At 32.6% G+C, this 144,179-nt stretch overlaps 11 protein-coding genes across 12 annotated transcripts; 4 read left to right on the top strand and 7 right to left on the bottom strand.

Moving 5' to 3' along the window:
* Positions 1-20,971: 20,971 nt before the first annotated feature.
* On the bottom strand, positions 20,972-24,199 carry LOC100253775 (uncharacterized). Its single transcript, XM_002275923.5, has 4 exons — positions 23,661-24,199; positions 22,896-23,030; positions 22,581-22,682; positions 20,972-21,370 (listed from the first exon to the last, which is right to left on the bottom strand). The coding sequence occupies exons 1-4, from the start codon at positions 24,045-24,047 to the stop codon at positions 21,260-21,262; spliced, it is 735 nt and encodes a 244-aa protein (XP_002275959.1). The 5' UTR covers positions 24,048-24,199; the 3' UTR covers positions 20,972-21,259.
* Positions 24,200-30,067: 5,868 nt separating this feature from the next.
* Positions 30,068-31,348, bottom strand: LOC104880563 (G-type lectin S-receptor-like serine/threonine-protein kinase At1g11410). Its single transcript, XM_010657511.3, has one exon. The coding sequence runs from the start codon at positions 31,346-31,348 to the stop codon at positions 30,068-30,070; it is 1,281 nt and encodes a 426-aa protein (XP_010655813.2).
* Positions 31,349-32,959: 1,611 nt separating this feature from the next.
* On the top strand, positions 32,960-35,171 carry LOC104880504 (uncharacterized). The gene is made up of 4 exons (XM_010657352.3): positions 32,960-33,377; positions 33,978-34,124; positions 34,441-34,518; positions 34,819-35,171. Exons 1-4 carry the CDS (start codon positions 33,078-33,080, stop codon positions 35,014-35,016), a joined length of 723 nt encoding a protein of 240 aa, XP_010655654.1. The 5' UTR covers positions 32,960-33,077; the 3' UTR covers positions 35,017-35,171.
* A 5,221-nt stretch (positions 35,172-40,392) lies between these two features.
* On the bottom strand, positions 40,393-40,899 carry LOC104880562 (B3 domain-containing protein At4g02870). Its single transcript, XM_010657510.1, has one exon. The coding sequence runs from the start codon at positions 40,897-40,899 to the stop codon at positions 40,393-40,395; it is 507 nt and encodes a 168-aa protein (XP_010655812.1).
* Positions 40,900-50,355: 9,456 nt separating this feature from the next.
* Positions 50,356-53,541, top strand: LOC100246938 (alkaline ceramidase TOD1). The gene is made up of 4 exons (XM_002269573.4): positions 50,356-50,738; positions 50,846-51,049; positions 51,320-51,880; positions 52,915-53,541. Exons 1-4 carry the CDS (start codon positions 50,438-50,440, stop codon positions 53,250-53,252), a joined length of 1,404 nt encoding a protein of 467 aa, XP_002269609.2. The 5' UTR covers positions 50,356-50,437; the 3' UTR covers positions 53,253-53,541.
* Positions 53,542-73,576: 20,035 nt separating this feature from the next.
* LOC100252074 (nuclear intron maturase 1, mitochondrial) lies at positions 73,577-80,772 on the bottom strand. Its single transcript, XM_002269532.4, has 2 exons — positions 77,634-80,772; positions 73,577-77,243 (listed from the first exon to the last, which is right to left on the bottom strand). Exon 1 carries the CDS (start codon positions 80,572-80,574, stop codon positions 78,505-78,507), a length of 2,070 nt encoding a protein of 689 aa, XP_002269568.1. The 5' UTR covers positions 80,575-80,772; the 3' UTR covers positions 73,577-77,243; positions 77,634-78,504.
* On the top strand, positions 73,620-74,171 carry LOC100265752 (uncharacterized). Its single transcript, XM_002275760.4, has one exon. The coding sequence runs from the start codon at positions 73,620-73,622 to the stop codon at positions 74,067-74,069; it is 450 nt and encodes a 149-aa protein (XP_002275796.1). The 3' UTR covers positions 74,070-74,171.
* Positions 80,773-92,725: 11,953 nt separating the features above from the next.
* LOC104880561 (uncharacterized) lies at positions 92,726-93,457 on the bottom strand. Its single transcript, XM_010657509.3, has one exon. It carries the CDS (start codon positions 93,376-93,378, stop codon positions 93,004-93,006), a length of 375 nt encoding a protein of 124 aa, XP_010655811.1. The 5' UTR covers positions 93,379-93,457; the 3' UTR covers positions 92,726-93,003.
* A 1,000-nt stretch (positions 93,458-94,457) lies between these two features.
* LOC100243430 (mannosyl-oligosaccharide 1,2-alpha-mannosidase MNS3) lies at positions 94,458-106,239 on the top strand. Of its 2 annotated transcripts, XM_010657347.3 has the most exons (7): positions 94,489-94,855; positions 94,949-95,067; positions 100,745-101,718; positions 103,007-103,268; positions 104,887-105,084; positions 105,230-105,378; positions 105,510-106,239. In XM_010657347.3, the coding sequence occupies exons 3-7, from the start codon at positions 100,745-100,747 to the stop codon at positions 105,766-105,768; spliced, it is 1,842 nt and encodes a 613-aa protein (XP_010655649.1). In that variant the 5' UTR covers positions 94,489-94,855; positions 94,949-95,067; the 3' UTR covers positions 105,769-106,239. The 2 variants fall into 2 exon arrangements, with proteins under 2 accessions (XP_002275664.1, XP_010655649.1); XM_002275628.5 differs by lacking the exon at positions 94,949-95,067 and having other exon boundaries at positions 94,458-94,855.
* Positions 106,240-106,263: 24 nt separating this feature from the next.
* Positions 106,264-110,189, bottom strand: SIRK (inward rectifying shaker-like K+ channel). The gene is given in 11 exon segments (NM_001281144.1): positions 106,264-106,415; positions 106,649-107,387; positions 107,484-107,669; positions 107,756-107,788; positions 107,895-107,993; positions 108,225-108,464; positions 108,869-109,186; positions 109,295-109,352; positions 109,454-109,609; positions 109,714-109,929; positions 110,011-110,189. Coding segments are annotated over 11 exon segments (2,376 nt in total).
* An 11,836-nt stretch (positions 110,190-122,025) lies between these two features.
* On the bottom strand, positions 122,026-141,893 carry LOC100245160 (prefoldin subunit 6). The gene is made up of 5 exons (XM_002269390.5): positions 141,605-141,893; positions 141,412-141,482; positions 141,131-141,255; positions 140,441-140,501; positions 122,026-122,322 (listed from the first exon to the last, which is right to left on the bottom strand). The coding sequence occupies exons 1-5, from the start codon at positions 141,690-141,692 to the stop codon at positions 122,266-122,268; spliced, it is 402 nt and encodes a 133-aa protein (XP_002269426.2). The 5' UTR covers positions 141,693-141,893; the 3' UTR covers positions 122,026-122,265.
* Between the last annotated feature and the right edge of the window lie 2,286 nt (positions 141,894-144,179).

Genomic DNA, 144,179 nt, shown 5'->3' with positions numbered 1-144,179 from the left:
GCTCCCCACTCTAGAGGGCCTAAATGAATGACTCTGAAGATTGTGCTTACAACAAGCATTGAAAAAGTTTGAAGAATGCCAATGATGAACAACTACATGGAATTCTAGCCATGTTAATTTTTACAAGTAGGGATAATTTAATTTGTATTTTGGGTAGGGCTTAAACAAAAAATATTAACCCAAATTAGAGATGGGTATGATTTGGGTTAGAAGATTGGGAAATCCAAGCCTAACCTAAATCCAATCAATAGTATTGTACTAATTAATATCCATTTTATTTGTACTAAGATATATGAATACCAAGAGGTGGCTGAGTACATATATAGTCCAAGTTGTTTATATCTAAGTTAAGAACTTATCCTTGTTCTTTATATTTCAATTAATTAATTAATTAAATTTATATATATGTGTGTGTGTGTGGGGTGAGGGATTCCCACGGAGTCTTAAAAAAAAAAACCAAGGGCCAAATAACTATAGAAAAATGCATTAAATATGAAAAGAAAATATATTTACTCTCAAGAATCTTATACTGGTTAGTATGTACACACTTCTTTTACATCTATGACACAACACCTTAAGTTTCTTAACGTATCACCTTAACGATGTGTTGAGGCTTGCCAATTAATGTACAACTATGTCTTTCTACTAAAATAACTTCCAAAAATAATCTTGAAATAACTTCTTAGTTTCCTTTATTTTTGGTTGTTTTCTTGTGTATTTTTCTATGAATTTCCATGTTATTGCATTGTACATAGCTATTGCATTGTTCTAATACTCCTAGTACCTACTTAATTACCTTGATGAAAATAATCTTTTGACCACCTCAAACTTGATCATAATAGTGTAGACACAAGAAAATTAGTGTTAAGAATTAATGATACATAAACCGACCTAACTTGAAGAATTACCAATTTCCTCTTTTGATAATTTTATAACAAAATAAAGATTACAATGAATCCCCCAAAACTCTCAAAATATAACTCACTAAACCCATAATGAATACAAGTCTTGACCAATATGCACTCATTTACAAAAATATTTCTACTAAGCTTCTCAAACGATTCTTTGTGGTTTCACCTGTAAGTACTTCTACATACTTAGACATATCCTTGAAAAGTGGGAAAAAAATAGTACGAATGATAAAGTAATACTCCCTCATTACTGTCACAAAAATGACAAAGTAAAAGGAAGTAAGATAATTTATTATAATAAACAGTGAAAACAAGAAGATGAAAATAGTATAAAAGAAGGCACAACCATGGAAAAAATAGATCAAATGCCTAATAACATATTCGTATCCACAATATTCCATCATTGGAACATGATACAATACAAAATGTCTAAACTAATAAACATATGCATCTAAAAAGAAATATCTCTCTGTCCCAGCCTAATTTAATCTTAACTAAAGACTAAAGATAGTCTTCTCTTGGTACACAATGAAATCAAGAAGAATAGAGACTAAACTAAAAAATTGAATAGTGAAAATGTGGAAGACTCAAAGTAGAGGAGCCCTAGAGAGATGGATCAATGGAGAGAGAAAGTACAATGGAGAGACCTTTCACTACTACAAAAAACTAAAACAAGGATGCTCTTTTCCTTGGCGCTTTTGAAAAAGTGTCATTGTTTAGTTAGATATACTAAAATGTTGGCGCTTGTTTACAATGGCACCTCTATAAGCATCATTGAACTATATAAGTTTAAAGACATTGGCACTTATTTTAAGTATCATTGTATACATATTTCAATAGGCATCCTTAATGTTGAAGAATGCCATGTTCTTTCTTACATAGTATGTAATATATTTCCCATTCCCTCCATATGATTTGCTGCACTCGCCAAAAGACATTTCACACTTATACAAGCCTTAGAAGACCAGTTGTGAGTATCAAAACCCTTAAAAGACCTAAACTCTTAAAGCATAAAAAACCCTAAGCCTTCACTCTCGTTGAAAACCCTAACCTTTGAAAGAGTATTGTATTCACACCCCGATCTACAATTATTCTTTTGTCAAGAATTAAATCTCGTAGATCTGAGCGGTAACAAGTGAGGCAAGAGACAATTTTGGGGTGATACATCACATCGTGAAATGACGACATGTAATTAGTTAGCCGCCAGAGCAGTTTGGGGGTTATCATTTTCAAGATCTTGCTTCAATCTCCTCTATGAAGCAACCAGAAAATGTGGGACTTTTCGTTCCAAGGCCGACTTGAATCTAATATGCATCTGGTTAAGAAGGTTTATTTTGGGGTCAATATAGTTCGAATCAAAGGACCAGCCGAAGAGAGGAGTCCATGGGTTGGAAGAAGATTGGATGTTTTCGTTCTCTTCAAAATAGGGTCTTCGACAAAGCTACCATAAAATGCAACGGACAAGAATTAGTCACTAACTTTGAGCCAAGCATTGAATGAGAGATCCTTCCCAATAGATAATGGAGGTAAACACTTTTGATTCACTTTATCTTGTAAGAACATTTTTTTTTTCATTTTAAATTGTGCATAATCAGTAATCTTGGAGTTCATAAACATAATTTATACAAGGAATAGCCAAAATCTAAACCTGTTACCCAATCTTGCTTTGCACTTGGGAATCACTCCATATTTTCTGATGAACTAATAAGGAACAACAAAGCAAATAGTTCTCCTTTCCAGTGGGCCAAGATGTCATGCCTAATGATAGGGGAGAAATGGTAACATTAAATTTTAGTTTTCCCTAATCTAGAGTCACTAACTTTGAGATTGATTCTCCAATTATGCATCTGTGACTTCAAATATGCATAAGGTCTCAAGTAAACTTACATGGTTGCCCTTTGTTGTTTAACAAATTGAGAACTCTACTTCAGCAACACTAGGGGTTCATCTAACATATGGCTTGGCAATGGCATCTGATCACCCTCATATTTGGAGTCGTGTAAATTCTCCTATCTTTACTATTTATAAGGTAATTTCACTTAAGTGTCTCATCTGTTTCCTACTGTTAGTAGATGAAACAATGATTTTCTCCAAGTTATTAATTTAAAGTAGCACTGACATTTTACCATTCAACCTCTAGAGTATGGTAGGCCACGTTTCAATTATTTATTTGCCAGTCAGTTTGAACATCAAACCATTTTAGTGATTTTTTTGTGGGTAAGATATTTTTTTCCTCAAATACGAGACCATACCCTTCCCTTCTAAATTTATGAACCTAACCCATAATTTTAATATTTATAAGACAATGTCCTGGGAAAGATTTTCAAGTTGAGTTGCCTTATTTTGCCTAGAAAGAGCTTTGTGAACTCCTCCAGTGCGCCTAGATTTTCAGGTTTATGTTGTGGAGTACACTAAATTTGAACCAGTGAGATTATTGACATGGGTTTATACCCCTGGTGCAAGTTTGGGAAGAATGGGCATATGAATATTGTATGGACAACCTAAGGGACATGGGGTTTCTTGTGGACTTTGTGAACATTGAATTTGATATACCTATAAATTTGATTACATGTGAACATTGAATTTTATTTTATTTTATTTTATTCTTTTTTAATGCAAAATTTCATATACCTATATGATTCTCATCCATACTAATATAATATAAACGGTATATTCTTTGTTTCTTAAAATTAGTATGCTTTAGATTCAGTTTAGGCTCCTTTTTCTTTCTAGTTTTTACTTTTGTCGTTATTTCAATTGTAGAAACAAAGGAGGCTTCATTCCATTTTTTTTCTTGTTTAACAGCTGTTTTGTGGACTTTGTTAGCTAACAAAAGTTCCTCTCTTGTGGATCTTTCTTATTGATTTCTTTATTTCATTTTGATCCAGGATCATGAGAACCCCCCCTCCCTAGCAATCATATAATTGCACATCACATGGATGCAAGTAGTGTCAAGGAATTAGATCAATCACAAAAGAGACTAAAGACATAAAACTAGTACGCCATGCCTAAGTCTTTACTTTAACTTTTTTTTTTCCTCCGTTTATTTTTAAGTTATCTTTTTTTTTCTACTGGGATATACACGTATTATTCCTGCTTCACCAACTAATTTTCTGTACATGCTATACTTCTTGTTTGTTGATATTTCGTGCTATTCATGGGATTGCATTAAGAGATGTTCCTTTCTTACAGTTGCACTTTAGATTTTTGTTCAATGGCTGCCATTGTCTGTAATTAGGTTGTCTAAGAAAACTGATGATGATGAAATAGTAGAAAGCAACAGCTTTAAGCTTGTATTCCTTGTATTTTAATGCCACTAATGAGATTTGCTTATCATTCTAAACATGTTTTATTGATGTGTGGCCAAACATCTTCCAACATTTCTATGAAGTACACTCTTATTTAAATAAATGTGGGAACCACAGTTTGATGGTTGAAGCAGATGAGAAGCATCAATATTTGGACCGAGAACAAGTTAAGACATGTCAAAACTATAGTTGAATTCCTGCTTTCCCTTTATTTTTCTTTTGTTCCCTTTTCTTTATGATTTTTTACCATATGTAATTAGTACTTTGTTAACAACTGGAAGTAGGGTTAATTGACTATATGATTTTTTACCATATGTAATCTAGACCATGTCAAAACTGATATGGTCTAGATCTACTCATTCAATATGCATACAAGCTAATTGACTATATGGGCATGTTTGTTTAAAAGGGAAAATTAACTGCATCCATGACTTGTATGTTCTTTTTTTTCTTAATCCCACCAAGTCCAGATTCATCATGTATCAGAACCGGGCCCTGTACCTTTCCCCACGCTGGTGGTTTCAAATGTAAGATTAGGCTGATATAGATTCAGCTATAAGTTACAGCAATCATAATTGTTAACTTGTAAAACAATTAGGCTAACATAGATTCAGTTACAAGTCATGAAAAATTAACAAAGATGTAGAACCCAGAAAAAAGAATACATACACTATCTCTTCTAAGAAGCAATGAGCACAAAAGAGTAATTGATCAATATTGCATGTGGTACAAAAGCAGTTAAAACAAAACACTCTTCCACGGATCTGCAAAAATGGGAAAAGAACACCAAAGTAGTCGAACCTAGAACATAAGTTTGAACCCTGCTGTATTTTCTATGAAGTAGGAAAAAAGTCAAAAAAGATCCTCTTAGTAAGCCTAACAGAAGGGGGATCCATACAAACCTTGCATCCTAATGCAAGGTGTTCCAAGCATGACAGGATTTCCATCCCAAGACTATGACCAACTACTCTTTTACATAGCAACATCTGGGTCCAATCTTCTCTGGATGGCAGCTGCCGCCTATTGAGTATTGATATAAATAGGCACAGAATAAGAACAATAAGCAGAAAATGATTGGAAATCACTCGAGGAATTGGGTCATTAAGCTCACCTCAAAGTTGCCAACTTTGTACTGGTAAGTTATCTCTTCCCTGAGCTGAGCTTGCTCTTTCATTACCTGTGCCTGGGAGTTCAAATGAAATAACAGAGATGAGAAATCATAATTGCCAGCTGATTTTTTTATCAGAAGCAAATTATAGTTTTCGTTTCTTGTTAACACTGGAACTTAAACCTGAACCTCCCATAAACCCACTCCAGCTCTTTACCATTGAGCCAGGCCTCAAGGGCCAGAAACAAGATATAGTTATAGCTAGAGCCTGGAGGAATATTGAAATGAAAACTAACCATTCCACTCTGCATAGAGTGTTTTAATTCCTCCACTTGTTCTTCCTTGTATCTTTCATGTTCTCGTAGCAGTTCTAACCTGAAAAGTAGATGAAACTATGTAATGTAATAGTTGTAAAGGTTTGGGAAAACAGACCCAGTCCAGGCAAGGAAGCTTACAATAAAAATTTACATGCCTAGGCTATTCAAAACAAAAAATTTCACTCCCAGTGAAAATAAGTGAAATACAATTCTAAATTCCAACTGAATCACGTCTAGAGAAGGAACTAGATGATAGCTTTATGAGATTAGAATGTTACTAAATTTTACAACTAAGTTATTCCTTGACTGAAATTTTTGACAGAAACTTAGTTATTTTTATGAGAAACAGTGCAGACTTGAGGACTTCACACCTTGAAGCTTGTGCTTTCAATTTTCCATGAGGCTTGCATTGAGATGAGCCTCAAGGAATAAGGCTTGAATGTTGCCTGGAAGCAAAATTAATTGGATATATATAAACTATAAAACAATACCTCTCCCCTTGACCCCTTTAATGGGCATATAACCTGTAGAAGGGTATTGATAGAGGGAAGATAGAATTCTGGAGACACTAGCCCATATGAATAGTTAGGAAGTAATATTTGTAACATAAACTGGGAAAGATCTCACTTATGAGGGAAAAAATTATTCATGCTCGGAAATTTAGCTTATCAAAGAAAAAGAACCATAAGAACTTCTTATTTCTAAGCTGTGATATATTTTTCTGGTTTAAAAAGTAAGATGTCAGTAAGTATTGCATGTCTTTTTTAATTCTTTTTGTCTTAGGGGGAGCGCAAGGTTCTCCAATTTGAAGCTACTGCAATCAAGGATTTTCTGCAAGGCTTTCGATGGTTCTTGACCTTTTTCAAATTGGTATGGTAAGTTGACAAGAATGTCCAAGGAAGATAGAGCTTTACCAAAGCTACCAATAGGTTGGATTCAGGAAACTAAGTGCTCGTAACATGAAAAAAATACCTTCATATAGAAATTTAGGTGTTGTGCACCCAATCCACCACTTGGGAATCCAATGGTCAGAATAACAAACATAAAAAGTAATTAAGCCTTTAAAGATATCACATTGTTGAACATAGGAGCACATAGACATGGAAATGTTCATTTGGTCTAGTAAGCCCTTTAATTTTTCCATTTGTTCCTTATTAGATCCTCCAAACTCTTGACTACCCATAGAAGTTTCTTCCTTCTTGTTATCCACTGAAAACCTGATTTTGACTCTGGCCACACTACTATCATTTTCCATCATTTTTCCCAATGGAATAGGGCTTTCCATGAATCTTCCGATAGGTCTCTTGTGCATGTTGAGGTTTGGTACAAAAATCACACCACCTAGTGTTATTTTCATTCAATCATTTGATCTCCTTCCTTCTTGCTTCTCAGTTGTATAATAATTATTGGATTTGGGAATTGCAAGAGCCAAATTCTCGATGTATGGTTTTTCCAACATCACAATCTAACGACTCTCTTCTGCATGTACATAGGCAAATGCTTCTTTCATTGAGGGAAAAAGTTCTTTTCCTAGAACTTGAACCCCCTTGATCTAGGTCAGGATTTAAACCAGCCAGGAAGGCACAATTCTTGTCTTCTTCAATCAACTTCTACAGTTGAACAACAACAGATTCCATTATGTTGATAGTGGTCCAGTTCTAGTCATAAGCCTTCTAGCATATCATAATACTTCATCACAAATAACAACCATTGCTTCATAGAGTGAATTTAATTCTTTAAGTCATAAACTTGAGCCTTTATCTCCACCTTTGAATATGAATGTCATAACTTCCCAAATTTCCTTAGCTGTTGAAAGGAAGAGAAGTGATTTGCTGATTTTTGGTTGCATAGAATGAAGCAACCAAGGCATGATCATGGAATTTTCAGCTTCCCATGTCTCCAACTTAGGATCATCATCCTTAGGAATGGGAACTTTTTCTAACAAATCGCCCATCTTCTTTTTGCTTTTGATGAAAAACTTGGCAGATTGTGACCATCCAAGACAAGTGTGCCATTGAGTTTGCAGACTGTGATTTGGGAATCAGGATTTTTAGTAGGAAAAGTAGGAGTAGTGACTGACTGTGGTTTGGGAAGAAGATAAATTGATCATGACTTTGGATAAGGTGATAAAGGACAGCAAGGGCTACAGAAAAGGAAGTTTAAATATTAATACCATAGGTTGTGGGAAAAAATTTATGGGTAACAAAAACAAGAGATCTGAGAGAGATACTAGGCAATTGAGGCCAAGTTTTTCAATGGGAAAATCTAGATAATGCTGATCAAATATAAGAAAAGAAAGTCTTCACAATGAAGGCAGAGTAAAAGGGCGATGAAGGCCATCGGATTCTACCATAGAATTGCCCATACCACTCCCCCCCCCCCCCCCCCCCCCATAGGTTGTGGGAAAAAATTTATGGGTAACAAAAACCAAAAATCTGACAGAGATACTAGGCAATTGAGGCCAAGTTTTTCAAAGGGAAAATCTAGATAACGCTAATCAAATATAAGAAAAGAAAGTCTTCACAATGAAGGCAGAGTAAGAGGGCGATGAAGGCCACCAGATTCTACCATAGAATTGCCCACACCCCCCCCCCCCCAATAGTTTGTGGGAAAAAATTTATGGGTAACAAATACCAAAAATCTAAGAGAGATACTAGGCAATTGAGGCTAAGTTTTTCAAAGGGAAAATCTAGATAACGCTGATCAAATATAAGAAAAGAAAGTCTTCACAATGAAGGCAGAGTAAGAGGGCGATGAAGGCCACCAGATTCTACCATAGAATTGCCCATACCACTTCCCCCCCTCCCCCCTTCCCATAGGTTGTGGGAAAAAATTTATGGGTAACAAAAACCAGAAATCTGAGAGAGATACTAGGCAATTGAGGCCAAGTTTTTCAAAGGGAAAATCTAGATAACTCTGATCAAATATAAGAAAAGAAAGTCTTCACAATGAAGGCAGAGTAAGAGGACGATGAAGGCCACCAGATTCTACCATAGAATTGCCCATACCACTCCCCCCCCCCCCCCCCCCCCCCATAGGTTGTGGGAAAAAATTTATGGGTTACAAAAACCAAAAATCTGACAGAGATACTAGGCAATTGAGGCCAAGTTTTTCAAAGGGAAAATCTAGATAACACTGATCAAATATAAGAAAAGAAAGTCTTCACAATGAAGGCAGAGTAAGAAGGCGATGAAGGCCACCAGATTCTACCATAGAATTGCCCATACCACTCCCCCCCCATAGGTTGTGGGAAAAAATTTATGGGTAACAAAAACCAAAAATCTGACAGAGATACTAGGCAATTGAGGCCAAGTTTTTCAAAGGGAAAATCTAGATAACGCTGATCAAATATAAGAAAAGAAAGTCTTCACAATGAAGGCCACCAGATTCTACCATAGAATAGCCCATACCACCCCCCATCCCCCCGGCCAACAAAAAAAGAAAAAAAAAACCCCTTAGGGCATAACTCTAACCAGCTCTAATACCATGTGGAGAAATTTAAATTTTATTCATACATATACTAAGATTACAATAGGGATATATATACAGCTCTAAGAAATTATTCTAGAAAACTAGTTTGGTCACCATTCTAGGAAAATTTACGGCCTACATATTAGCTTGCATATTTATGGCAATAATACAATTAGGAAAGAACTATCAACCTGCATATTTACAGCCTACACATCAGTTTGCATATTTTCAACAATTGGGTCATGGCTAAACTACCAAGATGTTAATTTCTCTATATCAACTACCTCAGGTCAAATATTATGAGTAAATTAGCTTACTAGACATGCACTACACTCATTTAGAAATATCCTATCTAAAGTTAACCTATCATGATTTCAAGATTTAAAATGTTCTAAGAAAATATAGCATGAAAATTAATGATAAGGAAAATTGTTTACAAGTGGGATTGAGATATAACTAATTAGTATGTTTGTTTTATTGCTTTGCTTGAACAAAAGCTAATTAACATGCTGGATTATTTTATATTCTTATATTTTTTGTTTCAATTATATTGGTTGTTACATGTATAATTTAAAAGTTTTATATTTTTTTTATTATTTTATTTATAGCTTGCAAAGGAAATTGGCTTACAAGAAGATGAGAAATCATTACATTAATGAAGCGATGCTAAAAATCATGAAGATGATATCATTTAAATCATTAGGAGGTTGAATTAGGCTTTTGTTGATGATGGTTTCTTTTTGTAGTCATTACACCGATATTTGTTCTTATATTGGATTTAAAAATTCTCATTGAAATATTTTGATCTAATGAGCAAATTTATAATTTGTATACAAGTAATTATACTAATTATTCAAACTAAGCCATTGTATATTAATATTTGGAGATATTTTAATTTGTAAAATTCAATTTAATTTTATGATTTAGAATTTTTTTTTTGCTTTTATTTAATTATATAGGAAATTCATTGTTTTAAAAACATAATAGCAATATTATTATTAAAATAAAATGCTTAAAGATGACTCTTCTATTAAGTGTCATTATTAACATAACCAAAGATAGCGCTTTTAAAAGTGCTATTGAAAAAATAATCCAAAGATGACGCCCTTATGAGTGTCAACAATGACAATTTTATAAAAACTATTTTAGTAAAAAATACTCAAATATGATGCATTTATAAGTGTCATTATTAACGTTATTCAAAGATGACACTTCTTTAAGTGTCATTGAATGTATAAATCAAATATGGTGCTTCCTAGAAGCGTCATTATTGACTAAGACATATAATGACAGGGGAGAGGACGCTTTAGAGAAGCATCATCTTATACTTTTCTTGATGCTTAAAAAACGTCATTGATTCCATTTTTTCTTGTAGTGTTTGTAAAAACCAATATAGGAAGGAAAAATGATAAGCAAATAAGGAAATGGTGAAAGAATAAATGTTAAAACACCTTTTAAGAGACGATAATTAGCACCCAATGAGTACCATATGAACGTCCTCATCATGTGAACCACTATAGGAAGAAATTAATGGATTGTTCGAATGATCCATGCAAAAAAAAAAAAAAACCCATTCATGCTCCATTCCAATTTTTCAAACATCAAAAGCAATTTTCAAACGGTAGCACACCTAACTCTAAAATTTTGATAAAATCATGCAAATCTAAGGGATTATGATGACTTGATGAAGACATAATTTTATTCCTATCAATATGAGCCCACTTTTGTGCATTCATTAAAATTGATTATGGTGCTATGCTTACACATTATCTCTTTACTATCAACTTTGTCTTAATTTTGTTTTATATTTTCCTTTTATTTTTAATTTTATTTGATTTCTTATTTTTATTACGTTTTTATGCAGATAAATGCAACTTGTGGGCTTCCTAAAATATATACACATATTTTTATTTTAATTATAAATTTTTAAATACAACAATAATAACAATAATAAATAAGAGAGATAAAAAAAAATGAGGGAGTTACCACATTGGTGGAAGGTTAGGGCCTCTCCCGATTCTATATGATACCCATACTTGTCACCTTCATGGTCACTCCATTCTCACCTAAGTATCTCCACCCATCGAGAACATGAAGACTTCCTTTTCATCAACCATCATTCACATCTTAAGCCAACCCATACCCCTCATCAGAACCTCCCACACACAACAATGTCTTCACATCCCATCACACTCAACATAACAACTTTACACCTCACACATCTTTACCATTCGGCAACCCATGGGAGTGTTGTTTTTGGATCAATTAGAGTTTTTTTATATTTTAGGAATTTTTGTCTCGTATAAATTATGAATTGTTTCTTTTAAGACTTAAGGGTCTATAAATAGGTCCACATGCTTTAGCTAAGGGATTGAAGTGGCTTTAGTCATTATTTATGTAGAGAAAGCATTTTATTAAGTAAGAGCCTACCAATTTGATTTTGTAATTTTCTAATTTGAAGATTACTAGATTGATTATCATTGCTAGAGGACACAAGTAACACATTCTTATTGAACCTCTTAAATATTATATCCCCTCATTTATCTCTATTACTTTGGCAATTTTTTCTTTATATGCAAAGCTAGTTTATTTAACATTTGGTGCCATTGAAGTCTTGTGGAATTAGGTCAAAGCATAACAAATTGTGGTTCTATCTAAAAATGTTTGTTATATATGGGGCTAGCTAAAAGAAAATTACAAAGATTTTGTCAATCAAAACTATGGTTACTACTGCAAAATTTATGAGACTAATAATTTTGGAATATGGCATTGCGAGTTGTTAGATATATGGTGTCAATAGGATTTGGATATTGCTTTGGAAGAAAAACCAAGGTATAGATGATAAAGAAAGGACAAAGATCAATTTCTAAGCATGTAGTTCCATTCGTTTATATCTTGCTAAAAATTTATAAATACTTCATTATGAAATAGACATTGATAAAGAGTATGGAAAATTTATTGTATTTAAAGAAATTACTTTTTCACTTCCAATATTTACCACGTATGTCTATGAATGATCAAATACATTCCTTTGATAGGATCATAGTAGATTTGTTGAATTTAGATGAGAATATTGGATATAAGAATAATGTCTAGCTTCTTACTATTAAATTATCTTCCTAACGAGTGTGAACATCTTACCACCCCACCTTGCTTTGTGATAAGGATAAGGTAATTTTTTATATTATGCGATAAAAATGACCAAATTAAAGGATCATAGAGATATGTCAGCAAAAACACTAATAGTGGGTGACTCCCGAAGTTGTAAATCTAGAAAATGAGACAAGTCTCAATTTAAAGGTAGACTTGTGAAAGAAGAATGGGCCTTTAGTCATTAAAAAAGGTATTGGAAGAAGAATTATCCTAAGCTAAAAAGAAAACAAAAATTAAAGGCGAAAGGATGTTTAATACTTATATGACCAAGTATGGAGATGATAATCAAACACTTTACTTTGGTTGGCTTACCCTTAATTGCTTCATAACCCATGTGAAAGGATTTTGGATACTAGATCCACTTATCACATGTGTCCCTACAATGAGTGTTTTTTTTTTTTTTTTTTTTTTTAGCTTTAAACAACTACATGATGGACTTGTTTATATGAGCAAGGTACCATCCAATTGAAGACCCATTTTAGATCAATTAAAACTTCAATAGAAGTTTAGTATGTTCCCGGTATGGAGAAATGCCTCATCTCATTACAAGTGTTTGGAATCCATAGTGTTTACTAATAATTTATACTACTTTCAAGGGAGAACAATTGTTAGATCAACAATTAAGCCGCTAAAGATGATGAAGAATTAGAAACTATAAGGTTATAGTATATGTATTTACAAGATGCAGGTGAAAAGGTTTTATAGAATTTAGTGAAGCAAGGATTATTGAAGGAAAAACTTGCAAACTAGAATTTTGTGAGCATTATGTTTTTAGAAAGAAAACAAAAGTGAAATTTGAGATTGCAACTCATTATTCTAAAGGTATATATATATATATATTAGATTATCTGCATATAGATGTTTGGGAACCAATCAAAGTATCTTCTTTGGGAGGCATGCTCTAATTTGTTTCTTTATTGATGAGTTCTCTAGAAGGGTTTAGTTGTATGTCATGAAATATAAGGATGAATTTTTGGGGGTTTTTTTAAATGGGAAAAGATTATTGAAACTTAGACTAGAAAGAATATCAAATGATTGAGATCAAATAATGGTAGTGAATGTAAAAGTGACCTATTTTTCCAAGTATGTCAAAATGAGGACATTATTTTGCACTTCATAGTTAGGTACACACCACAACTGAATGGGGTTTCAGAGTGTATGAATCAAATTTTATTGAAAAAAGTTCAATATATGTTGTCAAATGTTAGATTGTATACCATCTACTGCATTAATTGAGAGCAAAATTCCTATTAAGACTTAGTCTAGAAAACCTGCAAATGATTATAATTCCTTCAATATTTTTGGTTCCACTACTTTCCTTCATGTGAAGGAATCTAAATTATATCTGAAAGCCAAGAGAGCATTATTCATGGGGTGTAAGTATGAAAGGATATTTTCTTTTGGTGTTTAGATTCGAAGAAAATAATTTTTAGCAAGAATGTGACTTTGGATTTATCTACTTTATTGAAACATGTAAAAAATGATTGTTCTGAAAAACATATTGTGAATAGTTCAAAACAAGTAAAGCTTGTGATAACAACAATTAATTGAGCAAATTCTAATAAGACAAGTAATGAACCTTCAATGATAGGAAAAGGTATTAGAAATGAAGAAAATGTTTTAAATCAAGCACTTCCACAACAATAAATTAGCAAGATTCAATTGCAAGTAGCAAACTAATAAGAGAGATTTGCATGTCTACTCGATCTTTTGATATGATGACATATACTTCTAGTAGTAGATGGTGATATACCTTATTCTCGTTATTTGAACTTAGTCAATATCTTGTCAATTTGAACATCTTTTGGTATGTATTTAGAGGAAAAGATGGTTTGTTTACTTGTCAGAGAATTTTTTGAATTTTGAAAGTTGGCAATGGATTCTTATGCACCAAGGTAGAGATTTGTTGTTTTTGGTTCAATTAGATTGTTCTATTTTAGGATTCCTAGTCCCACATGGATTATATATGAATTGTTTCTTCTAAGACTTAGGAGTCTGTAAATAGGAGCACATCCTCTAGCTAAGGGATTGAAGTGGCTTTAGTCAATATTTGTGTGAAAAAAACTCTTCACCAAGTAAAAGCCTCCCAATTTGATTTTGTAATTTTCTAATTTGAAGATTAGTGGATTGATCATCATCGCCAAAGGATGTAGATAAGCCATTCTTACCAAACCTCTTAAATATTATGTCATTTCTTTTACCTCTATTACTTTTTCTATTGTTCTTTACAATCAGGGTTATTTATTTTGCATTTCATTATATATATATTTCTATACAAAAAGAACACCTTCACTCCACAACCTATTTTTCACACAGTTCTCCATGGTACCAAATTGAGATTGTTGTTTTCCATCATAATCCACATCTCAACTAATGCCAACATCACCCATGGCCAACCAACCTTTCCACACACGTCTGCTTCTTCTATAAACCTATCACTAACCTCAAAATCTTCCACTATAGTCAATCCACATGACCAACTACCCTTTGCCCTTAACCAAGCCTCCATAACCCATGACCACAAAAGCTCCTAGCCTCATGTAATCTTCACTAAAAGGAAACCCACTCACCATATTTCCACTTTTGCAATGAAACCTCCCTAACACAATGAATAAACAACCATGGGGGAACCTTTAACCTTTATCACACAAATTCTTCCTTGGCCACCACACATACACACACCTTTCTAATCCATCCACACCTCTCATAATGACATGACTCTTACCCATGGCCATTACCCTAACTAACCTTACAAACCATGATCATCTCCAACGCCCTCATTAACCCACCTTCAACTCCACAATATATCTATCCACACCCTACAACTACCTTCTTTTATTTGCATAACCTCCATATCCAAGGCCTCCAACACTAATGACACCACCATTCCCACAACTTCACCACGTTTAACACATAGAGCTTATAACTTCATATATACTACCTCTTGCAACACTATGAGCCTACCACTTATATTTAACATTTTTATTTTCTCCTTACAAAAACTTATTATGATGAATTTAGGTAATATAACTACATCCATATTAAATTTCTTTGCAATAGAAATCTTGTAACCTTATCATCTAAAAGAAAAAAAAAATTATTGTTTGATTATATCAAAAAATAATTATTAGTTCTTTATTATAGTATCCTCTAGCACTCCTCTCTTAGCAATTTTTTTTTTTCAGGCAACAATTCATTATGATGATTTTGACTAACATAATTACTTACTTTCTAATTTTTTTTTTGCAATCTAAAAAAATTAAATTTATTATTATATCAAAATTGACCACTAACATAAATTTAATATAGTTTAGCTAAGACTTAAAAAAAAAATTGTTTTTTATTTTGTTTTGTATGAAAATTTATTATGATAATTTTGGGGAATATAACTACATCTTCATTTAAATCCCGCAACCCTAACATTTGAAAGAGCCAAAATTATCACTTGGCTATATGAAAAAAAAAAAAAAAAACTATTAAAAGTTCATTAGTGTAGAATCCTTGAACACCCATTTGTTAGAATATTTAACATTTTTTTTTCCTTACAAAAACTTATTATGATGAATTTAGGTAATATAACTACATACATATTAAATTTCTTTGTAGTAGAAATGTTGTAACTTTATCATATGAAAGAAAAAGAAATTATTTTTTGGTTATATCAAAAATAATTATTAAAAGTTCTTTATTATAGTATCCTCTAGCACTCATCTCTTAGCAAATTTTTTTTTTCCACACAACACTTCGTGTGATGATTTTGACTAACATAATTACTTACTTTTTAAATTTTTTTTTTGCAATCTAAAAAAATCAAATCTATTATTATATCAAAATCGACCTATAACATAAATTTAATATAGTATAGCTAAGACTTTAAAAAAAAAAAGTTTTTTTTTTGTATGAAAATTTATTATGATGATTTTGGGGGATATAACTACATCTTTATTAAAATCTCACAACCCTAACTTTTGAAAGAGCCAAAATTATCACTTGGCTATATGAAGAAAAAAAACCGTTAAAAGTTCATTAATGTGGTATCCTTGAACACCCATTTGTTAGAATGTTTAACTTTTTTTCACATGACAGTTTATTATGATGATTTTGATAAATATAACTACTTATTTTTAAATTTCTTTGTAATTAGAATTGCTTTACCATACCATTTCAAAGAATCAAATTGACTTTTATATCAAAATTGACCATTGATAGAAATTTAATATAATATAGTCTAGCTCTGATCTTGAAGCAAATTTATTTTATTTTATTTTTGTACAAAAATCATTAGAATGATTTTGGGAAATATATCTACATTCGGATTAAATTTCTTTTCAATCAAAAACCCATAACCCTATCATTAGAAAGAATCAAAATCATTGTTTAGCTATATCAAAAATGACTATTAAAAGTTCTTAAATGTAGAATCTTCCAACACTCATTTGCTAGCAATTATTTGTTCCCATGATTCTTTATTATAATTTTTTTAATTAAAATAACTACTAACTTTAATTTTCAAATTTCTTTGCAATTGGAATCATGCAACTTGATGTTCAAAAGAATCAATTTCTTGTGATATCAAAATTGACCATTAACAAAAATTTATTGTAGTATAGTCTAGCTCATTTGGAAGCAAATTATATATATATATATAAATTCATTATGATGATTTTGGGGAATATAACCACATCTATATTAAATTTCTTTACAATCAAAATCTCACAACCCTATCAATGGAAATAACCAAAATTATTGTTTAGCTATATCAAAACTAACAACTAAAAGTTTTTTAATATATTATCATCCAACACTTATTCGTTAGCAAATTTAATATTTTTTTTCACATGACACTTCATTATGATGATTTTGAAAAACATAACTACTTAGTTTTTAAATTTCTTTGCAATCAAAATTTCTCAACCTAATCATTCAAAAGAATCAAATTTATTGTTATATCAAAATTAACCAAACATAGAAAGAGGGAGAGTAAGAGAGATACTATGCGAGAGAGCGAGTGGAATGTAGGTTGTTAAAGTGAAGAGAGGATGTGGATTTTCACAAGTATATATGGAAGAAAAAAATAGGCAACATAAAACCTTGTTGAAATCCACTCTTGCCTAATCTTTCAACCACCAAATCCCATCTTATGCGGGGGCATATCACAAAAAATTAATGTTATCCTTAATTTAAATATTAGTATATTAGATTGAATTAAAATAGAATATAGAATTTGAATTAGAGTAAAAGTTTATTATTAGTTTGGATTAGAGTAGGAGAAGTAATTTGAATTATAATAGAACTCAAATGTATTTATATATAAATATCCATGATCATAGATAACAATGGCATGCATATTTTTCTCTATCCTCTTTTTCTATAACCACCTCCCATGCACCTAAATTTTTAAGAGTATAATTAAAATGATAACTCCCAACATATAATAGAACAATAAATTAATAAAATAAAATTTGAAAAAGTATGATTTTTTTCTAGAACATTATTGGAGACAAATTTCTTAAATAAAAATATAAGTTTAGGAGAACAACCTTTTAATTCCATATAAACTTTTGCACATTTTTTTAAAATAGATTTTCAATGAACATAGAATTTCTAATGAAAGTCGTTTTATAAATATCTACAAAAAGAAAAAAAAAATTAAAGATTTTACTTGTAAATACAAAATACAATTTCACATATAGGAACTCCACATTTTACTCAACTAAAGGGGACTCATGTCCGACTAACCAGTTGATAATGGTAGGTTGTAACACAGTTCCTTGAGGGAAAAATTATTTATTCCCTTATTTTTATGAGTAGTCAGATTTTTATTGTAATAAAATTGACCCGTTTAGAATTATAATTTTGACTTCATTTTGATTTTTACATCAAATTAAATATAAATATTATCTAAATAAAAATTTTAAAATCATAAGATAATTTTAGTTGAATATTAAGCATGGGAGGTTGTTAAAAGTGAATAGTTTTTAAATTATTGTACTACAATGTCCCTCAATAAGTGGGGTTAAATTACTGATAATGATTAGAAATTCTTTTACCAATAAAAAAAAATCTTGAAGAAAGCAAATGAGAGGTTGTTTTGATCTTTTAAAATTCTTTTACCAATAAAAAAAAAATCTTGAAAGCAAATGAGAGGTTGTTTTGATCTTTTATTCTTTTCATTTTAGTGATATCCACTTTTAAACCATCATTAACACATATGACAAAAAAAATTGATTTTGTGATATAATATAAATATTATCTATCCAAATGACATATTTATATTATTTCATAAAAATATTACTATTATATAACAAAACATTTAAATTTAAATAAACTTATATTATTGTACTTAATGTTATGTATCTTTAACTATTTTGAGTATTATTTATACAAAGTAATATAAATAAAATATTAAAATATAAATATTAATTAATTCTTTAAATAATATATTATATTATTTTATAAAAATATAACTATTATATAAAAACTAAGAACATAGAAAGTAATTATTAAATAAATCATCTAGCTATTTATCAATATTATTTACTAATATTAGAATTTAATAACACTATTAATTAGTGACAAAATTAATCAATGTATCAGGAAATAATACAATTAATGATGAAGAAACTTGGTTAGCAAATATAGATTAAAAGTTTTTGGTAAGAATGTCATTTTTGTCCAAAAAAATTATATTTAGTGATAAATATATTATTTGATATGTATTTAAAAACATTATTTAATGACAAAATTACTCAATTCATCAAGAAATAATAAAATCAATGATGAAGAAACTTTGCGAGCAAATACAGATCAAAATAACTTTTAGTAAGAAAGTCATTTTGGTCGCAAAAAATTATATTTAGCTATAAATATTTTCATGAGCAAATGACCTATTTTAGTCACAAAAGAGTTAACATAAAAGAAAAAAAAAAGGCTAAATTTTCCATCATATATGTCAATGACGAAAATTTTAAATTCGTCAAGAAAAGTTTTTAAAAATTTGATATTAGGGACAACATTGAAAATTTAGAATTTAGTCAAGAGAAATTATATTTATGGATTAAATTTTTATCTGTCCCTAAATTTTTTATGGAAAAAGTGTTTTTTCTTATATTGTCTATTCACATCATTAATTAAGTAAATGTTTTCATTTACTTTAAATTTATAATGTAAATAAGGAAATAGCCCTTATTTGAATTCAACTAAAATACTTACAAAAATTAATTTCAAGTAAATCAAACTTTGATTTTCCGAGTCTAACTATAAAAACATTTTTTTATAAAAAATAATAAATAAATAAATAAAAACTTTCAAATAACAATGTCAAGATCTTTCTTCTCTATAAATTTTTATATTATAAACCAATACTAAACGACTAAAGTTTGATAAGAAGTTTTCAAATTTGGCCCACTTTCTAAAATGGCTTATCCTCACTTGGTGAAAAATCAAAATTGCTAGTTCTACAAACAGGGTTCATGTGGAGCTATCAAACTCATAAAATCACATTATAAGGTACTTAAAGGAGATAATTGACGCATAAGTCAGTTTAATTAATATATATATATACTATAACATCTTCCATAATCCACACTTCAAATTATTTAATCATGAAACTCTTTTGTGGTTATCAAGTCAAGTAATGTTTTTAGACATTGGGGCCTAAGACGACTAATTTGAACATATATTTATGGACCCAAGTCTAGTCTGATTTTAACACATGTTTAAAAATAGGCTTAGGTCGGGCCTGGATTGGATAGCTTGAGTTGAATTTTTTTTTTTAGTGAGGTTGAGTTTGGACAAATGAGTTTCATGTATAAGTCGAGATTGAATTGACCATGTTCTATCTCATCTAATTAGTTACCCCACTACCAGTAAAAACAATGGAGAGGTAGAGGTGAAGTGTTCCTCCAATAATTAGGAAAAGTCTATGTTCCTCATAAAAGAACAAGTATGAACCCCATGCATGCATGCTAATAATAATAATAATAATAATAATAATAATAATAATAATAATAATAATAAGCATTTTAGCATATTGTCACAAGATGATCCAAATGAGCCTCCTCATGGGCTTATATAGAGCTAGGAAGCTTTTGGAGACTTCTAGAGTGGGAAGAGTGTGGAAGGTTCTAGAGATGCCTGGAGAAGTCCACACAACTCTACACTATGATGGAAGACATGAGAGGAGTCCACAACCTTCTAGAGAATTCTAGAAATCTCTTGTATATACTTGTACATAGGCTTGTACCTAGAATGATGTAGGACATTCTAGAATATACTTGAGTTGTAAAGAACCCTCCAAGGTTCTAGAGAGTTCCATTGGTGCCTATAAATAGGTGAGGGCCTCATTTGGCCAAGGCACCAAGCAAGTGAGCTTCCAAGCACTTGTAAAAGCTTCCTTGAGTTAATAAGAATTTCCATTCTTTAAAAAGTTGCCTACTAAGCTTCTTAAACTTTCGAGTCGTGAGCGTCTTAACCTAGCAAGCTAAGCATTAGGAGCAAGGCTTACTTAGCAAGATCAAGCATCTTGACTTGCCTAAGTGTCGCACAAGCTTAGTGAACGACTAAGTCCGTAACAATATGCCTTAAATCAAAATATCCAAAATTTAGGACTCGAAAAATTCAAAAAAAGAAAAGAAAAAAAAAAAACACAAGGCTTTTATTAGACAAATGTTTCCATGGAAAAAGACAACTAGAAAGAGAAACTGAAATAATGAAGCCGTTCTGGTAAGGGAAGGATACTTAGATATATTCAATTACAACAAAAAAAATGCATACTCAATATAATTGAGGATTGAAGGCAAAACAATAGAACTTCATAGTTCTCTCTCTCTCTCTCTCAGATCTGCTTTTTTTTTTTTTTTTAATTCACTACAAACTCCAAACTGACTGTAAAATCAAGGCTTAAATCATTCATGCAACAACCCTCTCATATTAAATAATAAATTATAAAGAACAAATTTTATTTGGATATTTCCTGTTTAGGATCAATCCCTAGGATCGTGGCAACACGGGAACAACACTAGTTGCTCCTAGAAGATTCTTGAACTTATTCCACGATAGCTCTGCCTCCCCGATTTCACCCACCATGCCGTGCATCAAAACCTGTAAAATATAATCACCAGTGAAAATTTAAATTGTTTTCCATTATCAACAGTATGTGCATGAAGTTATAGAGATAGCACTGCATTTTAGCCAACACTCCCTCTAATATTAATCTTAATATGATATTTATGATCAAGGTGAGGATATTGAATCACTCACAACCTAATAAATGGTTGTAGAATTTGTAACTAATTGTTCCCACATTTTGGAAAAATGATTCTGAAGTTGGAGTTCAACCAAAGCTGAAATGACTGGAGACAAGTAACTAACTATAGACAAGCTGAAATCACTCACTGCATTTTACAGAAAATTTCATATATTGCTCAAATTCCTATTTTTATTAGGCCTAGCTAGCTAAAAAATTTGGCCAAATAAGTAACTTAAAGTTCAATGCCTTTTTCAAGAAATAAAATGAGATATATCTATATTCCTTATTTATTGTATTATGCATGATATACATCTTGTCTTGCTAATATGATGTTGTGTCAAGGGAAGCTTGGAAACAAGCATATTAATGGAACAACAGAAAAATAAACAATTCATACATTAAGGTATACGATGTTTTAATATGATTCCACCAATGATACCTGAATCTATGGATGAAAAATAATATTTCACTATACAATAAAGGATATTAAAGGCAATAGAAACAAATATATTTATTGGATCTCAAAACATCTCATATTTCTCCAATTTTGTATCTCACATGCTCTTTTGTTTCATTAGGTGTCTCTCACCCTTTCTTTCCTCTACATTATAAACCTCTACACCTTAAACCGTGAGCTCTCTTATTTCATAAGGTTTTTTTTATATATTTCTCATAACATTTTTTCCTGGTTACCTATAATATTTATAAACACATTCATAATAAATTTCCTTATTTTATAAGAAAATCTAATATTACAATAACACACGAATATCCCAATTATTCTATATAATATTACTTTAAAAAATATATACTAACAAAAGATTTATCACACAAAGAGTAGGATGTCTGTTTTCTAGTTTTTACAATTCAACATGCACAACAAAAGAGAAACTTGACACCATTCTCTGGTTTGCTTTATTAAAAGAATTTCCAAATGGAAAATTTCTTTCTCCAAAAAACTATAATACGTTTCTAAATTCAAAAACCTTGGCAAAACCAGATTTCCCAAACAGAGCTTGAACGGTTGTACACCACACAAAAGCTGAAATGTAATTAACAAACCTTGTAAAGAAAAAGGTTTCCCTTTTTGAGAGGGGCAGAAGTCGATTTGCCATATAAACCCTCCAGTTGTCCACTTATGGTGACACCATCTCTGAATCTTTCCTGTAAAGCAAACAATATTCCAAACAGCATTAAAGAAGCAGATTATAAAGCAGGAAGACTTAGTGTGACAATCTTCTAATGCAATCTCCAACTTGACTCAACTTGGTACCTCACAATTAATGGCAGGGAATTTAATTTAACCAAGGTAGAATATAGGTATATTCCAAATTGATGATGATATGAAGTTCTTGATACGACTGTGGTGTTACATACCCTACTGATGAGAATCTTTATTAGTTCCATCCCCACATTATAAGCTTCATCAGGATTTTCCTGAAACATCCCTTTCAGTTTCTCAGATACCGTATTGTGCTTTCCTCTATCCATTAGCTCCATTAACTCATTTGCCTGCAAACATAAAATGTGAATAAGTGAAGGGTATTCAAGATTGTTTCCCCATTTCGTGCCTAGCATGTTTATTAGCTCAACCTAGTACTTGAATTCATTAGCTTCTGCATTCATGGATGTACAAAGCACCAATATATTGTAACACATTCAAAAAGTACCCCATTCAAACCATTTTGTTAGAAGGCAATATTTTCTAAAAACACTGTACTATCATACTAAGGATGAGATGGCACTTTTTGGGTACATGGTCTGGACGTTATGAAACTTCAACCTCAAATGTCCACAATCCTAATCAAGATGTGCACGGTGTTTCTCAAATTTTATTATTTGTGTTTTACTGGATATAGGCATTTACAATTTTATTTCCATAGTACTCTCCTAGGCATCCATAATTGTAAAACCAGTGAATGGAACGAAAAGAAAAGAAGTTCGATTTCTTCCTTTTACATGGGACTCAGGATTTCCATTGGTTTTGGAGAATGGAATTCATAATATCAAACCAATTCTTTTCCTTTCCTCCCCACTCACTCCCATTTGAAGACGAAGTATAAAAATAGTAATAAAAGCAAATTATATATAGTATTATATTCCACAATAGAGGAAGAATATGTGTAGTGTAAAGAAGGGAACCTTAGCAGCAGGTTGGTGAATGTTCTTATGCCTTGAGGAACCAGTCACGAATATTTTAGGAGATGTAATGGCCTTTTGGTTGATCATATAACTGCAACCTATGACCCCAAGAACACAAGTCAAAGCTATAGCAGCCCCTATCCCAGTTCTCACAATCTTGTCATCACCTTTGTTGTTTGTTGGAGGGGTAGAAACCCCGTCTGCAGCACAGACTATGGGAGTAAGCAAGCGTCCGATGTGACGTCCTGAGGACATCGGAAGTGAAGTAGAAGAATGCGAAAATCTGAAATTAGGTCTGGTAGTTCTTGCAACATTGACAGTGGAAGGAACTCGAAAGGGCGGAATGGAGAGGGTGCAATGGTGAAGGAGGTAAACCGAGGATCCCATGAGGTGTATACAGGAGACTGCTGTTTTTTAGTTTGAATCATAGCATTTGTTGAATATTGCTTGTATATCAACAAAAAAAATAGCCTTGCTTGCATGGAGAATAAAGCAGGTTGGCTAAGCCTTTAAGAGGAAGAAGTAAGGTATTCTTGTACACGCTGCTTTAGAATATGAAAAAATCATGGCTTTGGCATCTTTGTCATGAGTGTTTCCAGGGAAAAGCAATATTCCATGGACTAGAGAATGCCCCTCAGTCGCGTGTCACATGGAGGTGGGAATCTACCTTGATAGCTCATACATTTGAATGGCCAAAACTTGAGTATATATGGTATAAAAGCAATGCATTTAATAAATAAATAAAATACTAAATATAGATGCTTTTTCAGGATATTCAACAAACTAATATTTTCTCTTAATGGGTATTAGTGACTGTAATTTTAAATGACTGATTTAGAAAAATATTTTTCATAAAAAAATATTTAATATTTACTCTACTTCTCTCTTAATTTTACTATACTAGCAAGTAAAATTCTTTTATATTCCATTGTTAAATTTTCACATGTTATAATATTTAATTATCAAAAATCACATTTTTAAATTATTAAAAAATAAAATATTAGACAGTTATATGATAAATAAAATTTTTTAAATTAAAATAGTATATACAGATAAAATTATTTTAATTAAGAAAATAGTTGTATGATAAATAAAATATTCACAATTTAAAGCATTATAAACATAAAAATGTTATGATAAAGATATTTTAATATTTTATCATAGCCTAATAGTAGTAAAATTAGCATAAAATATCAAATATTTTTTTGTGAAAAATATTTTCTCTTTTATTTTCTATGATAAAAACTTTAGTTATAACTAAACGGAAAATAGCCAAAAATAAAATAAAATAAAACCTCAATCATTTACTAAGAAAACCATGCATTAGAGAAAAACACTAATTTGATGAATATTTTGAAAGAGTATCTAGATTTAGGTTTCATATTAGTTAATTTGATTTTTCTGCAAATATGGATATCCATAAAATTATGATAAAAAAAACCAAATGAAATTTGACAAAAAAGAATGAAAATTTGAATGAGACTTTGAAAATAAGCAAATCTAACCCTTCATCATTTTTTGGTCACATTTTGATAAAAACACCCTCATCATTTTCTTATAAAAATAATTTTTCTTTTAAAACATACATGTAAATACAATTAAGAGTATTTATGTCAAAAATGGATTACTCTTCAAGTAAAAACATGAACGGGGTTAAATTCACAAATATTAGGATTATTTCATCCTTTTAATCAATTAATTCTAATAAATATGATTTTGAAAATAAATATTGAATATAATTATGAGAATGCATTAATGTTACATAATAGTTTACATTTTGTTAGAAATATATATAAACAATATTTTCCCAAGACATCAAATACACCTACAACGCATGATCTTCACCACTCTAATTTTAGTCCCCCATGAATTAGATTAACAATTTTTTTTATAAGTTTTTTAAAGCTAATGAATTAGAACTATATGGTATCCAAAATTTGGATAAGTCAATTTCTTTACCCTTTTTAGGTTTAGCCTAAATAAGCTTAACCACTATTAGTTTGAGATTTTATTAAATACCCATCTTTCTTATTTATTATTTTTATTAGTTTTTTATTCAATATAAGGAAGATTTTTTATGTATATAAAATTTCAAATTTATGGTGATTAAGTGTATTTAGTGCAAATCTCAAGAGTGATGAATGAAATTTATCCAAATTTGAATAATTCAATGAATATAGAAAAATAAAAATAAGATATAGATATAAAATAATAAAATCATTTTAAGGGTATGAAACAATAAGACTATCTTTCAATAATTTTAAAGGTATGTGTATTATGAAAAACTACCATCTTTTCGACCAATTCTCGTGACAACAAAACATGGTTTTTCACCAACTTCGGTAAATTGCTCATTTTACTGTCAATTTTCTGGATAATATAGCAATTCTTCCACGACCCTTTTTTAATCTTTGCATTTCATTTGGGCCTCCTTTGACAATCCCATTTTTGTCCAAATTTCAGACCAAACAAAAAAAAAAAAAAAGAGAGATCAGAAATTTCTAGCCTTGCATGCTTGGTGCCAAAGCAGCTCCAACCAGGCATTTTAAGCAGCTGCTTAAGAACTCGGATGAGAAAATATAAGGCCTTATAAAATTTTAAACATTTCCTGGCTGAAACTTTCTATGTGCAAACCTCCTCTTGGATTGACTTTCTAAAAACCAAAAGTTTTTCCTAAGCTAGATAAAGCTTTTGAATGTATTTAAGTAATTTTATTAAAAGAAATTATGATTTAAGAAAGTGCTTAACATGGAATGGGTAATAATATTATTGCTTCTTGTATAAAGTCTTTCATTTGTGTGAAAAATTATTTCATATTTTTTTTTTACCATATTTGTCTTTTTTGAAATTATGAATTCAACTTTGTGAATTCAAATTGAAAGTTTACAGATCTGGATTAGGAAACACCTGAAGGGGGTGAATAGGTGTTCAACTTTTTTAGCCCAAAATTCATTACTCCTAACTTTCTCCTTTAATATATGGAAGTGGAAAAAAGAAATAAAATGCAAGACATAGGAATTTTTATATGAAAAACCACCCACGCAATCTCCTAGAGAGTATGCTGAAGTAAAAATCATGGGGTCAAAGACTACTAATCACAAATCCACTGTTAACACACATTTTTACCTAATAGATGTTTAAGTATATCTTTAAGAAACAAGCTAATAAAAATATTAAGTCCCAAGTATATTTAGAAAAGGATCTAGACCCTGAAAACTATCTCAATCTAAAGCAATGATCCTCATGCCCAAACCTCAAAGATCTCAGATGAACTCCCCCTAAATGTAACATTCCCCCTAAAACAAAGGCCAAATTTAAAGGACACTAAATGAGAAGTCCACTATTCTATTACTCACCATAGCACGAGGACAATAGATAAAGCAATAAGGAGATGTCCTAGACTATGGAACAAAAAACGCTTAGTTAATGCACAGGCTCCTAAAGATTTTCTAAGAGCAGCATTCCTATGTGACTCTAAAGGAACAACTCCAAACTTGATGAGACCTCTACTCTAGAGAACGCATAGTTCTTCTTTGTTTATCCAAGCTTGTTTTACCCTAGAAGGTATGCTAGGAAGGCTTTGCTTATTCCTAGGCTTACTATAAGCCTTCTTTCATTTTCTTATATTCAAAACCTGATTTTTTTTTTTTAGGAAATTTGATTCATCTACTAGCCTATTTAAATGAAATTAATATCAATTGAAAAGCCTACTAAACACCTATTTTGAGTGTGTCCTAATTTTTTACATATCAAGCACTAGGACAATGTGCTAGAGGAGGTTACAAGGTTTGGAGTTTCCTCCTTATCCTTAACAAAGATTGTTTCTCCACTAATGGGAGTCTTAATCTTGTTTACATAGCCAAGACTTCTCTTGTCTCTCGAGGACTTACACTTATTCATAATCATATTTAAAACATTAGTCCTATGGTGAAAGATTTCATTTTTAGAGGGAGCCTCTTTTCTTTGTTGCTTAATCTCTTTAAATGGAACATTATTTTTCTCAAGTAGAGATTTATGTTCATTCTCTAGAAACCGAATTTTTTCATGATAACTTATTTTCTCTTCTTTTCACACATCATGCTCAATCTTTAGTTATTCATATACAGTAGTTATCTTGATGCATTTATTCAATAACAATTGATATTCTTCACACTAGTCCTTAATAATAGATGCATTTTCATCAAATTGAGTATCACTAGTATCATCTTTATAAAAAATAATTAATGCTTGAGAGCAAGAAGTCTTGTTATTCATACATATTATCTTTAGGACTCTAGGGCTCGCTCTCACTTGACTCTAAGTCACTCCAAGTTACTTGCATGACCTTTTTTAACATCTCTAGGATTGGGACAATTAAAAGACACATGTCCTAGCCATCTACAATTAAAACATTCAATTTTTTCCCTTAGAAGTGACCTTATCCTACTGCTTAAAGGAATTGTCAACTCTTTTTGCTTTCTTTGAGTCTTTTTTTCAAAAGAGTCTTTTCTAAAACTTCATGATATCTTTAATTCTTTTTTACAATAAGGCAAGATATTTTCAATCTACTAAATTTAGGCTTTTAGACTCTCTTTCTTCATTCTTAAAACCCTTGAAAGTGGTTTCTCATGGCTATTGAGTATTAGGGATGGATATCTCATAAATGTGAAGGGAGCCCACAAGTTCATCAACTCTCATAGGGTTAATATCCTTACTTTCTTCAATAGCCATGACCTTGGGTCTAATCCCCTAAGGGAGAGATTTTGATATTTTTCTTACAACTTTAGACTCAAGGATCTTCTCTCTAAGGTTAAAGTTTGAGTTGACAATGTATTTTAGCTCATAATAGAACGTAGAAATGGTCTCATCCTCTTGCATCCTTAGGCTCTTAAACTTGGCAGTGAGCATGTGAATTTTGTACAACTTCATAGCCAAAGTGCCTTCATGAGTGATTGAGAGAATATCTTAAGCTTCTTTAAAACACTTACATGTGACTATCCTACAAAATTCATCAAGACTAACCCCATTAAATAAGTTATAGAAAGCATACGCATTTGCTTCACTGCACTTATTATCCAATTTGTTCCATTTCTATTTGGGCTTGAATTCTACAATAGATCTCCTAGTACCATTCAATTTCAATGGCGGCCCTCATCCAACTTCCACTGAGTTCCAAACTTGTTATCTTTTCATTGTCAAGAAAAACTACATACATGCCTTCCAAAATACCTAGTGAACTAAATCTAGATTTTCCAAAATAAAAGCAAGTCAAATATGGAAGTAATAACATTGCGCAAATATGGAATTCTTGCATGAGTGCTTAAGTACACTAAGGTGCACTCGAGCGCTTGAGGAGTTTTAAAATTATTTTTAAAAATATTTACGCACAATTTTAAAACCTATTGTCCATTCCATGTCTTAATTAATTCCAATTAACTTTTCTAGAACCTTTCTATACTTACCTATGTCATTCCAATTGATCAAGTAGAAATCTTGAATTTTTAAGGGAGAATAAGCCATACAATCTACAAAAGTCCTAAGCCAAAATGAATGAAACAAAATTGTCAACTTAAAATAATTGACAATGTCTTGATTTCTAGAATATTGGCCCCATTGTATATGGTCAATAAATTGGTACTTAGGACTTCTCTATTTTGTTCATGCACATAGTTGCTTCTTTTCTTTGCTTGTCATGAAGATTAATTTTCAACTTTTTTTTTTTTCCCATATTTTCTATCCATTATGTCTTTTTGTTTTCTTTCTTTTTATTGGATTAAAACCTCATCTGATGTTTTCAAAGAAGAAAATATTATTCATATTACCATTTTATCATGGGAGAATTATGTTTTGGGAAAAGATGGATCCCCAAATTAACAAAAGATCCATGTAACTTTTCAAATTGAGCTCAAGACCCAATGAAAATATGGAAATTGAGTTGAAGGATATCATCTTTCAGTATTTTCAAAAATACCCTTTGTTGATTTTGAGAAAAAAAAATTAATATTTTTTTAAAATACTTTTATTTAATTTAATATTTTTGATTTAATTTAATATATTTTAAAAATACTTTTATTTAATTTAATATTTTTTAAAAATAATTTTATTTAATTTAATATTTTTTAAAAATAAATTTATTTAATTTAATATTTTTTAAAAATAAATTTATTTAATTTAATATTTAAAAAAATATTTAATTTAATATTTTTTTTTAAATACTTTAATTTAATTTAATATTTTTGAAAAAAAATTTTAATTTAATATTTTTGAAAAAAAATATTTAATTTCATATTTTTGAAAACTACTTTTATTTAATTTAGTATTTTTGAAAAAAAATTAATGAAAAAAAATTATTTAACTTAGAATGTGGAAAGAAATAAGTCATTGTATTTAATTTCTTTGAATAATTTCGAGTAAGATAAGCTTGATAATTAATTTTGTAAGTAGGAACGCATACCTAAAATAATAGCATCCACGCGAACAAATAAATCTTGGCCCCCTTGGGCTAAGGTTCCTATGTCCATTAAATCCCCGTACCAAGACAAGCACCCACTTCCTCCTGTGCTCACATCAGCGCTAGTGTATGCACGGCAGTTACAGTCATTCAAGCACTCCTTTTTACAGCCTTCCAAGTTCAAACTCTCGTTAACACGTGCCGTCGATGCATCTGGTGGCTTCACACCTGCTATTTTTATGAACCCTTCCCCACTCCTACAGGTATTCGTGCCTTGGATCCTCACACACCCACCCGACCCGTCTCTCAAGGACCAGTCACGTTGCGACTTGGGCTCGAATCCCGCAAGGCATGTGCACTCAAAGCCAGCTCCTGTGTAGACGTCGCAGTTGCTGTTGAGCCCACACCGACCGTAGTTGTCGCAGGGGTCCCTCGCCGCCGACCAGATCGCTACCAATTGGCGGTTTCGTTCGTCCAACGTGTAGCGCTGGTAGAGTCCATCACTGCCCAACTTAATGCTTGAGAAAGTGGAAGAATTCACGAGGGTGAATTCCATCGAGACCTCATCCCCAGTGTTCCAAAACCGGATGTCGAATATGAAGGTAGTTAACATCTCCGGCACACCCACGAATCCAAGACAGTTCCAGGGGCCCATTCGCCAAATCCACTTGGAACCCATAGACAAGAACAGTTGAGGAGATCCATTCACATCCAACTTAAACGAGTATTCACCTGTTCCCGGGTCTTCCGGTGACTTCCAAGATGTTAAGAACCGATTCAACCCAGTTCTCCGGTCAAGTCCTAGCTTCATGTGGGGAAGCATGGTGTCTGTCGGGTGATCGAAGCTTTGCCAAACAACCCTCTTGTCATCGTTTTGGATCAAGACTAGGTTTCCGGTATCTAACAGCTGAGCCACAGTAGCGTTGACTGATGAGATGGAAACGTTTGTGGACCATACATGAGTGTTTCCACGGTGCAGAAGGAGGTTTCCAAAAGTGTTGACGGAGAGGACTCCGGAGTTATCGTTGATAGGATGGTCTCTGTTAAGAATCCATACAACGGTTTGCTCACGAATTGTATTGTACCAAACTCCAATGTATCGGAGTGTAGAATTCCGTGGACTGAAGAAGCCAAGAGCGAACCTGGACTGTTTAGAGACTAGAAGGTCACCATCTCTGAAGGGCTGGTTGGGAGTTATGGTGTTAGTGGAGCTGCAGAGTGGGAGCATAAGGAATAGAAGCAAGTACTGAAGAAACATCTTTACAGGATGCATATGTGACTTCATGATAAAGTGATGACTTCCATGTTACCGATGCTGAGCGCTGGTGGAAGAGACAGAGCAATTCCACAACACAAACTAACGAGGCATACCGTGAAGGAACGAGTTGCAGGTGGATTGAAGTACTAGCGCGTGGCGACTACGTGACGGAGCTTAATGATAATAAGTAAGGTTCAAAGAATCAGAAGTGACAATGATATCTACCTAAAACTGAATCGATTGAAGAGATTTGAAGGGTAGAAGAAGTCATTACTTAAAAGAGGTGGTTGGCGATGGCCAATTGCTCAAATCGTTCAAAGTTATCCGATATTTGGTGCATTTGCTGTCTCCCACGGGAAGATAAAGCTGGCACGAGCCTAGTGGATGTAAAGTCAAGGAAAGGACCCACTGATTCATATTGCTTGTAGTTGTGTGGGTTCTATTGCTCAAATTGTTCAAAGTTCTCCGATATTTGGTGCATTAGAAGGGCTTGGTTTTATGAAGTAATGGTAAAAATTCAAGGAGATAACTAGGTAACCCCCTTTTTAAAGGCTTGTCACAGCCACTTCATTTTAATGAGGTAGATACTAAACTAGGTGATATTCCTGTGTGACTTTAATCTTGAGTTCGCAGAGATTATTGAAAGACCTAATTTCCTTGTTAAGCACATTTACTAGTCATAAATCGATACACAAGTCCATGAAACAACCTATACAACTAGAGGGTAGTGTGGTGCATGGATTCATCAAGCTAACGCTTGGGCATGCAAGCTAGGGGGAAAACCTTTAACAATAATGCAACATTACCGAGCTTGAGAGATATCACTTAATAAACATGATTTGGACGATCCAATGAGTGTCACCAATTCTATCGGAGAGGTTCATCTTGGGTATGGAGATATTTCTTGGGACTCTTATTATGGAAACGATAAAGATAGGCATTAAAATGGGGTCTCCAAAAAGTACACCGGAAATTTAAGGTTTTAAGGACACGAGAATTGGGCTCTCAGTGAGGCATATCTTAGATTTTTAGGGATTCATATACTCTATATCTAACGAAGGTTAGCTATCCTAACCCTAAGTTAAGTGGCCAGTACCATCCTACAAGGATCGAAAACATTTGTTCTCCATTTGTTTTCCACGAGCTGTGATGGCCACCATTAGATTTTGTTCATCCCAAGCCTTCCAGGGCTATTATAGTACTTTGCATTGGGATGCTGGTTTTACCCCCAAAAACTTGATGTGGAAACCAGACTCATCTTTAACAGCCGGCATTCCAATGCCTCAGTCCCTTCTACTCCTTTTACATAGTTTATGTTACGAAGGTTCTCTGGTATTTATTTTATATATTTTACGATAGCCATGTCCAACACCTATACCAAGTACCCATGTTTTCATTGTTATTCTTTTCTTCCTTTCTACCCAATAATAAATCCTTGCTTTAACCTAAAAGCTTTCCAACGAATAACTCCAAAATGTCTCTTTACTTGTAATCAAAGATAAGAACAAACATTCCTTTCAACCTCAAAAATTCTCATAAGAGCATCTAAAATTCTGTTCATTCACCCTGCAAGACTGAAATAAGATCACCTTTAACAAAGTTAATTGCACTATAAGTTTCTATGTTATCCTCGTATAAGTTGCTCATAAGGATCTTACACAGATAATTCACCTAGTGCGAACTTCACCTTGAAAGAAAATCCCACCCCAGGCCAAAGTTAGAGGTCACCATGGAAAAATTTATTAGGACTAACTCCAAGAAAGGAGCATTAATGGTTTTACTAGGAATTCCTTTGGCTGTCTCTGCAGGCATTTATTTTGCAATGAAGTACACGGAAAAAAAGAGTGATCGTCTTTCGCCCCTTGTCGCCCTGCATGGAGGCCAACAGGTCCTGAAGAGATTGATTGGTTATCATGGTGCTCTAGCAAAGATGGACCTTGCTGAAGCTACGATGAAGAGAATACTCATCGAAGACAAGAGCGTACTCAACCAAGACAAGCGCAAACGTCCTAATATTAAGAAGCTGGAGGTTAGACACTTCCTTCCTCTATTAACCATGGTCCATTATTTCTTACCTAAGAGACATGAAATATGATTCAAAAAAAGGCCAATCAGACCGAGCAGTTTTATATTTCAAGGCACACACAAGCTCTTATGATTTTATGTTATAGAACGTTAATTTATTCTCTCTTTGATTGGAATATGGAAGGTTGAATTTCCCTTTCTAAATGTTTGACTAAGAGTGTGTTTGATAGTTATTCTAGATAGTATTTTTAACATTCCTAACGCTTTGAAAATTTTTATCTTTCAAATAATATAAAGATTAGAAACCCTTCTTACAATTACTATCAAATGCACTCCAAATTCTATCTTAGAAAATGGTATGCTGCTTCATTTTTAACAGTTTGATTTTGGAATCACGCAAGTTTCTGAATTTTTGACCAAGTGTTTTTCTTAGAAAATGTCCTATTTTCAGAAGTATAATAACCATCGTAAGTGGATCCCGGAATTTGGTTTGTTCTTATGATGAATAAATTATCAAGGTAAAAATAAAACAAATATTTTCACATGTCCATATTTAGCTATTTTGGTCTGAAATAGGTTTGTGAATCTTTACTTTGCATGGAAGAGAGCTATTGCAGAGTTGGAAATGACCAGCAGAGCAGTTAAAGCAGCAGATATGCTTAAATGCGCATTTGAAGATGCAGAGGCCAAGGGAAACCTACATGAGGCTTACGAATTCCAGATGTTATATGTCGAAATGCTCATCTATATGGTGATTATTTGTTTACCTCCCCATCTATTTATACATCAAGCAATACTAACTGCACTGGTTTAACTTCGAATTCTCTCTAGTTTTGTGCTTTATGTATAAAGCATATGCATGGATGATTTTTCACAAAAATTTATCTTTACATTTTTCATCTTCTTCATGTAGCCATCCTGATTATTTGTTTGCATTTTTTCACAAATAAGGGTGATTATTTGTGCTTCATACATTTGGTTTTCTACCTGATTATTTCTGAAACCAAAGCTTGACTTGGTTGACTAATTCTTAGATCATTCTATTCTTTGGTTCTTTATACCGCTAGGGACAATGGGATGCGGCTCTAACGTGCAAATGCTTGGAAGATCAGAGAATTACTGATGCACGTCGTCCACTTTTTAAGGTAAACAAATTTTCTCCCCACATCTCTTATCAACCTAACAAGCACAGTGATGGAAACGATTAATCATGCTTTTCCCTCGAACTAATTGAAATTATCAATCTATACATAAGTTTCATTCTGCCCTCAGCCCATTGGAGTACAATGAGGACGTCATCACATTAAACAAAATGAATGGAATTAATAGTTCGAGTTTGTGGGCTCAAAACAAATTTAAAGAAAATGAGAATCGTGTTTTCAACTATATAGAGCCTGGTAACCAATTCAAAAACTGAAATTAATCTTAGTGAAAATTTTTGGCAGGCTGTAATTAACATATTGTCAGAGAAGGTTAGTGAGGGCAAAAAATATTGGGAAGAATTTAGAGAAATCCGGGAAAATATGCGTTTACCAGAGACTTCGGAGGAGGACGGGCCCTATATTCTTGCAAACAACTTTGATGAGTTCAAGAAGATCGTCGAGTTGCTGCGACAAGATATCAAGAATGCCAAGCCAGTATAATCAGAGCTAGCCTTCTTTTGTCTTCTACTTCAGTAACTCTTGCTATTGTTGTATGAATTTGGTGCAGCCACTAAAAATAAGTATGACTCCTCATGCCCCCTAAATAAGAAAATAAATCCTTTCTTCATAAGAGTGGGGAGAGGAACTTCATATGAGAACAAGGTGTCTTTCTTTTTCTTTCTCCATTATTGCCTTTACGTACATTAAGGTATTGAGCTTGAGTTAATTAGACATCGAAGGCCTATATATTGGTCCCTTGGGCGATTGGGCACTAACCTCTGCCTCTGTTTTTCTTCTATTTTTGCGGAATAAGCAAAGCATGAGACTCAGATGCCAAGAACTAAAAGCTCAATATCCAACTCATCTACCCCATATGGGTTGATCGCATGACCCTACAAGAAAATGTCGCAAAAGCCCTTGCCAATTTTATTTTGTTCAAAGAAATTCTTATAAAACAACCACAAACTTCCTTGTCTTTTAAATTGTTCTGAGCCTTTTTAAATATATCATAAAGTTTGAAACGAGAAAATTTTAAGAATGCTAACAAATTTTGTTTACTTCTTTTTTTTTTTTTTTTCCTCAAAATTAATACAAAAGGACAGGTATGGTTTTGACTTTCCATAAAATTGAGACTATTAGTTTATGTCTCTATTAAATTTGGTTTGTATCTAGAAGTAATAATAAACATACAACCATTATGTACTAAATTTGAAATTCATGAACGCTCATTTAAAGCAGCTATTAAAAAATGGAAAAAAAAATAGTTTATATTCCTTGAACAAATAGATTTCTTTCAACATCTATAGTTATCCCTTTGAAAAACAATAATAGTGAATAATACCTTGTTAAATTATATTTTGTTACATATAATTCTTATAAAAAATTTCTCCCCTTTTAAATTCCCATTAAGATTTTTAAAATATAACATTGAAAGTTATGAAGGTAATATATTTTTAGAATATTGACCAACTTCATTACCTATACTTTTTTATGTTTAGTAGAATATTAATTTAATATAAAAGGATAGCTATGGTTTTGCCTTTCCATAAAATTTTCAGTTTTTTAATTTATCATCACTATTGGATATGGTTGGTCTTCAGAAATAATGGATGTACAACCATTATGCCTGTTGAATTCAAAATTGATTAAAGCTACAACTAATACTAGAAAAGGAGGGAGGGAGGGAGGAAGGGAAAGAGAAAGAGAGAGAGATGATGATGATGAAGTTCTGATAAATTTGACAATTTGAAGTACATGTGTTAATTAAAAAGCAAGATTTCTACATCAAATATCAAATAAAAGGAATAAAATTCAAAGAAACATATTAGGTATGGTCTCTAATTGGATTAATTTACTTCTTTGAAGTCAAGTTATATTTAATGTAATGTTTTCATAATAGAATCTATCATTATCTTAAAACTTACAAGTTCATGGGTCAGAGGTCACAAATAATGGGTGGGTGGCTCACTAATTACTATGTATGATGTTCAGTAACAATTTCTATAAATGTGTTTGAGTAATTTTAATAGAAGTACTCCTGATTTTTAAAAATTCTTATTATTAATATGGATTAAGAGATAAAGTTTCTCTCATAAAAGTCATTTTTTAACTCATAAAAAAATTATTTATTATCTAATAAAACTTTAATAACATTAGTATTACCCCTAAAAGGTCATGATTTCACCTTCAATTTCAGCTCATGACCAAGGTTTGGTTTGATAGCTTTTTATTTTTGGATTTTACTAAAACCAAAATCTCAAGCCAATACTATAGTTTTAAAGAGACAATCTCAATATTTCAAAAAAAAAAAAAATATTAAACATTTATGAAATAACCTACATAATTCAAAAAATAACTTCCATGATGAAAAGCAACTTAATATATTGGTCCTTACCATTGTACTCTCTGTTAATTTATAAGCTATTTCATTTAAATAAATAAATAAATAACCAAAAAAAAAAAAAACAAACAAACAAACCCAAACACTGGTTTGCAACCTAGGTTGCTTAGATAGGTCTAGTCTACCCAACCAATGCCTAAACCAAGAGTTCAGGTTGACATGGATAAGGCTTGAATAGGTTTGGGATTGGTCCAAGATGAGAAAATGCAAAACCTGAAAACATTGAAGTTATATATATAACTAAATGCTAATCCAATTTTATGAAAATTAAATTTTTTTCAAGCATTACAATTATAAAAAATGATAACACTAAATATATGAAAAAAATCCTTAATTTCTCCTCGGATATCCTTACCTTAATTTGAGAAGCAATCTAACATTGAAAATGCATTGAAATTTTTAAGCGTCACAGCAAAAGGATCACAGGTCTAATGTGAAAGGCTATTTAACTATCATAATACAACTTTGACTGGAATTGTCAACAATAATAAAATATTCCTTAACTAATCTCTTTTGGTGTTCGATCCAAGCTTAAATGGAAGCTCATCTCAATTTCCTGAGCACTGCGGTGTTGAAATGTTGAATTGAGGAGTTGTAAGTGAGATGCTTGATGAACTATTGAAAGATAGTTTAACTTCTTAAAAGAAAAAGGCCATTGAAAAGTTAGGGAGTAAATTGTATAGGTACTTGGGTGAGGATGTAGAAGCCAATTCACCAACTTTTGATATTTTAAGTGACACTTGATTATGCTATGCTGGCCATTCTTATCTTAATGGTTGCTTAAAAAATTTTAAGCATGGGTGGTAGAGTGCTTGACCAATTTCAAATGTTGGTTATACATATATAATCTTTCAACCACTCATATTAATATTCCATGTTTTAAGTCTTAAGATAGTTTTTGAACTCAAAATGTCTTATAAATATACATACAAGTGTTGAAAAGTTAAAATTGCGTTGTGTTTTCCTTTTTCCTTTTCCCAAGGCCCCCAACCAGTTAAATGACAATAATTACATCCCAAAAATGAATAAATACATCTAAAAAAATTGAACAAATATATCCAAATGGTAAGCATAACCAAATCTCTGATTACATGGAATGGGTGATCGAGCTGAACAATTTAGAATTTTAGCTACACATATTGCAATATCAAAACCACAAATAGGAATCTAAAAGGAAAACAACGTGTAAGAGGATAAAGAAGTAATGCAAAACAGTCAGTCATGCAAGAGAAATAAAATTAACCATGCTAGGACCCTCATGTGCCAACAAAGCAAATAAATATATAAATTGTTTACCATGAGTACGTGAACATGCATCCATTGACCAATTAATTAAATATTGGCTTTACATTTACTCAAGTTCAAGTTTGACCCTCATAAGTCTAATCTCCAATGATTTCTTACTTTGTGATCCCACTTTTTTTTTTTTTATCCATCCTCACTTAATGGTGAAACTCTTTTTTTTTATTATTATTATTATTATTATTAGAAAATGCCTTCTAATTTGCAAAGCTATTTTGAAGTCGTCAAGCAATGACTATGAACTAGATCAAGTTTGGGGATGAAATTACTTATTGAGGAGGCATAGAGGCCCTTCTAAGCCCAAGTTCAACTTAGCCTCTACTAATGAGTTGAGAGAAAATCAATCTTCAACCAACTAATCAATGGATACCTCATCAAAATTGCGTAATATGGAAAAATTTTGATAAAAAAGCACAATAGATCACATGAAGAGGCGAATGGAATAATGGAATACATACTTAGCTCAATTTAATGAATGATGAATGAATGTTTGCACAATTTCTTCTAACATTTATAAATAAGAATCAATCAAAACACACTTGAAAAGTCCCAATTTTATCATTTTAAATAATGATAGAGTAAAGAAAGAAGGAAAAAACACGAATGGAATTCATACTCAGCTCAATTTAATGAATGATGAATAAATACTTGCATGATTTCTTCTAGCATTTATAAATAAGAATCAATCAACCACACTTGAAAAGTCCTAATTTTATCATTTTAAATGATAAAGAGTAAAAAAAGAAAGAAAGAAACATGGGTGATGAAGTTGCTACTAGGAAATTCAATAATTGCAACTTGAATCTCCCAATTAAGCTACTTGAGCACTCATTTTGGGCACTCAAACCACCTTATGATCACATCCCCCCTCCTCCTCCTTCTCCTCCCCCTCTTTCTCTCAGAGCTAAATGGGCTACATTACATTGGGCAAGATCAAATTTTAGGGCAACTAAATACCCCTTACTATTAATTTATGGAAGCAAGACAAAAAAAAAAAAAAAAAAAATTCAATAAATGGATCATTTTATTATTTTTGTTCACGTATATAGGATGCAACTTACAATGGATTTTCTATCCATAGATGGATGTAGAAGGTCAAGGTGAAGTAATAAAATGCTATACTCTACCCCAACCTCGACTTGACATTAGAAAAAAGAAATGAAATCCACCCTGTTCTAATTATACCTTTTCTAAACTCATTCGAATGAGGGCAAGTCATTCAAATAAGCTATCCTATTTTTGTCCCTACATCAAGTTGCAATGCAAGCCCAAAATTGAACCCTAATATCACAAATTAATTGTAGTTATGCAATTTTCTTTTATCTCTTGTTTTTTATTGCCCCTTCACTGTGCGAGTCATGGCCACTCTATAAGTGCAATAATGGCGGCGATGATTCCATTGTTGAAGATGATTATGCACTTTATAATTAATTCATTTAATAATAATAATAATAATATAAAGACAATATATCTAGAAGAAGCATGTAAATGTATATCCCTCTCTTACGAAGATGTTATCTCTAAATGAAGCGTTTAAATGCGTATCTCACTTCCTTCATCACAAATGCAACAATACTTCAAAGGATAAATAAAAAAAGAAGAATAGCCGAGGGTCTCAACCCAACATTCATTATTGCCTCGCAGAGTCCATACTCAATAGTTGTAGCTTTGTTGTGCCACCATGGCTACTTCAACCCCTCTTCACTTAGATTAGGATTGTAGCCATGGCAATCATGGTTTAATTAGAGAGTAGGATTTTAAAGAAGGAAAAATACAATTATAGGATGAACACCCTAAATTGAAAAAAAATATATATATATATGTTGAGAAAATCGAAAACAAAGTTGGATAATTAAGAAGAATTAAAAGAAAGACAATGCGAACATGCCTTCCAATAAAATGATACAAATTTAATGCATCAAATCAAATTATTTTGCGGCACAACTCATTTATCAAATAAATTAAGTGCATTGATGTTAAATGACAATGCTAATAACTTCACTCAATTTCATATCACTTTTATTCAAAAGGTTTCCAAGTTGTTTCTCCAGAGAGATACAATAATGACATAACTGACAATGTATTCTCAGGCATCACTTAAAAGACAAACCAAAATCAACATATTCAGAACCCAACCACCTAAGAAAAACAACTCAAAGGACAAATAGGGTTTATCAAACCCCTCGACGCAATATCTTCAAATGAAAAGTTCCAGTCTTCTGGTCCCAGTATAAACCAACCTCATCCCTAGACTTGACCTTAGCATTGCGAACTACATCCAACCATCCCAGGATATAAGTGTCACGAGGGCCTTTGCCAAAATAAATGTTCTCATTTTGGTACGGGATTGGGTTAGGCTCAGGGGTAAGGTCCCACACTGCAGTATAAACCTTGTTACCCTTCACAACCTGGTTGCAAATGTCCAAGCTCCAGTATCGAAAAATATGCTCAAATACATCATTCTGCAGCAATACAAGTTTTCCTGTAAGAACATCGGTATTGTTCACAATTTTTTTGATCTTCCATGGATTGGCAGGGTCTGCTTCCGGTGGGGGATAAAAGTCCCTTATCTCGATGAGCTCCCGCTTCACTGGGAGATTCAAGTCGCTACTGCCGGATTTGGCTGCCTCTTCTTCCTCAGCTTTCGTTGGGAAGAAGTTGTAGTAGAAGGTTTTCTTCATGATGATGCCTGTAGGAAATGGCAGTGGTTGATGGCTATTGCACTCGAGGGTTTGGTATTTATAGTTGGCTTGATGCTAAATTTGGTAATTATGAGACTTTTTTCCCAAGAAATGTTTCTTTATTACCTCTTATTTGTTTCCATTTCTGGAGACTAAAGTTGGAAGTGAATTGAATGAGAGTTTACACAAAATTCAAACCTTGTAAGCAGACTTTGCTCCCCCACTCTGGCCATGGGCCATCCAGATATCTCTTTTTGTATTCCCTTTTGACTTATATTCTTTTCACTTGAAACCTCATTTATTGTTATGGATCCTAAGATCCTGGAAAAAATAGTCAGTTTTTCTTTTCTTTTCTTTTCTTTTTTTTTTGGTAAAATGTTGATTAATCTGCTTTATCATTATATGGATATATAATTTTTTTGATCTTTTCTTCAATTTCTTTTCCTTTTTTGATTCAAGTTTGAATTTCATAAAAAAAATATATAAATTAGATTTTTAAATATATATATATATCCTTCAGGTTGACAAGGGAAGATTTTGAGAGTATCCACTAATTTCATTACTTCTAATTAATTGTTTTATTTTTTCGGCTCAATATTTAATACAAGGGGATAGATATGGTTTTGACCTTCCATAAATTTTTCAAAGTATTAATTATCATCTTTATTATATATGGTTTATCTTTAGAAATAATGAGCATACAGCCATTGTGTGTGCAAAATTTGGAATTTATTAACAATGAATTAAAGCTGCAATTAATAATTGAAAAAATAAATAAATAGAAGAAAAAATGTCATATGTGATAACCTTGTATTAATTATCAGCATCTTCACGAGCATTAAAAAATTTAAAATAAAAATAAGAAAAGAAAATATTAGTATATATCTATTTTAAGTGCTATAATATTATCTTCTAAAAATCTCCTTTTTAAAAAAATAGAAATGTTAATAGGAAGAAAGAGAACATATAGATTTTAACAAATTCGTATTTTAGCTTGTATGAAAATTTATTTCATATTTAATAAAACTTTATAATATTAATATTTTTCTGAAAAATATCATAGTTTATATTAATTTCAATTGCAACACTTGTTTTATATTTAATAAAGCTTCTTTTTTTTATTTTACTCAAATCAGAAATTAAGACAAAGCCATAATTTTAAATGGACAACCTTAGAACAATAAAAGTTTTACTAAATATAAAATAAGGTAAGTTAAAAAGGATTTTTCACGAAAAATACTATGATTATTTCCTTCTATTAAATTACTTTTAACGCCACAAACTAAATTAGCAAATACATTGGAAGGTTTTACTAAAAAATGTGACAGTCTTTTACTTTTTTAAATTCAATTGAAAATGACAAGCTAAAAGAAAGAAGTTCAATAATATTAAAAGTATATTTGTTAGTGTTTTTAGAAAATAATTTCTAAAATTTGAATAATAAAAATTTTCAAATGTCAAAAAAATTAGAAATATTTTTTAAAATCAATATTATCAAATAATTTGGAATTTACCTCTCCTTTTCCACATTTGACCGCAGCTATATCATCATAGATGATTAGAGCACATTATGGCACAGATATATGAAATTCAATATCTAATTTGAGTCCTCTCAACTCAAAATAACTAATATTTTCGGCTGTTCACTAATATCTTCCTGAAATTTGAGAAAGGTTTTCTCCTTTAACCACATAAGAAAACTGTGGTGAATAAACATTTTGGATCCTGTTTCAATCTTTGCTCTTGGGAACAGTTTTTTATTCTTTTTAAATAAATAAAAAGAAATGCCTATCAAAACTTGGTTTCTTTCATGTAAAGAAAGATGAAAATTTAAGAAAATTGATGATTTCATGGAAGTTTAAGGGAATATCATAAATATTGTATTGAAACTCAAGAAAAATATCAATTGAAAGTTTAAAAAATAATAATAGTTCACGTATTGTAATTGTTTTTTTTTTTAAAAGATGTACAATATGATTAAATTTGTGACGTTGGACAATAATGTAATGTGTGTTAATAAAAAATATAAATTTTAAAAGTGTAAATTCAATATTGTTTTTAAGTAAAAATTATTTAAACAAAATAATATATATGCAAAAGTAATAGCATTAGTAAAAAAAATGAATACTAATATAGAAATAGAAATTCGTATTTCATTGAATTACATTATTTAAGAATATATTTTATTTCAACATCTAAAATACATTATATTTATAAAATAGTATATATATATATATCCCAATTGATCATTGTGAGTTTCAGGACCTGTGTAAAAGAAAGATGAGTAGCAATATGGGCAACTAATGACTGAGTTTTAAGAAGCGTATTAAAAAAAATATATGAGTAGTCGTGTGGAGAGGAGGATGGCATAGATATCCTTGATGATAAACCTAAAGATATAAGAGGCACATCTCAAGCTCTTCAATGCAAAAGCTCTAAAAACATGAGGAAGAAATAAAATTGTGGCATCTTAGACCATGGCACTTGTTGGCATCTTAGATCTATACATAACGGTTAATACCAATTTTTAAAAAATTGATTTTTAAGGTTAAAATACTAACTTTCTAGTTTGGATGTTCCCAAACCTTAGGTTCCAGTGTTGAAGACGATCTTGAAAACTTAAAGATCTTTCACCTGATGACTCATCCTTGAGCCTTGGCACAGAGATGGTGGAAATCTTTGAATGTAAAGGCTAAGGCTTTATCTAGAATGTAAGGGAGAATGGTGAAAAACTTAAAACCTTAACCTCATAAGGGGTGTTTATACGGTTTCTACTAAACTTAGTGACTTGAGTCATCTTGGAGTTGAGTTACTTAATTTATCCCAAATGAGATCCTAATTGATTAATTAACCTAATAGAGCTTCAATTAATCAATTAGCCCAATCTATAAATGTTGTCCACTAATTTCTATGCAACCTTACGTAATTATTAAAATGTCCTTATGCATATAAGTGAACAAAGAGTCAATCCAACCCTCATAAATTGTGCTAGCAAGGTATATGAGTTTAAATGAGGAAAACTAGGATCCATAGGATAGTACTAACTCCCTTAGAATCCAATTTTAAAGTTTACTCAACATCTCACTGTAAAGAGTCAACTATACTCTAGTACCAGATGTATATTACAACGAGATGTTAAATGCTTGGGCTCGCAACCTACTATCTATTGTATATAGTCTCCCCATAAATTAGTATTTATAATTTAACAAGGTGAAAATTATCAATCTCTCAATAATATCTTTACCATCCTGAAGTTCTAGATTCTCCTATAATATGATCAATTGACATATATTAGCTCTAGTGAGCTAATGTCAAGTTTCACTTAAAGAATTACTATGACCATAGTTTACCTAAACTCACATCCTTAGTATCATCCAAAGGGACACACTACTCAATCTTATAAGATATCATGGTGCTTCTATTAAGAATACTTATAACTACCAACTTCCACTAACAATAACCAAATCCACAAAGAATATATAATCACTTTAAGATTTCACTCGTAAGTCAAAGTCACTACTAGCCTTGACACAGTCTTAGTATTCTCTTAAAATTGAGATATAATACAACATAACAACTTGGTGAAGTCACGACTATTCGATAACCTTACGTCAAACTCACCATACGTCCTATCCAATGTGTAACCATACACACTAGTGCACTCACCATGGGAATATCATCCTAATGGCTAAGACCAATCATTCCTCTAATTAGGAAGTAGTGTACTACAACCTCAAATAGATGATGTCTAAGTCCATGAACTAAATGTAAACAAACCATCAACTTGCAAAGAAACCATAACTTGGATTTTCTGTGCAATTCGTAATGCAACCAAATCATGTACAATGAAATAAATGTCAAACTAGAATACTCAATATATATAATGCATAAATAGGAAAGAGAGAGAAGAACCAGAATAATCCATTTATTATCACATCAAGTCATGCTTTTAAGGGTTTTATCCCAACAATACCCTTTTTTTCATTATCTAAAAAGGTTATTTCCTTTATTGTTTAGAAATAAAAAAAAAATGTGTTTAAAATTCCAATATGGGACATGTGAACTTTCCAAACATCATGGTACCTCTTTTCCAATTCAAATTTATGATAAATCAAGGCATTTTCCGATCCTTCTTATGTGGACATAATTTCTTAACCTAAATGGCTTATTACATTCATTGATGGTCATACTTGTTTGTGTTAAACATATCTTTTAAAAGAAAAATATGAGACATACAAAAAATTTGAAAATTTTCACCAAATGATCCAAACACAATTCCAAACAAAGATCCATGTCTTGAGAATAAATAATGGGAAAGAATATTTTTCAAGTATTTTGAGAACCTATTTAAAAAAAAATGAGATTATTCATCAATCTTCCTATGTAAACACTGCTAGGAAAACTGGATTACTCCATTCCCTAGTTCTACATCATATAAGGTACTTGCTTTCTACCCTAGACTTATTTAAATTTATCACGGTCAAATATATGGTATCAAAAACCATAAAATAATCTAGATATCTAGAGAAGTGGAGAACATACCTTTGATCTGAATGTTCCCAAATCATTTCAAAGTCGGTGAAGACATTAAAGAATAATCTAAAACCAAGATAACTTTATGGAGCTTGTCTATCTAGTGTTCTTCTACCTAATATTACCTTTTAAGGGGTTTAGGCATGAGAAAAGTGTGGGCTTTTCTCTTTAGAGGGTATCTAGGGTTTCTCTCTTTAAAGGCTCTTTGGAAGAAGATAGGTAAAAAGCTTGGAACCCTAAGTCCTAAGGGGGTATTTATAAGGCTCCATATAGGCTTAAGTGACTTGAGCCCAAATTAGGCTTGGGTCACCTAGTCCAACCCATTTGGATCCTAATTAATTAACTAGCCTTATTGGGTTCCAATGAATTAATTAACCTAGTCCAAAAAAACAATTCATAAGATCTAGTGCAATCTTGTGTTTTTACCAAAATTCCCTTATTCATACTTATGAACTTGAAACCCAAATCCCTTAAAACAAACGTGTCACCATGAACTAGGAGTTTGAATAGAGACCATTAGGACTCATAGGAAAATACTTGCTTCTTAAAAGTTAAATTCTGATGTTGATTTAATATTCTACTAGAGATAATCAACTATACTCCAATATCCTATGTAATTACAATGAGGCAAAGCTTAGGTTCATACCCTACTATCTATTGCATGCAACCCCCTCATGAACTAGTGTCTGTAATCTAACAAAGTGGTGTTATCATCAATCAAAATTACTTCTTCAATCATTGAGTTACAAATCTACTTATTATGTGATCAATTAACATACTCTAACTCTAAGGAGCATATGTCAAATTCCACTAAGTGAAATGTTATAACCATAGTTTTTCTAATCACATGTCCTTTGGATTACCCTAAGGGACAAACTGTTTCAATACCATGAGATACATATCATAGTGCCTCTATTGAGAATATTTTTTACTACCAGCCTCCATCAATAGTGATCCAATCTATAGGGATATATGACCACATTAGGGACTCACCAACAAGTCAAAGCATCTTATTGATTTTGGCACAAACTCAATATACTTTCAAGGTTAAAAGTTTATGCAATAGAGTAGCATAGTAAATCATGATAATTGATAGTCTTAGGTCATGATTCACTATAAGTCCTTTCTAATTAGTAACTATGCACACTAGTACACTCAACATGGTAAACTCATCAGGATGACCAAAATAAGTCATCCCGCTAACTAAGAGGTAGTGCACTACAGTCTCTACTAGATTGCCCAAATCCATGAACCGATTGTGAACTATTTATAATCTTTCAAGAAACCTATGACTTATATCATTCATCAACTCCTAATACACACAAGATATACACAATACAAGTTTTATGAATGTGTATACTCAAATAACCAATTAATGCAAATGGGACAGTAAAGGGAAAACAAGAAACATAAATAAATTTAATAAATCAATAATCTATTACATCATATCATATTTTCTAGGACTTTATCCCAATACACACATCCTAACAAAATAGGGTTACCGAGAGGAAAAACAGACATTTATTAAAAGTGACTCAAGCCTTGACATTTCAAAGGGGAATTCCTAATATATTTTCAGGGGAAGTTGAAATGACAACCTCATATATGGTTAACTTGTATTATTAACTTCAAATAGGATGTCAACTTGTATTATTAACTTCAAATAGGATGTCAACTTGTATTATTAACTGACACTCCTATAAACCCAACTTCAAGTCATATTTTTTTCTTCTCTACCTCCTAAAATGTTTGGTAGTGTTGGATTGGTCCATGTCCATACCCAGAACAAGAGTAAGTTATATCCTCAATCCATCAAATGCCTATTGATTGGGTATTCACCAAAATAAAAGGGTTACAAATGCTTCCCCCATCCTCTAAGTTTTTTGTCTCTAAGGATGTCATATTCTTTGAGAGCAACTCTTACTTACCCAAACTTTTTTCAAGGGGTGAATGAGAGAGAAGAAGATCCATTTTGGGAAATTCTACCTATGTCTAAGTAATCTACTATTCCTTCTATCATTTGTGAAACTCTTCAAATCAAACATGATGGGGAGTTTTTTCGAAGGGGAAGTAAGAGAACAAGAACACTTTGGTAACTAGAGAGATCATGACCAAGAAAAAGAGTTACAAATTAACTTTAGGAGGAATAAAGAAGTTAAAAATCTCCCTCTCTGCCAATTGTTTGAACCAAATAAGGTGAAACTTGAAAATCAAGTGAGTTTACTCATTCTAAGCAAATTCAATGAACAATGTTAGATCTTGATTTGCCTATAACCATTTGAGAGTGTGTAAGGTCATGTATTCAACATCCTATTTCCAATTTTTTTTCTTATAGTGAACTCAATCCATCCTTTAAAGACTTAACTATTCATTTTTCTTGTTTGGATACTCTAAAGAGTATATAGGAAGCTTTAAAAGATTTAAGGTGGAAAAAGGCTATTAAAGAAGAAATGCATGCTTTGTACAAAAATGAGACTTGGGAGCTTGTGAAACTACCACCAAAAAAAAAAACAATAGGTTGCAAATTGTTATTCACAATGAAATTCAAGTATGAAAGGAACTTTCAACAGATATAAGGTTATTAATTACCAAGAGACATTTACACTAATTACTAAGATGAACATAGTGAGGGTCTTACTATCCTTGGCTTCTAATCTTGAATGGCTACTACATCAACTAGATGTAAAAAAAACTCTTCTTACATGGAGAATTGGAAGAAGAAATATTTATAGATTCACCATTTGGATATGAGACCAAATTCTGAGGGAACATGTGCAAAATGAAGAAAACCCATCATGTCTTAAAATAATCATTGAGGACATTGTTTGAAAGATGAACAAGATTTGTTCAAAAAATGGTATATCTTCAAAGTAAGATTGATCACACAATGTTCTATAAGCATAGTGAATGAGGTATGATCACAATTTTCTATGTGGATTATATCATTGTAACGAGGAACAATGTTGTTGAAATAGGAAGACTAAAGAGATCTCTTGCTAAAGAAATTGATATTAAAGACTTGAGATGAGATATTTTCTTAGTATAGGGGTTGCAAGTTCAAAACATGGGATTTTTCTTACAAAGTATGTTATGAATCTACTTAAGGAGACTAGTATGTTGAGATGTAGGTCCAATGATACACTAATTGATGCAAATCAAAAACTTGGAATGCCTATTGACAATCACACAATAAATAAGGAGAGTTATAAGAGATTAGTAAGTAAGTTGATCTATCTATCACACGCTAGGCTAGACATTGCCTTTGTAGTAAGAGTAGTTAGACAATTCATGCATGCTCTAAACAAAGATCACATGAATGTAGTGGTGAGGATCTTGATACCTTAAGGGTAGTCCAAGAAAATGATTTCTTTGTGCAAAAAATAATCATTTAGAGATAGAAGCATACATGGATGCTAACTAGGTAAGTTCAATAAATGATAGAAGATCAACCTAGCCTCCTGATACTACATCTTTGTTGGAGGTAATCTAGTAACTGGGAGGAGCAAGAAACTACCTCTAGTGGCAAGGTTAAACGGGAAGCTGAATAGATTGATTGTGTTAAGAATTTGTGAACTATACGTCATGGCTTAGGTCTCTTATGAAGGATCTTCTATTATCCAATAACAACTCAATAAGACTCTATTGTGATAACAATGCCACAAGTAACATAGCTCCTAATCTTATTCAATGCACATTACAAAACAAAGTATATGGAGATCAATAGACACTTAAGAAGAAGGTATAGAGTGACCAAATTTGTATGTCATGTCACTTCAAAAAATCAATTGGCAGATGTTCTCAAAAAGGGCTTACCAAAACTTCAAGAATTGATAAGTAAGCTAAACATAATGAATATTTACGGAGCATTGAAAATTAAAAATTTGGTTCTGTCAAGCGGCCCTACAACCTAAATGCAAATAAATAAAATCATTGATTGATTTCTTCCTTCAATAAAATCATTCAATTAACTGATTTATTCCTTCAAAAGAATAAATCGATTTATTTCTATAAATTGATTTTATTTCCCTTATGCATTATGTAAATATTCATGGGACAATTGTGTTTTGGACCTAATTGGGCCCAAAAATTAAGATTTTGATCATATAAGTTCACCATTTAAGTCAAAAATCTAGAGAAAGTGTGAAAATTGGGAAGAAGTATATGAATTTTTTATCTTTCCAAAAATGACATTTATTGACTATGAAAAAAAAGTAGAAAAATATTAATTTAAATTTCATTCCTTATTTAAACCTCAATAAAATTTAATTTAATTTAGTGATTTGGAAAAAAATACATCATTTTCCAAAAAAAAATAAAAATAAATTATTATTATTATTATTTAAAAATCAAACATCTTGGAAAATATATATATTTAAAATTATGTATGTAAAAAATAACTAAAAATATGTCAAAATTATTTTTTTAAATGATATATTTTTAGAATATATTGAAAAAAAAATAGTTTTCTAAAAATAATAAATTTTTAAATAAATATTATTAAAAAAATAAGATCAAAAAGTTTATAAAACATTGTGATATAAAATGCTCAAAATAGTTTTGAAGGGTATATTGATCTCTTCACATTTTATATCTTTCTCATCAATTATGCAACTTTTAGGACCAAATCTTAATTTTAGGATCCAACTGAATTCAAAACACAATTGTTCCAATATTCATAAGAATGTTTATATATATATATATATATATATATATATATATATATAGTTATAATCTAGTCTTGACTATTTGATATCATATAATTCTTTTGAATCAATACAAGCAAGACAAATTATTTTTTCAATTTCCATCATTATATAAGCAAGACCTCAATAATATAACTTTTGTTGCCATTGACATGTGTCACATAAAAAAATGGTACCTAGATCTAATACCAACCATCCATGTGTCGTATTGAATCAGAGTCTTTGCTGTAGGTTTAGCTCTGAGTTCAAATATTGGTAATTGTTAGGTCGAACATCGAATTTAATTTCATCACACAAAAGAAATGATAAGAAATAAATGGATGATAGGAAAACTGATGGGGCAACGTCGGTTTATGGGGAAGGCATCGTTAACAACGCCTCTCCTCTTCCAGTCAAAGCGACTCTGTTTCTCTGTCCTCTATCTCTTCACCACTCTCTTCCTAGCTCTCTACGTCTCCCTCTCCCCCACCAAATGCATCTTCAGATCATCACCCTTCGATCCTATCCAAGCACCTCTCTTCTCATATCCACCCAATTATGGGGAACACAAGTATGCAATCTCAACTGTCCGATCTTCATGCACTGCCCCTGTTCATTTCTCAGGTCCCCTGATTTTTATTTTTTTATTTTTTTTCTTTTGATTCTTGAATTTAGGGTTTTCATGATCGAAATCAACGTTTTCTTACTAATGGGTTTTCCTTTTTTATCAGATTATTGGATGGTTTTGAAGAAAATCCAAGATTCGTGTCGGAATTCTACCATATTTTTGCCGGGTCTGAGGTATATACAGGGCAATGCTGATACGTTCGGAGGAAATTTCAGTACCCAGAAGAGGATTTCCTATTTTGATCATAGAGATGATGGGAAGGAAGTTCCTTGCGGATTCATGAAGGAATTTTCGATCAGTAAATCTGGTGAGTTTGCATAGAGTTCTCAGAATTAGTTTTCCGTGTTTGTTGGATTCTGTTTTTGGGGAATTGAACTGATAAGAATTGAGACATTCTCAAAGGTTTCCGGGAGAATTTTGATCCCATGATGCAAAAGACTAGCCATGAATCTCTGCTCATTCATTCCCGGTCATATCGAGTATCAATAAAAGGTTTTCTAGGAAATCTGCAAAAATAATATTGCAATTTGGTTTTTATATTAATTTTGTTCCCCTGTTTTTGTGTGTCAAAACTCAGACAGGATAGCTATGGAAAAGTGCGGAAGCGTGGTAGTAGTCTCAGCGATCTTTGCTGATCATGACAAAATCCGGCAGCCGAAAGGCCTCGGATCCAGAACTCTAGAAAATGTATGTTTCTTCATGTTCGTGGATGACACCACCCTCAAGGGACTTGATTATCACAAAGTAATTTCCACTCAGTCTCAAGAATATAAGGTTGGCGCATGGAGACTTGTTAGAGTTTCAAGCCAGCATTTGTACAAGAATCCGGCAATGAATGGAGTGATACCTAAATACCTGGTTCACAGGCTTTTTCCCAACTCAAAATACAGTATCTGGGTGGATGCAAAGCTGCAGTTGGTGGTCGATCCACTGCTGTTGATTCATTCACTTGTTATATCAGAAAATGTGGACATGGCCATTTCAAAACATCCCTTCTTTGTCCACACTCTGGAAGAGGCAATGGCTACTGCAAGATGGAAGAAGTGGGGGGATATTGAATCGTTAAAGCTGCAAATGGAAACATATTGTGGGCTTGGCTTGAAGCCATGGACGCAGGACAAACTCCCTTATACCTCAGGTATTTGGTTTACAATTTTCTTTTAGATGGTCATGGAAGAATTACAGAAAAACATCATCATACCGTATTTTCCAAGGCATTTGAAGGCCAGAGCCTTTCTCCAAAAATCTTAGACTCTTTTTGGAAATTATTTCGCAAAACAATTTTAAAAATAATTTTTGATAATAGTTTTTAAAAATTATTCTCTTATGTTTTGTATGGTAAAAGTGCATTTGGTATTGATTTAATTTCTTATACTTGAAAAATAAAAATTTTTAATTAGTTAGAAAGGTTAGAAGTGTTTTTTAGAATCACTACTAAACCAATTCTAACTTCAAATGTTTTTAACATGTTTTTTATGATTTTTAAATATATTTTAAAAAACTTTTATACATAATAATTTATTTTTAATCATTTTCTATATTTATATAATTATTTTTTAAAATAATCCTTTAAAAATAATTAAAAAAACTTAAAAGATGTTATCTGAAAACACTATAACTATTTTAAAAAATAATTACCAAAATAAACATTGTGAAAATTGGAGACCATTGAAATGCAACCTAGTGCATTTGATTTTCCCACTGTTGTGGATCAAGCCATTTTTTATTTTTGAGTGCAATTTAGTTTAATGTTATGGCTTATAGGCAACAAGTTCCATGAGTATCAAACAAACCCCTTCTTGAAGTTTCCTCCGGGAAAAGGTTGTTGAGCTAATAGTGCAGTGATCATATTTATATAGCTTAACATGGAGAAAACATTAGGGCATTGGTCCACAATGTCATTGTCATTTGAGACTAGTAGGCCCCCACACCTCATTAGAAGGCCCCGTATCATTCAAGTCTCAGCTAATAATGCAGCCCCGTCAGTTTAAAAAGGAGAATAAAATCAATGAAGATTAAAATCTTCCCTGTAAGCTTTTTCTATAAATATGAACCGGTTTTATAATGTCGAATCACCTTTCTTGTTTGTCCCACTCTACCAGTCCACCTCATACATCAATTTTCAATCCATGATGGTGTGTTTAAACTCTGTGCCTCGTATGTGTGTTTCAGATGTACCAGACAGTGCCTTGATCTTAAGAAAGCATGGAATGAGGAGCAACCTCTTCTCCTGCCTACTGTTCAATGAGTTGGAAGCATTTAACCCAAGAGACCAACTGGCATTTGCATATGTAAGAGATAAGATGAGGCCTAAAGTAACGATGAACATGTTTGAGGTCGAAGTATTTGAGCATATTGCTGTGGAATACAGGCACAATCTCAAGCACAGTGGGACAAAACTCCCACAAAGCTCCAAGACCAAGAGGGCCAGCCCTGATTTGTTTGCAAATGGGACTTGCAGCATGTGCGAGAGTTACCTTTTGGAGATGTGGGGTGAGCCTCGTAATTGACCTTGTCCCATTCTTTGTCTCCATTCATTGGTAAATGTTGTAGAGAAATAAGAAGATTAAAAGAAGCTGAACCACCCAACTACCTTTCACGCCCAAAAGCTGACAAAGGCAGGCTTGCAGTATCTGGGCATCTTGATATCATAGGGAAATTGTACTTATTTGTCACTCTCAGCTGCCAGGATGAGGGGCTAGGGAGGACTTTAAAAGTAGTTCTTAGACATTGTTTGAAAAAAAAGGGACCAAATTGATACCTAATACAAAGTGCGCTGTGGATGGGTTATTGAAAATATATTATAAAACGGGTTCGTTGACTAAGGTTAAAAAAGAAGAGGTTAGGCTATAGAAAAAGTAGGACCAAAGTATGAAGTAATACAAACGAATGGGATTTGGTTCAAATTCATGAGATTTAGGTTCTACATATGGCATTAGATACCGAAAAAATACCCTTTAGTATTAAGTAAGAACTCTTTAAAATTTTTGTTTATTTGCTCATGTATTTTCACCATTTTCTAGTATTCACATCAACCAAGGTTTTCCAAAAACACTACCGATGATGACTTGGTTTTCCAATAACATTACTGATTAACATTCATTGGTGATGACCTGGTTTTAAAAATAGAGTTTGGGTTAAAAGCAACCCTTTTAGGCAAATAAATATGAGTTTTGACGCTTTTTTCGAAACTTTTATTCCTAATGGCTTCTTTCGCTCTCATTTTATTTTATTTTATTGTAAATTAATTTGTTTGAAATCGTATCTTGAAAATATGGGTTTAATATGAATTTAGAAATTGTATTTAAAAAATATCGTTTTTAATACATATTTAAAATTATATTTCGAAATTATGGTTTTTAAATTTATATTGAACCCCTCAAGATAGCCCAATTGGCCAAGAGTGACACATGATGGTGATATCCTAAATTTACCCAGCGTGGGTTGGTTGTTGCGAGGTCGTCAACACCCCGAGGTTTGGGTCTTTGTGAAAAGTCTTAAAAGTTTGATCATAAAATGTTCCTTGGTTATCAAAAATAAATAAATTTATATTGAATCCACATTTTCAAAATGAAATTTTAACTAATTGTGGATCCGCGTTTTTCATGTGCGTTCTTACTCGACGACGAAACTCGTTTTTTATTTATTTTATGAAAAATATAATTTTTAGAAAAAGACTTAGAGTCGCCACTTATTTTTGTTTTATTTTTAAAGGGAAAAAGAAAATAAGAAATAAAAACCCTAAGTGTGATTCCTGAATGAAAAACAGGTATGTGAAAATTTGAGTATGGGTTCAGGGGTTAGGTTACTTATTGAGAAGGTACGATGGTGAGTCGTAGCACCCCTTTAAATCCGTATACATACGGTCTCTACTAAACAAATTAAGGAAATTGTGACAATTAATTAATTAATCATAAATACCAATATTAAAGGTTCGAAACAATATACACAAAGATGATGACAAAATAAAATTACAGGAATATACAAAATAAATAACAATAGAATTATGCAAATTGATTTATTGAACTAATTTAAAAAAATATTTGAAAAAATTAGTTTTCTAAAAATTTTCAAAAGATTTTATTAAAAACAATTTTGAATGAGTAATTTCAATTTATTTATTTACAAAATATTTTCTTCAAATGATTTGATTCAATTTCATTTGTATTTAATTTTCAAAAAAAAAATATTTACACCTATTGTATCAAAAGAATTTATTACAAGATTTCAATTTGGCAACAAAAAATTATTTTCACTTGTTTTTACCATAAAGGAATGAATTTTTACAATTTTATTAAAACAAGTATTTTGATTTATTTTCATTTAAGAAAAGTGACTTATACAAATTATTAAAAAAAATATATAACTTTATTTGCAAAATAATTTTTAATTAAAAATTAATTTTTGGAACAACTTTATTTAGAAAACAATTTTTAGACAATTTTTATTAAACAAAGAAATTTTTGGACAATTATTATTAATAACAATTTTTCAAATTCTATTAAAAACAATTTTTTTTGGATTTTTTAAAATTTTTATTAATTAAAAAACTTTCTTTTATTAAAAAGAATATCTTCTGAACTATTATTTTATTAAAACATGTTTGTTGAATAGTTCTTCTTATTTAAACAAAAAAATTTATTATTTAAACAAAAAAATTTATTTGTTTGATATTCAATTCTATACATACTCAATAAAAATATACAAACAAATATTTACAAAAATAAATAAAATTAAAACCAAATAAAAGTAGATAAAAAGTCGTGTACCCAAACAAAGTTACAACAAGTTCAATGCTCAATTTACAACTTTTTGAGTCTCACTTTCTTCCGTGAAATTTCATACTCCACGTGTCATAAAATCCGTACTTAGGCAATGGAACTACATAATGGGCTCATGCAAAAACAAAAATAGTCCAAATGTAAATATCTAGAAATGTATAAAATCCACAATAAACATTCAAGCCAATTTCAAATTTCAAATTAGTCCAACAAATTTCATCAATCAAGATGGGCTCAAATTAACAAATATAACCCAACAAAAATATTTCACATATCACAAGCCTTAATCCAAAATTTTCAAATTAATAATCAAAATATAAGTTCAATTAATCAAACCCAAAACATGATAAATTAAAATAAATCTCATTAGACCTAAATTTAACATCTCATAATCCAAGCCTAATTTAATATATAAACCTAAATCTACAACTAAAATCAACTCAATTTAATATGCAAACCCACGTTCAAAATATACCACAATATTATATCATATCTAAATTAAATAATTTAAATGAGTACAATCATATAAATTATCAACTAATCTAACTCAAATTAATAAATTCTAAATTAATTCACCAATAATAAATTATTCTAAATTTCATAATAATAATAATAATAATAAGAAAATAGGAGGAAGAAAATAGGAAAAGAGAGGGGGCATGTGGTCGGTAGGGTGTGGCGTTGGGGGAGAAAAATATAAAGAAGAATGGGGAAGAAGAGGGGAAAAAAAATGAGATGAGGAGCCCGTGGTATTAGGAATGGGAAAAGGTATGGGAGGAGAGAGAATGGGGGAGTTCGGTGGAGTGGTTGGGTAAGGTAGGAAGAGAGATGAGAGAGGCGAGAGGAGAGAGGAGAGAGGAGAAAGAAAAGAAAATAATAATAATAATAATACATAAAATAATAAAAAATAAAAATTAAATGGTAAATGGGTCAAAATATAAAATATAATCGGGATTTAAAAACTAAGAATAAAATTGGGTGCAAAATCAATATAAAAATAAAATTGGGACAATTTTTAGACTCTACACTAATTTTTTTAAAAAGACTATTTTAAATAATAATTTCAAAATATACGCAAAATCAATATTATATTTGGTAAGGGTCAATTTGATCCAAAATCCTTAAAAATAAATATTGTAATCTTTCCTTCTTTTAAGATTAAATAGCATGGAGCAAAATCGATTTATTCATTTAAAAATATTTTTGCAAGAAGTTTTTGGGGATATGCATCATTTCACTTTTTGTACACATAAATTTGGTCATACAAAATCTGATTTGAAAAATTAGCGTATTAAATGAATTTATCTTAATTTTAAAAAAATAAAAAATAAAACAAATAAACTTTATATCCTGAGTTGGTCTTGACTCAAGGATGCTAATCACATGTTTCTAAATTGAAGTGCACTGGAGCAAATTAAACTTAATTCAACTTTATTATTGAAAATCTAGTCTTCATTTAAATGTAGGTGGTAATCACATTTCTTGAATCAAGAGACGGTAGAGGGTCAATTAGGCTTAATCTCCGCTTCTTTCACAACCAAAAGCTGACCAAGGCAGGATTGCGGTATTGGGGATCTTAATATTATTTAGAAAAAAAATTACTTATTTGTCACCCCCAACTACTAGGATCAGGAGCTATGGAGGACTATAAAAGTAGCTCTTAGACTTTGTTTTCAAAAAAAGAATTTGAAATGGAAAAAATCACCTAATTGGTACCTAGTGCAATATATGTATGGGTTTTTGAAAATATATGATAAAATTGATAGATGAAAAAAGATTAAAAAAAAATGAGATTAAGATACAAATAAATAAAATTAAGGCATAAAGAAATAGAACCTCAATACAAAATAATGGTTAAGAACCATTTGAAACTTATATCTTTTTGAAGTTTTTGCTTTTGTACTTTCACCGTTTTCTAGCAGTCATGTCAAGTAAGGTTCTCGATAATAGTACATTTTTATAACTCTTACAACAGTTGATGAGTTGGTTTTTAAATTAGGGTATGGGTTAAAAAAAAAACTCTTTGAGCAAAACAAATGAGTTTTGACCCTCTTTTAAAATTTTTGTTCAAAATGGTTTTTTTCTCTCTTATATTTTTTTTTTATTTCAAATTCGTCCGAAATAGTATTTTGAAAATGTCATTTTTGTACAAATTTAGAAACCATATTTTAAAATGTGGTTTCGTTACATAACAATAACTTTTTATGATACATTATTTTTTCCACTATCATTCATTGATTCACTCATTGTTAAGATGCACTCATCGTTAAGATGAGATATGTATATCTCTATTTCACACTAAACTAAGATAGGAAAATAACAAACGGTAAATCGGGGAAGAGGGATCAATAAGTCATTGAAAATTCTATTTTCTCTAACAGTTTGGTTTTATCAAGATCATAAGCGAATTGTACAAAGACTTTGAATTCTGTGAATTACAACAATTCCAATTTTGATTTATTAGCTACTTGTTTCATGGCTTTAATTTGAGCGACATATCCTACTTTGGAGATGGGAATACCCACATTAATAGCACGCCTAATTCCAACATTGAATAAATTGATGGATAAGAATATTTGTCCATCTGTAATAAAAATTACATTCATAAAAATATAAGTCGAAACATCTCTCGATTGGGTTTCAACTATTGATAAAGCACGCATGATGACTTGGTTTTAAAATTAGGGTTTGGGTTAAAAAAACCCTTTGAGCAAAACAAATTTGAGTTTTTGATCTCTTTTAAAAAATTTATTCAAAATGGTTTTTTAAAATTTTTATTCAAAATGGTTTCTTTCTCTTTCGTACTTTTTTTTTATTTTAAATTTGTTTCAAATAGTATTTTGAAAATGCCATTCTGAACAAATTTAGATTATCATATTTTGAAACTATGGTTTCTAAATTTGTACTAACATTTTTTCAAAATGTGGTTTCGTACTAATTTCATTTTAAAAAAAAAAAACTAATTTGAACAATAATTTTAAAACAAACCCAAAACCAATATTACATTTGGTTAAAGGGCCAATTTAACCCAAATTCTGAAACAATAAAAATTGTAATCTTTCCTTCTTAAAGATTCTAAAATAGCATGGAGAAAATGAATTTATTTATTTAAACTATTAATTTGAAATTAACCTCTCTATTTCTGTCCTCATGTACTTACCTTTAGGCCATGATTCTTGGACAAGAAACCAGAAACAATAAACTATGATGAATGTAAGAAATAAAATAACACAAAAACCAAGCATGATAAACAAAAAATTTACTTGAAAAATCCTTAAATAAAGAAAATAGTCTACTCATCATAGAAGAACCTATATTATAGGTATCACAATATAACAAATGAATGCAATGAGTCAAAGGGAATGTAGTCAACTTCCCACTGAAAAAATCTTCAAGACTTGTTTCAGATAAACCAAGCTTCAATATTAATACAAAAATGTAAACAACCATAAATCTTTACTTATCTTGCTGGTCCAACGAATTCTTTTAAGATGAAAATTTTGGTTCTCAGTATATGCTTTGATACACAACCTTAAAACCGCTGAACATATCTTCTTTTGGAGGACATGCATTTGAATGTTCCTATTTTTTGAAGAGCTTGCATTCTTAAAAATATAAAAAATAATATTTTAATGTTTTATTGATTTATAAAAAAAAAATATACATATTTTTGCAAGCACTTTTTGGGAATATTCATCTTTTTACTTTATATATAGTTAAATTTTATGTAAAATAAAATAAAATATCGATACAATTGCATGTAGTATTCCTTTAAACTAAAAAATATATAATCTTCTAATTTAATCTCCAGAGTTGGCCTTGACTCAAGGATGGTAATCACATGTTCCTAAATCGAAGTGCACTTGAGAGCAAATTAAGTTTAATTTCAGATTTGTTACAGAAAATTTAGTCTTCATTTAATGGTAGCAACCACATTTCTTGAATCAAACTACAATCGAGGGTTAATAAGGCTTAATGTCCACATATTTGTATAAAGTTTGGTCATTGTCTTATGAAATAAAGGAAGTGCACTTGTTATAACATTTTTCCATGGGCTTTTTTTCTTTTTAATTCACATTTACACATTTTTTTTATTCCAAACACAAATAGGGATTCTTCACTAATGATGAAATAAGGATAATCTTTATAGTTCTAACCAAGGTTTAAAATATTGGTAAATACGGATATATCGGTACTTGAATTTTATAGATATATCAAAAATATCGAAGAAATATCAATGGATATTTTGACAAAAATATCGATACGACAAAAATTATTCAAAATTCATGGAAATATTTGGAGAAACTCCAAAAAATGATAAAATAAAATAAAAATATGTATGTTAAAGTTATTTTTTAAGTATAATTGACATGGTTAAAGAGAAAAATATCTCTAAGTAAGGATATGTTGGTATTAATAATTTATTATTTATCTAATCAAATTAATTTTAATTTATAAAATATTAGAACTTAATTATTATTCTATATATTTTAGTATTTTTTGAATAAATTTATAATTTTTATATTTTAAAATAAAAACATTCGAAATTAAATAAAATTAAAATGATAAATATAGAAAATTTAAAAGTGAAGTGACAGTAATTTTTTAAAATAGGATTAATGAGATAAATGATGATACATTTAATATTAAAACTATAATTTATTTAATTCAAATGCATTCAATAATGTAAAATAAATTATGATGCATATATATGACTTTTTAATAATTAATTATCATATAAATGATATTAAAAATATTTCTTAAGAAAATTATAATGATGGTTTTTATACATTTATTAATTAAATAAATAAAATTTAAAATAAAATAATTAAAATTTATTTATTTATTTTTTAATAATGAATTTTAACATATTTATTATCATCATATATTAACAAGTGAGAATTTGGCCCAGTGGCAACCAAGCTTGAACCTAAGCCTTTTTGGCCTGGCTTCAAATTTGAAAGTGTTGACTATGTCAGTCTTTTTTTAGTAAAATTAGAAAATTTCCCGAAAAATCAGTGTAATCCCGATTTTTCAAACACTAGTTCTAACTTTCTCTTTAAACTAAGGATAATCTCAATGGTTCCAACTCCCTTTTTAAACTCAATGGTCCAAGATGAATGAGTTTGGAATAAAAGAATTGGAATTATTGTTTCATGTTCACGAATGAAATGGTAACTTAACCCTAGTGTAATTACTACAAACATGAAAAAATTTGAATTAGTACCCATGTTACACTGAGGTTATCATAATAAAGAATCATAGATATGTGCAAGGGAAATGTTAGTTCATGAAATAAGTTTATTGATCTAAATTGTCTCTACACAAATGTGAGCAAGAGTGTTATTTAGATTATGCACTAGATTAGTAGACTATAGATCACTTTTATGCACTCTAAGAAATGAGATTTCTACTAAAAGAAATATAAAGATAGATGTAGACACTATAAGAAATTAGGCTTTTAGATGTGGATAAAATTGCAATTAATATCTTAAAAGTTGTCAATAAAAGGTTTAGTGACAATACTTTGGTTGTCATATTGTTGTCTTTATAGATACCGTCACTAAATGTTGTAGTTGCCATTTTAAATATTGTCTCTAATTATTATAGATTTAGCTATAAGATTTTCAATTTAATTAAAAGTATGTTTTTAGTGACAATACTTGCTACCACTATTTCAAACTATAATTGCCACAAAAAGTACAAAGTTGCCACCAAATGATAAAATTTAGTTATAATTATTTATCGTCATTAATATGAGCTTTTAGTACGATAATATATTATCACCAAAGTTATGCTTATAGTGGCATGTTTATGTTGCAACTAAACAAAATGTTTTAGTGACAATTATTTATCACCACTATATATATGCTACACTTTTTTATTACAATTTTACGTAATTACTAAAGATGTATTGTTAGCCACAATCATTGTTATTTTAAGATGTTGACATCAATAATGTACATTTAGTTTTATTTATATAACGTCACCAACCAATTATCTACTTACAACTATGTATCATCACTAAAAATACGTGCATGATCACTTTTATTGACTATATATATACACACTCATTAAAGAGCATATTGGTGGTCATTCAACATTGTCCCTAAAAATGCATAATAAATAATTTTAAACTAATGATTTTGTTTTTGCGTTTCATGTTCATGTTTTTCAAGAATCTGCTTATATTTAAATTATAATATAGAATTTTCACAACTAATAACAATTTGAAATATAAGTTTTCATATTCAACTCATATAAATCATCTAAATATGTTGTTCAAATATAAATAAATTTAAAACAATAAAAATCCAAAACAATAAAAATAAAACATAAAGTTATAGCCAATGTCCTTTGTTGATGCATAATTTCACATCTCTCTAACTTGCAACACAAACAAATGAATGAAGAGATTATCATCACAACAAAATACCACAACTTGATGAGTTCAAAATCATATAAATTAATATACTCAAACTTAAAATCAATTTTAATATGTAATGATATTGAAATTTAAGATAGGAGACAAATTAATATATATTACTTGTTTTATGAAACATCACTACTTAAAAACAAATTAAATTTTATTATTTACTAGTTGTTTTTTTAGCATGTTAACTCAATCCGTAAAACCAAATCATCATAAGGTATGGCAAGACTAATATTTCCACATAAAATGATGTTATACTTAAAAGCAAATTATTATTTACTAGTTTGTTGGTTATTAATTTTAACTTAATCTTAATATTATGTAAAACAAAATCATCCCAAGGTATAGTAAGACTAACATGTCCACATAAAATGGTGTTAATAGTAGTAGTTTGCAGCATATGTTTTTGTACAATGTTTCATACTCTTAAATAAATTTATAATTTAAAAGAGATCTTATGTTGTTAGAATGAAATGACATATTAATTTGTCTCGACTCTTTGAATTGTTGTAAAATGGTTGTAAGTTGAGACTACAAGGTAACTTGGACTTGATTGGTTATGCTTTTTATTGAAATGCTACCTAGGACTTTAGGTACTCTAGTCGTAAACCCATCTCACTCATAACCTTTCGATCCTCTTTAACCTTCCTTTTGAGTTTCTTGTTTTCCTTCTCTTGCTTGTTCTTGATCCATTTTTGAAATGAACATGTCACAAGCTTTGGGCCTATCCCACGACCACATATGAATCCTAATCATTGTAATCCTAACTCTAGCTCAAACCTTTGATCCATAGTCATGCCCTCCTCAGTTTGTTGTGACTCTAACCTCCAAAGCTCCTCCTAAATTCAAAAACCAATTGTAAAATGATTGTTATGACTCAATCAAAATAATGCATAATATCTTAAAACAAATAAAAATGAGCATGATAATTTAAATAGACTTCTTGTGATCTTAAATCAGCCCAATTATTTTTCATCTTGCTAAATCAAGTAATGAACCATAAGCCAATTTAGAAAGATAAGTCCCCAATCTCAGGATCACACTGTCATTACACAAATTAATACATAAAGATATATCTTTATGCAAACAAATGGACCCAAAATGTTAGAAATTCTCATATTATCAAAACTTATTCAAGCAAAAATTAATTATGATGATTTTAAGAAATATATCTATATCTGTAATAAATTTCTTCGTAATCAAAATCTCACAACCTAACATTGGAAATAACCAAAAATATTTTTTTAGCCATGCCAAATGTAACAGTTAAAAGTTTTTTAATGTGGTATCATTCGTTACTCATTTGTTAGCAATTTATATATATATATATATATACAATACTGAATTATGAAGATTTTTACATGCATAAATACTTACTTTTTAAATTACTTTGCAATCAAAGTTGCTCTACAAGATAATTCGAAAGAATCAAACTAATCGTCATCTAAAAATTCACCATTGTTAGAAATTTAATGTAGTATAGTCCAGCTCAAATCTTGAAGCAAATTGATTCTTTTTGCACAAAAATTCATTATGATGATTTTATGGAATATAATTACATCTATATTAAATTTTTAAATGTAGTATCCTCCAACACTCCTCCATTAACAAAATTATTTTGTTTTACACAACCCTTCATTATGATAATTTTTTACGAACACGACTATTTCTTAATAAATATATTTTTCTTAAGAAGTGCTCTACCAAATCATTCGAATAAAATCAAATTTATTACTATATAAAAGTTGGTCACTCACAAAAATTTAATAAGTATAGTCTAGCTCAAATGTGGAAGCAAACCGGTTCTTTTTTTGTATGAAAATTTATTATGATGATTTTAAGGAATATAACTACATCTGTTTTAAATTTTTTGCATTCAAAATCCTGCAATCCTATCATTCAAAGAAACCAAAATTCTCGTTTAGCAATATAAAAAACTAATCATTAAAAGTTCTTTAATGTAGAATCACCCTATCCTAATCTATTAGCAAATTATTTTTTTTACCACACTTCATTATGATAATTTTAGCAAATATAACTACTTAAATTTTTAGTAATCTGAATTGCTTTATCCATCATTCAAAATAATCAAATTTAATGTTATATTATATATCAAAATTGACAATTAATGGAAATTTAATTTAATATAGAATACCTAAGATTTGGAAATAAACTGATTTTTTTGTATGGAAATTCATTATGATGATTTTGGGAAATATAACTACATATGTATTAAATTTCTTTATAATAAAAATCCTACAACCCTATCATTCGAAAGAACCAAAATTATTGCTTGATTATATGAAAAATAATCGTTAAAAGTTCTTTAATGTAATGTCCTTCAACACTCATCTATTAACAAATTTATTTATTTTTGTAACACAACACTTCATTATGATGATTTTGACTACTTTTTGTTTTTATTTTTTTTGCAATCTAAATTGCTTTACTTGATCATTTGAAAGAATCAAATTTATTGTTATATTAAAATTGACCACTAACAAAAATTTAATGTAGTATAGTATAACTAAGATCATGAGGTAAATTGACTTTTTTTTTTTTGTTATAAAAATTCATTATGATGATATTGGGGAATATATCTAAATCTTTATTAAAATCCCACAACCCTAACATTGGAAAGAACCAAAACTATTGTTTGGTCAATGAGCTAGACCATATCTATATCTTATCAAATTTAACTTTTTTCACATATCAATTCATTATGATGATTTTGATGAACATAACTACTTACTTTTTAAATTTCTTTACAATCAGAATGCTTTACTGAATCACTTAAAAGAATCAAACTTATTGTTATATCAAAATTGACCATTGGCAAAAATTTTATGTAATATAGTCTAGCTCAAATCTTGAAGCAAATTGATTTTTGTTAAACAGAAAATTCATAATGTGATTTTGGGAAATATAAAACCATCTATATTAACTTTCTTTTCAATCGAAATCTTGCAACTCTATCAATTGAAAGAATCAAAATTATTGTTTAACTATATGAAAAATGACCCTTAAAAATTCTTTGATGTAGAATCTTCCAACACTCATTTGTTAATTTAGATTTTTTTCACACAACACATCATTATAATTATTTTAATGAACATGACTACTTGCCTTTTTTTAATGTAATTGGAATCAAGCAACCTCATCTTTCAAAAGAATCAGATTTATTGCTATATCAAAATAAACCATCAACAAAAATGTGTTGCAATATAGTCTAGCTCAAATCTAAAAGTAAATTAATTCTTTTTTAGACAAAAATTTATTATGATAACTTCAAGGAATGTAACTACATCTGTATTTAATTTCTTTGTAACCACTAAAACTTTTTAAATGTATTGTCATCCAAACACTTATCCATTAGGAAATTTATTTATTTATTTTCATACGACACTTCATTATGATGATTTTGATGAACCTAACTACCTAATTTTAAAATTTCTTTGTAATCAAAATGTCTTTACTTGAGCATTCAAAAGAATCAAATTTATTATTATATCAAAACTGACCAAACAGAGAAAGAGAAAAGGGAAAAAGAGATAGACAAACAAAGAGAGAAAGTAAGAGAGTGAGTGGAACACAGGTAGTTAAAGTGAAGAGAAGGTGTGGATTTTCACAAGTACACATGGGAGAAAAAAACTGCCAACATAAAACCTTGTTGAAATCATCTTTTCATAATCTCGTTTTTATTCCTCCATGTAGTGGGTAAAGACTAAAGAAGGAAGAGAGAGGTGAAAGCAAATGTGTATAATATTAGAGTATTTATTTTTTAGTCATGAGAAACTTTTCTCTTCTATAAAAAAATTGATAGAAGTAATATGAAAAAGAGATATATAAAAATATGAAGAACATCATAGAAAATTCTGAAATGGCCAAGTTGGTCTAAGGTGCTGAATGAAGGTTTTGGTCCAAAAGGGCGTGGGTTCAAAACCCACTCTCAACATTTAATTTTTTTTATATATTTATTACTTTTTACTAACCAAATTATTTATTTTTATCCCACTCTCGACATGCCCCTCCTCCACCTCCTCATGATGCTTATTATGTTTATCTTTGTATTTATATTGATTTGGATTAGTTCTATTTTAGCTTATCTCTTAAATTTAATTACAACTAAAACCCCACAACCCTATCATTTGAAAGAAATAAAATTATTATTTGACTATATCAAAAATGACCCTTAAAAGTTCTCTAATGTAGTATCCTCTAGCACTCATCCATTCGAAAATTTATTTTTTCCATACTATACTTCATTATGATAATTTTGATGAACATAACTCCTTATTAATTTTCTTGGTAATCAAAATTGCCTTACCAAATTATTTGAAAGAATCAAATTTATTACTATATAAAAATTGGCTAGTCCTAAAACTTTAATGCAATATAGTCTAGTTCAAATTTCATAGGAAACTAAATTTCTTTCACACAAAAATTCATTATGGTGATTTTAAGAAATAAAACTACATTTGTATTAAATTTCTTCATAATCAAAAATCTGCAACCGTATCATTTGAAAGAACCACAAGTTTTTTTATTACCATTAAAATTTCTTTAACTCAATCTATTGTGTAACTTTGTTTTCTTTTCCTAAATTATTTATTAAGAATTCATATGTTTCACATAATCCTGTGAAGTATTTCAATATGTCGTGGTGTCCTTGTTATATATGCATCATTATTTTATGATGATGGGTTATTGATTGGATATGATATAGTATACATGAGGTATTAAGGCTTTAATTTTATGGAGGTGGTTTACAATATCTCTACATAGCAAGAATGGTATGGTATGCAACACTAATGGATATTATCTACTACGAGAAGCTTCAAACATTATATTTGGTTATATTGGTCATGTGAGATAGTGGGTCTTTTGATGAAAATTCCTAAAAGCTCCCAAAGAAAACACTCTAATATAGGTGTATTGGGTTAATCCTACCCTTGGGTTTTCCCTAAAAACATGAGATTGGTCTTACCCTTGGGTTATAGTCCCAAAGACATGGAATTGGTCCTACCTTTGGGTATGAATCCCACAAGATACAAGATATTACTTATCCTCAGGTGTTACTCCTAGAATAATCATTCTTTGTGTTAGAACATCTTCTTAGAGCATTGGCAAACTATATTTATGTTGGTGAAGATTTTAATGTTATTATATATGAGAGAATGGATGAGGAAAATAGAGATTGGGCCACCTATTATTTTTATTCATATTTGAGATTAATGCATATTTACTAATGCTTACAAAAATCATAATGCATGTTGTTTGTTTGCCTTAACTAGATTCACTTTCTCAAGGATATATATATAAAATGAGCATACTGTTGTAAACTTACTTTATCTTTTCCACTCTTAAATACAAATCAAAAGACATACGAGGAGTAATACTTGACCTCTACATGTGACGTTCATTAGATGTTGTTTTGTTCATGTTGAGATTCTTTTTAAGGCTTTTACCTTATACTATAGGATGACTAAATCATTTTGGAGATATGATGTAATTTATATATAATATGGATTACCCTTTGTGGTCCATGGAATGATGGCATATAAAGAGAAATGTTGTATAGGTTTTGGTTATGTTAAATGAAGTATACTTTGTTGGTTGGTTATCTATCTAAAAAGGGTTTTCTCTTAGGATATGTATTTCTTTTTATAGGTCCCGACATCCTTATTTATACAAAAATTTTACATGAAACTCATCTTTTTTTGTCTCAAGTTCAAGAGCAATAATTGATTTTGGTATTTAAATGATTAATTAGTGAGTCCAAAATCCTTGATGTGGCATAACAAGAGTGAGGATTCTTCTTAATGGTGAGGTAAGGATAATCTCAATGGTTCTATAGATGTCCAAGCCTAAGCCAGCTCGAAGCGTAAATCAAGCCCACTCTAAAAACATTTGGGCCAAAGCTTAGCCCAACCCACATCTAAGCCCTGAGGGCCAAGTTTATATCCTCTTTTGTATTGGCAGGAAAAAGTTTGGTTCCTACCATTCACTACTCTTTCTTTGTACCATAAGATTGTTACTTGTATGCATTACATGTGAAAAGATTAATAAAGAAAAATTATTATTTTTCCTTCATTAAAGTTTACTATTAATAGAAAATGAAAGAAAAAAATAATTTTGAAAAAGTCAAAACTAATATATATTATATAAAAAAATTAATTAAGCATTAGAAATGTGAGAACTTGAGGATGTTTGGTAAAACTTAATATTTATTACTTAGTAATTAAAGTTAATTTTAAGTTAAATTATACTTAAGTTATTGATTTAAAACTTATTACTTAATTTTTACTTTAAGAATTAAGATTGTTTAATAAAATTAACCTAAAACTTAAATAATTAAATTAACACATTTATCCTCATAAATTATAATTATGGCAAATGAGATTAAATAATAGTGAATGTCGTGAAGTAGAAAAGGAGATTGTGGAGATAATTAAGTCAAATGGAGTTAAAAAGGTAAAGTGAAGATATATATTTAAAAATAAGTTAATTATTTTTACTTATTATTTAAAATTATTTTTTACTTTAAATTGTGTCATTAGGTTATTTTACCAAACATATTTAATTCATTTAATGACTTAAATTAAGTTATCAAGGTACTTTAAGTTATTAAGTTAGTTTACCAAACACTCACTTTATATATTTTTATTGATTAAGTGAATTTGATAATACAAATAATAACATATTACTCATAGATGAATTTTATTTAAATATTATGGGAAGGGTTACCTACTTTTAACGATAAAAGTTCAACAACAAAAAGGACGAACAAATTACCACTCTACGATTAAGTTATTAAGAAATAAGGAGAGATCAGATCTCATAAAGTTGGATGTGCAACTTGAGTGAATTGCCCTACCTGATGTGCAACCAAGTAGATCTTTGAATTGGTTTAAACAATCACTTTTAATATTTGGGTTGGATTTCGATTGAGTTTTTTCATCTCAACCTTCATTTTGGCTTGACTTGAGTCAAGTTTCAAGCGACTCAAGCCTACCTCAAACTTATTTAGTATTTTTATAATATTTATAATTTTATTATTGGGATAACAATATTTATTTTATTTTTAAAGTTTTAAAGAAAAATATTGAATTGTAATTATATTGCATCCTACTCCATTTTGTTGGGAAAATAAATAAATTTATTTTTATTTTTTTGTTATTATCTTGAAATATTATTTCTTTACTATTTGAGTTTTAGAATAAATATATATAAAAAAGCGACTTGGGTTGTGGCATGTGGTTCAACCCAATCCAACCCAACAGAATTTTGAATATAACTCAAATCAATCCGACCAACTTGACCATGGAAGAAGAAAGTGGAATTGGGCTTGTTAATATCTTGGATTAGAGGTTCACATGCCTAACTCGCCCAACCTGCAACTCAATATATAGTTGAATTGTTATATCCCAAAGTCTGAAATCATGGTTTAATATTAAAAATCCAAGTTTAATTCATAATTTCAGCACTTGCAATGTGAATTGGTGGGAAATGATCAACGTTTCAGTTCTCCTAGAACCGGTCAAACCTCATTTGACCAAAATTTTGTACTTGCAGGCTACTTATCTCAGTTGGGCCTGTTTCTCTTCCAAGCCTCCACTTCCAGCCCACACGTTTGTGAATTTTTTTTGGCTTGGTGAGGATTCAAACCCTAGATAAAATGCAATTGAACCATTGGAGTATGAAAGCTTAACATTGTTTTCAATTGTCAAAAACCAATATTTAGAATTCATATGTCTATTAAATAATTAATTTTAATTACTTATTATACATTAATCTGTGTGAAAATATCACCTTATTTTTTAAAATTGTAAAATAATAAGATTACAAATTTTCATATGTATATAAAACTATATATTATAATTTTTCTTCCATCTTAAATATATCTTCACACTAAAATATCATACATTTCAAAATAAATGATAAGATATTAATATATTTATATTTATCCTTATCATTTATTTTAACAACATAATGAAAGAATATTGTTTTTTTAATTTTAATTTTTTATAAATAATTTTAATTTATATAAAATATAAATATATATATTTATTACATCACCGGTTCAACCATGGTTCAGCCACCAATTTGATCATTGAATTTTAAACCGATAACTTTTTTAGTTCAGTTCTAAAAATATTAAAAATGATATAATTTTTATTATATAATATACTAATAATTTATTTACACATTCAAAAAATATAGTGTCAAAACTTTTTACTTATTTATGATTCTACTTTTATATTTTTTTTCTATCAAACTTTATTTTACAAGTTTCTAATTTAAATTTTTTTTCTAGTTTAAGAGTATATATAACATGATCTAATGGGTTAAGAAATTTCACATGCATCATGTAAGTTGTATCGAAATTTTACTAAGTATAAGAAATAGAATATTTTTAAAAGTTTTTATACTTTGAGATAAAAATTTGTGAATTTTTTTTTTCATTTTGGTGATACTCAAAAAAAATTTCGGGATTTTTTTTCTTCAATAATTTTATTAGGAAAACCTTTTTCTAAAAAAAAAAATCAGCAAAAGCTATCAATTTATGCTGAAATTGGAAAATAAAATTTTGATTTTCTTGGAATTTTCTTTTGAAAGTACTTAAAGTAAATTAATATATAAATCATAAAATAACAAATAAATAAAATTATTTAACTATATTCTAGAAACATTTTTTAGAATCACTCCTAAATACACAATTAATTTATAATAAATAAATATAAGAGAATGCACAAGGATTAAAATAGTTTGAAAATTTGTCTACATCTTTGACAAAGGGGAAACAATTTATAGAACTCTCAAATCTTAAAGTCCTAATTATGCTCAAAAAGACTTTATTTTCGATCAAAATCTACTTATAACTTCTGCCAATACACAGATTATTCCATCTACGAAACTCATTATCAAAGTATAAAAAATATTTTCTATAAGAAAATATCATACTAGTTAGTATACTTACTTTATAAGAATAGAAAAGGTCCTTTAATAGAAAACATAAAAAAAAAAATTAGAAATTAGCCTAAAATGTAAAATTAAGATACTTGTTAGCACATTGTATAGTGTGCAATAAGGTATAGGGCGTGGAAAGGGAAAAAAGAAGCTTCCCAAGTATTGTCTAAGGACAACTCAAAAAGTGGAAGATCGAGGAGTCCTCCCAGTCATCAAGAAGTTTGTAAAAGCAACTAAGAAACTTGATGTGTAAGAAATCAAACAGCTAAGAAATCTTATAATTGAAAGCCATACATTCAATAAGTCCGATGATTGAGGGAAGAATTAATTCCAATTACTTCAAAAACCCTCTAAGAAAGTTTATAAAAGCAACTAAGAAACTTAATGTGTAAGAAATCGAACAACTAAGAAAGTTTGATTATTTTATTTGTATAAATTTGACAACATTAATAAAAAGATTTTTTTTAAGAAAAAAAAAAGGACAACAATAATAGGACCATTGTATTGGTCAAACTAAATCATGTTAATATGAATTTTATTATGGTATTTAGTGGCGGAGTAAAGACTTTTGCTAGGGGTATTGAAGAAAAATATTATATATCGTCATCATTGGTAAATTGTAAAGTAATTAATGATATTTTATATTATTATTAAAAATAAAATAATTTTAAAATTATGAAAATGTATCAAATTAAACAACCATGGTATTAAGAACACTTCAAAAAAGTTTTAGATTTTATATTCAAAAAGATATCAAGAATATTTAAAGAAAATTTTCAAAAGAATTAAAAAATAGAAAGAAAAATCATTATAAATTTTCAATAATTTTAATCATTTCGTAGTAAAATCCTTTAAAATTATTTTAAAGAATTTAATAGTTTCTATTATAGATATTTTTAAATGAAAGAGGTGTGTCCTCTAAATCTCATTCTCTTACAACTTGATTTTATTTATGTATGCCTTAATCCTTTTTTTTTTTAACTTATACCCAAAAGCCCGAATTTTTCTATATACTTTCAAAAGTGAAAATTAAGACCCTATTTGGTAATTGTTTTCGAAAATAGTTCTTAAAAAAATAGTTTTTGAAAACTCTTCTCAAATATTTTTGTAGAACAAAAATTTGTTTAGTAAATGAAATTTTTTTAACTTATTTTTAATATTTTTAAATATGTTTTAAAAATAATTTTTATAACCAATGTTTCATTTTTAATCATATAATTATTTTTTAAAACACTCCTAAGAAAACAAGTGAAAACAATAAAAAAAACCAACTAAAAAATTTTCTCTCAAAACACCATCTTTTTTGTTTTGGTTTTTATTTTCCCAAAAAAATTAATGGAATTTTTTTTTTTTTTTCTTTTGGAAAATTGAGTGGGGGCATGTGCCCCGGTGAGCCTTGGCTGGCTGGCTCCTCCAGTGTTTACACTGCATCTAAACCTAATTAAAGAGTAGCTCATAAACCAAATTTTAAAATGTAATATAATGCAATTAACAGTATAAGTATGAAGACAATGTTTGATTCCCATAAATTTTCAGAAATTTATAAGAGAAATAAATCAAAAAGAAAAAGTAAATAAAAAATAAAAAATAAAATTAATAAATTATTTCTATATACCACTTCAAACTCATTTAACTTATTTTAATTTTTTTATATAAATATTAACTAATTTAAAAATATATAAAATTTTCACTAATTTTAAGTACATTTAATTATCTTTTTTATTTTTTAAATTTTAAAATGTAATATAATGCAATTAACAATACAAGTATGAAGACAATGTTTGATTCCCAATTGAGAAATTTATAAGAGAAATAAATCAAAAAGAAAATAAAAAATAAAATTAATAAATTATTTTTATATACCACTTCAAACTCATTTCATTTATTTTAATTTTTTCATATAAATATTAAATAATTTAAAAATATATAAAATTTTCACTAATTTTAAATTCTAATTGGACACATTTTCCTACTTTCTTCCTCTCTCACCAAACATAAGCTAAATTAATCTCATTCTAAATGTGTCCAATTAGCATTTAGATTTTAGACATAAATGAACAAAAAATAAATAAAATATATCTATAATACTAAATAAGAAAGAAAATAATAGAATATTAAAATAATAAAGAATAAAAAATATAATTTAGATTAATGCTAATGGTAACCGTCCAATTGAAATCAGAGCGGTAGTAGAGGACCTACTACTAACCCCCTCGGCCCCTCCCACCGTCTCTCCACCATCCCCACCGCCAGGCGCCATCTCAGTCCCACTTTACGTCACCATCATTTCTCCTGTCAATCGCCCTCGCATCCAATTCTCACCATTTTCATTTTCATTTTCTTTCTCAGTCATTTTTCTTCACTATATACACCACCATTTTCGGCCATCTTTTCACCTCACGCAATTTTCACACGGTATCATTTTTTAATTTGTGATTAAATACCAACTTTCATATGCAATTACTAAATATAATATTAATTCTCCTCTACGCCATCCCCATGCAATTTTCATTTCCAATTCCCACTCCAGAAATTACGTGACAACTCCAAACATATCACGCAAAAATCATAGAAGGGCATTCCGGTAATTTGATTCCGCTAGTGAGGCCCCTCGACAGCTATATAAGGCCCACGCATCTTAGTGGAGTTTACACAAATCGAAGCCCTAGACAAATCACCCTCCAACTCCCAAAATGTCGTCTCAGGTAGTCGCCGGTCACAGGGAAAACGCTGAGGTGTACACCGGCGAAGCCCTCTGCAAGCAGAAGTCTCGTGAGCTACTAGAGGAGATCTGTCTGCCCAAGGGTCTGTTACCTCTAGAAGACTTGGAGGAGGTGGGGTACAACCGCTCCACCGGCTTTGTGTGGCTGAAGCAGAAGAAGAGGAAGCAGCACAAGTTCCAGCGCATCGGCCGCAACGTCTCCTACGACACGGAAGTGACAGCCTTCGTGGAGAAGCAGCGGATGAAGAAGCTGACTGGGGTGAAGAGCAAGGAGCTTCTCATCTGGGTCACCATCTCCGACATCTACATCGACGATCCCTCTTCCGGGAAGATCGCTTTTGGCAACTCCACCACCGGAATATCTAGATCATTTCCGGTGTCGGCGTTCGATCTGGATGAGAGCAACGGTTCTTCTACCTGAATTTTATTGAATCAAGCAGTTGGGATGTGTGTATGTATGAATGAATGAATGGAACAAATGCTATTTGAATGAAAGTAAATTGCTCTCATATTTGATATTGAACTCTTTGTGCTCTTTTCTTATGAGATTTTACGGACAACTTATGGGAGAGATGAGAGCGGAGTGAAAAAAGAAAGTAACATAGAAGTATTTTGGACTATGTTTGAATTCAATTTGAGTTATAGCTTTGAGGATGAGAAGATGGGTGCCAAAGGGTTGAGTGCTAACTGCTAAATTCTTCCCTCTCACCTGGTCCAATACGGAACTGCCCTGCTGCTCATCCCTATTATTTTAATGTTTTTCAAGATTTTCGAGTTCCTCCGGAGCAGCATCTTTCCATGCCCTAGTATTTTAATGTTTTTCAAGATTTTCCAGGATTAGAGTTCCTCCGCAATTTGAATTTTATGGGACCAACTCCATAAATGAAGTGGGCATCTCCCTTTTTTTTATGGGGACTAACAAAAATCAAAGTAGATGTTGATTGTTCTCTCAGCCTCGTTTCTTCTGGCCATACCATGTTGTGGAGGTCAATTTCACTCATTCATAACTGATTCTCCTCTGATTCCAACCCTATTTCCATTCTTATTCCCATTCCTTGTCAAGGATCCAATTCCACGAGGGCATCACGTCTGGTGCCCGCCACCACCACCCTTTTGCCCTCGCCATGCCACCAACTTGGATTTCTTGTTCGGTTTTTGCCTAAAGCTCCATTCATTAGTCAAACAAAATAGCATCTAATTATTATATCCACGCCTCCCACAGCATTTGGGTGCACATTAATCTGGTCAAGATAGAAATACGATTCCTTGCGTCTAAAACAGGTGGCTGTAAAAGAGAATGAACCATACAAAAGCATATATGTTAATCTCTTCTTTCTTCCCTTTCACTGTGGCTATCAACAAATGTATAGAGGTAACCGCCCTAGAACGGCCTATCAATGCATATAGGCAATTTCCTAAATGCATATATCAGTACTCCTATCTTACAGATCAAGGGCGTGGGCTTTCAGGGGCTAGAGGCAACACTTGTATGGGGAAAGAAGTTGAGGTTCTAACCCTCCAACAAGTTGTGTAATGGCAGCAATTAAAACCATCATTATCAGTTTAGATGAACAAACTAATAGAAAAAGGCAACGAACGCAAACAGCCAGAGATAGACATTTGCAAAAAGGGTAAATGTATTAGAGAAACCTTACAAAATGCGCTTACCAAAATTGTAAAAACTAAATACGGAGAAAGGGAGAAGAATTATTTTATCCACCTCCTTGACATTTGTGGGCAAAAAACAGTAGAGGTGTGGAGTTCTGCATCACTGTGTTTGTTTTACACTATTTTTGCGATGGAGAGATAGTAAATCTTCTGAGGATGTGGAGCAAACAGTTCGAGGACTAGAAAATTTGATCTGTGCTGTGTTCGTTTGGTCAAGAAGTCCCTTAAGGCAGGACCTTTGCCTATGTTAGGTTTCTTCTTTTCCTTGTTGCCATTGAATATATTTTGTATATTTCCTATGTACCTGGGTTGTGCCCCCTTTTCGTTAGATGTTTCCTAATAAATTTATCTTCACCTCTCAAAAAATATTGAAGTTCTTTAGAAATCGAAAGTGTATAACAGAGAAAGTCGGGGTAATGCCCAGAGGTTAGAAGCAAGCTTCAAGCATGCAAATATAGAAAAGAATAGTACAAAACATGACGACAAATAGCAATCCTTACCATAGGTAATTTCAGATCTGTACAACACAAGTGTTCTACAGTCACATATGACCTGAAAAAGAAAGCAAAATTGCAGTTTTCTCAAATGTAAGCACCCACAAAAAATATTCTGAGCATTCATATGAAAGTTATCTAAAGAAATATTTCTGCTTAGTATCAACTGAATTAAATAAGTTTAGCTAGTGCCGGATGGCATCACTAATGGACTAGCAGAACAGGACATAAGAGAGACCAATACCAGAAGGCCTTAATATTCATACAAAATAAATCAATGCTAAATATACAAAATAATCTTACCAATATGAAAACCAGTCAACATGAAGCAACAAGAGGATATGTAAAAGAAAAAGAAAAAGAGAGAGAGCAGGGGTAAAAAATAAATCCAATTGGGAGATGCATTCTGACATAGTGATAATCATAAATTGAAGTTTACTACATGGATGCCCGTCAACCTGAAGGAACAAGTGAACTAGAAAAAAAGAAAATGAAATGGTTAAAAATGTAAACCCAGTTTTCAGACATAATGATAATTATAGATTAAAGCTTACCATCATGGAAGGCAGTCGGCATGAAGAAACAGGTGAATAAGAAAAAGAAAAGACAAGAAAAGAAAAAGAAACAGTTAAAAATTAAACCCAGTCGGAAGAAGCAATCTGACATAGTTTTTTAACTATGATAGCAGTTCAATCTTTGGTCATTCTAAAAGGGCAGTTTCTCTTGGAAATTTATTGGTGAAATTGTGGAAGCTTAACACCAGAAAATCAACTATAGTGCTGAATTCATAGAATCTCAGCTTTTTAGCCTAACTTCGACCTCTCAAAATTGCAACAAAAATCAAGGAAATCTTTTGGAAATCATGACCAAAGTACACATGGTACCCTTTCATGACTAAATCACACTTGGTGCCCTTTCATGCCGAAGCTAGAGCACATAGATATAAAGCCTATTTTGGAGTATGGAACCAGTCTCACCCACTTTTTGGAATATGGAGAAATAGAACATCAAAAATGTCACCAACGATACTAAGAGACCATCCTAGTAAGAATCACTTATTTCTTCCATGGGACCTCCTTTTTGGATGAGGAGATGAGATGATGGGATGCAATGCATCTTTATTTAGGGACACAGCTGCAGAGAAAATGCCAATGTACCATATAAACTTCAGATTACCCAATCAATACTAGGTTAGCAAATTTCTTTAATGTCAGAATAAAATCTGAAACAAGCACTGTTATTTCTATTAATTAAATGACCTCCATAAATTTTAGATAGGATCACACCTTACCTAATCAAGATATAACTCCAGCTTTTGTTTTAAACTTGAAGCCCCAAAAACCCAAATAAATCAAATATCCTCAAGAGCAGGATTGATGATGCTCAAACTTGAAACATTAGATCTGTATGACTTGAGCATGCCTCCTCATATACTGTAACATAATAAAGGACAGAAATAAAATCAAAATACCATGGCACATTCCTTTCACATACCACAGCTTTACATTTGAAATTCAAAAGCCAATAGTGTTTTCAATATTAATGGCCACAAATGACCAAAATAGTTTCGAAAGTCCACGTGACTTCATCTGCCAAGATCTACTTGCAAAGAGAAGAAATCTAGTAACAAAGACTAATATGGAAAAAGCTCTTAACATGATCATTTCTTGAGAAAAATCACTATGAGTAAGGGTTTTGAATCATGTTGAGGTTCTGAGAAAGAATAACAAAGATAAGATAAATAAGATTTAAGCAAGTTGGGAACTGTTGTCAATCAACAAACAACTGAACCTCAAAATTCAAATAGCTTAACAAACTTTTACCATTGATAATGGATTCTATGGAATCTTTCAGTCATTGAAGAAACTCCTGTCCTATTTGGATGAAGAGGCTTCAAGAAGACAGTACTGAAATAAGTAATAAAATAGGGAAGCTCCAGTATTGGAGAGTTCTATATGAAGAGCTTCTCGAGTGTACAGTTGATCTTTTAAACCGCTTTAGTTGAAATTGAATACTGCTGTTAGTAAATGGACATCTGAAATCTAATCACCATTCCAAACTCTCTTTAGCTTTCACTCAATACAGATCCATATTTCTTTTAAATAATAAAAGATGGACTTTTTCATTAACTCCACCCAAGTCCTAGTAATGCCTTCATCTTGAAAAATGTCACTCCTTACAGATGCAATTGTAGGTCTTCATTGCACATGAACAGACAATTTTAGCAAATATTTTCTCATCTTGGTCCCTGTTTGTCCACCTCTAACTTCCCCCAAATGTATTGCCATCATCCATCTTCATTGCACTAATTTTAGCAAATAATACCCCATCATGACCCCTATTATTGCCACCTCGAGCCTCTCCCAGATGCATTTTTCTTTTTTTCTCAAATTCTACCCTTCATGCCCAGCCAGTAATCAATCTTAACACAATTGTTATATTTGTGCTATTTGACTGACATTCCCTCTCAGTGCTAGACACATCGAGGTGAAAAGAAACTCATAGCACCAATTTCCCAGCACATAAAGTAACTCCAGTACCATTCACGTAATGGTGTGTACATTGCACCTTTGTGTTATGAAGAGAGAAAATTTTGCCCAGGATCATTTTAAGGTGACCTTCTACCATGACAAACCATCTGATGAAGTTCCTTTTTAAAAGAGACAAATCAATTCTCTGATTCCACAACTAAAATTACAATGTCATCATCTCTTTCCCACTATCATTTTTCAATTCCTTCTCACCATCAGATCGTTTGCTCCAAACTCCCAGAGTCTTATAGTCCCACACAATGTCAGATATCTCATCTTGTGGCAAACTTAAACCTTCTTGTTTAATTGATCTGAGCAAGTCACAGAAGAACTTTGGGTTGTCTAGCTTAATGTACTCACGCAACACCTGCTCATGATCTGGGATCCAATTCCTTGGGAATGGTGCATAATCACATGATGGAATTGAAGACATGTGCGAGAATTGAACACCCTCAATGGCGTCTACAAGTCCCATCCTTAAAAGATCTGAATATTCAGGTGCAGAATTGTTACTACTCTCTCTTAGTGGACGACTGAGATCACGAGAAGCTATGTTATATACCTTGGCACGAGACTTCAGCCTATACCTTGCAGCATATAATTTAGCCAGAGAGCTGCGGATCACATAAGCACAAAATCCAACAATTTTCTTTCGGTTGTCTGCGTATCTGTACCAATCTGCCATCGTTTCGAGGAACTTATTCATTTGTGAATTGGTATGAGCCTGACTTGAATACAGCATTGGAGTGCAAGGTAGTGGCTCTGGATCCCTATCACCTTTAACAAACCCTAGACGTCTGAATTGACGAATACATTGTTGCAAGCTAGCCGTGACTGAAAGCAAAGTCCCTACACCCTTTTCACTCACAATTTTACCTCCTGTCCCTGTGTACCTTAGTGTAGGGTGTATCACCCTGCGGCAAATTATATGGTCTAAAAACAGAATTCCCCTTGATATGTGTTCTATCTCCACCTTGGAATTATCCAACTTCAACCAATATTTGCTCTCACAAAATTCAGTTATTTCCTTCCGAATTTGCACTGCTTCCTCCCTAGGCCCTCGAATTCCAATCAAAAAATGACCCCCATAACGAATGTAATCCATTTTTCTTGTCTTCTCCCTATCACTGGATGGCACAAACTCAGGCCAAGCAGGGTTATGACTACCATCATTGATTGAATCTCTCCATATTGAATCAAGCTTAGATGGTCTAAAAAACTTGATAATTTTCTCTTCCATCATATAGTCCAATTCACTAAGGCACACATTGGCAAGCAAAGGACTAAGAATTCCACAATGACCATAAGAAGGTACCTTGGCAGCTTCCTCTGGAGCAAAGCTAAAGAATGATCTCAACCAAAATGGGTCAGGTTTCGGCTCATTCTCATTGAGAATTTTTTTCTTCTTAGGCCCTTTCTTCTTCTTCTTCTTCCCAAACGTTACATCGCAATCACCACCATGTGCTTGATTCCTAACCCGTGCTCCAAGTGCCAATTTGATCAAACCCAAAACCTTCTTATCCTTCACATACTTCTCCAAATAACCCATTACCACATCTGTATCCACAGTCTCAAAAATCTCGCTTACATCCCCTCTCAAGAACCATAGGTACCCAGCGAAATTACTCCGAATGGTCCGAATAACAGTGTGAGCATTCCGACCAGGCCGAAACGCATGGGACTTGGACGAGAACCGAGCCTCGAAAATGGGTTCCAAAATCAACAACAGAACCTCCTGAACAACTCGGTCTTGGAAACAAGGCGCATTAGACTCCAGTATTGACTGAATCTTACGCTTGGATGTGAATTCCGTGAGGGGCTTTTCATTGGGGCTGCGAATGTAGGAATGGATCTTGTGGTTCCAAGAGAAGCGGCCCCGAACGACGGCATTTTGGAGGGAGAGGAGGTCGCGGAGTACTTGGGAGTGGATGGCGTTGCGAGGAGGAAAGGAACCGGTGAAGTGGGCGCATGATCGTTGGTAGGCTAACACCCAGAGGTCAAATTTGGAGAGGAAGCCAGTAAGGTTGGAGAATGGAGCGTGGGTCTGATTGGAGAAGGATCGAACCCAGAGGGAGCTGCACACTTGTATTGGGTCTTCTTTCATTAGCGAGTATGGGTCTTGCTCTTGTTCTCGCTCTTGGTGGGTGGAGAGAGCCGTGAGAGTGCGAATTGGCGTGATGGTTGTGAGCAACGGTTGGAGCGGAAGGCGTTTGATGGATGTCCTCAACCACATTTTTGTTCCTTGCTCACTACTTTCACGGGGTTGCGCACCCACTTTCAATGTCTCTGCTAAGCCTCCGAGCGCTGGGTGATCGAGCGTGGATCCTCAACTTTCCCGCCTCGCATTCACCGGATGTATCCCAATTCCTTGTGCTTATTCCATCTTCCTCTCCGGTATTTTGAAAACTACGATTGAGCTGAACAGGAAGTCCCCAAATAATACATCTCTGTTAGGGTCAAATTTGGAAATAATCATTTTTAAAAACAAATATAATATTATTTTTATATTTTAATAAACCTTAATATCCTATCATTGAAAATGATTAAAAATGTACATAGTCTCCCACCCTACTTCTGGAAGTGACAGTATTTTTTCTCTTTATAAATGACCAAATTAAAAGAAAATCGTTTTGGTCCTTTAAATTATATTGGCAATTTTATTATTCTATTTATATATCGATTCCAATACTATTTACTTCTTTAGGCCTTTATGGTCATGATCAAGTTCAAGTGGATATTGCAATGGGAAGTATTTAAAAATCGAAATCGACTTGCATTAAAGAAGACAAACGAATGGGAATGCATTGATCTTCATGCGACGTTGGAACATCCTCAGTATTTGAAGAGTGCCCCGAGCGACATTCAAATGCTCCACCAACATTCAAACGCCCTACGGGCAGTTCAAATGCTCGATAATTTTTTAATATTTAAATTTCCTTTTTTTAATTTTAGTAAATTTACTCTTTCTGAACCTACTTTGAATAAGTCGAGTATTTGAATAAAACTAGGAATGGCAATGGGCCGGGTTCGGGACGGGTCACCCCCATCCCAACCCCACCCCACCCCGTTTATTAAAAACAATTCTCATCCCCGTCCCGTTTAGTTTTTTTTTTCTAATTTTTTTAAAAAATTACTTTTAAATTTTTTAATTACATTAAAATAAATGTATTTTATAAATAATAAAATTATTATATTTTTTATAACTTATTTTATTAAAAAAAATTTATTATTATCTATGTAATAAAAATAGTAAAATAAAATTTTAAATTAAATTAATTTTAATTTAATTTAATTTTAAAATTAATTTTATATATAATCGGGGCAGGGCAGGATGGGGCAATACTCGAACCTGCCCGGGTTTTAAAAAAAAATCTCATTCCCATCCTAAACCCGTTTATTAAATTTAAACCCCGTCCCACTAGGGGCGGGACGGGTACCCGAAAAAACTCGTCCCGTTGTCATCCCTAAATAAAACCTAGCTATTGTTGTGTCTGTAAAGTAACTCTAAACTCTCAAAAACTTTTTAAGAACTAGTGTTAATGGCCGTTTGGTAAATTACCTTTTAAAATTATTAAATAAATTAAATATGTTTGATAAAATAACATAATGGTATAATATAAAATAATAAACTAACTTTAAGTGATAAGTAAATATAATTAATTTATTTTTAAGTTTATATCTTCATTTTACCTTTTTATCTTCATTTACTCTAATTATTTTCATGATATATTTTGTTATTTCATAAGCTTCATTGTTACTCAACCTCTTTTGTCCTAGTTATAATTTATGAGAATAGATACGTCAATTTGATGATTTTAAATTAATTTCATCAAACAACCTTATACTAAAAATAATAATTAAGCAATAAGTTTAAATGAATAACTTAAATATAATTTAATTTAAAGTTAACTTAAGTAATTAAGTAATAAATATTAAGTTTTATCAAATACCTTCTTAGAAAACCTTTAGACGAAAAGAACAAACAATGCATTAATCTAAAATCCTCACTTAAGGTGTTCCTCCTAGGAATATGAGGTGCTACATCCAAAACATAAAAAAAAGTTTATTAGTGCTAACCGATATAAGATTTTTAAAAGTAAATGCATTAAGATAAAGTAAAAATGTGTACCTTCTTTTCAAAATTAGTTAACTTTTATCTATGATCATTTAACTTATGTTTTTTCACATTTGCAAAGTTTCAGTTGAGCCTTCTTGGGTAACTTCTCCAAATACATCTTGTGTTCACCATCTATTGTAAATTAATTTTCTTTATATTCCTTATATTTCTTAGATTGACAATCTGATCTTGAATAAGTTGAAATACTAAAGTAGTGAATTTTAAATTTGACATTAAAAAGTTGGAATTACCTATGCATATTCACTCCATTCCCTCAACTCCAAAGTGCAGGAATAAAAAACATACTTTCAATAGGTATTAGAACAAATTAAATTTTAAAAATTAAAATTTTTTACCCTGTTTCTTAAATTCTTGATTGATGGAATCTCAAAGAGTTGGTTTAGCCATTAATTGTCCTTTGTTTTAATTGGAACAATTACCCTTACTAAAAAAGTTAGAATGGATTCTTCATCTAAAAATGAAAAGAGAATTATATTTGAAACTCAATGGAGTTTGAATGGTTAGCTCATGTTCTATTGTGAAAATTTGGAAGATCGGTTGGTGAAACTAAATCCATGTAAAAATGAGATAAAATTAATATAAAGATTGTATTTTGGTTGTTACTCATAAAGATGTTAAGATTAAAACATCATAATTCTATTTTCCGAAAGCAACAATGAACAAATACGAAAAAATTGAAACATAAAAATATATGAGATTTATAGTAAAATTCACTCTTAATGTGTGAGCTACCATCCACTTGTAGCATTTTCACTATGATGAAATGGAAATTGCAAGAAAATCATAAATACCTCACACTTTTTTCCTCTGTACGTTTATTTCTCTCTCTTAAATGCACCAATCTCCATAAGTTGGCTACCCTAAACATAACATGATTAGGGTAACCGAATTACATGTATAAAATCCTCAAAATACCTCAACTTAAAATACTTTTACAAAATTTCATGCAATTTGCGTGTTGTCTCTGCATAGAGTCAATTACGTCAAGGCAAATACTGTCAGGATAATAATTAGGCTCAATACATATTAACATGTGAAACTTTTTCTATTAAGTTGTCCAAACTTTAAATGTTGACCATCAAATTTGAAAACATTAGAATATAAGAGGATAAATCATTTTTTTCAACATTGAATTGAGTGATATTATTCTTGTTTCAATCTTAGTAAAAGAATTCTTGAATCTAAGGTAGTTAAAAGATTCTTAAGATATCTACATGAAAGATTTAAACCTAAAGTTATTGTTGAAGAAGAAAGTAATAATTTAGACATTGTAAAATCACATAAGCTAATATGATCTTTACAAACTTATGAAATATCTTTTCACCCATTAAAGAAGTCTAAAAAGTCACTCCTGGAAGCTTCTTCAAAAGAAAATGTAGCATTTGAGGACAAAAGTGAACAAAGTTTTCACTTAATCTAAAACATCTATGTCTGTTAAAAAATGCAAGACTTATATAAAGCTTCAAAAGAAGGCAAACAATAAATTAAGAATAGAGTTATTTATTGGACTAATTTTAGTCAATGAATTTTTATATTGATTGAGATATTTTTTGAGTTCCAAATCATTTTTTTTCAAGTAATAGATACGTTATGACAGCAAACAAATTAACTCTTGCTTTATTTGGAGGCTATTTATCTAATGAGAAAAGTTGAACAATTGTAATTCCACACGGAGATGGCTCTAACATTGTAATGACCCGCACCCAACCATGTAGATATTGTCCGCTTTGAGCCTAAGGGAGCCTTCACGGCTTTAACACGCATCTACTTGGTTAAGAGGAGCCTCTACATATATAATGCCAAGAATTTTCTCTCCTATCCGATGTGAGACATCACAAACACCTCTCATGCAGACACAATGTCCTCGTTGTATCCCATGGGATTGTAAGGTCAAACAGACAAACACCCCTTACAGAGCCAAACAAACCCCCACACTGAGGTCGGGGATCGGCTCTGATACCATTTGTAACGACCCGCACCCAACCATGTAGATATTGTCTGCTTTGGGCCCAAGGTGTCTGCATGGGGGGGGGGGGGGGGGGGGGGGGGGTGTTTGTGATGTCTCACACCAGATAGGGGAGAAAGTTCCTAGCACTATATATATAGAGGCTCCTCTTAACCAAGTAGACGCGTTTTAAAGCTGTGAAGGCCCCCTTGGGCCCAAAGCGGACAATATCTACATGGTTTGGTGTGGGTCATTACAAAATAATTTTTGTCCATACATTTTTTTTTTACATCAATTAGATCAAAATATTTGAATTTGAAATTATTTTCAAAAATTACTAGATTTGGTAATGAATGTAGCCTATTAAATCAATCTTGCTTAATTTGGAATTTTTTATTTGGGAAAGAAAATTAGAAAAATATATATGTAAAAAAGAATCTAATAAAGTCATTCAAAATAAGTTTTTATTTTTTTACCTTTTAATATTAAATGGATCTTTTTTTAGTTCTATAATTTTCTAGTATTAATTAGATCAAATTTTTAGTATCAAATTATTTTCAAAAATTAATAAATCCTAAGTAAAGTGTTAAAAAAAAATTAGAAAAACTAATGTAATTCAAAAGGAGATTAGATATTTGAAGAAAAATATGTGTAATTCAAAGAGAGATTAAATATTTAAAGATTTTTTTTTGTATTGATCAGTGAAGTGAAAATGAAAAATGAAAGAGATTGTGTTCTAATTTATTTACTTTTTTGTTTTTAAAATTTTTTATTTCCATTTTCGTTTCTATTTTTAAAAATAAGTGAAAATATTTTCTATTTCACTCTGTTATTAAAAAAAATTACTTCCAAAATACAATTTTCAAAAAATAAAAATGACCGATTTAATGATAGGAGGTCAGAAACTCTCATATGCAAAAGTGTACAGATGTAGTAGCAGAACTCTAATGGAAAGGGGTATGGATGCAACAGCAAAACCCATATACAAAACGGAAAATTACCATCAACTAAGCAAAAAAGAAAAGATGGCTTGATGTATATGAGATGGTGGACAATGGAGCAAGTAGGGAATGTCTGATTTTCTATTTATGTAATTTGATTCAGAGGGCTGGGGGACTTTTATATGTAGAGTCCTAACAAGACTCTCCTGTAAAAGTTGAATATCCAAACCTAATAGATTTAAATTAATTAATTAATTTAAATAACATGTTCTAGTTACCCATTCTACTCCATCGACACATTCTCAAGACTTGGTTCAAGACCCCAATATTCTCAAGACATGGTTTAAGACTCTTAACTATGTAAGACCCATTAGAATAGACTTAGGCTTCATGGGCATGCGAGAGGCTCCCACCTCCCTCTCCACAAGACCAAGAGGCTTCAAAAGTATGAATGACGTACAAGAGGCTCTCACTTCCCTCTCTACAAGTCTAAGAGACTTTAAAAATAGAGATTACAATAGATTTCATAAGAGATCATCCTCATCCGAAACCTGTCTCATTTATTTCTCATCTCCTCTTTATTAAAAAAATTAAATAGAGCACGACGAGTATGTGAATTTCTCATACCCGTCCCACCCTATTTTATTTAATTTTTTTAAAAAATTGAAACTTTTTTTAAAATATTGAAACTTTTTTTAAAAAATTGTTTTAAATTTTTTAATTATATTAAAATAAATATATGTTATAAGTAATTAAAATATTACAATTTTTTATAATTGATTTTATTGAAAAGTTATTATTATTATTATAATAGGAAAATAAAATTTAATTTTTAAAATTAATTTTATATATAGTTAGGGCAAGGTGGAAATAGGACAAGGCAATACCCAAACTTACATCGAACCCATCCTACAATGTAAAACAATCTCAAACTCACTCTTAATCCGTTTATTTAAATTTTAAACTTGTCTTATTAAGAATGAGTACTCGAAAAGACCAACCCTATTGTCATCCCTATTAGGAAGTGGTCCACAATATAAAGCACTTGAAGTGCTCAATCCTTTTATATCATGGGATTGTCTTTTTAAGCTTATGCAGTCCAACATAGACATCAACATGCACTTTTCCAACAATTCCCCCCACAAAGTGCATGAAAGAAAAAGAAATATATATATATATATTAAGGAAAACTAGAATCCAATGCATAAGTATTGGTGTTCATAAACTATGAACCAATCTTAAGATAAATAAGTTTTAAATTATAAAGACCCGATGAAGATAAACTTCTAAAAACCATGCATAGTTTCTTTATGTAATTTAAGGGATCTATTATTTGCATTGGTTTATCAACTTCAAGTTGTAATGGTCGGCACAAATAGGTCACGCACCCTACTTGGATATTCATAAGAACTATAGAGAATCTGTCTTAGTTCTTATAAGAAGCAGCCCCGCCTCTACTTTCAAATATGTGAATCCATTAAGTGTATCCTACAACTAAACACATCAATCATATGGAATATGATATGTATTAAGAGAGTAATATTCATCCTCGATCATTGTAGAATGCGTTTTATATATATAATAGAGCATCTTACCATCAACAAATGATTTGTTAATACTCATATGAACCTACTTCATGGGATTCTCATTCTAGTGGGTTGGGTTACCATCACTCTTAACTTTTGTGTTAAGCGCTAGCATAAGTCTTATTTGTCTCGATGTTTCTTCTACTAATTTCACATTTAATGGTTTGGTTAGAGAAACTATCAAATTCAACTCTGACTAAAAGTCAAGTGTGCTGCACAATATTGTGCCTTAGGCATATATGCATATTCTTCCATTAAATATCTTACTCTTAACCTTAGCTCACTATAACAAATGTAAGATTTAGTAACAATTTTTTTTTGTCTACAACTAAATTTCGTCACTAATTATAAATTTTACACAAAAGAAAGATTTTGTAATAGGATATTTTATCATTAATTTTTTCTTTACAAAACTATTTTTTGTCACTAGAAAATTAGCACCAAAAATTGCCACTCCCACCATATGATGGGAAATATTTTTAATGATGAAATACTTATATTTGTAATGAAAATATTTGTCACTAATTTTAATTTTTAATGAAAAATAATTTTTATCATCAATGACAAAATACACATATTTATGATTAAATTATTTGTCACTATTTTTTAATTTTCATGAATAGTCATGATCAATAGGCCACCCGCTCCTCTTAAAATGATGCTACATTCCTCTTATTTTACTTGGGGCAACCATTGGAACAGACTAGGAGTCTTGGAATTTGTAAATTAGTGTATGTTTATATTTCATGGTTCTTTCCTTTTGTAAGCATCATCCTAATTTATCATTTTGGTTTTTAGGAAGCTCCTTGGAGGAAGTAACATATTTTGGATTGTCACTCCCATCGAATTTTATTTGTTAAAATTACTCTATGGAAGGACTTTAGTTTCTTTTATGATTTTTTTTAAAGAAATTTGTAATTAGTAAATGTAAAAATGGCTAGATTTATGAATGACTATTTTGTAATTATATTTTAATAATTTATTCTATTATTTTAATAAAGCAATTTGAGAATTTCAATAAAAAAATTATTTACAAAAAATACATTTATAGCTAGGGCCAAAACTTGTATATATGTAATTATATTATTTTTTTCAACTTTTGGTGGCAAGGAGAATCTACCCAACTAATTAAAGACCTTTTATAAGTAGCAACCACTTACCCACCCTCAACCATTAGACTCTTTTAGTTGTGGAATAAATGTGGTTACAACTATAGCCTTTAGAAATATTAGTCACACTTTCTCTTGTGGCCGCAACTATAGGATTTATTTGCACCATCAATAATGACGCTTTGTCACATTCTTTTATATCCACTTTCATATCTTATAGTCATGCTACGGCCGAAGGCAACGGCTATAAACTTGTTGTCTTGTAGTGACCCCTATAGTTTGAGCACTCAAGAATATGTTTGTTTAAATTATGAATTCTTTAATATTTAATTACTCTTTTTAGTAATTGTACATTTCTCAAACCTATTTTAAATAAGTTTATTCTAAGATTTCTCTATAAAAACCTAGTTTATGGACTTACGACTAAGGAGACACCCCTAGGATTCTACCCTTCAACTCCCAACTCTCTAAACCTTTTATAAACTTGTCTTAAAAATCTCTTCAATAGAAAGGCAAGCTAATGCACCAATCTAGAAGCCTCGATATGGGGCTAAAGCCATCCATTAAGGACCTTAATGTACTACACCAAAGACTTGAACAAAGTGCATAGGTGCTGACCCTTAAGAAGTTCTTTGGCCTATGGTTTTTCTAATTCTATAGAGATTTTGTTGAAATTCTAGGTGGTTTTTTCACGTATGTCTCGAGTTCATCATTCTAAATTGATTTTTTTTATATTCCTAATTATTCTTGGTTGACAAATTTTAAATTGTTAAGTAGATAAATTTTAATTGGATAAATTAATGGGAATAAAAAGGAAATCGGATAAATTTTAAATTGGATATTAAAAAGTTTGGACTAGGTGCATGAATCAACAACACACTTTCAAAATTCGTTAATCATACAATTTTTTTACCTCCATTTAATAATCCACTCTTCAAGGAATATATAAAGTTTTATACATCTTTAAATTCTTTGCTATCTACATAAAAATGAAATAACCATTAAAAAATGAAAAAAAAAATTATTGAAGTTAAATTTATTTTATTTTCACATGTTTTATTTTCTTTTTCCCTTATTTTCTGACTTTCTATGATCCAAATGTAAATATTATTCATGTTCTTACTTAATTCTTTAGCTTGGGAGAGTCAACTAATTGCAAGGCTGGATTCATGGTTCCAAACTTACCCAGAATCTGATCCAACCTAATCCTCCATGCCCATTCTCAATGCTGAATTTGCCTATATGCTTGATGATTCTAACTCTGGTACTAAGATTGCGTTTGGGAGCGATTCTACAAAGCGTTTATAGTATTTTTAACACTTGAATAATAAAAATTTTCACGTATTAGAAATATTAAAAGCGTTTCTTATAATCACTATCAAACGGGTTCTAAGTTACTTCTATTGCGTTTGGATTTATTTTTAATGTCATTTAAATATGATTTTTTTAACCTCAATTGATAACAATGAAATTATATTTATAAAGACAAAATAGTAAAAATATATATTTCATTTAGTTTACTTATAATAAACAATTCAAACATGATTGATTTTAATTTTATTTCCTATGTGTTAATTTTTGTAGAGAATGTTTTAATGACATAGTTTGGTAAAAAAAAAAAAAAAACAAAACTATCAATAATCATCTTAATGTCAAATTCAAGTTGTTTAAAAATCATACAAAACCTATTAGAAGCCTTGTATACCCTTGTACACTTAGCACATTTCTCTTGTACAGTTAGTGTAATATCCTTGTACAATTAGTGTAATACCCTTGTACAATAACACAAATTTCATATATATCCTAATTTATATGTCCATGTAGGTGTATTAATCATATTTTCAATGATTTGGTTAAGAAAATAGTGGATGACTTAGGGTCAATTTTTTTCCCCCAAATATCATTATTGGGAAAAATATTGGAATTTTCATGTGAGAGTTAAATAAAGTGCATGTCATAGGTATACAATTATTGAGTGACAAGGAAAATAAAAAAGTAGTTTAGAATCAATTAAAATCATTCACAAAGGGTAATCTTTTACATCTTTGTACAATTAATACATTTCCCTTGTACAGTTAGTGTAATACCCTTGTACAATGACACAAATTTTATATCCCTCCTAAGTTATGTGTCCACGTAGGAGTGTTTAACCATATTTCCAATGATTTAGTTGAGAAGATAGTTGCGGGAATTAAATAAAGTGCATGACATATGTGTACAATTTGTGAGTGATAAAAAAAATAAAGGAATAACTCATAATCAATTATAATATTTCACAAATGGTAGTCTTGTACACCTTTGTACATTTAGTACATTTCCCTTGTACAGTTAGTGTAATACAATTGTATAAATGAATAAATAAAATTTATTATTTTTTTTATTTTCATATAAAAAAAATACTAAACAAGGTTTTCAATTTTCATTTTAAAAAATAGTTTTCATTTTTTAATTAAAAATATTTTCAAAAAGAGACAATATAGAAAATAAAATTTATTTTTAAAAATAAAAAATAAAAACTAGAAAAATATTTTAAAACCAAACTCAAATATAATCTATATAATTTTTAACTACTTGTTTTCATTTAAAATAAGTAAATATACCTTTCAACCCTTTTATATAAAATTCAATCTCTACTATGTATTGATATAATCCACTTCTAAAGTTAGGTCATATGAAAACATTTTAATTGAGTACTTAAAATAAAAACTTTCCATCCATCCTCTTTCTTTCTTTTTCTTTTTCTTATTTTAATAAATTTTCAATTAATTCAAATCATTAAATAAAATCCTTAATAAACAAATTTGTAACATTTCATATAACTTATTACTAAAAGTCATGTTTAAAAAGTTATTAAAACAAGGAAGAAAGAAGATTAAATAAAATTAAACTTTTTATTTTATAATAGTAAAAAAAATAAATTTAAAATACTTTTTAATATAAAAAAAATTAAAATAGTGAATATATTTATTTTAAATAGTATTTTAATCATTAAATTATTTACTTCTAAAATGTAAAAGATAAAAATAAATGTAAAATATAATTTTTATTTATTTAAATTAATATTTTTTTTAGAAAGTATTTTCCAAAATAGTCTTTGAATCATTAATCTTTTTTATTTATAATTTAAAAATAAAAAAAATAATGTTGATTTTTTAATTATTTATAAAAAAGTTTAAAAAAATAATGAAAAATCCAAAAGTGATTAAATAAGAAATAATAGTAGCATGTGAAGGGTGGTAGAATAAAGATAAAAATGAGTCAAGTGGGCATTTTTGTCTATTCTTATCTCATATCCTTGTAATCAATTATGGGTGTTTGAAGGACTCTTTATTAATTATCAAAGTCAAATGGGTCTAAAGCCCAATTCTCCTTAGTATTATTTTTAACACTTGAATAATAAAATTTTTCACGTATTAGAAATATTAAAAGTGTTTCCTATAATCACTATCAAACGGGCTCTAGGTTACTTCTTTAAAAAACTTAAGTCATTGAAAATGTTGATCAATCGGTAATAAATAATAAATAATAAATTAACTAATGACAGTATCTCATTAGAATAATATTACAATACGTAGCTGATGATGAAGACATGCAGTACACTTAAACTGGCTATTGCAACTACATTTGACCACTAATTGAAGGACTCAATTGTTTTAGTAATCACAATAAAAGAGGAAGACCCAGTGTTTCTTTGACAATAATTGTGAGATTTGAACTTCTAAAATTTCACTTTATAACAGAGCTAGTAAGATATTTTTACAATAATCTAAAGGAAAAATTGCAAATCATATTCGTACCCTTGTTACAAAATCAATCAGATACATCGATGGTTATGGGTTTAGATGTGCTAATTGATTTAGAAGACAAAAAATGACCTTCTAACATGGAATGACCCTCAAATAATGGTGCCAACTCCTGAGGAGCAATGAAAATTAAGCAAATGGAGTGTATTATAGAGGAGAGAGAGGTAGAATCTTATACTACAACTATGTATAAATCAGCAAAATAATGTGTCGATATGTGTGTAAAAACTAAAATGAACTTCGTGGGGAGAGCCAATGCAATGCATGCATGGAGTGTACGCTACGAAAATCTGCAGAACCCATGAAACAAGGACCCACGAACCATGCAAATTCACATGCACTCTTCCTACTTTGGTGCTAAAAGTCCCAAGTAACAATTGATATTGACCTCCAAGTTGGGAAGCGTTCCATTTCTAGAATCAAAACAGCAGACATCTCACTAACAATATTTGCCTTGGAACCCAGACCACTCACTGCGTGCCTATTCAAATCTGAACAAAAGCTCAAAGACTAAGATGGGGTGACTTCATACTAGTTTGTGGATCTCCCAACGCAACCTATCATATTAAATCTCAATTTAGATCATGGGTTTCATGATTTTTCTGACTGTATTAGTAGTATGGTTATGAAATGGAAACAAAAAAAATAAGAAAAATAACTTGGAGATCAATTCATATGATGTTCTAAATACCGAATTAAAAAATAAGGAAATTATTCAATTATTAGAGTAATTATGAATGCACTTAGCCAAAATTACATGTTCCCTTTTATAGCTTTTCAACATAACAACTCTTGTGGGAGGGATCCACTCTGCTGGTTTGATTTTTATAACAACACTGGTATGTACAATGACTTGAAGAACTAACTCAAAACAAAATCTTTCTTTTGAAAGGTAACTGGACATTGAAGAAAAATCTGTCTGTGATATTAATTTCTTGGAAAATGAAACATTATTACAAAGATCAACAAACCTGTACCTTGTTTACAAATTCAGAGCCACTTTTTTTATCAGTAGCTTCAAAGAAGATAAGAAAGACAGCAAGAAAAATCATCAAGAATGACTCAAAGAAAGCGCAGAGGGGGTAATGAAAAACCAATGTCAGAAGCCATCTTCATGATCTGCGTTGTAGGCATGGTTGTCTAGGGTTTCTGGGAGGAGAGGTCGCAGTAGAAGGCGATGGAGTTGGGGTAATCGTTGTGGCACGGAGACGAGCCAGAAGGAGGGACAAAACCCTTGGGGAGCATGGCTGAGAAAGGCCTTGTTCTGAAGCTCTTGGTTGTCTTCTTCCTCCTCCTCCTCCTCTTCTTCTTCTTGTCATTGATTTCTTCGTTCAAGGAAAATGGTGGGGTGTTCTTGATGTAGAACAGTTGGTAGCTTGTGGGCACATTTGAAGGAGTACTGGCTTGGATTTCGTGGGGTGAGGTTGAATTTGCATCAGAGAAGGGGAAGAAGGAGAAGAGCAAGACCAGAAAGACAAGGGTGCAGAAGTACTTCAAGGTTTGATTCAAACCCATGAGACTAGAGAGTTTGGGCTTTGATGCATTTGTGTTGTAATGAAGCCAAAAATGAAAGAGAGTATAGGCTTTATGAAGAGAAGAGGCTATTTATAATCCTCTTCACAAAAACATGCCACCAAAAAATATAAGTAAAATTTTTTTAGATTTTTCAAATAATAATAATAATAATAATAATAATAATAAAAGAATATTTTAAAAGAACTAAGAAGTGGCAAGAAGTCTAACTAGAAAATTTTTAATTAATAATTTAGTAATTTTTGTAACTAAAAAAAATCCAAAAAATTTAAAGAATTTAATAACTCTTCCGGCAAAATTTGGGATTTTTTTAGATAATTAAGTATAAAATCTATTAAAATTAAGTGACAAAGTTTTTTATTTAAAAATTATCTATTCTATAGTAACTTAAGAGTCAGACAATTACTAAACCATTGCAAATCATTTATACTTAACAAAATTTATCATTCAACTCTTTTGAGCTCAAAATCAAGGTATGTATTGTCATTCCAAATTTTGGATTCTAATTCCCATAGGATTTTGAGCTATGACCTCTAATATTCCTTCTCATACTTGTTTGTTGTCCAACTTTCTTCATAACTTTCATTTCTTATCTCTCATCTCTCATTCTATACATTACTCCATTTTCCTTTGCTTAAGCTCCCATCATGCTTCATAACTCTTACAGCTCCCTTCAAGCATATTTAGCCCCTTTCTCTACAATGATTGAAACAACTCCTATAACTTGTATCTTTTTCATTCTTTAAACTTGAGATTTAAATAAAAATATATGTTAAATCCATTACTAGGGTTTTAATGACCATTTGAGTTCATTTGAATGAATTATTTTATGTTTTAGATTTTAAAGTACAAAAAAGTTCAAATGTGAAATTGCATTTAGAAAATGCGGTTTCGGTTCAAAAGTGAAACCGCATGTGACAAATATGGTTTCAGCTAAAAAATGAAACCGTGTTTACCAAATCCAATTTCATCCTATTTTAAAAAATAAAAATAAAAATAAAAATAAAAAAAGAAAATAAGTTCAGAATATATGTCATAACAAGGGTCATTCTAACTAAACATTAGTTTGGAAATGAGGTTTAATGGATTTATTTTCTCCACTACTGGGCTATTTTGGCCCAAAACTCGGCGAAGGCATTAAAATTGGATCCAGGCAGCAGAGGAAGACTTTTACTCCTGGAAGGTGCAGATGCTGAAAGCTGACGTGCCCAGAAATGGAGAAATGGTTATTAGGTCTGTGTCCCCCAACACACTCTGCATACGCCCTAATTCGCTCGTTGACTTCAAAACCACGCCTAGCCAAACACACATTTTCTTTCAATTTCTCTCCCTCTCCCTCTCCCTCTCCGAATCCAAGCCCTAGCCGCTGATTCCATCCAGCATGTCGAAATCTCTGCCCTACTCTATGAAAGATGTTCACTATGACAACGCCAAGTTCCGCCACCGATCATGCTTCAAGGTCTCTGCCTCTCTCTCTCTCTCTCTATTTTTCAAATTGGATTTTATCTGAATTTGAATTGCATTAATCTGATTCTCTTTTGGTTGATGGTAGGGAGTGATCTTGTGATCTGTGGGTTTGTTGGTTTTTGAATTGATCTTATTAGTGAAGTGTGAATCTTTGATCGGAACTGAATACTAAACCCTGTGAAACTTCGTTTGCTTGATTTCTAGGTATATAATTGAGATTGATTTTATGAATTTTCAAATTTAACTTGCGCTTGTTTCAATACGATCTAATATTTGACTTTTAGGTTCCTTTTGGATTGTTGAAGCACCTATTCGCTATTTACATGAAGATTCATACTATAATATTTTGCGTTTACTAGATTTGATTGTTGTGAATGGAGGATTAGCCAATGTAAGGATTAGGTAGGGATTGTGTACAGCATATGGTTTATTTTCTGAATCTCTTTACAATTGCTGCCGTTTTTAGGAATTACAGAGAAATTCCTTTCCTGATAGGGGAGGACTGAGGGGAATATAAAAATGTTCATGCCTCAAGGGTACCATGGGTTCCAAAATTGGGGACTGGAAAAGGCGCTTTAAGGAATTTGTGCTAGAAAGTCAAGTTGGGTTGTAAGGTTGCATGTTCTCTATCACCAAGCAAATGTAGGGTGTTCATGCAAAGGGTGAGACTTGACTTCTTGCATATGGTAAAAACGTGTTGCTGACTAACTTACCAAGCATAAAAAAGTTTTAGTGAGATCTGTTTTAGGAGCGCCCATTCTTCCAACATCAGTGTTTCACCTTCCTTGCTTGTTGTCAAACTCAGCACTAGGCTCAATACTCATCTTGACTGGTCCAGTAACCAGCATATTGTCTTTCCTAATAAATTATGACATGCTTCCACAATATAACTAAAAAGCATTACATGATCTGGTTGCTTCTACAAACTGATCGAGATCTTTCATATGGAAGTGCCAAGATGAGTCACGAATGTTCAAGTCATCACTACTAAGCCCTCTTTTGGGATAACTTCCCCTTTTTGGCTTTATCGGAAAGCTGAAATTGAAACCCAAGGTACAATTTTTAAAGGACAATATTGGTATTGTAAAAGTTTTATTAAACAGGAAAGAACTTCCTGCATGAACTAAAATAGAGCTTAAAAAAACAACATTTTTCTAGTTTTTGTATTTGAGTTTTTTTTTTTTTTTTAAAACCATAAGCTCTTTGAATAAAATTAGTTAAACAAATATAAAAGCTTTTATTAAGCTTAAAATTGAGCTTTTGGGTTCTTAAAAGTTGATCCAAACATAATCTAAGCAGCCACTTCTTGAAACAATAATATTGTTAAGATACACCAAAGAAAAAATAAAAAAGAAACAGAAAATAATGATCATGCCACTTTGCTGATATCCAAATATGTGTATCAAGTCATGCATTGGGAGAGTACTTTAGCCCATAAATTTCTTTTTCTTTTATATTTACTTGATCAGCTCTGTTGAAGAAAGTATTTAAAGAAAAGCATTCTTAGTATTGATTTGGTGAGAAGCAACACCAACCCCATGCATTCCTAAACAACACACACCTAGCTTGATATAGTTACAACTCACAAAATAGAGCCATGCAAATAGAATTAACTTGGGTTCAACTTCTAGAGAGGTTTCAGAGAAGTCAATTTCAAACATTTGGGTGTACCCAGTGCAATGAACCCTCTACTATTTTAAGTGGTGCTACTAAAATGATGGTGTAGTACTTTATAGCATCTAAACAGCTTCCAAATGCATGTTTATCTGGTGGGTAATTTGTTGATTTCCTTTATCATTTTGAATAACGGGTTACCATCCTCAAAGCCTTTGTTCATTTCCATCAGCAGGAAGATAATACATGTTGATAAGGCTTTGGTGGTGAAATTGGAAATTGTGTGGGGTGAAATGGCACTAAGAAGTAGGTAGATAAAGTTTAGATCATAAAATTGATTATTGGATGCTAAGTAGCTAAGTACAAGAACCTTATATAGAGCACTCTAAAAGCCAATTGGTATTTCATATGTATCTTTTGTGCTTTGAAGTGGCTTCAAGTCTTAGAATTAAACTAGCGAACAATGAACTTATTCATGTATGCTTTCTAGAGCAGGTGGAGGTTTTATGCTTGTTCCTTGATTTCAGAGTAGACTAGTTCTCATTCATCTAGTTAAGGATCCTGCAAGGTGCTTTTTTTTTTTTAAAGCAATATGGATTGGATCTATGAAGGGTGGAACATGCAAAAAGGCGTGTCTTCTGGAAAATGGTAGTATCTTTGTAAGGGAAGAAGAGTCACAATTATCAAGAATACCCTTTCTAGATTGACTATATACTTCATCCTTTTTTATTCCTACGTTATTTTGCGTTAGGTGAGAGAGGTTTTTGAAAGGAAATGACATCTGATCAACTAGTATTTAGCTGAAGATAAGGGTATTAAGAGTTCAATGCTTTTAAACAAGGTTTTGTTGGCTACATGCCTTTTTAGGTTTACCATTGATAGAAATAGATTCTGGAGGAAAATCATAGTGGGCAAGTTTGGCACCCTAGGTTAGGTGAGGCTTTCCCTATGCTACTCTCAATAGCTTCCTTCAAAGGTGCATGGGTAGCTGAGATGTGGGAGCAAATTGGGGAGAGTGGATGTTGGAACCCTAGGTTTTTGAGACAGATCCATGTCTAGGAACTAGATAAAGTGGTGCAAGCCTTTTTCAAGAAACTATAGGCGTTGTCGATTTGCAGTTGTATAGAGGATAAGATGGTTTCTATTAAGTCTCTCTACTCCTCTATTGAAAATTCTGAGGCATTCCCCACAAGCTTGGTTTGGAATCCATGGGTCCTGGTGAGGGTAAGTTTCTTCACATGGGAACTACTTTGGGGGAGGATTTTGACATCAGAACGACTTAAAAGGAGGTGATGGAGAATTCCATATAGATGCTATATGTGCAAAGGTGATGAAGAAACAACTAATCATAGCCTCCTTCACTATTGAAAGCAGTCATGTTATGGCTTCTTATTTATTCTCCTTTTAAGGATAGGATGGGTGATGCACTTTTTTGTGAGAGAGGTCCTTTTAAGTTGGAATGGTTCTTGTGTCAAGAAGAAGAGGATGAAGGCTTTGAGACTTGCCCCCTTGTGTTTCTTTTGGATAATCTGGAAAGAAAAAAATCAGAAAACTTTTGAAAACATTGAAAAAGGGAATCAGGTAATCAAGTGTACTTTTATGTATATTTTTTTTGAGTGAGTTAGATTGTACATAGATGATAGCTCTTTGTCCACGATGGACTTCATTGATTGGCTAAGCTCTAAGTGAGGCAAGGGGAGTTGTTTTTTATTTTCCCTTAGCTTTTTTAGCCATTGGATGCCTTTGTATACGCCATGTATACCTTTTCTCGCCTTTTATTAAGCACTTTAATATATCCTTTCTTTACCTATCAAAAATAAAAAATAAAAATAGTGTGAGAGTTTGGCAATAACTATGGAGGTTGATGTTCCAAGTGGTGGAGGGTAGGGTTGGGTCCAGGAATTTTTCAAACAGTGGGCTGTGGGTTTGGCAGGAACTGGTAATATGAAGAAACGAATCTAAAAAATATACAATTCTGTTGTATATTCAAATTATATAACAAAATCTTAGAATTGAGTACTCAACTTGCAACTCCTTGATTGCTTAGAGAATTACATTGAACCAATTTTAAAAAAGATATGTATAAAAATATTCCCCAAAAAAATATAATAATGATAAGTATCTTCATCATACATTTAGCAAAATATGATCTAGTTATGTATGGTGAACAAAAGAATGACCAAAAAAAAAAAAAGGAATGACCAAATATCTTGTATCAATGTTCTGCTTGATGATCTTGCAAATAATTTTTTTTTTTATTATGGGTTTGATGATCTTTCAAATAATAAATATTGTCTAGGAGTGATTCTGAACTCAAACTGTCAGAAATTTCTCTTTCAATGGAAACAACCAAGTTATTTGCAATAAACTCACCCTCTGGCTTGTTCTTGTCTTTGGTGCATAGGTGTTACCTCTCTTATACTCCCTGTTTACATAGGGTGCTCCCTTTTTTCAATTGGTGCCTTCCAATGTATCTTTGTGTTTGCCTGTTAAAAAAGAAAAGGAAAAAAAAAAGGGAAAAGAAAAAGAAACTCATCCTCCACCTTGTTCCAAGGCATGGTTTTAACAAATTTAAAAAAAAAAAAGAAAAAGTCAAATTCTAGGACATAACATGATATATCAAGTAAAATAAGCAACTAAATAGTGATAGTGCTAGACAACATATATCTATGGTTCCATTTCCCAATAACAAAAAACATCCAGGCATGAAAAAAAGTTAGGAGACTCTAAAATTTCAATCTTTTATTCAAAATTACTGAAAATTCATGCTTCTTTCTAAAATTGATTTTTATAACCATACCATTTTGGGACTCTAGCCGGGGTCAAGGAGGTTGGAATCTCAGCTTGGCTAGAGATTTCAATGATTGGGAGCTGGACCAGATAGGAGATATGCTGAATCTGCTGAGGGACTTCAGGACTTCTCCTGAGGAGGATTCTGTGAGATGGAAAAGGGAAGGCAATGGTGTTTTTGGGGCTAAGGGTGCTTACAAAATGCTGATTGGCTCCTCAGCTTGTGACTTCCCGAACAGACGCATTTGGATGGATAAGGTTCCAACAAAAGTGTCTTTTTTTGCTTGGGAAGCTTCGTGGGGGAAGATCCTCACCTTGGATAAGCTTCAAAAAAGGGGGTGGCAGCTCCCTAACCGGTGTTTTTTGTGTGGCTATGAAGAGGAAAATGCGAATCACATTCTTTTACATTGTACAGTGGTTAAGACTCTTTGGGAGATTGCCCTCGCCATTTTTGGAGTTCAGTGGGTGTTCCCAGAGTCAGTTAAAGAGGTGTTACTTAGTTGGAGGGGTTCTTTTGTGGGAAAAAAAAAAGAAAAAAGACCTTGAATTCTATCCCGTTGTGCATATTTTGGACTGTTTGGAAGGAAATGAATAGGTTAGCTTTCAAGGGGGGGTCGTTAGATATTCAGAAATTCAAAAAAAATTTTGTATGTAATTTGTGGAGTTGGGCTAGGGTGTACATTGGTGAGGAAACCTATTCTCTCTTAGGCTTTTTGGAGTGGCTTGCAGCCACTTGAGGGTGGGCGAGGTTTTTCCCCTCTTTTTTTTCAGCTCTTTGTTTTGGGCCTTTGTGTATACCCCTGTATACATGCGGCTTTTTAGCCTTTTCTAATATATTTGGTTGTTTATCTATCAAAAAAAAAAAAAATAACCATACCATTTTGGGTGTTTGTGAGCCATGCAAGGATTTCTTGGTTCATCATGCTTTGTACTCGGGAAAGGAGAACACAATCTTTTACTTGTTGGGGTTTGTTTTGTTTCTTGGTTAAATCCACACTTATTTGAAGTATGCAGTAATCACATTACTATTCACTGTTGCTCCTATAAATCTCGGTTAGACATTGTGCACTAATCAACTGAGGGAAGGAATTCAACTCTGATCATTGCTAAGGATGGAACCATTCTGATAAGACCATTAGGATGATGATTGTTTCTCTCTACCTGGATCTATAGTAATGATTTGGAGCATCCATAGATATTTTTGCTAGTTTATGTTGGGAAATCAACTCTGAATTTTCTCACAGTGATAAGCTCAAGCATGAAGCCAAGGCAAGTTATTACAAAAATAGGAACAAAAGGAAATAGCTTGTATCACTAAATTCACCAAACAATTAGGATGACCTTTCAATATTCCTTTTTTCCTTCTGTTATCTTATCTTTTCATTCTTTTTTTAACTTGTAAGCCATATTTTTTGCTCTCCTCTAGGGTTTGATATGCTCCTTTGAATTAACTTTCATTTATTATTTCTTTCTACAGATGATTACTCAGACCATGCTCACCAGTAACCTGAAACGTGATTGTATAAGTTGTAGTACAGGAAAATTTCTAGTGTTATTGATGATTGGTGGTTTAGCATATTTGATGCTAACAAATACAAGTTCTGGCCATTCAGATTCTAATGGACTTGCAAAAGGTGTTATTTTTAAGGGAGGCATTAAGGAAGGAGATAAATCCATCATGGATGGTGGCAACAGATTTCGAAGATTTTGGAGAAAACCACCAAGGCTTCCTCCTCGATTATCGCCTGATGAGAAAGGTAGTAATAATAGTTTTATCCATGATCCTGTGAAGTTAAATGCAGACTCTATATGGATAGCTAGGCAACAAAGTGTTAAAAAGGCATTTATCCATGCATGGTCTGGCTATAAGAAATACGCAATGGGTTTTGATGAACTTATGCCTCTTAGCCATAGGGGAGTTGATGGCTTAGGAGGTCTAGGTGCTACTATTGTGGATGCACTGGATACTGCCATGATCATGGGTGCTGATGAAGTTGTCACTGAAGCAGGTTCATGGATTGAAACACATCTTTCACATAGGATTAAAGAGAAAGGCCAAGTCAATTTATTTGAAACTACCATACGTGTTTTGGGTGGTCTTCTAAGTGCTTATCATTTAAGTGGGGGAGAACAAGGAATGAACTCAACCCATATGGGGCCTAAATCAATTGTTTATCTAGAAACTGCTAAGCAGCTGGCTGATCTTTTGCTATCTGCTTTTACTTCCAGTCCAACTCCTATTCCCTTCAGCGATGTTGTTCTACGAGATCACTCAGCACATCCAGCTCCTGATGGACAGAGTAGTACCTCAGAAGTTTCCACTCTACAGCTTGAATTCAATTACCTGAGCACTGTTTCTGGTGATCCAAAGTATGGTGTGGAAGCCATGAAGGTTTTGGAACATTTAAAGACTCTTCCAAAGGTGGAGGGACTGGTTCCAATCTATATAAGGTATTGGCATTTCTTTGTTTATTCTGTAGAAGTGCTAGACTGTTTACCTGTTACAGAACTGGATCACATTGCTCATTAAAATTTTTCATAGTCAGCGCTTTAATTGTTATCATCTTTTGGTGATGGTGGGGTTTGGCAAGGACCTGTTCTAGGTGTGAGTTAAGGCCATGGTTGCTGCCGATACTCTTTTACTCCCATAACTGTGCAATCTTGTGTAGAACTGCTTGTCACACTGTATGCAACTCAATGAAATAGCTTATACCTTTGATTATACAATCAAATGCATTAATTTTATCAATAATATGCCAACTTTAGTAGTTGAAGGATATCTTCAAATGATCAAAGAAAGCTTTCAGCCTTTTGTATGTCACTTGGCCTCTGCTTGATGTTTTAAGCTCTTAGGGATTTGTTTGGTTCACAGGTCTCTGAGCTAGATAATGGTTATCTTATTTCAAAGTATAAGATTACCATGTTCGATGTACACATCTTTGGAAGTTTTACATGACAATCCTATTTTCCGAGATAGTATTTATAGAAATTGGATTTATTAATAAATAAAGAAATTGCCTATCAAAGATCTAACCTGAACCAAATATCAGAGTGATCTCGTGTATATTACATTCTGGGATTCATTTTTATCAATATGATTCCATTCCTAAGTTTAGATGTCAGTGAATATCACATTTTCAAGTATGGGATTACCCTGTTTGATGGGCGCATAACTTTGGGAAATGTTGATTTCCTTGGATATGAGATTTCCTCAAAGTTGAGAGGATGCCTTACCTTTGTAAGGATGATTTTTTTTTTCCTCCATTCATAGGGAATGAAAATAAAAGAAAATTGGACTGTCCTTTTTTATTCTCTTTTTTATTTAGAAGTTTAGTATTAAATTTGCATTAATTGCCAAATAGTTCTAAGATAATGAAATTTTAACATGGGAAAAATTGACGGAAATCTCAAATTTTGGAGTTTAACCAAATATTTGAATAGGAGTTTAAATGCCAGTGGACCAAACACACCCTAATTACATGACTATACTTTTGTACATTTAGGAAAGTATTTATCAGAATGTGAATTTGCAATATATAAGTCCTCATATTTCAGTATAGAATGTTTTATATTCTTTATTCTGTTGCTAAGCATGGAGCTGGTACATTGTTGTTATTCATATATATGTTTTCATACATTTTTCTCTTGGAAATGTTCTTTTGTAGATTAATGTAATTTATGATATATCTGGGGATAGTAGGGGTATTAGTGTTTTGATATCATCTTTCTATTAATGCAGCCCTCACTCTGGTGAATTTAATGGAGAAAATATCCGTTTGGGATCACGTGGTGACAGCTACTATGAGTACTTAATTAAAGTGTGGCTTCAGCAGGGAGCTGAACGAGATGGTAATTTCAAGTATTTATATGATATGTATGAGGAAGCAACGAAGGGCATTAGGCACCTTCTTGTTCAGAAATCTATCCCAAAGGGATTGGTTTTTGTTGGGGAATTACCTTCTGGATCTAAAGGTGCTTTTAGTCCAAAAATGGATCACCTGGTATGTGGTTCGTTTTAACTACTTTAAGTTAATCTGTTCAAAGATCAATCTAGGTTATGGCTACTTAATTTGTTTTTGAGATCAGGAGATTAAGAAACAGTTGGCTAACTGGAGATAATTACTGTTTACAGTTGGTTGATGTGAATTTTTTTTTTTTTTTTTTTTTTGGATCAGAAACAAACAAATGTATTAATAGAAAAAAACATAAGAAGGATGAGAGGTCCTCCTCATGAAGTACAAACCTGGTCAAAAGTAACTAAGTAAACCTCCACAAAACAAGGAAGGCTACAATTGGTTGATGTGATATAACTGCTCCAATTTTTTAATCAAATCAACAAGTTCCTGGAAGTATTGATTAAGATGTAGTTACATGGGGCAATTGCATTGGGATTTTAAGAGGAATAAGATGCATGAGTTATTGGCTCATTTTTTGTGACCAAATATTCTATCACCGGCAACTTAAATGTTAGTACAGGAATGCTCTTGCTAGATTTTAGTAAGCTTTTCGTTCTTGTAAAAATTTGTCCTCGTCATGCTATAGAAAGCTTCAGATCATTTGTAACCTAAGCTGCTGCAATTTTGTTCTAGATGTCTAAGACCTAGGTTTCATGCTCTATCCTTCTTTTTCTTTTTCTTTTTCTTTTTTTCCCTTTTATTTATTTATTTATTTTGAAAAGGTAAAAGAAAAGAAAAAATAGCTTTTTATACTCTGGAGCATGATTTTTGATACTTATCTTGTTCTGCCTGGTGAGTCCTTTTCTAAACCCTCTTTCCTATATGAGTCAATACCAGTGTACTGCTACTATATCAAGTGAAATGAGCATTTAATCTCCTTAACTCCTGCTTTATAAATTTTTTAAAATTTATGTCCTTTCTTATTCACATGCACTCATTCCTGAAAATAACCACCCTGCTTACTCTTTCTTCTCTTATTTGAGACAAAATTCTGCACCTGTAGCATGTCTTATCCCCCCTAAGTTTTATCTGATGATTTACTAGGTGATACATGAGCATCTCGCTGCCGGGTGGTTTTTTTAATTAATGAAATTAAAGGGAAAGAGAAATTCAGTTTGAGAAAGGAATGGGGTTCTTTCCTCTGTAACTGCATTGGGTAACAAATCATTGAGCAAAACCAGAGTTGTACCATATCCATTGATCTGACTCCAAAGAGATTGGAGCTCGCTTTTGAGGACTATGAAATGAGTGGTTCCATCTATCCTTACCTTATAACTGCATAAATTTACATCTGCCCAACTACATAATAGAGCTCTCTTAGTAAAAATAAATCCCACTCTTTTACCTCAAAGTCCCTTTATTTTTGTGTGATTTTCTTGAAACTATAAGATCAATGAATTAAAGAAGCATTTCAGTTGGTGTAGCGTGTGTATGTGCATGTGTGTGTGTGTGTTTTCTGTTTTTCTTTTCCCTTTTTTAAGTATACTGCATGTATGGAGTTCCAACTGTTTAATACTATTGCACAAAATGCTTGATGGGATTATGTTCATTGGAATGTTATGATGGTAAAAGAAATCATGTGTCATTGGAAAGAATGCCACCATGCTTAATCATAACCTTCTTTTTGCATCCTGTTCTAATAGTGTATAACTGCCCTGTTTAGGTCTGTTTCCTGCCTGGTACTCTTGCACTTGGTGCCACTAAAGGTATTACAAAGGAAAAAGCTATGAAAGACAATTTGCTTACCTTTGAAGACCTGGAAAATTTGAAGCTTGCAGAAGATTTAGCTAAGACATGCTTTGAGATGTATTCAGTGACTTCTACTGGGCTTGCTCCAGAAATTGCTTACTTCCACACAGAGGTTGGTTGGACATATCAAAACACTATTACATTATTACATACAGTAAACATATGGATGGTGCTGAAATGGATCATTATCTACCATTTTATTTTGCTGCCACTAAAAACTGTTAAAGAGATTTGACATCTGGTTCCAATTGACGCAGGATTATTTTGAACAAGGTCTTGATGGTGGGAACAAAAGTTCAGAATACATGAATGACATAATCATCAAATATGCTGATCGTCACAATCTTCTTCGCCCTGAAACTGTTGAATCTTTATTTGTCCTTTATCGTATAACAGAAAACCCAAAGTATGTTTTTAAGGTTTTGCAGGCATTACATTGTTTTCTTATACAATCTTCATTGTCCATATTATACATAGTTTTTCTGCATTTTTTTGTACTTCTTTAGTTCTATGATCAACTATTGTCTATTTGTGCAGATATCGTGAATGGGGCTGGCAGATCTTTGAAGCATTTGAAAAACACACGAAGGTTGATTCTGGAGGATACAGTTCTCTGGATGATGTCACCAGGCTTCCTCCTCAAAGGAGAGACAAAATGGAAACCTTCTTCTTAGGAGAGACACTGAAGTACTTATACTTGCTGTTTGCGGACAGCACTGTTATTCCATTGGATAAGTTTGTCTTTAATACAGAAGCTCATCCTTTTCCAATTAAAGGCATGAGTAAGAGTGAATGATGCATTGCAATTGAACGAAAGCATGAAGGAACTCCAAATCAATTTGTAGAGCACACAGGTTCAACAGGTCTCTTTGCACCAACTGTTGTATGAATTGCATTGGCTTTTCATTTCATCCGGCACCAGAGAGAGTTAATGGGCAGGCTATCAAGATTAGAGGTGGACCAATTGTTTCCCATCTTATGATGCATAATTGATGTCGCAATCAGAAAACCTACCAAAAGGAATCCTTGGGCTTCTCTCTCTGTTTGGCCCTCTAGATTATGACAATTTTGTAATATGTATTTGCTTTAATGGTGGCTTTGAACGATGCATACGGATGGAGTGATGAGATAAGTTAAACAGCCTGTAATTGACTTCCCAGTTTTGTAGTATTATTGCTGGTCTTGGTGGGCAATTTGATAAAACTGATGTAGTGACTTTTCACTACTACCTCATTATACAATGCTATGCCTATAAGTTACAAGCTAATATTTGCCTCTACATTATAGTGTTTCAGTAACCATTAGGTAACATTGTAATTGTAGTTTCATTCTCATTTTGAAGTAGAAACAGATGATCCCCATCTCGGATAACGCTTATGTCATCTATTTCTGCATTCCCTGCACTAACGACTTTGGTGGGATTGTAGCCTCCAAACTTTTGACCTGCAGTTCCACAACGTGTTGGGATGACAAGTGGATAAAGCATAAGAAAGAAAGATGCTTTTCTCTAAAACAGTTTATCTGGTCCCATTCAAGGTTTGAATCTCCTATTCCAAGTTCGCTTTCATTTTCTTTTGCACTTGCATCTATCTAAATTGCTTAGTTAGAATAATAATTATGATTAAGAAAATTCAGGTCTATCTTGAAGAATTTTTTCGAGGTCAAACAAAGCTTACCAGCAATTTGCAGTAGCTCTTCTATTGAATCAGGTAGAATAATCAACTTCCCAAACTGCCCCTGTGATGTACTTGCATTTTGAAACTGTCTGTGGATAGTGACTCTCCTCTTGGTCAATGTCATAACATCTTTGTTGCCGGGAGGGCTAGGACTGCCTGAATTGGAATTTGTGGATACCTTTTTAAATTGAGAGTTGTGAAAATTGGGCCCCCCCGTTCTTGTATGTAGACCTTGACTAGTACAACAGTCAGCTGCGCCTGACCCAATAAAATGAATTTTGTGTTCATCTAATAACCTTCTATTTTCATAACTTAGTAAGAGGTCATATATGCTTTTTTTTCCTTCTTGTTCCGCTAAAGCTTTTGGGGTCCACCCTCTAGCATCCTTTTTGTTCACATTTGCTCCTCTTTCTAGCAGAATTCTAACCATTTCAAGATGCCCGTTGCAGACAGCAACATGAAGAGCCGTTTGGCCATCCTCAGCTGCTGAATTTGCATCGATCCCGCATCCAGTCGACTCATGAGCTTTGTCTGCTTTACTCTTCTTTGTAGCTTCTGATCCCAGTAAACCTATGTCCCTTGCTTCTTGTATTGATGGATCTCCATGTGGTGATTGATCATGACATCCAGCATGGGAAAGGCTTCCTCCTGGTGGTACTCCATCAATCCATTCTCTGAGGATGGACTCTGGGTCCATATGTGGGTCTGTAAAGCCTGAGCTTTCTAGCCCTTTCAGTTTCTGTAAAAAAAATACGGCAGAAAGTGAGCTCAAAATAGGGATAAAACTAATAAAAGCACTTTCCTGCTCTATAGACTGTTATTATTTATCATCTACCTTGAAAAGATTGTTCATAATAATTTGTCCATCTTCCATATTTGCTTGGATTGCGTTCATCAGTGAAGTTCTGCTTAATCTTAGTATCTGAGAAAGCTCAGAGGTCCGGACTGTTAACGATTGTGGCCTATAACATAAAACCCCAATCTCTCCAAACACATCCCCTGCAACAGCCTTTCCGAGAATCTGTATGGTGAAAGTGGGCAGTGAAGTTAGGATCTTCTTTGTCTTCTTTGTTTAGACTGTAGTTGCAAATTTTAAGAGTCACGTACCTGATCATGTCCGTCAATATATGCTATCAAATCCTGCAATTAAATCAGATTGATATTAGAAGTATGTATATATATATTTTTTATATTATTATTATTATTATAAGCAGATATTGTATGAAAAGAAAATGAGCCCGCTCACCACCGCTCCCGAGACAAGAATATATATATCTGTTGGAGCCTCCTTCTGTAGAATCACATCTTCTCTAGGTGGGAAATACTCAGCCTCCACTTCAGAAACCTTTTTTAAGAGATTGATTGCATTAGTATCCTTTGAAATTTCAGGAAATTATTTATGGGCCAATATCAATATCATAGAAGGACCAATATCTCTGGGCCATTACTTTTTAGCCTATCTTCAACCGTTAGATACATTCTGGCTTATGAACCGGAAAGCGGAAAAGAGAAAAAAGGGGAAGGAAGAGGGGAAAATGAACGAATATATGGAAGTTCAATGAGCCAAGAGCCATACCAGTTGGAAAAGGAAGTCCTGAGAAACACCCTGGAAAAGATAGACATTTTGAGCGATAGGGAAGAAGAGATAGTGTGCAATGCTGGAGCGAATGGCTCTTGGCAGGCCATTCAAAGTGTCTTGTTGTTTCAATCCTTCTGTTTTGAACTTGAGACATAAGTGCGACAGCATCTGATCCTGAATGCGTGGGGGCAATTGATTCCTTGTTGCAAACTCTGAAGCAGACCTGACTGTATCCCTCTGCACCACCCAATACAAAGTTCTCAGCATTACCACTAGCAGACTAAAGAGTTGTCCATTACTTGGAAAACAAAAGGAAAAATATTCTAAGATCTGAGGCAGTAGTATTACTAGAAAGTCGCAATGCACGAGGTAACTTCTATGGAAAAATAACCTTAAATGTTGTTCTCTTGATATTTAATATTGAGTTGGTAAGGTGTTCCATATAGAAATGTCAAATATAGGAAAGATGGGGGTGCCTTAAGGAACAATTTGGTAGCTTTGTCTCAAGCCTTGTCGACTTTTTACTAGTAACTGTTGATTGAGACTTGAGGTTTATTCTGGTTAATTCAGAGTCTAGGGAATTTTGCAGGTGAAAACATCAGTAAGGAGCAGTGGGAGGTTACAAGTGAAAGAGAACTTACAAAATCTCTGGTCCGGCTGGTCCAGTGAACAACAAGATTGGTCATGTTCCCAATGAGGTAAGATGTTAATCCCAAGTTGAATAGCATGTAAAAAATATCAAACAGCATCTCTCTTGGGTTCTCAGCATGCAAGTCTCCATAACCAGTAGTAGTTAGTGTAGTAATAGACCAGTAAATTGAAGTTACATATCTGTCCCAGAGGTTCTCTTCTTTGAAATTTGGATAGACTGCACCAATCCAGGTTCGTTCTGGATCCGGGTATCTATCTGCAATCAGATAGTTAAAGCATCCAGCACAGTGTACTGCAAACAGAGTTACCTGAAATCAAGCAGTAAGGAAAGCAACCCAAATTTTAATGGCTAAGTTGTAAGTTGACCCAGGTATCATCTCTAGGAAAGAGGGAGAAAGAAGTCCTGAACGGCTTACAGAAGTGAGCTTTATGCATCGAATCCAGAAGTAGTTAAACCGGATGTCCTTCTCTAGTCTGAATGAAAGCAAACCGGCATAGTGAGTATTGTGGCTCTCCCATAACAATTTGAAATTTTGAAGATAACCTAAGACATAGGTTTGAATTTGGTGATGAACCTTGCAAACAGGGAGCTGACTCGTCTCAGTCGCCAGAGCCTGAGCATGTTGAGTGCTTTATAGCCGAGTCCACTGTTATGCTTTGTGAACAGGAGGCTGAAAGCTTCAAATGGCGCTGTCGAACAGACATCGAAGATAAACCAGGTAGATATGTACCTGTGAGTGGCCTTGGGTTATATTCACAAAACTGAATGATTGTTCTGAATTGGTTACTGTCAGCAGCTGAAATGAAGGGTGTGATTCAAGGGCTGCACACTGACCTGATTGCAATTTTCTTGGCATCATCAACAAGAAGATAAGTTTCTGTGTCGAGATATGCTACAAAGAAAGTGAGAACGATATCGATGGCGAAGAAGCCATTGACAATGTTATCGAAGATGAAAAGCGCGTCTTGCTTGTAGGGCAGAAATCCAAACTCAAATGGGCAGATCCAGGCAGAGTAGATGACCAGAATAATCAGCAACATTTCCCAAGCCCTGAAATGATGAACATGAAACGTGAGAGAAGCCTTAAATGTGGAAGGCAATCCAGCAACAAACCAAGACAAGGATCATAACCTGTAACGGGGACTGAAAGGAGAAATTATGTGTTTTTGAAGCTTTGTTGCCTGGTTGATTCTGGCCCCAAGAGATGGGAGGAGATGACTAGAGAAGACGGAACCTAGGCTAGTTCTCTCCATTTGGAACTCTTCAACACAAAACCGTTGGAAGAAGGCTTTTGCACAAGAAAACGACATCTTTTTGTATTTGAATTCCTCAAAGGCTACAGTAGAGGCCGTTAAACTTCACAGGGTAAGTCGCTGAGGAAATGGTTATAAATAGGGAAACCGGTGCGTGCTGACACAGGCACTTTGCTTTTCTCCTCTCTCCTCTTCTCTTCTCTGTTCTGCTTTTATACATAATCCTTGTGACTATGCAGTTAGTGGGTCATCAAGGATAAAGGAGAAAGAAGATGTAGAAAAAGGAAAAAGGTGAAAAAGAGAATCTAGTGTTCTGTTTCAAGGAGCAGGGTAAACGGGAAATGAAACAGTAGAGACAAAGGCCAAGGAGTCGAGCTAGAAATAGAACATAACATTGGCGGGGGGAGGCAATGGAAGTGGCAGACATCAGGCTTCTGTAATGCAGTTGCAGAGGAGGAGACAGAGAGAGAGAGAGAGAAAGTGAAAGAGGGGAGAAGGGTGCATAAGATGTAATGGGAAATGGGATTATGGTATAATGGTGGTGGTAGTAGTGGTGGGAGCTCCATCATCAATAAATGTGGAGACTTACGAAGGACAGATTGGAGTGTATTTTATGGTGTTTTCACTTCATAATCCAGATATATATGGACCAGACAGCCGTATTAGATTTGAAGAGAAGCTCCCAGTTACAGACGACACGTGGACCAATGGAAGCTCCTTTTAGAGGCACGTCATCTTACAAAACCATCTCAACAAACTCAAGCTTAACTCATGTTTCTTTCTTGGTAGGACTAAGGAGCCGAGGTTGTTTCTTTATGCAACCAACCAGAACCATAAGTGTGAAATGGATTCCCTCCATATATCCAACCACCTCTCTCTCATAGACCCACTTCCAATCAGCCGACGCCCTATGCTTATCAGGTTTCACCGACCACTGGCCCATCATCTGATCTTCACACTGCTTATGCTTACTCATGATTTCTCACCTTTTTTGGTTCCACCTATCTTACAGAAAGTCGGATGCTTTGGATTACTCATGATATTTTGTTTAACAGTAGTTAAAGAAATAATTTATTAAACAAAAATAGTGAATATTCCTCCTGGGACATAATGGGCGTTGTTATCTGCAGCGGGTTGTAGATGGAACAAAACTTCATAAAGGCTCTCTCATTGAGAAGAAAAAAAGGCCCAATGAGGCCCCAGAGGATTTCCTTGAAGATTTCATCCAGAGGGATCTATGATTCCCAAATTTTAGCCCACTTGCATCTTTCGGATATTTACTTTGTCCACCCATCTCAACCCATTTAATTCTTCTAACGTGTCGTGTTCCTTCTTCTACATATCAACCAAAAATATTAGGGGTTGCAGCCTTGCAGGTCTAACTCTCATTATCAGAGACTCCAGATCATATACCGGTTACGGATAAGTGGCACCTCCCACCAAAACCAAGACCAACCTTGCAGTTGATGTAAATTAATAAACAAAAACAAAAATTAAATTTAAAAGAAAAAAAAAACACCATAACCCTAAGATCAATATGGTTTTTCTTTAATGGTGGGTGTTGCAGGAAGAGAAAGAGAGTTGAGAAGCGAGGTAGCAGCCCAGAAAGGCACATGGATCACATGGGTCTTGGGGGTGCTGCCTGCTGAGGTTGGGTCAGGGACTCAGGGTTAGGTGGGGTGAACCCTCTCCAATCATTCCAGGGAAGTAGGTCAACATTAGAGGTCTAAGAAGTGGGCATGCAAGTTCAAAAGGCGGGTCTACTCATGAGGCCCGTGAGACAGTCCTACATTTTGGGAGAGATGAGTGACGTGGACAATGCGACGCTCCTAGTTTAGTTTAAAGTAATGGTTAAGAAGAGTCTTCGTAAGTGTGCCATCTAGAAGCCACACGGGTAAAGGCCTGGCAGTGTATGATGAAAGGCGTGAAGTTCAAAAAGGCGCACACTTGGGGAGGTGACTGAAAGTGAACCTGAACCACCCCCCACCTCCCCCACCATCTTTTATGAATATTCAAGAAAGTTATACATAAAAAAATACTGAAAGAATTACAGTTAAACTGTCGGTTAGGACAGTTGTGGGGGCCCCTACTTTTCCCTAACAGGTGTGTTTGTTACAGAGAAGTGGAATGTTTTTCTGAGTTTGAATTCTAAATTTCGGTATTACATCTTCTTGGAAGATTAAGGTCGTTGATCAGGAGTTATTCTTTCACTCACTAAAACAAGAAGAAAAGAACAAATATTCTGTATGGCGTGGGGGCAATCTAGCATATGATACGGTGATGGGAGGGAAGAGCAGGAGAACCACGAATGCAGGGTGCAGGAGGGGGTGGTCCTATAATATGGTGGTCCAAAATGAAACCTTCCTGCCTTCGCCTACTGCTTTCAAATTTCATCATCTTGGTGGGGTGAGCCTGAAGCGCATTTACCAAATGTAGGTGCCTTACAGCGGTGGATCTAAACAACTTCTTCTGGGGGGCTACCCAGGATGCAATCTAGGGCATCTTCACATGGCTCATACGTTGTGTGTTCCCTTCATTTTTCATTTTAATTATTTTTCAGCAGCTGCCTCATGCCTTGATTTATTGCTTCTCTATCTACATATATATATATATATATATATATATATTTAATATTTAATAGTTAATAGAAGTTGGGGATCAAGTAAATTTTTTGAATCTAGTGGTTTACGTACTCGTGTATGTGCCCCCACATGACATGCACGTGATTTGTAAAACTGGCTTTTGACTCTCGGAAGAGGTCCCTAACATTGGTCAAGTTGCAAAGAGAACTAAGGGATCGAAAAAAGGAAGCCTGTATAATTGTTGGGGGGTACATAGGCTTAGCGGGTGGGTCATACTCTGCCACACTCAAATCAGAAGCTCAAGATTTGTGTTATTTTTGTGGTGTACCAGCTCATACACTTGGGTTTCAGTTGCAGCCCCAACCAGTCCCACTTTTCCTTTCTTCCCCACCATCATCAGCTCCTCTCTCGTACATGCATTATCGGTAGGGATATATTTCAAATTTTGTCAAAATTTTGAATTGATTTCCAGCCTATCTCGCTTCAGCTCTCCATGGTGAGTTGGTTGAGTTGTTTTCGGGTGTGATCAATATGACATCACCCTTTATTATTCACTCACTCATACGTGAATGGAATTAATAATGACTGTTTAGTGGGGATATTTGAAACTTAATCTATATGGTATGGTTTTAGGACTGGAGTGTCTTGATCTTCAAGGATCCGCCCCCCATTGATGAATCCAAAGAGAAAATTCCCATCTGAGAAAAATTTTTCTTCTTTGATCAAATCTAGAGTCACCTTCAATAGATTAAAGGGGGGCCCTTTTGGTACCCATATTCTCGTCTCTAGGCGTGCCCATTTAGGGCTACCTATGCAAATCATTTTCCTCATTGTGCTTGGTTTACCCTAGTAGCTCATATAAATATATATATATATATATATATATATATATATATATATATATATATATATATTGCTCTAAATCATTAAAATAACTTATACTAATTGGGAAAGTTGAGTAAAACCCGTCACCATTGATATTCATTCACTATTTTCATCATTACTATAACTTATAATTTGTTATTATACTCTTAAATTTGTTTCTTTTACAAACTTTGACGCAAAACAAAAGTTGAACAGAAACCCGTCACCATGTATATACATCTTATATATTTTCTTTTTCAATCATTATCATAATCCTAATTAAGTTTCTTTCTTTCGCGGACTTCGATTAAAAACAAAGGTTGAATAGCATATGCAGAAGTTCTTAAGATATAAGATTGTCCCTTGAAGGTAATTTAATTTAGAGGTGTGGTGGAATTAGTTTTCAGCCATCCAACAACATAACATACGCACATGTAACATCATTTTTTTTAAATAAAATAATAAAATAGACAACCTCAAAAAAATAAAATCATGGAAAACGTTACTATGAAATTGGCACAACCCCATCTATAATTTGGGACGACATGGACTGTGACATAACGTAACCATACCGCGTGAACGTTCCAAATATCTCATGGGCATTATTATTGAATGCAGGAAGAGCAAGAAAGAGCCAATTTTGGCAAGTTGTTGGGAAATCATTGTTGATCAAATAGTGGGGTTAAGAGTTGGATACTTGAATCTCTCTCAAAAGAATAGGAGAGATAAATGCATGGGGGTGGGGAGAACTGAGGAGGGCGAGATATTCATATGCCCACCTTTGAAGTGATTGGCCAGCGAAGATCCAATAAGTGTAGGAGGAACACCGGGGACCAAGTTTACTCTCCATTGCCGTGAAGAAGGGGTCATCTGCCCACGTTTTACCATTTAGTGTGGCCTTTTTTCAGTCATTTCATGTGATGAGGCCTTTCATGGTCCACACTTTTATTTAGTGGCTGCCACTCGCACTTATCCTCTTCCTAAGATAAGATACATCAAACCCCAACATATTGCCCTAATGTCCTCACCTTATTCTTGTTTTTCTTCCTTCTTTTTCTTGTTTTTTTTCAAAGCTTCTAGGGTTGATCATAGCCAATTGGGTGCTGCCAAATGGACATGGTTAGTGACATGGGGTGATGTGATTCGTCTTTGATGAGGTTTTGGTAAACTCAGCCGTCCCCTGCTAATTACTTAGGGGAAATAGCATGCGGGCAGTTGAGATGAAGAGGTGGGAACTGCCTTTTTGACCTTGAGAAATATGAATGCATTCGGTGTAAGCTTGTCATCTTTTTCGTATCTGCGTTTGGCCGAACTGAGATGAGACAAAATAATTCATGCCATAGGCCTCCTCCGATCTTTGGTTATGGACTTTGGAGAGTAGTGTAGTCCTTCTCATTGAAAGCGTCAAACAAGGCATTCTGTGGTCCTTTTCTTCCACTCTTGATGGTTTTCAATAACATGACTCAAAAGGTTTAAACTGCGAGAAATAATAAATTAATCAACGATGGAAAATGAATCTCTTTATATTATTTTAAACGTTATTTTAAACAAATAAGCTTTAAAGCATCCAAATATTATTGATCATGATAGAAATCTTCTACTATTTATGATTGAAAGCTCAACTTTAATGACTCGATTCCAATTAACCAAACAGAGATAATTTCATCATGTTTTATACATTGCTATGAAGATCATGAAATTTAATTTATAGTACAAGGGAGATCTCACAAAGATAAATGTCTAGTGATCATGTCGATAATCACGACGATAATTATGTGAAGACTGTCGTATTATGAATTGATTGCCACTAAAATGACCTATAGAAGATGCTAATCATTTATCTATCAAGCTTAATAAGAATATGGAGTTGGTGGTGCCCATTTTCCCATGCGTCCAATCCAAACACAGCCCAATGATTGCAACCCTTAAAAGAAAAAATATTCAAGGATTAATTTGGGAGGAGCTAAGGCATTGAGGTGTGTCAATGGGCAATTGGTGGAGAAAGAAAAGGTAAAAGTAGTGTTCTATTTGGCTCAGACTTTCCCTTTTTGAACCAACTTTGGACTAGTTAAAAAGCTAATAGGAGACTTGAGCTTTGAGTTTATAAATTACTCACTTTTTTAATAGATGGGTATCATAAAGTGTGTATGAGAAAGTAAGAAAGTGTAGTGCGTGGTCATCATGAAGTTGGAAGCAATAATCAAGTATGTGTAAGGTTACTTCAACATTTTGCCTTATAATACCCAAACAATATCTTTTAGTTGTATACTTCATCAACAATTACACATTTTTATCATGCATGCTAAAATTTTGAGTTACCTTTCTTATATGTAACATAAGTGATAAAAAAAAAACCCGAGAAATAATTCAAATTTTATAAACTTTTAAGATAAAATTAGAACTCATTTAAGTTAAAATGGGTGTTCATATTTTAAAGGTGTATAAAACAATGAATATTTTCAAATAAGATGATATAATTTAAGATAAGAAAAGATGGATTTTCATTTTATATATCTTTTCAAATACATAAGAATACGAAAACACTCGTTTTTTCTTTTAAAAAAATGATCGTATAAATTTGTAATCAGCAACATGTGAATATTTAAATGATTAAAAGAGATACCATTAAATAAAATTAAGACAAAATTGGGCTATTTGGCTAAAAAAAAATTGTATTATATATGTGTAAATTTAATGGAGATTCCCATGATTCCACCTGAGAAATTTTCAGTAGCTGACATGGAAGTGCCACTCATATTGATGATATATATTACTGAAATCAACACTTCCAGAATTTAGAAAGGATACTTGGATGGTTCCACTTTGAGAATTGAGATTGCCCCACCACAAGGGGCAAATATGTTGGACCAAAAGTATATCCTCTCTAAAGTCTGGACAAGGCAATAGGAAATATGGTAGGACTAGTATTGATGAGTCCCATGACTTTGAACCAAAAGTAATATCTCCATGTGCTTCCACTTGGGTTATAATTCAATGTCAAGCAACCATTCCCCTTAGTTGAAGATTTTGTGGAAAACATTCATGTGAAGTGTTTTTACTAATAATTCATGTTTAGTTGACTCTATCCTTGTAATAATTCTTAAGTCATGACTCATCAAGAAGTACTCCTAGCAAAAGAAATAATATTTGACAACTAATGGGAATTAGTGGGGGAACATGAATCATCTTTTGATTTCTCTTGTCAACTAGGAAAAAAATCGTCAGCAATAAAAAGTACTAAAATGATAGTGATGTTTTTTTATTTTATCTTAAATCTAAATTAATTTTAATTTAACTTGAAGTCTAAATAATATTAAGTATTAAATTATTTATTTTTATATATGTATTCTTACTTAACTTTTTAAAGCAATTATTTAACTTATCACTCATTTTAAGACAATCTTGTCTTAATGAAAAAAACAAAATTATTTTTATTTTATATTTTAAAGTAACTTGCTTGAAGAACTTAAAACAAAAAACAAGAACATTCTTTTAGAGATTTTTTTATCAATCATGAAAATTGGAATGAATTAGTAGCCGATGAATTTGCTAAGAATGCATTTGACAAAATAATGAGTGAGAGTACGGACAACTTAAAAGAAAGATGTGGAATCAAGCGTATGGTTTTCAAGTTCATTCGTCATGTCGTCATTCAACCAATATGAGGATTATACAATGAATGTAGGAGTAAATGCAGTACAACCACATACATACATTCTATCTATTTATCTATTCGTGTGTGTTTGTGTGTATATATAGGCTCAATAATGGTTGATCATGAAATATCAAATTTAATAAATAAAAGAAAAATCAATAAAGGCTCAATAAAACCGATCATGGAATATCAAATTTAACTAAAAAAGAAAAGAAAGAAAATCGATAAAAATAAGAGGGAAAATGATAAATGAATTTAGCTTAGAAAAATTGTGGATTGGTCTATGTAATGTTATGAGTATAAGGGACAAACTTCACATCTCACATTGAAGATGATACCAAAAGATATACTGGGAGTGGAAATTGGAAAAGAAGTAGGCCAGGCACTTGGTAATGATGGTTGGGGTTCAAACTTCTCATGAACTATATCATACCATGCGCAATACTGGAAGAATAATTACTTCATGGTTGTACGACATGTGATTTCCTCAATCATTCCCCTTTGTGGTGACAATTCCCTATCAAGATTTTCCACCAATGGTGGTGGTGGTGGCGACCGGTGCAGAACACACTTTGGGTAGGCAGCGACTCAAATGGGTACGAATGAAGTATATCCTATCCTATGTTCTATTTATTACCTAGATCTATCAATCACCTATAATGGAGGGGCCAATGAAACTAGGGATTTTTTTTGTCTTTTTTTTTTTTTTTTGGGTTTTTTTCTTGTTAAATTTGATTTTTATAATAATAATGAGACCTATGGAATAAGGTAAAACCGAAAGAAATCAATCAAGATTTGTTATCAAACATTCTCAATCTAAGATTTTATGCCCACTTAGAGATGACATGAATCTTAGATAGATGTTCAAAACTTTTAATGCTCATCTACACGAGAACAATACATGTGTAAAATTATATTCTTGAGATGATTAAATTTTATATATTTTACATTATAATTGGACTCGTTGTCATTTTATTGTGACAAGATCTCTCATGTAGATATTCTCAGCTTTTTTTTTTGTGATTATTTGTTTTGTATACAGATCATTATATTTTACATATTTTATATTAGAATTTGACTCATTGTCATTTTATTGTGACAAAATCTCCCTTGTAGATATTCTCAACTTTAATATATATATATATATATATTGTGATTATTTGGTTTATATACGGATAATTAAATTTTACATATTTTATATTATAAATGGGCACGTTGTTGTTTTACTGTGACAAGATCTCTCATGTAAATATTCTCAACTTTGTAATATTATTATTTTTTTGTGAATATTTGCTTTGTATACAAATATTTAAATTTTACATATTTTATATTAGAAATAGACTCATTTTTATTTTGTTGTAAGACATTCTCCCATGTAGATATTCACGGCTTTTTAATATTTTCTTGTGTAATTATTTGCTTTGAGTATAGAACAAATAATTTTTTACATGAAAAAATATGGGTCTTTACACACTCAACTGTTTAGTTGTAATATTGAAACATCCATGTTAACCATTTAAGATCTAATCAATATAATTAACATAATTGAAACTTGAAAGACTACAACTTTATCAACTAAGGGAAGGGCTCAAATTTTAGCATATAGTTAAAAAAAAAAAACAAAAAACAAAAAACCTAGGTTATGTTTAGCTCCCAAAAAAATAGAAAAACAAAAATAATAAGAAAAATATATTTTTTTTCATATCTAGTATTACTAAATATATATATATATATATATAAAATAAATATAATTAAAATTATTAAAAAATTTATATATTTTAAATTATTTAATCTTTATATGGAATAGTTAAATAAGCAAAAAATAAATTAAATAATTTATTAACTTCAAATTTATTTTTTATTTTTCTTCAATTTTTTTTTAACTTTTTATTTCGATTTTTTTTTTCTTTCAAACTTTGTGGAAGCCAACATACCAAAATATCCATCTTTAGAACAATTACCCAAAAAAGAAAAAAAAACCCACAAAGTATAAAATTATAAATATGGTTTTATTTGGTTTACGTTACTAGCCTTACCCTTACATGTCGGAAAAACAAAGCGACAAGGTACTCAAACGTGCAAGGAAATTTGTAATTGTAGAACAAAATGGCCACGATGTGTGTAGGTTGAGTAAGCTACACACCAAAATCCCAACCACAATTTTCGGTAGACATTTTAAGAGAAATTAAGAAAACAAGAAGGAGAAAAAGAAAGGAAAATTTTGGAGGAGCATGCAAGATGTTCCATTAAGTGAGGACACACCAGAGTGTGGTACCCCATTAGATTCATTCATCCTCTCCAAAACCAAAAGAGTGCATGACTCCACCTCTCCAACTGAACATGTCAACCAAGGAGAAGGAGACTAATACAATGTCTACTGGCTAGCTAGCTTCTCTAATGGTGATCAGGTGGCATGTTTTCTTCTTCCGTAATCATGATCATCCTATGGAGCTTTCTAGTGCCATTTGTAATTGTACCCCCCTTTTTTTGTTTTGTCTCTTTATTCCTTATATTCGCCGGACACTAGGGCTCTTCATGTGCCCACCTAGGTGGCCGTTACGCGCTAGTGAAGTCTGCCGTGTAATTACACACAATCCGTAGGAACCGCGTGCTCTAATACGCCCAGTGGTGGCCGCAGCGCTAGCCTTCTTCTACACCTTACAAAGATCCCCATGCTTCTGCTAATGCCTAATGGGATTCATCATAGAATTTCTCCCAAGCCTTTTTTTTTCTCTCTAATGATGTCTGCCCAATATTAAAAATTTAGACTATTAAGATAAGATTTAGATCATAATATAAAGAAATAAACTATTAATATTATATGATATTATTTTATTGGCCGTGTCTATCCCCAAAAAAATACACTTTAATACTCTAATTGGATCCTCTTTTATATATTCTTGTAGATAAAAATATTGAAAGGAGTGACTTGTTGCTTCTACTTGCCATTTTTTGGGGCATGAAAATTGAAAAGTATTTTAATAAATTTTTTTTTCTTCATATTCTCGTTAGAAATAGTAAATTAGCTCCTATACGGCTATACAGGGGTTGGGCAGATGCATGAAAGGAAAAAATAGCATCAGATGGGTGGGGATGGTTTATGAGTGGGAAGGTAATGAAATTATTTTCAAAAAGATTTTGAGATGAGAATGATGGTGGCGGGCTGATATGAGACCACGTGAAGAATATGTGGGGTTAAACTGAGAAAGAATATGTGGGGTTCCTACTTTCACTCCGTGTCTTTGTGCTTGGAGCATTTTTTTTATGATGCAACCCCTCTCCAACTTCGTCCATCCACTCCTCCTCCTCCTCTCCTCCTCTCCCTTTTTAATTTCCAATCTCCTTCTCTTCTGTCTCCACCAAAAATGAAAAAGGTGGGGCACTTCTTTTGTCTGTTTCTATTTTTTTTCATTATAAAATTTCCTTTGACTTTATTCCATGGAATATGCCATGCCCACACAAAAACTCAATTTTTCATAGCTATCCTTGATTCTACCAAAAAAACTAGGAAGGAAAAATAAAATTAAAAAAATAGAAAATAAAATCAATAAAGTATTTTATTTATTTATTATAATTTTTTATTTAAAAACTAAATAATTAAAAATTACATAAATTTTTAATTAATTTAAAATTTTTTATTTCTTTATTTTTATGATAATTATAATAAGAAAAAAATTAAATTTTATCTGGCTGATCTACGGACATTAGTTGATAGGTCCTTATCTAGGGAGTAGGGCCTTGGATTTGTGATGTCTTTTCCATCAGGTTATAGATTCAGTGGGGTACGGATATGATAAGGATGCCCAAGTTATTCTATGCACTCAAAAAAAAGCAAAAATGGACAACATGAATCTTATGAATTTAATATTTATTTTCTTTTTATCACTATATAGATGCCTAAGTCGGAAAGGAAATCCGAAATCGGAAATCTAATGATCATGCAAAATAGTTAAAAAGAAAATGATAAAAAAGAGAGAGCAGGGGCAGCATTCTGTTGGTGTAGGCTCCTAAAGAAGAGCTTGAGATCTGAGTTCAAAATTCCTATTCTGGATGCTGTGATTTAGTGGGGACTTCAAAGGCCGATTCACAGAGCAAAGGGTATTATCAAAGTAAAAAGGGTGGTCCAGCTAAATGCCCAAGTGTTTTAAATGCCTACCAGTAGTACCCACAATATCATAATATCGAATGTTGACCATATTCCCTAATACACACCTGCTACAAGTATCAACATAAAATGAAATGATACTTTTGATAGACTTAGAATACTAGTGTATTAATCAATGCTAGTGCCAGTTTTGAGTTGATTGACTCCCACTATTTCATGCCAATATCAACAGTGTGTCTTCAGAGGAAGTACAAATTGTACTGGCAAAGCGTGTTGTGTCCAAGTTTTCTATTTTGGTGCCGACTGGCATGTTAGAAAACCCACCGCAGGTTACTGTTGTTGTGGTCTTATATTTTCCCTATTTGGATAAATCAATTATTAATGGGTATATTCTATCAGTGTCCCATCCAAATCATCAGTTTTGGGCTCACAGAAAGTAAGCTCAAAGGCCTGCTAAGGCAAAAGAAGGAAGATTGAGGAGGCTCATTCAGTTTCAATTTTGGGCTAAAGAAAACTCATCCCAACCAAGCTCAACTAATTTTTACCAGTTAGGTTCTCACCTCAGGTCTCCATTTATAACCTTCCCTTCAGCTTCAGATTCAATGGCAGCTCATGTTTGTTTAATGACTATGAATATAAAAACCCAAAATTAATAAAAAGTTAAAAACCCTTGGCATCATAGGTTCATTGATCAGTTTAATAAACCTGTCTGTATTAAGTAAAGTTGTGGCCAGATACAAAAAAAAAAAAAAAGGAGACCATATTTTTCATAAAAAAAACAGCCCACAAAAGCAGAGTGACAACAGCCAGGATTTGTAATGTTCACTACAGTTTCAACTAGAGACAAACAGGAGAGAAGCTATATATTCAGACATCTAAAAGATAAAAAATGATAGAACTGCCCTTAAAATGTGCACATAATGGATATTATGCTTTGGCTTTTCCAGGCTGTAGAGCTTGAATCTTTTGTTGTAATTTAAAAACCTGCAAAATTAAACCAACAGAAGCAATAAATGCAACCGTACGAGATAATAGTAGATACGATTCCAATGCAAGCAATATGACTAAGGGAGTCTCTATTTCCAAGCAAAACAGAAGTGCATAAAAATGATTCAACTGTGAATCATTGTCTTATCATCCACAATGTTCAACTAAATTGTACCAAAGGATATATGCCACAAAACAAAGGGTATCAAATTAAGACTCCAAGTGGCCATGTCTTAGCCACCAAGTATTTGCTACAAATTAAATACCAACTCAGGGACAGGGTTCTGCCTCTGCCCCTCCCAATAAGACAATACAAAAAAAGAAAAAATTAGAGCATGACAAAAAGGGAAAGACACTAAAACTAGAAGGGATGAAAATCAGCCGAGTTAGCAAACAATAGACAATGCAAATCAAGTCATCACCTTCTGAGTTGATGCATCGAAGGACAGCCAATCTAGTCAGAACACAGAATTCCACGATAGAAAAGTAAAAGGGATATATTTCAGCAAAGTTGCAAGCAACAGATAATGTGGAACATGTCATCATCATCTTTCAAATTGATCACTTGGAGTACAGCCCAAGTGTAGTCAGCATTCCATAATTTGCAAGATACAACCATTAAAGTTAACCCAACCACCATCCACCATAGAACCAGGCAACCCCCCACACAACCAAGGAAAGATGGAGAGGAGGAGCACCTAAAAACTAAATTAAGCAGAGAAGCACAGGCTGCCTTGGTACAAGTGATCCCAAAGATATCTGGATACCCAAGGCAATGCCTAGGGAACAACCCACTCTTGCAGAGACTAGAACAAACTCTACATGAGCATCAGAAGGCATAAACCTCAATCATTTATCTTATGAAAATGAATAAATAATTCATTAAAGCACCAGACGAAGCGCAAATTGGATGAAGCAATTATGAAACTAAAATCTATTATTATCTTTTTAAGTGGAGAAACATTCAGAATAGGGGATGCATAAAATTAGCTTTTAAGAGTTGCAGATTTGCTAAGCATTGTGACCAAAACCCAAGAGTTGTGTCCTAGTAAACTTAGCTTATTTTGAGTATAGGAATTCCTACTTTGATGAGTAATATATTTCATGGATCCTTTGTTCTCTAAATTTTGCCTCAAGCTGCATTATCTAGGATAAGATAGCAAGTATTGCCTTAACTTCCATCAAACTAGCTAGGCCGAAATAGAAAAGAAAGGAGTTCATGGCTAAGATACACCTGAAACTATGAAAAATGGCAGAAACAACTGTTCTTCTTTGCCCTATACGATTAACCGGTTCCCAGCTGAGTCTTAGTCCTTTGTGTAGTGAAATGTCCAAGAGGGTAAGGGTGGTCTTTGTTGATTCTGAGTCCTTTGAGCTTCACTCTAGATGAGTAAAGGGGTGAGTGAGGTACACCGGAAAGAGGTAAAGGCTATAAGAGATGGACCAAGTTGAGCAGAGGAATGCTGGCATGGCTCCTAGAGACCCTTGACCATGTTGTAAATGGAGGGGGGAAAGTTGTTCAAGGGAGAAATGAAGGACCATGGTAGATGGTTCAAGATAGAAATTGCAATAAAAGGAATTGGAAGATACATTCGATCTTCTTTTTTTCTTTTTTTTTTTCTTTTTATAGGTAAAAATGCAATTATATTAAAAATATATGGAAGAGGCACACCAAAGTACACACAAAGTATACAAATAGCATCGAAAGGTAAGCAAAAGGAAAGAGCAACAAACCACCACCCAAACAAAACTGAAGCCTTAAAGACCTAGGAACCCAACATGCTCTTAGCCAATCTTGCCTTCGTTGTTCCCATATACTAGATCTTCCCCTTGAACCTTTGGAGAAGAATTTATCAAACAGATTAAGCTGGAACCCCCACTGCTCCTCCCCTACACTAATCTAATATAGGGGAACTTTTGAAATTAACCAAGTATTCTAGATTTCGAATCCCCCTCTCAAAACGAGATGTCTAGTTTGCTTTCTCTTCCCCCTTTAAGTGGAAACATTATGCCCTCTCCTCACCTCCATCTTCCTCAAAAGGATATAATCTCCTTTTCAAAACCCACAACTAGCATCCCCACAAAATTATTGAAACTTGTCAGCTTATGACAGATCCTGTCACTAAGATGCTCCTCCCCCATCAAACAACTAGTATTCTCCCCAGAAGACTCGAGATCCTCTAACCTATCCATAGTTTCCTTAAACTCGGGTCCTTTCAAAGCCTTCTCCTAGAATTCCAACAAGAAGCCATTTTGAAGCACCATACAAGGAAGCCCATTTCTAACTGCCACAGGACCCAATAGAAAGACCCATCTTCGGTTGTGACCCATTCTCTCCACCTGGATAAGAATCCTTGGGCTGATACAATAGTGCACTGCTGTCACCAAACAACCCAACTGTAGAAACCGAAAGATTAGAGAGAGGAGAAAAGCCTACCCTAAGGTGGAGGAGGAGCAATAGAAAAACACCTACCTTTGAAACATGTTACTTTTGCCAAAAGAGTATTGACTCCTGATCTCCTCACCTCTAAACCCTAGGGCATCACCAACACAAGAGGGTTGATGAAGGACTCTAAGTTGCTCATTTGCTCTCTATCGAAAGAAGATATCTAGAAGCCCTTTTGACCCTTCTTCTTCTTACTTATTACCCCACTATCACTAACCATCTTGAAGTCTATGGGTGGGCTACTAGGAATAACCACATGCCAACGCTTGACAGGCCCACCAAAGCACCCTTCCTCCGACTTGCTTTTCTTTGCCATGAACTAGCCCAATTGAGACTTGCTAAGGAGAAGATAGAACATGCTTCATTACTATTCTTGAGGGGTTCAACCTTCTAGGATGGGTTATCATGGGTCGTAGGTTAAAAGAGTTGGGTATGGTTTTGACAATAAGAATGGATAAGAGAGCAAGTATAGGGTCCAAAGAAGTTCGAAGAAGACCTCCTTAGTAATAGAAGGAGTTAGCCATGTGAAAGTTGCTAAAAAAAAAAAAACCCTGAGAAGAGTAAGAGAAGCAAAGTGGCTCCAAGTTCCCGATGCTATGTAATTTTCAAAGATGGAAGCCCTTAGATTTTGTTTGGTAGATAAGTAAGAAATTATCTATCACCACGTTCCAAGTTTCAAGAAGTGAAAAAAGGGGCTAACATTTAGTGGAAGCTCCATGGTCTAGTGAAAGTGGCTCTATAGAATGATGCTTTGGATTGGTGGGTGCCAATAGTAGGTTGCACTCATTTGGACGTTTAGAGGGATGTATCTTGGGTTATATTGCCAAGTTTACCTCTACAATTATGGGGCATGGAATTCTCTAAGAGGGTATAGGATGCTTATAAGGGCTTCATAACAATCGATGAAGAGACCAAACAGCTTCACAAGCTAAAATGGGCAAGAATCTTGGTAAAAAACAACAGAAAGGAAGTGCCAAGAAAATTAAAGGTAGTTGTAGGCTTTACTTCTTTTTCAATCCCACTATGGTGGGAAACTCAATATATGACTTAGCTTTGCAAGTTGCAACTACGGTTAGATCCCCAACCAAAGATTCAAAAGTGAACAACAAGAGCCTCATGCAAGAAGAAGAAATGGTGTCAAAGTCACGTGCTTTGGTGCTCATAGGCAAGGGGAAATGGAGGTAGGGAGGATTTGGGAGCTGTCAAAATGGATTTGTTTAATAGAGGAGGGGTGGTGCTAGCAGCCTCCCATGGGCCTGAGATGGATGATAGAAACCTTCGCTCTCTCAACGTGCTCCCTTTTAAAAATGGTGCAAAAGAAAAGCAAAAAGGCAACCAAACATCTTTTAAGGGCTTCAATAAGGCTGCTAGGGGAATTGTCGAATGCATATATATCGCTTGTGAAGCTACCGGACTGAATCTTGGGGAATCTAGTGGGGATTTTAGGGCTATAGGCTTTGAGCCAAATGGGCGAAGTAGAAAGGAGCTTAGGGATGAGTTTGATGAGGTCAAGTTAAATTCACAAAGACTAGGCTCAAAGGGAGGGGTATATCATTTGAGATGGGCTAAGAGTAAGTTGGCGGGCCTTTTAATGAGAGGTCCAAAGAGCATGGGCTAATCACAAAGAAAGGGCAAGAGTGGGGCACCAATTTCCACATAAGAGTCCTAACAATGGTTTAAAGGAGGCTCAGAAGACCCATTCACACAATTAAAATCTCTTTGTCAATCAGAAGAGGATCACTGGGAAGAAGCAGTGGCCCAAGTCCCAATTTCAAAGAGCCTCATGAGAAAATGTTGCAGAAGTATCCTTGATGAGAATCAACATCTAATCCAAGATCTATTCAATAAATGGATGAAATTATTTAAATAAATAAAAAATCTTAAATTACTTAATGAAAGTTATTTAGGTAATTTTGCAATTTTTTAGGTGTCATTCTTCAATAGTAATTGGTATTTGAGTTTTATTTAGAAATTAGGAAGTTTTTTAATTCTCTTTAAAAGAACATTTAAACTTTCTATTTTCTAAAATAAAATTTTTATTTTGAAGTCTATATTTTGAATCCTTAGAATCTAAAGGTTTTTTTTATTAAAAACTTTATAAAGTAAGCTTCTAATTCTAAAAAGAGTTTTTTTTTTATTTCTTTTAAACTTTTTAGAAGATTTAATAGCTTTAGGAAAGTAATAGGAGTCCTACCTAGTTACCATATAGGTTAGATTTATTTTTTTATAGTTTTATTCAAATTCTAGTACTTTCGAAAATCTATAAATAAGGTTTATTGATGTAAAACATGATTTAAGTATTGATGATCAATAATATTAAGTTTTTCTTTGCATACCTTGCAATTTTCAAATGTGACACTCCATTAATTATCTTCCAAGTGAAATTTATAGAAAGCCTTAGTGAGATTTTAATGTTCTTTCTCATCTTCTTTATCTTTCTAATAGCATTCTAGATCTACTTGGTATCCCAAAACATGATTAGAACTTACATTTATCTCCATACATTTAATTGGCTTTGAGATGAGAGGAGGTAAGAGTTGGTTTGCCATGGAGGTGAAATCCTTTGAGATCTCTATTGAGGAGGCTACAAGTAAGCTAAGAGGAGTTCTTCTAGAGAGGGGAAGAGGTTGCTCCAACTAGATTAGGTTTGGGGAAGTGAGTTTAAGTTGCTTGCTTGAAGGCGTAGAGGGTTGTCGCAAGGAGGAGGGAGGAGGGGTCAAAGGTTTGCAACAAAGTGTGGAAGCTTAAAAGGGTGCAAAATGGGGTGGGAAGGTCCATTCTTTGCTCAATATGTAATATGGAGGCTAAAAGGTTTACTTTGATCTTCCCTAAAGATATATGCGGGCGGTTGGTCCACTCTAGCCAATAAGCTTCATCTCTTGGGGATGACTTCGTTGCCTCACTAAGATTAAGTATTGGTAATCAATAATATTAATTTTTTTCTTTGCAGCATACACACCTCTAGGTAGTGATAGTTTCACTTGGTATGGTGAGCATGAAGGTTCCTTCAAAAGTCGGTTGGGTAGTAGCTTTCTTTTTTCCTAAGACTAGGAGGAGCATTTCTTAGGCATTCTCCAACAATTGCTTCCAAGGTTAATGTTTGACCACTCTCCTATTTTTCAAGACCGTGGAAGGGAGAGGAAAGGCAAAGCTCCATTTAGATTTGAAAATATGTGGCTAACAATGAAAGATTTTTAGGGATCTTATCAAAGAGTGATGGCCAATGTATCAAGGGTTGTCCAAGTTTTGTACCCGTTAAGAAGCTACAAGTACTGAAAAAAAAAATATTGAAGAAATGAAATAAAGAGGTGATCAATAATGTATCAATCAAGAAGGAAGTTGCATTAGAGATGATAAGTTATTGGATTAATTGATTAAAAAGAATGAAAACATCCCGAATTTGTAAAACTAACCTTCCCCATTTTTGAACTTGAAGAGTAACCCATTTTTGACATAAATACCCTTCAACATTTTCATTATTTACATGTGTGTTTTAAAATAAAGGGTTGCTTTTGCAAGAAAAAAATGAGGGCATTTTTGTCAAAAATAGGTATTTTTTAGGTTGAAAAAAGGTGAAAGATTAGTTTTCCAAAGTGGGGAAGATTTCATCCCTTTTAATAGGTCATCCCTAAGTTATTGCAACAACATAGAAAGGGTAAGACCTCTCCTAGAGGAGGACAAGAGATATCAGAAGTTAGCAAAAGATAAGTATAGTCATTTAGCCGTATTAGACTTATGGAGATAGAAATCAAGGACTCTTTGGTTAAAGAAGGTGATAACAACACAAAAAAATTTCACCACATAGTTGATGCAAGGCGAAATGGTAATTTCATCAGTAGTCTCAAAATCAATGGATTTGGTTGGAAGAGGAGGAGCATAAGGTGGCATTCTATTTTCCTTCAAATCTGTGCTTGAAAATCCCCAAATAAGGAGATCTGACGTGGTAGTAGAGCTTTTTAAATGCATTGAAACATCAAATAGGGAAAGTTTATAAAGAGCCCTTTCTTGGAGAAAGAGGTGCTATCAACTCTTTTAGAGTTAGGGGGACACAAAGCACCACATCCCAACACTTCTCAATTGGGTTTTGGAAGTTTTGTCAGCCTATTGTGGGAAGGGAGGTGATGCAATAAGGGTAAAATACATTAAGGGTTATAGGTCAATTAGTCTTGTGGACAATGTATAAACTTCAAGCAAAAGTTCTAGCTAATAGACTAAAAAGAACGGTGGGAAAGGTGGTGTCAAAAAACCAAACTATTTTTATACGCAGTAGACAAATTCTTGATGCAACTTTGATTGCAAATGAGGTCATTGATTCGAGAATGAGAAGCTCATGCAAGTCTAGTTTGCAAATTGCATATAGAAAAAGCATACAATCATGTGAATTGGAAGTTTCTCTTGTCTATTTGGAAAAAGATGGGTTTTGGTCATAAATGGAGAGAGTAGATTCACCTTTGCATTTCCTCTATGAGAATGTTGGTCCCCTTCCAGACTTTTAGAGGCTTGCGACAAAGGGACCCTCTTTCACTTTATCATTTTGTGTTAGCCATGCTAATAGATGTTTCCTTTGTCTTGTCGAAGAAGAGCATGTAGACCACATTCTAATTCATTACTCTAAGGCTAAGGTTTTATGGAAGTTAATTTTTGCACTCTTTAGTGTGACATGGGTCCTTCCATTGTCAGTTAGAGAGACCCTTTCTGGTTGGCATGGTTCCTTTGTGGCAAGAAGCATCAAAAGGTTTGGAAGGCAACTTCCTTATGTCTCTTTTGGACCGTTTGGAAGGAAAGAAATAGGATTGTATTTGAAAATGAGGAGATTTCAATTCAAATGATGAAAAATTCTTTTGTTTGTAGTTATTGGTATTGGACTAAGTTGTTTATAGACAAAGGACCTTTATCTTTAATCAACTTTTTTGATTGGTTGGGTCCTAGATGAGGGTGGGTGAGATTTTTCGAATCCCCTCTTCTTTTTTGTTTTTGTCTTTACGTGCCTGTTGTATACTCTATATGATTTGGGTTGACCTTTGGGCGCCCTTTTTTTCTTTATATATGATATACTTCTGCGTTTTACCTATCAAAAAAAAAAATATATATATATATATATATCTAAGGTTGAGTAGGGAGGATTCATTAGTGGCTTCAAGGTTGAGGGTAGAAGGGAAGAAGGAATACATGTTTCTCACCTATTGTTTGCAAATGATACTTTCTCTTCTATGTGGTCAACACAAATCAATCGAGATACTAGAAATGGATCCTAACATGTTTTGAGGCTACATCAAGTTTAAAAGTAAGCATGCAAAAAAGTGAAATTATTCTAGTAGGGGAGGTGGACAAAGTAGCTTCTTTATTTGGATACAAGATGGGGACATTTCCTACTTATATTGGTTTGCCTCTTGAAGTGTTTCATAACTCTTGTGTTGTGTGGGATGTAGTTGAGGAGAGGTTCAAAAGGAGATTGGCTTATTGGAAGAAGTAATACTTGTCTAAAGGCAGAAGATTGGTTCTTATAAAGAGTACTCTCTCAAGCCTCCCAATCTCTTTTGTCCCTTTTTTTCAATCCTCATAAAGGTAAGGATCATAGTTTAGAGAAAATTTACCTATCAAAAAAAAATATTTTAGAGAAAATTCAAAGACTTTTGTGAGAAGATATTGGCGAAAGAAAAAAGATGTATCTTGTGAGCTAATCAAATGTGTGCAAGGACTAGAAGCATAGAGGGTTGGGAATTAGAAGATTGGAAGTTCTTAATCAGGCCTTATTAAACAAATGGTTGTGAACATTTGCTCTTGAGCATACAAGCTTGTGGAGGAAGATCATCCTTGGAAAGTTTAGGGAAATGGAATTGGAAGGGGGGTGGAGTACTTGAGAGGTAAGGGAACTTTTGGTATGAGCTTGTGGAAAGACATTAGAAAAAGATGGGAGGATCATAGTCTCAAGTTAGCTATCCAAATCAAAAATGGTGGATGGATGGGTGGGGGAGAACTAGTTGATAGAGGCTTTCATTTTGCACTTCATACAAGATTCTAGCAAGAACATTACAATTGCAGATTTATGGGAGGGGGGAGGAAGAAAAGGTCATCATTAGATGGTGCATTTCAAGAGGCCCTTCCAAGATTGGAAGTTAGAGGGGGTAACCCACTTTTTGGATTTTATTTACTCTATGAGAGTGCAAAAAGGAGAGAACACTTTACTATGGAGAGAGGATAGGAAGGGCAATTTCAGTGTAAAGTTGCACTACAATTCTTTATGTGTAAGGCTAAAGCAGTATTCTCAACCAAAGAAATTTGGGGGTCTTGAGCTTCTATGAAAACGTGTTTTTTTTGCTTAGGAAGCAATTTGGTACAAGATCTTAATTGTAAATGTTTTAATGAAGAGGAGGTAGATGATGGTCAACAGACGTAGTCTTTGTAAAGATTGTGAAGAATCAATTGATCACATTTTGATTCATTGCAATAGGACAAGAGTGCTATGCACATTTCTTCTAGCGATCTTTTGCCTAAAAAGGGCACTTCCAAGTTCAGTGAGAAATCTCTTCCTTGAGTGGAATTTTTTTTTTTTTTTTTGATAAGCAAGCACAATTCATAAAGAAGAGGCTAAAGAGCCCCAAAGTATACAGGGCGTATACAAGGCAGCAAAGGCCAAACAAGCAAAAAGCCAAAAAAAACAAACCACCCCTTAACTGGAGGCAAGCCACTCCAGGAAATCTAAAAGGGAATGCGGCTCCTCTTCCATATACAATTTAGCTCAACCCCAGATATTACATACAAAAGAATATTTAAACCTCTGAATTGCTAAACCCCCCCCCCTAAAGGCTAATCTATTCCTTTCCTTCCAAATTATCCAAAAAATGAATAACGGAATGGAATTCCAGAACTTTTTCCTTTTTTTCCCCACAAAAGCACCCCCTCCCCCAGCTATATAAAACCTCATTTACAGTATTAGGGAACACCCACTTGACCCCAACTAAACCCAACACTAAGTCTCATAGCACTCTGGCCACTGTACAATGAATAAAAATGTGATCCACACTTTCCGTTTCGCAAGCACACAAAAAACACCGATTAGGGAGCTGTCAACCTCTCTTTTGGAGCCTATCAAGAGTCAAAATCTTTCCCCAAGTCGCTTCCAACGCAAAAAACATGATTTTAGTTGGGACTCTTTCCACCCAAATTTTGTTTTTCAGAAAGTTGACATCCATAGGCCTATCCAACCAGCTATACGCATCTTTCACTCTAAACTGCCCACTTCCCCCTCCCTTCCAAGAAACTGAATCATCCTCCCAAGTTATCCTGAAGCCTCTCAACGCTTGAAGTAGCTCACCTACCATCTCCACCTCCCAGTCATTAAAATCCCTTATAAATCTCAAGTTCCAGCCTCCTTCTCCAACATTCTGGTCCCACAAGTCTTCAACTATCGCATTTCTATTGGCTGCCAAGATGTAGAGATGCGGAAACCTTTGGGACAGCGCTGAATCCCCGCACCACACGTCAGTCCAGAATCCGATTTTATTACCTTTCCCCACATTGAACACCATTTTATCCCAGCACCAGCCAGCTTCCTTTAAAATCTCCTTCCACACCCCCACCCCACACGCACCCATAGCCTTTTTGGTCCTCCAACCGTAATCCTCTTGTCCATACTTAGCCACCAGCACTTGCTTCCAAAGGGCCTCCTTATCAGAAGCGAATCTCCAAGTCCATTTGCCAAGTAACGCTTTATTCATAATAGTAAACTTCCTAATTCCTAGCCCCCCATTCACCTTATCCCCACACACCACTTCCCACTTAACCAGATGAGCTTTCCTCTCCATGTGACCCCACCCCCGCCCCTCCCCCCCCCCCCCCCCCCCCCAAAGAAGTCTCTTTGCAATTTTTCTAATCTTCTTGCCACAGAAATAGGCATTCGGAATAAAGACATCTGATACACTGGCATGCTAACCATAGTGCTTTTGATTAGAGTGATTCTCCCGCCCTTTGAAATATATTGGCTCTTCCAAAGGGCAAGCCTTCTTCTCATTTTCTCTTCTACCCCATCCCACCCATAGGCAGCCCCAAATACACAGTCGGCAGCTGCCCCACCCTACACCCTAACTCTAAAGCCAGCTCCTCTATCCTTTGCACCTCCCCTATTGGAATAATCTCACTTTTAGCCAAATTAATTCTTAACCCGGACGCGGCTTCAAACTAGAACAAAATCCAACTTAAGTTCGTTAAGTACTCCTTCTTCGCCTCACAAAAGACAATAGTGTCATCGGCAAAGAGCATATGAGCAATGTGGGCAGCCCGCCCTCTACCACGCTGAATTTTACACCCTGAGATAAAACCCCCCTCCATAGCCCTTCTGATAAGAACGCTCAACACTTCCATCCCCATGACAAAAAGGTAAGGGGACAGGGGGTCCCCTTGCCGCAGCCCTTTTGAACTCGAAAAGAAACCAGTTGGTGTTCCATTCACCATAACTGAGAATTTGGCTGTGGAAATACACCACCACATCCACCTCAGCCACTTAGAGCCAAATCCCATTTTTTCCATGACCTTCAAGAGGAACTACCAATTAATACTATCATAGGCCTTCTCTATATCTAACTTGCAGATAACCCCATTATCCCCCCTCTTATTCCAGGTGTCGATCACTTCATTTGCTATTAGAGAGGCGTCAAGAATCTGTCTACCCGTGACAAACGCGTTCTGATCAGGGGAGACTACTTTTCCTATCACTTTTTTAAACCTGTTGGCCAACACCTTTGCCAGCAACTTATAGAGGCCCCCCAAAAGGCTGATGGGTCTAAAGTCCCCTAGATCCTCAGCCCCTCCTTTCTTAGGAATCAGCACCATAAAAGTATTGTTAATACTCTTAAGGAACATATTCTGGTCATGAAACTCCTTAAACATCTCCAAGATTTCCTCCTTGACGAAATCCCAGCAACATTGCTAGAAGAAAACAGAGAACCTGTTAGGGTCTGGGGCTTTATCCCCATTCAATTCCATCAGGGCCGACTGGACTTCACCCTCAGTGAAGGGAACCTCTAGCATCTCTGCTTCTTGCACGCAAATTTGATTAAAAGGAAGGCTTCCAATGTCCGCCTTCCACCCCGAACTTTCTGAAAATTGCTGCTGAAATGCATTCGCTACCCCTTCTCTAATTTCACGCTCCTCTGTCAGCCTAAGCCCATTAATTTTAATTCTGTCCATGTGGTTAACTCTTCTATGGGCAGAAGTCATTCAGTGGAAATATCCCGTGTTCCTATCCCCTGCCTTTAACCAAAGTTCCCTTGACACCTGCCTCCAGTGCGTTTCTTCCAAAACTACCCACTTGGCATAATCCTCCTTGGCTTCCTTCTTACAAGCTAATTCCTCCATTGTCAAGCTTCTTTCATCCTCCACTCTGTCCCAATACTCCACTTGATGGAGCGCAGCCTCCTTGTTACTTTCCAGATTACCAAACTCCTCCCTATTCCAAACTTTAAGCTTCTGCTTCAGCTCCTTCAATTTCGCCGACAATCTAAAACTGGCGCTGCCATTGACCTCTATTCCCCACCACCAATTCCGGATTAAATCCTTGAACCCTTCCTTGAGTGGAAATTTAAAGGGTTGGATAGGAAGAGCATAATTGTTTGGTGTATAACTCCCCTTTGTTTGTTCTAGTGTATGTGGAAAGAGCATAACTGAAGGATTTTCCATGAAGAACTCTCAGATTGAAGGTTGAAGGGGTTCATTAAATCCCTACTGGAGTGGCCCCATGCTTCGATGGAAATGTAGAGCTCCTCAATGATGGATTTCTTAGATAGCCTTACTTGTGGATGGTTCGGTTTTTTCTCCTGTAGGCTGTTTTTGTATATGCCTTACAGTGTTCTGCTGTGATGTTTTGAATATGCTACTTGTATACATAGAGTGCACCCCGTTTCTTTGGCCCTCATTAATAGATGCTCAATTTGTTCGTCCAAAAAAAAAAAAATCTGCCCAGGCTAGTAAAGTTTCTTCTCAAGTAACCTTTCTGCAGTAACAAAAATGAGTGAAATTATGAATTCAAGACTTCCTACATTTCTACATCTACATTTTCTGTGGAGCAGCAATGGCCACAAGGAAATTCTTTGCAGGCAGTTCATGACTATTATAAACATTTTGCTGTATCAATTTCTTCAATCCATGGTGTCATTCATCAACTACCAATACAAAAAAAAATGCATGGGTATTAACCAGACTGACTTCCAATCCAAGGTTAATCCAGTAGCATATTATGTTCTTTTTCTGAAACAGAAATACAAAGCACTTATGAAGACATTACTGCAAATGTTGAATTTGAGAGACAAAACTAGAGAATAATTCAAAGAATAAAAATGGGGAACATAAACTTTCCCTAATAATTTCACATTTTCTGCTCAGTGATTACTAATCATGGTCTAAAATCAGCTCCACCTAAAATGCACATTCTCTAAAAATTCTTTTGAGGAACGAGCAGAACATTGAACACCAAAATATTACTGACAGTTCTCATCAACAAAGAACAATTAACATTGAGTTACTAATATTTTAATGGTACTTTTCAACTCTAATTAGCAGGGAACAAAGATCATATTGCTACTTTCAGTTTTTGGAAGGGTAAGTTGAGGACTGGAAAAGCTGTCACCAAAACTTCTTAAAATAAAACCAACAATTATTAGCAAAATTTATTTCCCACAACAATTTATCCGTGCTAATGTATGTCAATTAAGATTAGAAGCAGGAAGTTAAATTTTAAAATGTTGTTTTCACATAAATAAAAAGAATTATTACAACCACTCTATCAAAGGGGAAAAAAATATTACAACCCAGCTGCATGAGTTGTAGACTCCCTTTTTTTTTTGATAAGCAATCAAAAGATATATTAACAACGATTTTTGAAAGGGCATGAGTCATAGACTTAAAAAATTACATACCAACAAGGAGGTGCACACCACAGAAAATTGAGACTAACATTAACCATTTCAGATAAAACCATACAGTAGTTGAATGGGGAGTAGCAATCAAATGCCCAGGAACACCGAACAAAGTGAGCGAGACCTGCTGGATCCATTAGCAGGGCTGTCTTGGTGAAAGTTCTTAGCTGGATTATAGGGACCCAATGACTAAAGGCTAAAATCAGGGGCCAGGAATATTCATTAGGATGAGCAATCCCAGCCCAACTGGCTTCAACACCAAATTCAGCAAGGCCAAGGAAAGGAAATTTAAAGCCTGCCCCATGTTAAAGTTGGGGATACCAGGCTGACAGTGGACTGGTCTAGAAGCAATATTGATTTAGAAAAACACTAAGCACAAGCTTCTTCCTTGCTTTGTCACCTCAATCAATATTGACAAATGCACCCTCAAGCATTAATGTGAATCAGGATAACCTCTCTACTCTTGCCTTTTTTATAGGTCGTGCAAAGAGTAAATGGCCAATGTCCTAGCTAAGTTTTCCTCTAGGGGGGATCCAAGAGGACCTGATCTTCAGGAGTTGGTGCATATGGTTGCACTCAAACTTTTCTAACAATTGGATTGAATCACCCTAGTTCAATTTTTTTTAGCACATATCTCCACTAACTACCTCTCCATACTTAAAATTCTAATTAGTGTTGTTCTAGGGATTGAGAGAATCCAGTATAATTTTTATGGCCATGCATTAGGGAGGCAAGAAGATATCACCTTATAAACTAGAACAGGGTTCATGAGTCGAAGCGTGAAGGGTATTTGGAGCTAGGAAATAATGTACTCTTGGGTCTAGGTTTTCAAGATTTCCTGGGGAGATTCATTTGCCATGCCATAACGTTACTAGAAGTATTTATTGGTTACTTGCAAAAAATGGTATACAAACATTGTGCTTGAGTGCTCATATTGATGCCCCCTGGTACTTATCAAAAAATATTGATGCCCCCTGGAAATTTATCTCCAAAGTTTCCTCAGACTTTAATTCACATGGCCATTTTTTCAATGAGAGATGTTTGAAACTTTATTCCTAGTAGGATTTCTAGAGGGGGATCCACTGTGCTGCCTTCTCTGTCCTAACTTTTATCATGTTTCAAAGGTTATGGATCTTAACATATCACATAAATTATATCAGCCTCAACTTTGCCCTTCTTGGAGTTTCAATCTTTGGCCACTCTATCAAACCAGGAATTTGCTAATCTATCTTATTTACTGCTCTCTCTGAATCTACTTTACCTTTTTCCATCATTTCATGTCAATAGGCTCAGGACCTTGGTTCCATTAGGTATATTTTAGGGCCAATTCTTCTTAATGCATTTTCCAAAGGTGTATCCCCAATTGCATTTCTGCAGGCTTATTCATCTGAAAATTCCAGAGTTCCCCAGAGTCATAATCAGATTATCATATCACGGTTAGTTCCAGTAATAAGGTGAACACCATTGCTCAGCTATAAATAAGGAGCCTCTTCAAAGCTCTTAATCCTCAGCGTTGGACTCTCCGCTTAGATAGTGGTGTGACAGTGCATAATATCTTTCTCCGTTGTGCCATGACTTGGAATTTATGGAACACATATCTCAAGAGACAGGGTTGGCTTGGATTTCCATTATAAGGGTTGCAGACATGATGTTTATGCTTTTAGATTTTGGGAGAAGTTACAAAGGTAAAATGCCGTGCTTGCTACTCTTTGGTTATTTGACTAGATAGGAGTAAATGAATTTTTTACAAAGGATGGAAGCCCCTTGAGCATTGTAGATGCTTTATAATACCTCTCTTTTTTTGTGGTGGTCCATTTCTAAAGTTCTCTGGTGTCCCAGTTGGTAGTGTTCTGCTCATAGAGGAATGCATGCAGCAGAGGAGTGGTACCAGTGGTATCAACACTCAGATTGGGGTGGGTACAATTCAGGAACCCTTACATTTAGGTTGGCTCATATTTAACACCAATGGGTGTTGAAAGAAAACATTGGACAATTGGGGATTGGTTGAATCTTCAAGATCACTGTGGCAATGCAGCTTAAGACTTTCTTGAAATAGGTAAGGGTCGGGCTGGCAATATAGACTAATATTGTAGAATTACTCAAATGTTGAAACAGGAAAAGCCTATGGGGATTAGTAATTTCCTCGTGGAAGAGAGAGCAATTGTCAGTAGCTTCCAAATTTCTCACAAAAAATGAGCATAGAAATAGGAAATGTAGTCCCAGAAGATTTTAGAACTTTCAAGAAGGTTGGGATCCTCTTTCACAAAGAAGCCTAGATCCAGCAAACAGGTAACAGATTGTTTGGCTAAAAGAGGAGCTCCAATGCTAGAGGCATTTGTAGGGAGGTTTCTTCAACACTGAACTTTAACATGGATATGTGGTTTCTCTTTAGGTATTTATGAAGCAGGCTCAAATTTTCATGGGTTGCTTTAGATTCTTAGCTAGTAAATTTTCTTTTTGATGTCCTTTTTCAAGGACGGCTCGTCCCCCCTAGATTTCTTAATTCTTTCTATCATTAAATGAAATATTCGTTTTCCTACATAATTAGAAAATAATATTTCTGAAATTTTCCAAAGAGTCCTACCTTTTTCTTTTTTTCGCCCTTTGGAAAAGCAAATATCTATATCTATAACCATAAAAGTGGCAGCACATAGTGTTTTATTGTGACTCTCGTATGCCCTCATTTCATGAAATATTTATAACAATATCACTCACTATAATTATAACAATGTCACTCACTATATTTACAACAATGTCATGTCATTATATTTACAACAATACCATTCACTATATTTACAATAACAAAGTCATCTCACTAAATTGAATTTGTGGCTCTACCATTATGTTTTTCATATTTCAAAGGTGTATAATTTATGAATTTGTTTCCACCCTTGATATCATTTCACTAGAATAAAAATTCTTTTTTTTCTTTCATGGGTAAATTTTTGTCCCCATTGGGACTTAAACCTAGAAACTCTTACAAACCGTCCCCAACCCTTTACCACTTGAGGTAGGCCTCAAGGGCCTAGAGTCAATAGATTCATTAGCAATAAGCACAACATGTAAGATTTGTGTACTAGTCTAAACCATCTTCCAGATGACTAATTTCAACTTATTTGCAAAAATCTTATCTAGAGCTTGTATAAACCTTCCACTAAGCTAATAGGCTTAAAATCTCCAAAATCCTCTATACCACTTTTCTTTGGTATTAACTTCTATAAGAAGAGCTTGAAGTATGAAACTCATTCAAAAAGCATAACCACCACCTCCTACTCTTCAAAAGCCCTTTGAGATGCAAAAAAATCCACCTCACTGACAAATCTAGAATTAATCCATGCAATACCAAGTTAATTCACCCTAGAAGTCTCTAGAATTAAAAAAAAAAAAAAAAACCTCCTACCTTAATTTCATAGGCTTCTAATAGCCATTCCCCATTAGCCATGATCTCAGTGAAATCATTCCCCACTTCTATGAGGCTTCATACCCAATATACATTTAAATATCAACAGTATATGTAGTCAGACCTGAATTATTGGAATTTAAGAAACTGCCTACTTGAAGTGAGTTATACAACCCAAGTTACATTTACAATCCAACTCACAAATTAGAGTAAGAAAGGGAAAAAAATTAGTCTTCAGCCAATACCAACTTATTCAAGATTGTTTATGAGATAAACAAACCAAGCCCAATCATAGCCGTACAGTCAGTTAATTCTTTTAGAAGCTCAAATAGCCTATTGCTCAGTTGTGCTCAACCTCATAGGCATTCTATGAAGACAAACTAAAGTACTCAATCTCATCTCTCTCAGAGCCTCCTTGAGATCATTCATAAGAAATGAACGAAGGTCAATCCTATTTTGGACCTCGTTAATTTTGAAAGCCAAGATCAAGCAGCTTTACCACTTAGCTCAACTCTTTTACAGCCCTAGCCACTACTAGCACACCTCAACCTGTGCTTTACCAGCATATTGCATGATGAAGCAATGCATAGAAATACTGCCATGGAGTTGTAACTATAATAGTAAGTTGATGTTACTGAAAACAAAAGAAATGATGATAAAAATTTTTAGGCCAAGTGACAATCACTTTTCCAAACAGATCCATCATGAAATGGCATTAAGCTTGTTAAACAAATGACTCAAAAAGGAAACTTTTACTAATAAAAGGGAACATGATAATAATTCAATTATAGTATGAAACTAGTATATTTCAATACTACCAACTTAAGCCTTATATTTTCTCTTTTACAAGTTGGAACTTTTACATGTTTTTTTTTTTTATTTTTTTGATAGGTAAAAAGATAATATATCAAAACCGCAAGAAAAGGCGTACTAGGTACACACAAAGCATATAAGGAATGCCAAAAGGCAGTAGAAAGAAGGAACTTTTCTACATTTGCCTTAAGAATTTCCCTAATATGACTTAACAGACATGTTTAAGGTGATGCATTGACATGAATAAGTTAAATATGAGTATAAAAAAAATATGTGATATACTCGACTAAAATAGGTGTCATTTGGTAGCACTTCTCAATTTCTACTTCTTGCTTCAAAGAGAAAAATAAATAACTAAATAACAGCATCTTCCTCCCAAAGGGAGAAAGTACTTCCATAAAACAGTCATCACTTTAAGACAATTTTCAGAAGTTCTAATTTGAAGTTGAACAACCACAAAGATATTATCATATTGCTCAAAAGTGGCAAGCCATGAAAATATCAGAGAAAGCAACTAAAATACATATTCAGGGGAAATATACTAACCGCCTCTTTCTTGCTATTTTGCTTCTCTTCTAGATCTTGAAGGGTAGCATCAAGACGCTTCCTGTTGGGTGGAAACCCAACAATTATAAAGAGAAAAGGAAGAATTCAGTGGCTTGTCACATTAGAGTATAAATATACAAGTAAAATGAAAAAGAAGTAAGAACATTCACCAATGTGAGACAAGAATTACACCTTATCAGAATCTAAGTACAACTTAATAAGAAAAATAACTAAAGACATGCATTCAAGTTCAAATGTAAGCAAATTTCACTGCAGTTTCCTTCAGATGATTGGGTAGAATTTTTTTCATTGCATTCCACATTCATGATGTCCATCACTGCATTCATAGGCCATTGCATAAGAAGGGTCCAAGAAATGCCACTGAATTTCACTCAAAGTCAGCACCTTTTTTCCATCAGAGAAGATAGGAAACCATCCCACAACTACACTAGATATCCTAGAAGCTATTATACAAAGGACTACAATGCAATTTTACAGTGTAATGAGCCATTTATTTTTCACTCACTGATGTGCTGCCAAGGACTAATGCCAATAAGTAAACATGACAACACAAGAAGCTACTAACTATCTAGGGAGGTGCAAAAGATAAGTCATGTGAAAAAGAATGTGAATAAAAAATTTCAAATAAAATGAAAACAGTAGTTATCAAGTAAAGTATTATAAACATACAATTCAGCAGAGATATAATCAATTCTCTTGCGCACATTTGCGTTTGCCTCGGCCAAATCCTGCTTCACAAGAACTGGACCAATCAATTTGAACACGTTGGCATCTTCCCTCAACAGATCCAACTCCTTTAAACACAAAACAAACAAAAACCACCAATTAATCACAAAAAACAAGATCCTCCACTCAACTGTATCAATTCGAGGTTTTCTCCATTGAAAATGATTTTCTTTTCTTTTCCACCCCTTTCTCAGCAACCAAACGATAGAGATAAGTATAGAGACCTTGAGGACGAGCTCGTTCTCGCCAAGTTGAATAGTGTACTTCTTTCTGACTTGGTGATTCTTTGAAATGTCTGAAGAGGAACAAAAATGTTAGGGTTTTGCATTCAAATGAAATGCAAAAACAAGAGATAATGAAAATAACTAGAGGATTGTAGAGTTAGGGCTAGGATCAGGGCATGGGTTGAGAGTTTGCCTTTTTGGAGTTTGCTGAGATCGTTAGCTTTGGTCTCTAATTCCCGCTGTAATTCTCGCATAGCGGCTGATGATGATGATGACGCCATCTGTTGTCTTCTCTTCTTCTCTTCTCGTCCTCCAAGAGACAATTTCAGTCTCCCACTATAACAGTTAACCAGCAAAGTTCAAACCGAGCCCATTTCTGCGGCCCAATCCAATCTTTTCTTTTCCTTTTATTTGATTAAAGGGATGAAATAATCCCGAAAATTTAACCCTCAACCTTTTCAACTTAAAAAATAATTTAAAAAAAAAAAAACCTCTTATAAAATATGAGAATTTATTGAAACTTGTGAATGATTATCCATATTGATATATATATATATATATATATCTCTCTTTTTGTGACTCCCTATAAAAGGGAGATACCTCTAATGAAATTTTATTCTATTCTTTTCCTACATTCTAATTTCTTTTTTTTGTTTTCTTCTTCTCTCACTTTGTTTTACAACAGATTATCAGTACGACTAATCTCTACACAAAAACGTAGGTGATAAACTTACATCATACGATTAATCTCTACACAAAAACGTATGTGATAAACTTACATCATAATTTTCTAATTTATTACCTTTTTATCTCTATTTTCAATTATTTTATTTGAATACATAAATATGTATAATCCCTATAATCAGAAGTTATGAGGTAAATTATAACCAAAAGTTATGAAAAATATATGTAATTCCTATAACCAGAAGTTATGGAGAAAAATTACAAAATTACAAATACATTATCAAACGCTATATATATGATCTCTAATTATTTATTTTTAATCATACAATATAACTGAATGTTATACCAAACAATATTATATAGCCAGAAGCTATAAAATAAATAAATAAATAAATGTTCATAGTATGAAGTTATGTACAAATTTACATAATGAAAGTTCATAGCTCAAAGCTATGCACAAAACTATAAAATGAATAGTTCAAGTTATACACATATTTATATAAAAAACAGTTCATAGTCTAAAGTTATGTACAAATTTAAATATTTTTTTGTTTTGACAAAATAATTATGGCCTGAAATTATGAAAGATATTAATTTTTAATTTCTTTAATTTCTTTTAACTATATTGTGTAACTAGAAGTTATACATAAATAGTTCATAGCCTGAAATTATGTACAAATTTGAATATTTTTTTGTTTTGACAAAATAATCATAACTCAAAGTTATGAAAAATATTGGTTTTTAATTTTTATTTCGTACTCACTTATTTTTCACAACATGAATTATGAAAAACAATTTTTATTAACAATTGTTTCATAGTCAGAAACTATGCATACAATTTATAATTTTCTTGTATAACCAGAAGTTATACAAAACAAAATTGTCAATGAACAACCATGTACCTAGAAGATACATAATTTTTTAAAATGTTGTTATATAACCATAAGTTATATAAATATTATTATTCATAACCAGAAGTTATGAAAATAAGAAAATTAATATTATTTGGGCTAATCAAAGGATATGCCAAAGTTGTTAATATGTACTTTCTTATAGTTATAAGTTATAGAGAACAAAATTGTTCACTAACAATTTTGTACAACTTTATGAAATTTATATAACCAAAAGTTATAATGAAATATATTATAGCCTGAAGCTATGATAACAAGCATATAAATAATATTTACATATTATCAAATGATTAATATTTTGTATATCAAGTTATACAAATAGGTAAGTGTTTAATACTTTTTATAAATTTCTATTATTAGAAGTTATACTATCATTAATGGAAAAATTTACATATAGATGTAGAATTTCAGATTGCGTGGTATTTTTGTATTAAAGGTGATAGTTTGGAATAATTTTTTTATTCTAATTATTTAATACACAATAATATTTTGATTTAGAAAATTGAGATTCTTTGGATACATGTGAAATATATAACTTGGTCATATGATTAATAAATTAATTTTGCATGTCAATTTTCTTTAAGATATGTTTTTATGATTCAAAAATTTTGAGTTATATAAAATAATATATATTATTGCATGTTGCTACATATAGTATTTTTATTAATGCAATAATTTCATTATCCAAAAATAATTTTGAAATTACAATAGGTTCAACTATTGTTCTCAATATATTATGTTATATCTTTACATATATGTTCAGATGGATTTGTACTATTTCAATTAAAGTTTTGAGACAATAATATACTTTAAATCATGATATGTTCTCTTGAAATTTTGATTTATGAATTAATTTTTGCACATTGATTCAGATCATAATAATATTTTGAATAAAATTATTGATCTATCACTACAATTAGTTTGATTATTGAAATAATTCATAGTTATTTCATGTATAAATTGTTTCACACTTACAAAATCAAATATGTGAGATATTTAAGAAATATATAACTTTAAATTATCTTTTCATATTTGTTTTATTATGTTATATATGCTGTCATTGCTTTTACACAACTTATTAAGTTAAGTCATTATTATCGATGACTAATATTTTTCCATTGATTTTAAATATTTCTCAATGATAATATTTCTTCAACTCTATAAAGATGATGT

Source organism: Vitis vinifera, chromosome 10 (assembly GCF_030704535.1).
Source record: "Vitis vinifera cultivar Pinot Noir 40024 chromosome 10, ASM3070453v1".
Taxonomy (NCBI): Eukaryota; Viridiplantae; Streptophyta; class Magnoliopsida; order Vitales; family Vitaceae; genus Vitis; species Vitis vinifera.
The sequence above is the reverse complement of the archived record's forward strand: the minus strand, read 5'-3'. Positions and strand labels throughout refer to the sequence as shown.

What these genes read in the sequence shown, in the direction of transcription:
- LOC104880563 (XM_010657511.3), bottom strand. Translation starts at nt 31,348, where the DNA reads ATGTTTCTTCAGTACTTGCTTCTATTCCTTATGCTCCCACTCTGCAGC.
- LOC100252074 (XM_002269532.4), bottom strand. Translation starts at nt 80,574, where the DNA reads ATGTGGTTGAGGACATCCATCAAACGCCTTCCGCTCCAACCGTTGCTC.
- LOC100253775 (XM_002275923.5), bottom strand. Translation starts at nt 24,047, where the DNA reads ATGGGATCCTCGGTTTACCTCCTTCACCATTGCACCCTCTCCATTCCG. An exon ending in TAAAGATTCTCATCAGTAGG is followed by an intron (nt 22,683 to 22,895) that starts GTATGTAACACC and finishes TTTGCTTTACAG; the next exon opens with GAAAGATTCAGAGATGGTGT. An exon ending in GAAACCTTTTTCTTTACAAG is followed by an intron (nt 21,371 to 22,580) that starts GTTTGTTAATTA and finishes TATATTTTACAG; the next exon opens with GTTTTGATGCACGGCATGGT.
- LOC100246938 (XM_002269573.4), top strand. Translation starts at nt 50,438, where the DNA reads ATGATAAGAAATAAATGGATGATAGGAAAACTGATGGGGCAACGTCGG. An exon ending in ATTTTCGATCAGTAAATCTG is followed by an intron (nt 51,050 to 51,319) that starts GTGAGTTTGCAT and finishes GTCAAAACTCAG; the next exon opens with ACAGGATAGCTATGGAAAAG. An exon ending in CAAACTCCCTTATACCTCAG is followed by an intron (nt 51,881 to 52,914) that starts GTATTTGGTTTA and finishes TGTGTGTTTCAG; the next exon opens with ATGTACCAGACAGTGCCTTG.
- LOC104880562 (XM_010657510.1), bottom strand. Translation starts at nt 40,899, where the DNA reads ATGAAGAAAACCTTCTACTACAACTTCTTCCCAACGAAAGCTGAGGAA.
- LOC104880504 (XM_010657352.3), top strand. Translation starts at nt 33,078, where the DNA reads ATGGAAAAATTTATTAGGACTAACTCCAAGAAAGGAGCATTAATGGTT. An exon ending in CTAATATTAAGAAGCTGGAG is followed by an intron (nt 33,378 to 33,977) that starts GTTAGACACTTC and finishes TTTGCATGGAAG; the next exon opens with AGAGCTATTGCAGAGTTGGA. An exon ending in TCGAAATGCTCATCTATATG is followed by an intron (nt 34,125 to 34,440) that starts GTGATTATTTGT and finishes TTATACCGCTAG; the next exon opens with GGACAATGGGATGCGGCTCT.
- LOC100265752 (XM_002275760.4), top strand. Translation starts at nt 73,620, where the DNA reads ATGTCGTCTCAGGTAGTCGCCGGTCACAGGGAAAACGCTGAGGTGTAC.
- LOC104880561 (XM_010657509.3), bottom strand. Translation starts at nt 93,378, where the DNA reads ATGGGTTTGAATCAAACCTTGAAGTACTTCTGCACCCTTGTCTTTCTG.
- LOC100245160 (XM_002269390.5), bottom strand. Translation starts at nt 141,692, where the DNA reads ATGGCGTCATCATCATCATCAGCCGCTATGCGAGAATTACAGCGGGAA. An exon ending in AGAACGAGCTCGTCCTCAAG is followed by an intron (nt 141,256 to 141,411) that starts GTCTCTATACTT and finishes TTGTGTTTAAAG; the next exon opens with GAGTTGGATCTGTTGAGGGA. An exon ending in GATTATATCTCTGCTGAATT is followed by an intron (nt 140,502 to 141,130) that starts GTATGTTTATAA and finishes TCCACCCAACAG; the next exon opens with GAAGCGTCTTGATGCTACCC.
- LOC100243430 (XM_002275628.5), top strand. Translation starts at nt 94,778, where the DNA reads ATGTCGAAATCTCTGCCCTACTCTATGAAAGATGTTCACTATGACAAC. An exon ending in TTGCTTACTTCCACACAGAG is followed by an intron (nt 105,085 to 105,229) that starts GTTGGTTGGACA and finishes CAATTGACGCAG; the next exon opens with GATTATTTTGAACAAGGTCT. An exon ending in CGTATAACAGAAAACCCAAA is followed by an intron (nt 105,379 to 105,509) that starts GTATGTTTTTAA and finishes CTATTTGTGCAG; the next exon opens with ATATCGTGAATGGGGCTGGC.